General features: G+C 34.5%; 1 long non-coding RNA gene across 1 annotated transcript; it reads right to left on the bottom strand.

The window, feature by feature from the left end:
• Positions 1–246: 246 nt before the first annotated feature.
• Positions 247–80,995, bottom strand: LOC145679731 (uncharacterized). The gene is made up of 3 exons (XR_014130512.1): positions 80,943–80,995; positions 70,362–70,457; positions 247–332 (listed from the first exon to the last, which is right to left on the bottom strand). It is a non-coding gene; the product is annotated as an uncharacterized LOC145679731 (long non-coding RNA).
• Between the last annotated feature and the right edge of the window lie 40,901 nt (positions 80,996–121,896).

Genomic DNA, 121,896 nt, shown 5'->3' with positions numbered 1-121,896 from the left:
AATAATAATAATAAACATAAAATGCCGTGGTATTTTTTTCTGCGATAACTGATCTTCTCACAAAGAAGCTTGATCACTGGTTTTCCCCTTGTAAATCATTATGCTTATTTTTAATTCTAATTTAAAAATAGAAAAACATTGCATTGAAATATAGGACTCAGGTTTTTAAAAATACACTTTCTTTTTCAAAAACCGTATCTTACCTTTAACTAATAACGAATGAACAAACAAATCTCTTGTACTTTTAAGACATAAATGTAGGTAATTTGTATGCATGTTTGCTTTGTCGAAAGGATTGAATGATATTTTAAAATTTGAAGTTATGAAATAGTCTGCAACAATAAAGAAGCAAAAATGGTGATACCAATGATGACAAATACTTTTTTACAACATTAAAAATGTACAGCAGAAAAGTAACACAGTATGAAACTTATAATTTATTAACATGATTAATATACGTTACAGTTTTTAAATAATATATGAAGGTTAGAATTGTTCAATAATATTAGTAATGTAACAATTTTTCAATAATAGCTGTTGAAGGTTACAATTGTTTAATAATAATATATGGAAGTTACAAATCTTCAAAAAATAAGTAAAACAAGTTGCTGCTCGAAGCAGAATTAATGTGCAACTCTCCGTCAATTGTGGACGAATAGTTGATAAACACACCCTCATATCGTGTCGTGTTATGACCTGTTCTTACAATTGATTGTGTTCATTGCAGAAAATGCTGCAGAGATATCCAGAATGTTGCCATGTCTTGTTAGGAGTTTTGGAGCTTGAAACCTCGGTCATTCCTCACATCAATCAATTCATTTCCTTCCTGGACATTTAATTCTGCGGACTGTAGGACAGAATGCGCAAAGGGATCCCTCAGACAGTAATGTATGTATAACAATATATTACAATTAGAGTAATTTTTTCCATTGTAGAGGTTTATAGTAATATGAAATACAAATTTACGTTTTTCCTATGTCTTCCAATTTGGTTGCCACATAATTAATAATTTTGTTTCGATTTCCTCGCAGCACACCAACGGCTCATTCGCGGCACATCAGTGTGCCATGGCACACCGGTTGGGAAACGCTGGTCTAGAAGATCCATAAAACGACGAAAACACACTCAAAGCCCCTTGTCTCTCCTTAGTTGTAGAATTTTGCAAAACTCTGTTTTATCTACAGCCTGTAGTATTCGTGAACATTTGTTCAAAATTACAAGTTCCTATACCCAACGGTTTTGGAAACTTGGTAATGAATGATCCATTGAGTTGAGTTGAGTTTTTTGTCTTCCGTCCTAATGCAACATCGAGGTTATGAAAGACATAGCCTATTATTAACGTTGGCTTCGGATTACGACCAGAATCTTAATGTGATACAGTTGGCTGGATGCACAGACCATCATGCAAGAACAACTCTCATAGTAGAGGATGTTCAGAAAATATTGTGCCATTTTCTTTATTTTTTCTAGGTGCCTGGTGTGTGGCGTGAGGTGTCAGTGACAAGGATTGCTATTAGAGAGTTTAAGTTTTGATTAGAATACCTGCTGTTCCCAAGACCACATTTTTTCAAGATGGCGGCCATGTACAACAAAACTAATTTTATGCTGTGGAATACGATAAAACAACGTCCGTTATCACAGTTCAACGCAACTTTCGGCAACAGTTTGGAGTAGATCCACCTGACACAATTTATACACAACTCAGAGACACACTGCCTATGCAAAGGTAAAAGCACCAGCTGTCTTTCGCATTTAGAGGAGACAGAGTACAGCAATCCTCCCAACAGTTCCACGAAGTCAGTTCGGAAAACGGGTCATAAGTTAGCATTGCCCTGCTCAACAGTCTGGGATGCTCTTCGTAAGCGTGAACAAACATCTGCATGGTTTATTTCTGATTTCTAAAAATGGGTTCTGCTACGTAAAGTTGACACCACCAGTGTTTTTGATATAAATTATTTATTTATTTATTTTACAGACAAAAATTTTATGAGAACAATAGTAAACAAACGATTTGCATTGTTTATTTTCGATTTCCAAAATAATTTGTTTGGCTTCTTTCTTTCACTCTTGGTTAGATCATGCGTAATGTATGCATGCTTGTGTTTATGTCTTGGTATAACAAATGGTTCTGCGAACTCGAAATATTTTAACAATTGGTTCTAGCGAACCGGTGCGAACCGACTGAATAGCACCACTGGGAATGTGTAAGAAGGCGGAAACTATCGGCGAAAATTCGGAGACATGATGTTGTCCACTACAAAATCTTAATAAGTTACCCCTTCTCAAATTTTCCAAGTCTCCACGTTCCTGTCCGTTTGAGTGTTCGTAAATTTTTTTTCACGATTTTTTCTTCACTCGTATTACTGCTGGAATGTTAGAAAAAGAAAGAAAAAAAGAAAGGGAAAAAATAACAGCATAATGACAGTGAGCTGCTTTTACAGGTAATTTATTTATGACATGCTTAAAGAGAAATAATCAATTGATTGACAGGTTATTAAAAGTTTAAGCAACAAAAAAATATTTACATTCATTATGGTTGAAAATTTGGATTCGTTCTCCTGCAAACTTTTACTCTTTATTTTGGTTGTTTTTCTACCCTACGCTTCAAGTTATCTTACCTGGCCCAAAATTCACGCTAAGCTTATTACGAAAGAACCGCACAAATAAGTAGATGAAAATCTTGCTTAGCACGGTTCGTTATACCTTCCATCAAACTGTCGTGCTTTGCAAAGCTGCGTTGTTCGAAGTCTGATTACAAATGGGTTTAAAATTGAGTTGGTTCCTCACAAAAACTTAGGATAATAAACAAGTTTAAAAGTTTAAAAAAAATGTTTACCGTACCGTAAAATTAAGTTATACCGTACACTGAAAATTCTTTTGAACATATACAGGGTGTTTCAAAAGAACACCCACAACGTTTGGAAGGTGATTCCTAACACCAAGATAAGACAAAGTATAGACCAGCCTAGGTGCACAAATGCTTCCTTTCGGAGTTATAGGCTGCTGAAAACATGAAAAAATGAACTTTAAAGGTACATAGCTCCAAAACTATGAGACCTTCCGTAGTCGGGTCAAGACGACTTATTAACTAATACATACCCTGTCCAAAAATCAATGTTTCAGAATCCTAACGAACTCACGCAACGATTTTTGTACAGGGAGTTTGGCTACAGGTATATAATTTGAAGTAGCTCTACTCACCAACTACCTCTATAAAAAATGTGGAAGTATCACAGGATTATGAAACTTGGCTATTTGGTTAGGGCACATACTAGTTCCTAAGTGAAGTCTTGACCTGACTATGATAGGTCCTATAGTTTTTGAATTATGGACCTTTTAAGTTCATTTTTTCATGTTTTCGGCAGCCTATAACTCAGAAAGGAAACATTTGTGCACCCAGGTTGGTCTATACTTTTTGTCGTATTTCGGTGTCACGAATCATCTCCCAAACGTTGTCGGTGTTGTTTTGGAACACCCTGTATAAGCTATTGTATAATAAAAACTTTTTAAAAAATATGAGCAGGCTTTAAAAAAGCACTAAAACAAATAAAATAAAATCATTAAAAAGTAGATAGGCTAATAATAAAGCTCTTAAAAGCAAAAAATAATGTATTACTAATATCTATAAAGAATTGTGCTAAGCTGAACAAATTAATGTCTAATATAAGATTATTTTAATAATAATTTTATGAGGCATTGGTATATTTGGTTTAGCTAGTAATAGTAATAGTAACAGTAATAAATTACTGTCTGTTTTAAAATGCTTTATATTGTTATTATTAATTTCGCAGGCACGTAGCCAGGATTTCGTGAAGGAAGGGTCCGTGACATGAAATATTGTGATCATCACATTAGGGACTCGATCATTCTAAACTATTTTGCTGGAATATATATTGCTTCATTTAGCCAGGATTTCTAATGGAAGGGGGAAGGGTGATATGAAATACTGTGGTTATCACACCAGGAGCTCGCTCAATCTAAACTATTTTACTGGCAACATATATTGGTTTGTTAGGACAATAAAATGAGGATATGTTGGTAAGTATTTTAATAACAAACTATGAAGAAATCTCGAGTAAAAGAATAATAATAATAATAAAATAAAACGTAATGATAAAGATTTTACAATGTTTACATCCTTCCTCTGTTCATTCAAATATAACAGTTTTCCTTTCATTATGACCTCAACTATATAAAAAGTACATATTCACTATTATAAAATGTACATACTCAATAATGTCTTGTAAAATATTTTACAATATCTGCCTTCCTTTCTATGTTGAATCAAATGTTAACAGCACTTTTTTTCAACATAAATTTTATTCTTATTATTCCGTCAACTACTGTCTGTTTCAAATGACAGGTTAAAGGAGCAGTAGAAAATTGTTTTTGAAATAACATGTTTGATACTGCAAAGATGCGATGACGAAAATTTATGATAAAAAATGTTCACGCTGTTACACAGCGGCACTATGCTTTCGGAAGCTTGAAATCTCCATGATTAGTAGCAGAAATTCTGAGAATTCCATAACTTTTCTAGAAATTTCCAATTCCTTGACTCTTCCAGGATACCTCGCCACCATGTATCTCAAATAATACATATCTCCTCAAGAAAGAGTAACCAAAAGCTTGCTCTAGCTATTTATTTTTAACACTGGTCCTCCTTTTTCTCATTTCATTTTGTTTCACCCTTCCTTAATTTTTTTCATTTCTGAATTCGACGGGGGGTCCGGACTGCCCGAACCCCCTTCCTTGGCTACATGCCTAATTTTCTGCTTTTTAGTACGATTTTGAAATCGATTATTTTGCTTTTAAGTTTGTTTAATTTCACTACCTTCGATAACCAAGATGCTTCTCACAATGGATGACCAATGACAGCAAAAGTGGATTATATTCTGTCTAAAATCGAATAAGACCAGCATGTAAATAATTATGCAATCGCCAGTGACCTAAACATCCCTCACCTTGGAGAAAGTTGGTTTTCAAAAAATAAAGATTCTTAACACCTTTGTTATATACAACCCACATTACTTTGTTGATTATTTGGTTGCCTCATATTTTAGGATAAGTTTTTTTTTTAATCTGGAGCCGCAGAAATTATTTGATTTTCTTTATTAATAATTACTAGCTGAATGTACCCATTCTTCGCATTTGTCGGATAAAATATCTATGTAAACAAACTGAACAACGAAAAAAATATCGGTCGTTTTCTACTACTTTACATATCCCGGTAAACGCCCTCTCAAACCCCCCTGGTTCAAATTTAAAAGAAACGCCTCTGGCTCACAGCCGATAAGGGGCTGTGTTTGGAAGTCAACGCCTATGAGAGTACCACCATTCATCTCAGCTACCTCGAAAACTATGGATTTCACATTAATATCGGTCATTTTGGATTATTTTTACATGTTTCGATGACCCCTCTATTATGGTCTCCGTTCCTTGGCTGATGGGAGCTAAATTTTAAAGTAAACGTGATCTTGAGTTTCATCATTGAGCTCAGCGACCCCGAAAACAATGGATTTGACACTAATATCGGTCATTTTTAATTATTTTTACCTGTTTCGGTAACCCTTCCCTCCGCAGGTAACTCAAGGCCCGCATACAATAGTAGCTGAATTTGCAAGTCATCGCTAATGGAAGTGTCACCACGGATCTCAGCGACCGCGAAATCTGTGAATTCGACATTAATATCTGTCATTTTCTACCACTTTTGCGTATCCTGGTAAACACCCTGTTCCCCAAGACCCCCGTGGTTCGAATTTAAAAAAATGCTTCGTCTTAGTCTGCGGCCTGGATCAAGGTACCCGTGACCAAAATTTGGTAACTTTCGGTCCAGTCGTCTGATCTCCAGGCCGCACACAGACAGACAAACACACAAACAAATTATTTATTTTATTTATGTTAGATTATTAAAATTTTTCAAATATTTTAGACGTAAAAACATTTTATAGGAGTATCTTATTAGATTGGTGAAAATGGCAATATGACCAATGGTTCTCAATATAATGACAAACATCCTTACATACAAATATATGAACATCCTGTTTTTAAGCCGATGAAAAAAAAAAGTACTTCTTAAATTCTAAATAAAATCTTGGAGTTTTACTTCACTCGGTTATGCCTCTAGACTAAACGAATCGGATGATTAATGGAAATGAATGGTTACGAAGCAATTTCTGGTCTCAAAATGTGAGAGGAACGAAGTTGTTCATTATAAACTCCCATGACTTGAAATCGAACCAGGGTTCTCTCACACGAGAAGTGAGGGCTCTGCTTAGTGAGTCGACTCGGCTTACATAGAACTATCATCTATACACATACATACGTTTTATTTACTGCTTTCATTTGTTTATATATATATATATATATATATATATATATATATATATATATATATATATATCGGCAAACTTCGTAAATATGTGTAATAATAAAAATCTAGTTACGCAAGGTATGCCTGTATTCATGTGTCCTCCATGAAAACTACTTGTAATAATTTCCCGAATTTTATTTCCCTTTTCGTTCTGTCCCGCTGAATCTTTTTTTTTTTTGCTCCCTACTGGAAAGACGACAATTTCTCTGTGTTTGACAACACTAGTGAAGAACTGTTTTGCTCGGCTTTTGCCTGCGTTATAAGGTCAAGCGTTATGCTTCCAAGAACATGTAATGCGAATCAATCTTGGAATACTATGACGTCAGAATAACCGGTTTTTCTAACGTCAGTTGCTGTTGACGAACTTTTTAGAGCAGAAGGTAGCATTCGCATGGAAGGTTCCATGCAGCAAGAGACAAATGGTGATGATCTCTTTATCCCCTTCTCCAATCACAAGAGATAGTCACGAGTATCTGCGTTTTCTCCAACAAGTATACAGCGGTTGGACCATAAATTAGTCTAGTCTTAAATTTGGGAATTGTCTTTACTCCGTGATGTCCTGATTTTGATTCCCTGCGACAGGAAGAAAATTTTCTAATTTGACCTAGCATTATGAGCTACTGTGTATTATTTGAATTAAGGATGTCACATTTATAGATATTCCTTGTTCGGTTTTAATATTTTAATAATAAGAAAATAAGTTAGTGTGAATGAAATGAGCCTCTTTTCTAAAGGGGAAAATGAAGAAAAAGAAATTTAAAACTACAATATCTGGTTAATCAAATTTGTCGCCGTTTGTAACCACATTTTTTTGCCATCGCTTAGCCAACGATGGATTTCGTGAGGAAGTTTAGAGCCTGCGATACGAAGAAATCCTCAACCGCATGTTACGCCTCCAAACCATCAGGGAAGGCTTCCTCCAAGAAGTGACCAAGATGCTCGAAGAGGTGGCTAGTTGTAGGAGAAATGTCAGGGAATACGGTGGGTGAGGAAGGGTTTCATACTGAAACTCATGGGATGTGTGTGCTGAGTCATGGTGGCTCAGTGCTAGAGTGCTCACCTCTGTTGCGTAGGCTCTTTGGTTCCTTTTCAGTTCCCGCCAAGTGGGCTTTAAGATAGATATACACTGTGCACTTGGATTTTCTCGAGGTTTTCCCATTTCCTTCCACTTTCGTCATTCCACTGTTATCATCTATTTAATTATCTTCGTCTCCCTTAGCCTCGGCGCGTAATCATAAGATGTTTAGCTCCAAAAAAAGAAAGAAAAAAAGTAGAACCTGTACCGTCCTGTGCGTGACAGCATTACCGTGGAACATGAGAACTTCATGTCTTTGATCATTGTTCGATGCTTGCGAACAAGTTTGCGTTGCATTTCATGAAGTTCGGTCCTGTAACGATTTGCATTGATGGTTTCACCTTACCTGAGAAAAACATGGTGAATCACTCCTACCATAGACTACCATACTTACAAGAACATCTTCTGGTGGTGGAAAGGAAGAATGCCGTCCTGGACGTTTATCACGATATTTCCATTGCCCTGACCCGGAACGCCCTCAGCATTTTTTTCAAGAAGGAGTGGGGGGAAAAGACCGACATACAAGTGAAGTAGCAAATATTTACACCTTCATGCACATAATACTTCATGTAAATGGGTAAGTAAGCCTAATACGTTTTCATATATATGTCGAAGAACTGAAACCCTTTCGCAATTTTAAGAGGGACAATGGTCCCCTCTTCCTCCCCAATGCGTGTCCCTGTGATCATGACCGTCTTCAATTGTTAGAGCAGATTCACTTTTCATCTGAATTGACAATTCGAACCAACAAATTTCCTCCGGCTATTCCTTAGAGTTAGGCTATTGGAGAATGCGTTTCCAATGCGTTACCTCCTGCAGCAAACGCGACCTAGGTGGCTACTCGATAATTTTACCTTCGCCAGAGTTATAAATCACTGTGAGAAAGTCAGGGTTTCCAGGTCTTATTTTTTACCAGGTCCAGGCCTATAATAGCAGAGTTCCAATACTCTGCACAAAGCATCTTCCAAGCAGTTATTTCTTGCTAAACTCCCCTTGCCTGGCAACACGTCTTTGCTTTTCTTCCCTTCCTTTAGACATATTTTAAATTTCAGGCGGTCTATTGTTCCGAAACGCACCAAATGCGCTCGATCTGGCTTTTTCTGGGCGTTTTTATTGCTTTCGCATTTGCAGTCCATTGTCATTAGCCTTCCAAAATTAAATACACGATCAGTGTATTCCAAGCGTATGCATGAGCAATAAAAACCCGTTGTGAACGCTTCAAACGCTTCAAACGAAAATTCACTTGTAATTTTGTGTTCTCTGTGTTGTACACTTTCATACCATCTTTTTCACTAATACATTACCTCCTCACTGTCTGACTAACCCAGCCTATTTCATGGATATGTACTGAGTTTGTGCCATTCCTCTGTTGCGTTACTGAAAGCAGTTTCCCACCAGACGTGAAAATGGACATTTCATTCGCGCCAATCTAATATTTCAATAAACGAATAACATACTTTAGCTATCTGGATTGTACCTAACGGATGTTAATATTCCTTATGATTATGGTAACGTAGTCCAGATGTGATTAGTATTTTGTGAACAGGTGCTTGGAACAAAAATATAGTTTGTTGTTTATTTTAATAGTTTTTTTTTTTTTTTTTTTTTTACCTAATGCCGTAGGTCTATATCAACTTCAGCTGTACGGAGACAAATTGGCATTGATGGCAGTGGTCGAAGTGAGACGGTATGCGGTGGTATGCCATACCGCCTCTGGTTTTTTAGTGATGGAGGCATACCATCTCTGGTTTTTTAGTGGTGATAGCATACTGCCTTTGGTTTTTCAGTGATCAAGACATACAGTCACTGGAGAGTAGATGCTAAATACCTTTTAATAAATCCATTTTTATACGCAGTAATTGACAAATAGCTTTGCACGTAAAAAGATTTTATTTCTTATGTAGAAGTAATTTTCTAAGTTGACAACATCGACATTTTTATCTTCTTTTTCATACCTTTTGTTTTTAAAATGGGGTGTCTTCAAAAAAGTTCTCCTATTTCTTTTTATGTGTCATATTGAGTTGTTTGTTTCTTATGTATGCGTGTGTCTTCTTATCTTAATGCATATAAATGTCGTGTTTTGAGCATGGGTGGATCTTCCGGGGGTTTGGAATACTCCTCAGTCGAGTGGGGGTTCCGAGAGTTTTCTCGCAGGAAATCATTAATATAAAAAGTCGGTTTCTGAGCATTTTCATATATAATTCTCTATAATAAAACACAAGGGGATTTTTAAAATATTTTTTTTCTTTCAGAAAGTTGTTGGCAGGGGATCAAAGTCTCGCCATGTCCCTCCGCCTCTTGTAATTACAGAGAAACTCCCCAGTGGTTTTCAGTTACTATGTGAATAGAAATGTAATCTTTTAGTCAACATACCCTTACTGAATTTCAATATTTAGATAGCCGGTATGTCGAGTCAAAATTGTAATAAAACATACCGCCTCTGCTTTTCTTCCACTTCGAACACTGATTGGGGGTACAATCGTCCGGAAGGAATTCCTAGTGAATTATGCGCTTATAATTTCACCAGAAGCAGAGCCTAAGTTTGTGTTCGAAATGTCTGTGTTTATTGACACGGTCCGGTATCAGGTCATGTTTTATCTACTGCTTATGCTTGTTAGGATATTGGAAAATATCTACTTTTTGATTATGAAAAATTGATCAAATATAAATCTTGGGCTACAGCGTCACAGTATTCTGGCTCTTTTTATTGAAATATACCTGGTTTTGATCAACTGAGTGGCTTATTATTATTATTATTATTATTATTATTATTATTATTATTATTATTATTATTATTATTATTATTATTATTATTATTATTATTAAAATTGTTCTTTTTCGAGTAGTACAATACTCTACTCGAAACGTTCGATTAATTTATTTCTTTTCTTAGAGCGTTCACCCTCGGTGCTTGGGGTCCCTGGTTCGATCCTAGCTCGCGCCGTGTGGACTTTGTGGTGGACAAACACCGTGCTCGAGGATCTCCCGTTTCCTCCCACTTTCTTCATTCCACCATTTTCATTCATTTCTCATCATGCCTGTCTCCTTTAGCCTAATCGACATAACCGTTTGACGTAAAACTTAAAAATTTCATTTAATTTCATTTATTTCTTTTCTGCTTATTCAACAGCCCAAATTAAACGATTTTGCTCCTGAAGTCTTCTTTTGCAACGTTTATCCTTGATTTTAATTTCCGTTTCAATGCTAGTTTCTATTTTCTTCTGGATGTAATTCAAAGTTTCCAATGCATCTCTTTTCATTTCACCATCTTTCAATTTTTCAATACATATATTTTTCCTACTTTTCTTCCAGCTGCATTTTCATATGGACATCTATGTACTTCAGCCAGCAAAAGATTGTAATCTAAGAAATATGTTACACCTAAGTAGAACTTTTTCATGCTTTAAACTATTTCTAAATCTATTCTGTATTAATATATTTTTGATATGTGTCTGAGATGTTGAGGCCTTCTCCTTTTGTTTTAGTTGTATCATAGTTTCCCTGCCATCAGCAAGTTTTATCAGTAGATCTAGTTTAAACTCTTTCCTTTCTGATTCACAACCCTAGATCACAGTTGTTTACTATATTACCTAGTCCTTCTCCCTCTAGTACAACAAACGTCAAGGCTTTAGTTTCAATTACAGATGCGTCTCTTTTCTTCCGATTTATGAATTTATATTTTTATCGTAGTGGTTGATGCATGCATATGTGTGCAATGACAAAATATTTTTCCTTTTTTCAGTATTACCTTTATTACCCTGTCGTATATACAATTGCTTCTATACCCTTCTGTTTTAGTTCCAGAATCTTCCCTACATCATTATGTCTACCTTTATTACTTGGGGCAGTTCCTCGTTACTCTCTCAAGTAATTTTAAATTTCCTATCAATGTATTGTTTAGGTTCATGTTTGCTTTTATATTTTCTAATTTTCCTCTCTGTAACATAGTGCATACATTCTATATTTTTATCCTAATTACTTTTATTTTTGTTTGTCTCTTTCTCTTGAGCTATGTTTCTAATATTTCTCTCGTCCAATAATCTCTTTATATAACTTCTTCGGGGCGGAGATGTGAAGGGAGAATGTCCAGAGTACTTCGACCTGCGAAAGATCAATGTGTATATTTTCTGTTTCTTTTGTAAACAATCTAGGGGAAATAGTTTGATAGTTTCCAATATTTCCCATACGCGTACTGCAATATTCCATTTGTAATAGTCACTTTAGAAATGCGAAGACATATTGACATAGAGTATAATTTGTTTGAATTAAAATTACTGTCTATAAATGCCGCCTCTTAATACAAATACATTATCTTTTACTACTGTATTTATTAAACAAATATCGTTGCTATTTGTACGCAACTACTCTTATATTACGAAATCTCTTGCTACTTCCATTTAGTTCAAATAGAACTGGCTAATTGTTCTACATGCGTTGGATGAAAAGCAATTACACTTTCTAATGAATCAATAAAAATATTACAACACATTCAGTCCAAGACAACGTTCATAATAAAAACACTCTCCCTTAATTTAACAATATTGGTACATGTTTCCACGAAATGCCAAGAACCCTTGTGCACAACTCAACACAATTTGTCCACACGCGATATTGTAGTTTACCGAGTTTACTAATAAACATGAGAAATTGTTATGAGATCTGTATGGTCAGTACATTTTAAACAAGGTCAATGCACTATACCACAGAAGTGAACTACCGTATAACAATGTTTCGAAATTTGTCTCAGGTGCTATAGAACTAATATGTGCAGTGAGAGATTAGGAAATGCGAGTGTGGGAACCTGTTGCTGGCCGAAGTATTATTACCATTTCCCGTGGCTATTGAACTCAGAAGTACACAAGTTACAGCCACTGTAGAACATAATTACATACTCATTGAAGTTAGGTAAGTACGGAGGTTGAGAAAGTAGCGCGAAAAGTTGTTGTATTTAAATGATAGCGTAGCTTTTCCTTTTATGAATTTAGTAGAATCTCTCCTAATTTTGTATGTAAATGTATTACTATGAAAATATCCCTCTATCCGTAAGTTAATATAGAACAATATCTTTGCATCTTGTCGTATACAATAGACCAACTCTTGCTACAAGAATGAGAAAGTAAAATTGGTCAGAGTTTTATTACAATAAATAGGTTAGTAATTTTCAATGTAAATACTTTACTAATAGGCTCCGACAATTGTGAGAAGTTGACTGGGATACCTTTGTGATTGATTAAGCATGCTCACATTTACGAACTTTCTAGTTATTTTTGGCGCTGATTAGGGCTGGAGATGGAAAATGCACACCAGTAAATGAAGATTAGTCATAATATCAAGCTTTAAGTTCGATTAAGTTGTAATGTTTACATCAATTAAGCCACTCTTGATAATCCCGAGGATTATTATTATTGTTAGTATTTAAATCTTAAAATTGAGTATTTGTAGTTTAACTGTTCAATCTATTGTATCTTACTGATCGAGAATATCTCTTCAGCATACAATACCAATATACGTATGTATGCCCTTCTCCTGCTCTATGGCTAACACAAAGGTTCAAAACTTCTTTGATTGACAACACATTTTCCTGCATTCCCACGACATCCCGACACACTTCTTTGATTTTTTTTATTAATAACAATATAAATTATAATAGTGAAATAGTATAAATTTCTATGAAGTAGTGACTCCATTAGTACTGAACATGGTTGCTGCCACTGAAGGCACAGTCTGTCCCCAAATCGATTTTAACTAATTATTATTAAATGATTCATGATTTTTAAATTCTAAAATTTGTCGACACACCTTATGGGACTGCGCGACGCACCCGTGTGTCGAGACAGATCAGTTAGGAATAACTGGGCTAATATGTGTATTTGATGCAAGAGATCCTGGGTTTGATTTCAGATAGAAGAGCATTACGGTGATTCGGTTTCCATCTTAAGGTATAACTCCGCGTCTCATATAACTTGCTGCTGAAAAGGTACTTAAAATTCAAGACAACAGACCTTTTTCTCGCTGTACCTTTTATATGTATCATATATGTATAGATATAAAGTTGATAAAGTTCCTTTGAACGTGTAGTATATTGGGCATATTCCCAGAGTTTGCTAGGAGAACACTAAGTTTGAAGCAGTAGATATCAACGCCCAGAGAGATGCAAACTTACGTTCGGGGGGCACATCACAGGAGATGTTCAAAGGATAGTAATGCATGCATGACAACGCCAGATCATGGATTGGCTAACCCGCCCGAAAATACCCGTGTCATGGAAAACAGTTGCACAGGCGTTATGAATACGCTGTTCCAAGTTGTTTACATCGTTGACAGGAGTAACATACACCACACTTTTAATCTGTACCCATAGATAAAAATCTATTAGATTCAGGTCCAGAGACCAACCCTGATGCAATGTCTTGGGAAGTTGTTCAACCACCGGTGGATATTCACTCTGAAGTGTGCGGAAGCCCCATCATTCATGCGGTAGGAAGGTCAAATACTGTGTTCTATTCAGTCTTAAGGGTAGCATATATGGGCCGATCAGTTGATGATGAATAATACCGCACCATATATAGAGTCTAAATTGGTGTTGATGATATGTGACAACCGTAACATGGCGATATGCATATGCCTACATGTGTGTGTGTTTGCGTATTGACAATGTCATCCCTTCCAAACGTGACCTCGTCAATAAACAGTACTGATGCCTGAAACAGCATGATGATAGTGGTCTGTTGAATGAGCAATTGGCAAAATGCTTCAAATGGTTGGAAATCCGCTTCTGCCAACCCTTGTACTCTTTGCAGGGCGTATGGGTGCAAGGCATTTTCATGCAATTATGTGACTTACATACATTTCACTGCTAAGTTCCTTCGTATTCGCATCTAGTTTTGTCATCATAAACATAAGTCACAGATTCATTAAAAATGCTTAATTATACAAGTTTTACACTAATTTTGTCTTATCATTACGTATATATTGAAAACAATTCAAGATTATTTATTTATTTATTTATGACTTATTTTACGTGGCGAAGTTAAGGCTCTGCAGCCTTCTCCGAGCACTTAACCACATGCATACATTTTTTTTTAAAAAAAAAGCACCAATATATAGAAAATATTAACAACTACAAAAGAAAAGTATTGAACCACATAAAAAAAATATACCACTGAAGTAAAAAAATAGTTAAACACTTCAAAAACAAAAATTGAAAATAATATACAATATAGGAAACAAAATAACATGGAGAAACTTAAAATGTATATATCATGTAGTGGTACCAGAACTACGAATATCATAAGCTGTACAAATTAACATAGGTTACCTATTGGTTGTGTGTTCATATAATCTCGTAAAATGAAGATGACTCATGAGCTACCAGTATCCTTATCTTTACTTAAGAGAAGGGAATTTACAGATTACAGTACACAGTTTAATTAAGATTTATTACCCCACAACAAGAAGCATGTTATGGCTGGCATTGAAATCACTGACTAAACGTTTGGTTAGTTTTGAAATTCTGAAAAAGAAGTAAAACTTCTACACGCAGTATGATAAATGGCTAATGATTTAAATACATAAAATAAAATATTCGATTCAGATAATCTATAAAGCAGTGAGCCTTTGGCACACGAGATGGAGTCAGTGTGCCAACAGTTGAAACTAGTAGGTGTGCTAAAAGTGTTGGAATGCTTATATCATATATAAACTATTGTGTCATGAAGATAAGTGAATTTTCCACAAAACTGCCCTACATATAAGCAGATCCGTGAAGAAATTTGTGCTGCTTATGGGCGAGATACGTTACCAAAAGCAACAGCGATAAGATGGTTCAGTTGTTTCCTTCTAGAAATTTCAATATTCAATATGCTCCTCGCAATGGGAGACCAATCACAGCAAAAATGTACGATATTCTGGCAAAATTCAAGTAAGATTGGCATGTAAGCAATCCAGAACATCCCTAATGACCTAAACATCCATAACCAAACAGTGATAAATCATTTGCAGAAAGTTGGCTCCAAAAAGAAGCTCGACGTTTGAGTGCCACATAATCTGACTTAAAAACATTTGCCAGATAGAATTTCTATCTATGAATCTCTTCTGAAACATAAAGAACTCTAATCTTCTGAAGCGGTTGATCACGAGAGATTTAAAGTGGATAACTTAATACAATAATGTGCAAGAAAGATCATGGTCAAATTAAGGAGAAGCTTCATAATCTGTGGCAAAGTCAACGTTGACGCCCAAGAAGGTTATGCTGTACGTTTGGTTGCATTGGAAGGGTATCGCGCATCAAACTGTTGCTGCCGGACAGAACAGTAAACTCGGACTTGTACTGTCGAAAACTAGCCCGAATGTGCCTAGCAATTTAAAAGAAATTGCCGGAACTGGTGAAGAGAAAGTGTTGTATATTACTCTGATAACGTCAGACCGCATACATCTTTACTTTCCGTCAGAAATTAAGAAAACTTGGTGGGATGCTTTAATGCATCAACCGTATAACCAGACCTAGTACAGTCTGACACAGCAGAACTCCCTAAATAGTATTAAGTTAGTTACGAAAGAGGCCTGTGAAGACTGTCACTTTTTTTTTTTTTTTTACCAGAAATCAAAGAAATTCTTCAGCAACGGGATGAAAATGTCGTAAAAAGGGCGGAAGGTAATTGACCAAAATTGTGCATATGTGGCTTTATAAAGTAATTTTCAAATAGTAAATAATAAATGTATTTTCAATTTTGACTTCCAATGGCAATACTTTATATACAACCTGATAACAAGGTAAAACAGTTGCAAGAGCACGGTACATGTTGCTGTGGTCGACATTTTGGGCCGTTTCTACTGTGCAACCTATATTAAATTAAAGCAAATTATTTACAGATTTGTCGGCTGACATGGTCAAACAATCTAAGACGATTTGGCTGGCGATTGCAAGATCCATCGGTTGGGGGCTCGAATTGCACTCTGGGGATAAGTGTTACTTACATCTTGTTCCTTCATTATTCATTGCATGATCACTATTTATTTCTCGTCATTTCTTTTAGCCTAAAGGACGGAACTGAAAGTCTTAACTGAAGACTTAAAAATCCAATACACCACAATTTCAAATTCATACCCCTTGACTGAACAAACTCTTAATATAAAGTATATTGTAATACCTAGATATATTAGTGCCTGTAAGTTCAGCGGTTCAAAGGAAACTTTCCTCCGTTCCTTTGCATCAGCCACTAAATATGAAAATTAAATAAGGACATGCGTGTATTCTTGAATCAAAACCTCTTATATATCAAATCACATGCCTTTACGGCCATCATCTTGCAATAATAGGAAATTTTATGAAATATTTTGTTTTTATGTAATAATTTGAAATCTGAACTTTCATAAATTATTTACTTAGCTCTTTTGACAAAATACATACTTACACACACACACACACACACACACACACACACACACATTCATACATACATACAAACATGTATATAGATGATGATGTCCACATACAAACATTCGCTTTCGTATAATATATGACACTAATATTAAAAAATACGTTTAACACAATTTCGAAGACATAATTTAAAATTCCAAAAGGATCTGTAGTTGAGAAATGATGAATAGGTTATTGAAATGTTCCAGTAACTAACTGTTATTCTACGAAAACAACTCCCTGAACCATGGAATCGATTTTTGTTTTCCTTTCTTTTTTCTTTTCTTTCTTTTTTTTCTTTTTTTTTTTTTTTTTACTGGAGTTGGAATTTCCTTATTTTAGAGCGGATTCCTCGAATACATTGAAAGCAGTAAATAAAATTGTTCAAAATTCCTATCAAACAATATTGATTTGAAAGTCATAGTTCAACAAGAATTATTCAATGATAACCTTGAAAGCATTATGCAACTTCAGAAGATATCTTATCCAGATCAAGTAAAACCACATCTGATAAGATAGAGATGAATGACTAAATATTGAAACCCACGTGAGAAAAGATGTACTTGTATTCAGCCAGCTGGATTCTAATGCTAAAGCCACTATAATTCTTAGAAACTCTGGGAAAGGAAAGCAAATAAGCAAATTGTGTAATTTTCAAAATATTTATGTGAAGTTTCATATGAAGATAAATATTGAAAAGGATATTGTGCAAGTAAATTTTCTCGGATGCATTATTTTTTATTTATCTAGATTCTAGGAACTGAAAACATCGATCTCTCATCTTAAAAATAATTTCTAAAATCATTTTGATATAATTTTATTGAAATCTACGAAGATATGTTTAACAACCAACTAACTAGGGATGGGTACGAGCGAGTTTTCATTGAAACTCGACTCGACTCGAAACAGACCTCTTTGAGCTTGACTCGAGAACTCGACTCGAAATACTTCCTCCAACTCGACTCGAATTTGACTCGAGTTTCTAGTCGAGTTGAGCCAAAACGAAACAAATCGACCAAATGCTGTGTGTCGTTTCAAGTATTTTCTTCAAGTATTATCAATGATACTTACTACTACTACTACTACTACTACTACTACTACTACTACTACTACTACTACTACTACTACTACTACTACTACTATTATTATTATTATTATTATTATTATTATTATTATTATTATTATTATTATTATTATTATTATTATTATTATTATAACAATACCACCGTGTATAAACATGAAAGATAGGCGGTTTGTATCTGAATATTAAAAAACTAGTTGACTGCTGACCTCGGCCTCGAAGCAAGGACATCGTTTACGAGGTTCTGGGTTTGAGTTCCGAAGGAGCAAGTGTCCGGGCTCGAACCAAAAATTGTTAAAAGTTAGAAAGCGCCGGCCAAGCATGTTCAAAACTGCTCGGCCTGCGTTTAGGGTTCCCAACGGCTCGAGCGGCTTGGCTCACAGCTCATTTACTATCGAGCCTAGCCAACAGCTCACCCAATCGAGGCGGCTCGAGCTGAAATGAACTGAGCTGATGGCTCGCCCCAACGGAGCCGGCTCGAGCCGATGGCTTACCTGAGCCGAGTCTTTGCCTCACCTCAACCGAGCCGGCTCGAGCTGTTTGCTGAGATGAACCGAGCTGAGCCGGTTAATATCACTATCCGGGTTGGGCTTCTGCTTGGGTTGAAAACTTAGACCGTGCTGGCCTCAGCCTTGGTAGTAAGAACTACAGTAATGCATATATACTTATATTCGTACTCATGACATTTGAGGCTGTCTCGTTATAAAAATCAATTGCCGTCTTGTTAGTAGAGATGAGACGAGATGCGAGCAGTGTCCCATCTCGTGAGCAACACTAAAAATATTCCATATTACTGCTTACATTTCTCATAGCTTCCGCTTTCCAGCCTAATCAGGCCATGATTTCAAAACGAGTTAAAACGAGCTAAACGAGAGAGCCGTTTATCAGACTCGACTCGACTCGACTCGAAACTCGACCTCAAAACAGTGACTCGGCTCGGAACTCGACTCGAGAAAATTACCTTTGACTTGACTCGAATTAGCTTCGAGTTTCGAGTCGAGTCGAGTTTTAGCTCGTCTCGTGCCCATCCCTACAATTAACCTCAATAACCTTCAAATAACAGGGTACAGTACACATACGGAATTATGTTGTTAAAAGCTACTGATTTCAAAGTGGCCGCTGTATGACGCTTTCACGATCGGAGAAACACCGGCGAGAAATAGGAGGAGACGAGGTAGGATAATTTAATTTTTAAAAAAATGTAGACAGTGTACTTTTGGTCATTAACTTACGAATAGCGCATCTGCAAAATCAACTTTTACACCATCGATATTCTAGTTTTCCTGTCACTATTTGCTTTGTTAATACCAGATTTCCTGTCTGTTTCTTGCTCTGAGTGTTTTAATGAGAATTTGAGCAGCAAAGCATCTAGTTGGAAATGACTGTTGTAAGCGAACAAACACATTGATTTCAGGATACCCTGTTGCTAATACGAGGCGTGTTTTCTAAGTAAGTACTATTTTAAAATATGTCCGCTGTAGCGTTATGGTTTGCATTCTACGCATGCTCACTGCGTATCTACACCTCTTGGTAAGCCACAGAAAGCATTACGGAAACATTCAATCATGTTTACGTTTGTTTGTGAGTAGTTAAAATGCCTCCGCTGATTGAGAACCCCGCCGGCTGTGAAATATGCTTTGTGATTTATTTTCTTAGTGCAAAAGGCATTAAAGTGGCTGAAATTCATCGCCAGATTAGTAAAGCCTATGGAGAAAACATTACAAGGAATAGAATGGTATGGAATAGAATGCCGCACGAATGTTCATGATGAGAAACGAAGTAGACGACCTTTTGTCATCACTGAAGACTTTGTGCAGAAAGTTCATAAAAACGTGAAAGGGAACAGAAGTTTTACAATTTAGTCCTTGTCTGATAAATCACTACCATACGTTTCTGCATTTGAAGAAACGCTTGGGTGGTCAGCGCCACGGCGACGATGATGTGGTTAAAACAGCCACGTTGCAGTGATTGTCAAATCAGATGGTAGACTTCTATAAGAATGGTATTCAAAAGCTTGTTGTACGATACGATAACTGTCTAAATATTGGTAGAAACTATGTAGAAAAGCAGATTAAGACCAGGGTTTCATGCAACGAGAAAATTGTTACGAAAATATCCTTATTTTTCTATTAATTGCAAAACGATACTTAAAAACACGTATTGTACTACAACTTTACTTTTCCTCTGTCTTTTCCCACATTTTTGAAGATTCGCTTCCATCTTTTTCGGAAGAAAACATCATCCTCTATTAACCCCTTTTCTTGCAAGCAACACAATCTATTATATTCATTTTGATCCTTATTTTCCTCTTTTTCTTTCTACTCTCATCTTTCCCATTTTTTTTTTTTTTTTTTTTTTGCCAATAATGATAATTTCTTTTCATAACATGATTATAGCACTGTATCCTTCTCTCTTGTAAGTCCTCTCTTTGATATCTCAGTCACTTTAACTCTGTTTCTTGTTCGTTTGTTTCTGATCTTATCTAACCTGGAGATACTACACATCCAGTGGCGTATATTCTGGACTACCAGACCTACCAGCGATGGCCCTAGAACACTACGAGACGAAGTTATTGTAATATTATAAACTTATTTAAATTAATAATTTTGCAGATTAGTTTCTTCTTTTAATGCTACAAGTTTCAGAAACTTTCACGCAAACGTGAATACAAAGATATAACCGCTGACACCTTTGTGTGAATTCTCTCTATATATTATATAATTAGTATCTATATATATTATAACGTATTATCAAGGTCAGTGATAGCCCAAATCATTGAACCAATACACGCAGTTTTTCACATCCATATACGCATTTTCATTTTGGCCATATCTAATTTCTTCTTGATCCCAAAGTTTCTACTTCGTACAGTATTGCAGATGTCACTACGGTTTTGCATGCTCTTTCTTTCACACTGACACTGACCCTTTTTCTGAAAGAATACTTGAGATCTTCTTCCAGTTCATCCATCCTACCTTTATTCTGTGCTCAATTCTTATTGACATCCTTATTCTAGTGGAACCTAGGTATTTAAATATATTTACTTTTTTTTAGATCCTGTCCTTCTATCTGTGCGGTTTTCTTTCTGATTCCTCCGTAGTCCAGTTTTCTGTTATCTTTCTGTTGATTTTCAATCTTCTATCCTCCAAAGGTCTTCTTCATTCTTTTAACTCTTCTCTGTTGGTATTACATAAGGCAATGTCATCTACAAATATCATAGGTACACTAAGGCGATATCAGTAAAAATACGTGTGAACATATATTCGTTTACAGGTGGTTCCAGGTTCAATATCGAGCGAGATACTTCCCTAAGATACAAACCTGACATGTGAGTAATTGTTCAGATTTCATTTGAAGTAGCAGATCCCTCTCATGCAAACCCAGAAATGAAAATGGATGTTAAAATCCAATTACAATAATTAAGTAATCAAACATGCCTTAGTTTAGATTAAACTCTACAAGACCTTGTTGCATTTGCACTGTTCTAGAATAAAGAACAGTAAGAGAGAGAATGTATTAAACTTTTTTTTTATGAAAATATATATTTTCTTGCATTCTGTCGGCCGAAAGTACTCCACTCACATTATTGACAAGTTTGCGTTTCTAATATTTCTAGGTGGTACAGCTCAGAAAAGCTATTACTGCTTGAATTTAAGATTGTAATCTACAGGTCAAAGAGTATTTCAGAAACTCTCCAGATTACATTTGGTTAAGCTAAGCGTGAAAATGTTCCCGGCTAAAAACTCGTTTAGTCAAAATACTTTTCACCAAAAGTTTTTACTTATTATTTATTTATTAACATAGTTATAGACATAGCTTTACAGAGAAACAAGAAACTGGAATTGGAAAAGAAATGAGGCTAACGGAGACGTCACTTAAAAATGGCATCCCCGTCTTTACCTAGTGGAACTGAAAATGAAAAACATAATTAAAGATGGCCGACTACAAAATTCGAACCTGGAATTTTCAGTTATCGAGTAAAAATGTTAACCGTGCATTAGATTTTTTGGATCAACAGTTTCATTGAATTTAATTTCATAGTTTAGAACTATTACTTAGGTTTCATTATTATTATTAGCTCTATTATTATTATTATTATTATTATTATTATTATTATTATTATTATTATTATTATTATTATTATTATTATTATTATTTTGTACTTAGTGATAAAAAAACCTTATATAGAATACTTGCAGGTAATACGAGCACATGGAACGACCACGATTTAGGAAGATAATCACTGCACTACATAACATGCAACCAGTTAATCAAACTGCACACCTTAGACACGGAACTAATCCGCTCATTCTTTTTTCTGTGGAAACTGAAGTAAATATTGCGTGTTCCTTTCTTTCATACAACTTTGTTTGTCCGGATTAAGTTCATAAAAGTTTATAAGGTTTAATTAAATTACGAGATTATCCGTACCGACTTCCTCGTTCATACGAGCAATTTAAGCCTATAAAAAAACTACGTTGTTTACATTTGCGGTAACATCGTAGTAATACTTTCTTGTTATAAAATTTAACTTGTAACTTGATATTTTGATTTGAGTTTAGCGTTTCATTCAGCAGCGAGGCTATATTAGACGTGGATCTACAGCTTAACATGGGATCCGAACTACATAACTCCCGCTGGGAATCGTATCCGGGTCTCCTGGGCGAAAGGCGCTTACGCAATCTACATATCCACGAAAGAGCTCTGTGAGTTAATATGTAAGATATCTATACGAAATCATGTAAACCTGTTTACATAACAAAGAGGCACCACTATACACAGTCTGATGATGTGACAACTTCAATTACATTGAAAAATAGACACGGCGCATAAATGCTACAATGCAAGAAAGATTAAATTCATCTAACACAATTTCTTTAATATGTACGTAAACATTATTGAGTAAATAATAATAGTATATTGATAAAACAGTCAGTTCTAAAGTTTAATGGAACGGTTTTGATTCTATATGAGGCCATGTAGACTAGTGCACGTACTTATACATAGATTCTCTTGAATCATTTCCTCTCATTTTACTGCAAGATGTTTATTTGTCTTAGCTTGTCTATTATCTTTCTTGTAGAGTTGGGGTTACTTAAATCAAAACTAAAAAGTTATTTCGAATGTTAGTTAAAAGTGAATTTATTATTATTATTATTATTATTATTATTATTATTATTATTATTATTATTATTATTATTATTATTATTATTATTATTATCTTTTTCAGTCATTTAAAAATTAAACCTACATATACCTAGGTAAATATTTAAAAGAAATTGATTACCATTTTAATTGTACGTACAATATCTATGTATTATTATTTTAAGATACACGTGCGGTCATTATCTACAACTCAAATTATAGGATATAAGTATTTAATTACTTACTTCGATACTAATCAGGAGGAAATTGTGTATAACATGTATAACACTTGCACGAAGTACACACAACATTGAAATTGTGACTTTTCGGTGATTAGTTTAAAATGAAAAGTAGGTCTTCATATGTTGACTTGAATAGTTACAGAGAGAGTAGTTTTTTTTTTTTTTTTTTTTGCTCGTTTTGTGTTTTAAAACATCAATCAAATGAAAATACAGAAATAGAGATTACTTTAAAATTCAATAAGTAACAAGCCGCAGTAATACTGAAAAGCATACCTGCCTTTTTCAATATTGATTTCTCGTCCATGACGAACATGTAAATAAGAACTAATAAAAACATTGAAGTATGTTTTAAAAAATCTGGTAAAGAACTTAGACACTTATTCAAAAATACAGAATTAAAAACCACACTCTTGTCCAGAAATCTTGTTATCCCTATATTTTTTTTAGTATACAATTCTATTTATTATTTCAAGTGACTGAAGTAACTGACATCGATTTATATCTAATATGTACTCATTTCTTTTAATTTCAGAGACAGGCACAGGCTCCTCTGGTGTGTACAAAAAATATACATAACATGGCGCCGCATCACTTTGTGTTCCTACAATGTGTGTTTCATGTTCAGAACAACTGTTAACATAAGCTACCAACTAATGTCAGACATTTTAAGTAATCTATAGTTACAAAACAAATACATAAAAAGTCATAATATTTGAATGCTTAGTGAATGTATTGCAAATTAATCTGCTCTATATTTTTAAAAAATTCACAGATACCGTGGGTGAGCACAGAGTGTAACCTCGGTAGCCTTTACCCTGCTCTAGTGGCTATAGCACGTGGCTTCGAGGCACGTCTACTTGATTTAGATTCGGGTTCGATTCCAGTGAGAGAGCATTCAATTTTGAACGCATCACGATGGTTCAGATTTTACCTTAAACTTTAGAAACACATCTCATGTAGCCTCGGTGCCGAAGAAAGACGTTAAACTTCAATACACAAAAAAAAAATAACCCTGGACTCTAAAGAGAGATGATACGTTTATCCAAATCATAGAATTAATATTTTTATTGGAAGCACTTAAGTGACAATCTTCTAATTGAATAATTTTCAGATTCCAGATGAGAATTCGTAAAGTTTCCTCTGAATTTCTTAACTTATAAAGAATTTCCTTATCAATTTGTTATTGTCCGTAAGTTCTTATGTTATCTGATCCCATTCACAGAACATATTTTCTTCTTATGATACAATTAATTACAGTTCTGCAAAATGTTAGAAATTATATTTTTATTTTCATTTCATTTTCATTCCAAAAATCTATATTCTACAATCTATTTTATTTATTAATTTATTGTTGAGTCTCCAGCGCAATGGCGTAATATTACAATAACGGAAATATTAATAATAAAAAATGAAATGTTCAGATATTTCTTCTTAGAATAGATAAGCATTAGGAAACAAAATTTGGAAACCTAACAGATAAAATATCTATATTTATTACTATGTCGCAACATTTTTTTAAAAAATATTTTGAGTCATTTGTATTGATAGATTTAGTCACTGAGTTTCTGGTAAATTGATCTTTCAAAAAAGGCTTAATAAGTTGTAAGTCTTATCAAAGTTTTCTTAGGAATGCGTTGGATGATTAGTACTTTTATGAATGAATGTAAAGACAATTACGAAATAAGGAAAATTCTGTTCCGAGTACAATCAACAGTAGATTTTCTCCCGTATGTGTGAAAGATAAAATTACGAGTAATTGTGAGTCTAATTTTTTTTTCACAGCTGAATTTTAACATTTGCCTTCAATTCTCCAAAACTAAATTAATTAATCGAAAAGTAAAAACTTAATAGGTTTACACAATATTAGGTCACATCAACATACTTCCAATACTTCCATCATATGTTACAACTCATAGAAATACTTCCACTTTGCAGCTGTTCATGGATCTGGCATTTATAAAAGGGTATATATAAATAGCTGCAAACCAGCACGTATCACAGTATATATAAAGGAGGATCCAAGGGGGGATATAGGGGCTATAGCCCCAATTGACCCTCAGGTATACACTGGATAAAATGGAGTTCAATCCTGTTTTACACTGGATAAAGCGACAAACTATGGTTTAGCCCCTCGCTTGATCATATTCTGGATCCGCCACTGTATATATATATATATATATATATATATATATATATATATATATATATATTTAAAAAACTGCAAAATTAGCGGTAATTTCATTTCATCAAAATGAGCTTGTTATTCATCAGTATTTAATATACAATATTCGACAATTCGTCCTTAGAATAACCAATAGGAAAAAAAAGGCTATTTTGACACATGTACCTTATATGATTTTACAAGATCTATTGATCGCTCTGTCTTTTCTAATCGATTCAATAGATACGTATCAATCAACATTCAGGGCATTCTACTATGTATAGAAGCGTGAGATTTGAACAGAAAACTCCTTTTGTTACTAGAGTAAGGAATAAAAAAGATTTTTTAAAAAATATTATTTATCCTAAGAGGGTGAGAGGGTTCATTAAAAAAAATAAAGAGTCCGTCACGAATCCCTGAGGTTAGGAAGGTGATACGTAGCATAAACTTTTCATTTCTTCTTGCTATATCTATACATATATCATCACAGTGAAATCGACTTTGCCTGGGTAATTGTCACGAGAAAACGACTGAATCGGTTCAAATGAATTTTTTACACATAGTTAGAAGAGCCTGATTTTTATCATGTCACTTACATTAAAATTCATATCCTAAGGAGAGAGGGTTTAAAACGTATGCCAAAAGTAGAATATGTTATGAATAGACCTATATCATATTAGGGTCATGAAACTCAGTATGTAACCTTATTGAAAATAAGTAATCAAGTGCCCCAGCGTTTCCGGTAATTCCGTTTCAAAAAGAGACATTGGCAATATGATATTCTCGACGTTGTCTGTCTTATCATCACAGGCAAGCAATCAAACTGTTTGAAATTAATTTTTGGAACATAGCACTTGATTCAAGCCGGGTTTTTATGTTACTTTCACTGAAATGCGTTCCTAGGCAGTTAATTATTTAAAGTGAGGGATTCAAATATACGTTTCAAATATTTTCTAAAAGATCTATTCTTTTCCGTGCGAATAATGTGAATTTCTGTTAGTTTGTTATATATGAAATTTTAAAAGAATTTACTTTTATCAAATTTACACTACTATAGTACGACTGAAATGTAGGCAGGAGTGGATCCTGGAGGTTCGGATCTCCGCAAAATCCTGAGTTTTCTATAAATTTAGTCGAATTTTAGGAGTGATTTTATAAATTTATAAAGCTCGATATAATTTATCATCGTGTTGAATTTGGAACCCTCCTGAAATAAATTCCTGTGTATGACAAATCTAATATTTTCCTAAAATAGTCCCTACGTCTACTAGATGGAGAGCAGCAGTATGTAATCAACATCCAAACAGAGGTATAATTATAGGTATCAACGAATTATTAATCATCTACAGCTCGAAATTGATTCTTGTAACTGTTGACTCAATATATGGTTCGATTTTGCGCACGTAGTCAATCATACCATTAGGAATTTTGGTAACATTTTTACTTATCAAGGTATCTCTATATAAGCTATATACGCTTGATATTATGTGTCTTCATTCATAGACACCTTTTTCCATTGTATCATTTATGCTCATCATACTTAAATAATTTGCGAGATAATCTCTGAAAAAAATATCTAAATAACTGAAAAGTAAGTTTCGATCGATTTGTCAAAGTTAATAAATTTGTTTATAAAACGTTGAAACGTTTCTCTTTGACTGGTTGCGAACCGCTAAGTTACACTACTCTTTACTACTTTTATTATGTAAAAAGAATTCTGTATTATCATCAGTCTGTATTTGAAGGACAAAACTGTCACTAAATATGCGTTGGAACCGCTGAAAAAGACCTGTTTATAATATGGTATCTTTTACAAGTGTTTCATGTGTCAGTTAGACAACCTTATGCACCATGCACCATGGTAATTCGTTCGTCTTATTAATACTATTATTGTTCTAAACACTTCGTGAAAGTGACTTACATGACAAGTTATATATATATTTTTCTTCTACCTATATATTTATCTGTAAGATTTTCCACAATCAAACAGCAGGGGCCACCTGCCTTGATTCTGTTACTCGTCCACCTGTTGTTTATCATAATTTTATTTTTAGTTGTTTATTTCAGTTTTAATGAATAAGTAGGGTCTATATTAAGCTCTGTTCAGAAAGTGTTAGTTATTCCTGAAATATTCCTCTATAAAATATTTATAACAACACAATATAATGAATCGTATGTTACGAAACTGTCAAAAAGAAAATAACTCAGCCCCTAGAGTAAACCATATCTTATGCAGTATTATAGAAACATTAATTAAATATTTAATTATGCAATATGAACAAAATTATCTCAGTGGTTTCTGAGAAGGTAGTCTGAAAAGAAATTCACCCTTAAGAGCAAACTATCCTCTGTAACTTTTTCGTAGGGGATAATTTACGCAACATTATACAGTTATTAATTAAATATTTGTTTATTAAATATGAACAAAATCGCCTGAGTCATTTTTGAGGAAACCGTCCGAAAAAAAGTACTCACCGAAGAATAAACTACCCCTCGTAGGTTTTTTCAGGACATACTATGTTATTAGGCTATAAATGTAATTTTTAAAAATAAAATATGAACAAAATCACCTACGTCGATTCTGAGAAAATTGTCCAAAACGAGACTCATTACCAAGAACAAACCATCCTCGTTCATTTGCAGGATAAATGAGTTATCGCCTAAGTCGCTTTTGAGAAAATCATCCGAAAACAAAAAAACTTATTCCTAAGAATAAACTACTCCTTGTTAATTTTTTCAAGACAGATGAGTCATGCCATGTTGTCAAGCTATTAATGGAATATATATATATATATATATATATATATATATATATATATATATATATATATATATATATATATATATATATATATATATATATAATGAAATATAAATAAAGTCGTTATGGTCTTTTTCCTATTTTTTAGAAAATATCACTTTTTTATTCTTTAGCCTTCAGTAAACTCCCCTTATTTTTTAGGGGAGGAAGAAAATTCTCAAATACCCCCTGGAGAATCACATAAAAACCTTAAGTTTAAAACTTGGTTAAGATACGTTAAACAGTATTTCTTCTAGTCGAATGCATATCAGGACAAACAGACGAACAGACGGGCAAATGTAAAAAATATACCAAAAAAAAAACTTTTACAGTATCTATGGGTCATGAAATCCCTAAATTCGTTGAAATATGGAATTCTATTGTTTTTCACAATCACCATAAATTTAATTTTTCCTTTCGTCAAAGGATAAGGGAAACTATATGACATCGCAATAATTAGGAAAAAGTAATAAATATCACGTAGTTTGGGAACACTGGATCTCAAGTATGGAACCAGTACCAAAGGTGAAATATCCAAACGTTACTCCAATGTTACCTTAGTTCATAACAAAAGAAGCCACCTTGTACAAATAACAGTCTACATAATGGCAAATTTTGGAAATTTGATTGACACCAATTAGTGTAAGTTATCAGACGACAAAGGCAGGACGTTTGATTCTTAAACCTTCTACAGCAATTTTGGTAGTGAAGATTGAGGTTACAAATCAATCTGTGGTCATATCTCGAAAAACTACTTATTACTTTGTTTCACAGTGTACTCTACCTGCTTGGCTTTCCAAATTTATACGTTGTCTGTACTTCATTTATTGAAAATACCGGTGTATATTGTAGAAATAAGACACAAAGTATGTCGAGCAAAATTTGACACACTGATTCATTAGATTATACAAAAATAAGTGATTTTGTCCTCCTGTCTTAATTGGTATGTTAATATGCGTAAAACAAAGAAAATATACATTAAAATGTAGTTTTGTTAAAGATCTAAGTGAATTAAAGAACCAAATTATACAGCATAATACATTAAAAATTACACATTAACATTGGCAAATAAAACTTTACGTAGGCGCTTAAAAAAATTGTAGCAGCTACGAGAAAGTACTCGATCATTCTGGAAACTTCGCGAAGGTGTTCGAACATTCTAAAAGCTTCAGGAAAGTAGTCGAAACTTCACGAAAGTGCTAGAACATGCTAGCAACTTCGAAAAAGTAGTCGAACAGTCTAGACACTTCGGGAACGTTCTCTAACATTCTAAGTTCTCTAGGAACTTCGAAAATTTTGAGTGGCAAAGTCAGTAATGTCTAGACAGTTCAACGTATGTATATTTTAGGATTGTCATTGAGAGGTCATTCTAAGAAACGTTTCAGATCATACTAGTTCTTCGCGTATAAGCATTTTTTTTAATTCGTAGAACATTGCGAAGTAGTAATTATAGTAGAAGTAATTTGTAAATATTAATAAAATTACTTCTAATTTATTTTATAAAATTGTAGAAAAATATTTTTTTTTATCAAATCTGCACTAGCATGACCAGTTTAGTATTTTCCTGAAATAATCCCACTTCCCTGCAATACGTAGTCGACATCCACACAGAGATTTAATTATCAACCAACGATTAATTGTTTACAGAAATTGATTGTTTGTAATTAGTGACAAAATATATGGTTGGATTTTGCATATGTAGTGAGGCATACAATTAGGAATTTTAGTAGCATCTTTAATTATCACAATATCTCCATATCGGCAATATCCTCTCCCTCTTCAAAATACTATTTCAATGAAAGCATATTGATAAAAACGCGTAATATCATCTCTACTCACCTCCACGTTCCCTTCTCTCATGCCAATGGGGCTGAATTTAAACTTAAATCACATTTAAAGTGTCATTATTCGTTTCACAATACAAAAAAATTACGGATTGGACACTAATATTGGTCGATTTTGATTATTTTACTTGCCACACCTTTCCCACCCCTATGTGAGGGGGAATCAGTGTGGTTAAATACATCTCTTAAGGGACAGGGGGTTAAAAATGTACGCGAAAAATAGAGCATCTCAAGAGTCCCTCATGTTAGGGAGACGAAACTGTATATAAAAACTCTTCATTAAAAACAATTACTAGTAGTTGTTGGGCCCGAGACTTCGGCGCACTTTACATTAAGTTAAGGTAGAGCTGAATTAAAAGTTCTAATTGTTCACACTTAACTTCGCTTTTCTTTTAGTTTGCTCATCGTCTAACATACCATTACACTCATACTAATTCGGAAATCTAACTATAATTGCGGATCTAGTCTTAATAATAAAGAGCAAAACATGTTCATCTTCAGTATTTTACTTACCATATTTCCAATTAACGAAATTGAAACAATACGGTTTAAGATGTGATTAAATCGTCACAATATACCGTTGGAGAAATGTACAAATATTAATGCTCAACTTGTTCTTTTTTTTAAATAACTGACATCTATTGGACGTCAGACAGGCAAGCAGCGGAATCTATTAGGAATTAGCGTGGTGACACTGACATGTTTGTCTTTCATAAATAGAATTGGACACATGTCTCAGTGATTTCGGAAATTCTGCTGCCAATGGGAGGGTGGGGGTATCGAAAAATTTCTATAATGTTTCTCTCAACGTATAAAAATTTCATCGACATTGGCTGTTTTATCATGACCGGAAAACATGAACATAGCTTTGTTTTGATATTTTAATTTCCATAAACCATATACTTCTGCTAGTATACGCATTATACAGCAGTAGCGGCTCGTGGTCTGTAGAAGTACCGGTTGCAATTTTGCAATATCAAAGGTATGTAGTTACGCGCAAGTGTTCCCCTCTCCCCAGCATTCTTGAGTCTTATCCAAAAAATATTCAGGAAATATGAAGAGGAAGGTCCTTATCAGCTCCATTTGTATATTTATTGATTAAAGTGTATTCTCTAATATTGATTTAATATATAAGTTATTTCCTTTTTTTGAAACAACCACTATCAATGTACGTTTATACACTATTTATATACAAAAACTTCTACGTTCATGTTATTGAACAAGAGATAAATCGAATATATAGCATGTGCTGTAAGCCATGAATGATATCGTTAACCCAGAAAGAAGAAAAAATCAAGAAAATTGCATATATTCATGCACACAGTTAAACAAAATTATTTAATTAAGTAAACTATGCATTATTTTAGAATGAAAGGTCTTTCTTCGTTCTTTTCGAGCTTCAAATTCTTCTATGACTTCATTAAAATCTGAAATGTTGCTCGCCAAGTTTTTCTGAATAGAAAGCATCACTACTGGAAATATTTTCCGCTTTATTTTCTTTAAGGTACACAAACACCTCTCTCCTCCGACAATATGCATTTTGTTAGCATTTCTTTGTATGAATATAAGGAACAAAGAGTTCATTTTCAGTAACTACGTATTTTTGTCTGCTGTTCTATTATAAAGAAGAATGAAATATAAGATTTTTTCCTTCAAAAATGAAAAAAATAATAGACAGATGAGTATTGAAAGTGAATAATTTGAGATTAATTTTTTATGCTCTCCGCCGGAAATTGAACACGGGACCATGTGCACGAGCGACACACAGCTAGGAATTAGACCAATGGTAAGACATTCTCTTCTTCGAGTCTCGATCGCCCCCTTCCCCCCCAGAATAGGATATTTTTTATTTTAAAAATAAAATCTATCCCAAGAATTTTTACCTTTGTATTATAAATGTAAAATAAAATCTATTGACTTCGAACGACTGCCCTCCCCCAAATATTCAGCTTGGATCCACCCCTGCTACCACCAGACGCGTATTTGCTCTTTGCGAGTTTCTGTTTGGTGACTAACTTCTTTCTTCCAAGCGTCTATATCTCACTCAACCTATCAATTGAGTCAAGCGCTGCCAAACGGAGGAATTCGTAACTACTACAGAAGCTGACTATATAGCCTACCAGTTGCAACGAAATAGCAACTGGAAACGTGTGATACGGGAGGATAGCAGCGATGCAAGAATAAATCCACTTCCTCATGTTAAGAGATAGGAGCTCGCTGCCATATGCTCAATGTTACTGCTTCCAGTGGCAACGCTTGCTGCCACTGGATTTGTATATCACTCTCTTTCTTTCAGTTTTTTTAAATTATTTTTTTTAGAAATGCATCAATACTGTTCTGCGCTCAAGAGCAAAGGTTTATTTTTTACTGATACACTACTTTAATACTTAAAAATATCTTTAGTATTAAAGAAATATCCGGTTGCACAACCATGCAACATATAGTACCAGCCGCCACTGTTATACAGTATACATTATGTAATAACATACGTATATACTATAATTGAATCGTTGAGTTCGAAAACCGGACATCTCCATCGAAGCTAATTTGAGAGGAGTGACAAACAAAACTAAATAACCCTATATGTCAGACACATATTGATTAATTTCCATTTTTATAAAGTAGAAAAATGTCAGTTCTAAGGCCATAAAATTAAAACAGCTCTATACGCCAGATGTACAATTTAGTTTTGTTTGTCACTCTTCTCAAATTAGCTTCGATGGAGATGACCGGTTTTCTAACTCAACGACTCAATTGGTAATGAGGTTGCTTATTATTCCCGTTGTTTTAAACCATTAAGGTATTTATGGAGTAATAAAAATACTCGATTCGCAAAATCTAAATGTCTTCTATTTTAAAGACTGTCATATGGTAACCCTATCTCAGAAATACTTATCACTTTGTTTCACAGTATTCTCTACGATTTAGAGTGTTACTTGGCTTTACAAATTTTAATTTTGCCTACGATTTATTTATTAAAAACTCTAGAAATAAAATTCAGTTTCCTTTTTATATTGTAGACATGAAGTACAAAGTATATCAAGCAAAATTTGATGCACTGATTGAGCAAGTTTGGTGAAAATAAAATATTTTATCTCGCAATCTCCAGTGATATCATATACCTAAAAGTAAAGAAAATATGCATTAAATGCAGTTCATTAGTTAAACAAGTAAATGAATTAACAAACCAAATTACGAACCATAATAAATTAAAGTTTCACATTAACTTTGAATAGCAGAACTCACGGGTGCTCGAAAATTCTAGCAGCTACGAGAAAGTAGTCGCACATTCTGGAAACTTCATGAAGGTACCTGAACATTCTGGAAACTTCAAGAAAGTAGCTGAAACTTCGCGAAAATGAATGAATATGCTAGCAAATTCGAGAATATGGTCTAATATTCTAGAAAATTCGCGATGGTGCTTGAACTTTTAGACTGCTCTAGAAACTTCGAAAGCGTAATATCTTAAAATGCTCGAGAACTATTTCGATTTCGTAACGAGATAAGAAGTTTGCAAATATACTTGAGCAGATTCTCTTCGAATATATTAATTGGTAGTAGTTATTTATATTTATGTAGATTACTATTTGTTGAAGCTGATTCGTTCCGATCTGAACTGAGCTAAGATTAAAGTAACTTCTGGATCTTTGGAAGTAACATTGTATTCAGATGTTTGTGCTCCTTTTGTAATATACTTTAAGATATACATTTTTAAATACATAAATTTAAGAATCTTCTTTCCCATGTTTTTATACTACCAATTATTTCATAACCGTTTCTGTACATTAGTCATCCGTCTCCTTTAGCTAGAGTTACTTACGTTCCGTTTTGACTAAACATCTCGGTTCGAAAGTTTTTGTCTCGGTGTTCCGTCGATTTACATTTTGTTCCGGTTTTCGGTCGTGACGATCTTTTCACCCTTTTTTGGTGTGAGTGTGTGTGTGTGTCTTACACTCATTACAGGATTCTAAAATATTATTTTTGGTATCACATACTTTTACATTAAAAGTTAAAGATGTGATCTTTGAATCTAAGATGCTTTTTACTTTCCTAGCGATCATGACATATAGCTCTTGTGCTTCCTAAGTACTTTGTAGAAATGAATGGTACTAGGTACTTTGTACTCACCAAAGTGTTTCGGTTTGGAATAGTATACTTTTAACCTAAAGAGCATAACCATAGAGATATCGTTTCGATTCATCTGAGGAAGTGCCAACCAAAGGATACATATCGCTCAAACTTGCAAATTGAGATTTCAATTGAGTATTATCTTTAGTTTGCATTCCTGTCGAATAAAATACACAGTTCCAACAAGAAAAATACTTGTTTCTACATTTTACAATCCGAAAAATTATAATTTGCATTTTAGTTTTATCATGGCCGTAGGTTGTTTATTTCCTATTGCCAAAAACTGTTTCAGGTGGACATATACCTTTTTGAAACTCAGGTCTCCATTTAAATTAGACCAATTTAAACTGCACCAACTGCGTACTGGAATTGTTAGAAAGGAATATGCTGTGTCGTTAGACCTCATGGTAAAATCCTGATTCACTGGAGGTAGCATGAGCAGAAACTAATTGGAAGATTTGTTCTAATATGTAAGAGAATAGAGGTTAACCCATTGTTGTAAATTTATTGAGAAGATAAATATTTTATTGTGTTCTTCCTGTTACTATATACGTTTGGAACAAAATGTTTCTTTGTTACTAAGAGATAGAGCAGATCTCTCATCTAGCTGCTGTACGTAACGCCGCTATGCCCAGAAGCAAACAAATGGACGTAATAAATTGGTTATGCAAAAGCCCTAAAAGAACATAACAGGTGACTTTGAGAGAGAAAAAGAAAGACAACAGAAGGCCATTTCACAAGAAAACGTACTGTCGTCATAGCTCTCTATTCTTTTCTAGTATTGATCACAAAACGATGTTTAATGGATCAGATATGGCGATTTACTCGTGGATAATACAGGAAACTTCTACCAGTTCATTAAACTTCTCGATTGCACGAAGATAAATAGTCCTTTCCGTACCTACGTACAAAGCCCTTTAGTTACTGCTTTCTATGTATTCGATTGAAAGTCACAGGTAGTGGAAAAGCTTTGCTTATCTTTTTCAGAATCTGCATGTTTATGAACTGCGCTGTCGATGTTCATCCTATTTTTTTTTTCTCAGTTGCAATATCTTTTTTTCGTTAAATGTGTTTTGAACAATTTCCTAGTCCAGTTCAATTTGCATTATACATACTATAAAGTAATGTCAGGAAATACAATCATTTTCTGCAAATTAACTTTTGGTTTATAATGCAGCATACCCAAAATTGCTATATACAGCATTAGCATTTATGGGGACACATCCTAATTTTCTGAGAGTAACAGTTTCTGTTCGCATAATTTTTCCGAACATTGTCATATTGTTTTATGAACATGTCATATTTAAATATTTAAATTGTTAAATCCCTGATTCTATTTCTTAGCCTTCTATTGTGTTTATTATATGCTTTCAGCATATCAGCCAGGTAAGGTGGACAGTACATTCTAAATAGTTACATTGAGAAAAAATGTAGGTGGCGTACTTAAAAAGGTAGGTTATATGCGTAATTCCTGTAGTTTTTGGACTTAACGTATAGCAGACGTATAACTGAAAACGCATGTTTTATAATACTTTCCGTATAAGTGTTCCATCTATACGTACTTTCCGTATGAAACAATATAGGTGGTCAGGATTTCACATACAAATGGATGTATATAACATATAGCTGACGAAGGTAACATAAGTATATGCATGTGATATATGGAAAACTGTTAGATGTCGGACATCCTGCAACAGCATGATGCAACATCTAAGCACAGTGCGTATACAGTATAGCATATGGATAACGTATGCTCCATACTGATTTCTGTGGTAAGCAAGAAAATTCCGTATATTTGTACAATATACTGCTGTCCGGAGAACGGATTTTTCTCAGTGCAGCCAGGTGGAAATGTGTTCGCATTTTGTCATTTCAGAATATGGTAATCCTAAGAACAACAGCTAAAAAGATTCTGTTTGAATTAGATTGAAATATGCAAACATCATAAAGAAGACGGGAAAACATAATAATAATAGTTGCAGTTTCTATAATATAATCACTAGATCGTTCTAAACAGTCAACTCTCGTCATTATTTACTTATTTATTTGGTCATCAACACCACGAGTACTTTCATGAAATGAAATGTGCTGAAATGAAATGTTAAGCTCTAACCAGTCAACAGTCAATCAGCTTATTATTTAACACTAGCTGTACCTCCAAAGCCTTCAGCTCGTCTGCAACTTTCCTACAAGCTAGCGACATCTCTTGGTATTGGGTAGGAGAGAGCGATGCTAGCGACAACTATTAGCCTGATTGTGAACAATTAGGAGCGTAAGGCTGGTCCGACATTTGATCCGCCTATTGTCCTCGTATTTCAGCCTTTGGTTCTTAATAATCTGCTTCTTCACTCGCTTTTATATTTTTATAGCAGTCTTTATTTTGTCATTCACTAAGCATCGACTTATTGTACAATGTTGACGTTGAGTTCTAATTTTGCGAGCTTTCTGTTTGAAATCGTTAGTTTTTGAAAAAGAAATTCGGAAAAGAAGTACAAGCATATTGACATGAGGTTGAGAATGGGAGGGAATTAGTAAGTTTTATGATGCTGCATAAAAAAAAAGTGATAAGAGTCCGAAGCAGTATTTAAAAAAAGGACCGAATTAACTTAAGGACATAATTAATCCAATAAGTCTGACACCAAAGGTTATACTCCAGGAACCTCTCCTTTCCCTCAAAGAAAATGCATTTCTTGTAAATTACAACGACCAAATTGTCGTTGATAATGAATCTAGCATTCAGTAGCGGATACACAAAATTTCATTATTGAATGCACGTTTATACAACAGGATCACTCGAAAAGGAAAATACATGTTATAAGTAATATATAATACAGAAACGCCACTCAGGAAATTTCTAGTACAATAAATAAACTTATTCTGTAATTTATAAGATCAAATATGTGGCCATAGGCTTCGGCCTACTCAGCATAGGCGCTATTTCGGACGTGATCACTAATATCGGCAGTATATCTGCAAAAATATATTTACTTTTTTGATGCTTTGGTAAATTTTGATACCTGCGCTACAGAATTAGAGCTTGAAAATAACATCATATAACTAGTGTGCTGAAATCTTATATAATGTCAAATAAGAGCTTCTGTGAACTAAGTTGCTTAACATGATTGTAGAATACTTTTTTAAAAAGATAAATTATGTTTAAAAAACACCGTAACATCGAGATCACAAATGGACCACCATACATGTGAGCAGAATCCATTTTCAATATCACTGCACTAATGGTGGCTTGAGCCGGGTCAACTCCCCCTGGATAAGCCACTGCGTGAAAGTGGTGTTTCGTCTCGGATAGTGTATGTGTTTCTATCGAAAAAGCTCTGTCTCGTCACGGAAACACTATCTCGTCTCGTAAACAGCTCTAACGGCCATGGCACTTGTTTGCAATGGCAAAAGCGAAAGGTCCTCTGATTCGAACTACGCCAAGCGTAATATTTCGTACTTTAATGAACGGTACTTGAAGGGAAAAAATATTTATTTTTTTAAATATAATTTTGTTATCTATTTTTCTTTGCAGCTATAGCAAGAATGCGTTTCGAGTCCGATCCTTCACAAATACTGTGCTGTCCGAAGAGCTGTGGTATCAACTTATCGTATTAAAGTAAAGAAGGGATTCAGTGCTTTTTCCCTATCAAGTATAATGTTGGTTGTTTTAAGTCACGTTACTCGAAAGGAAAATTCGAGAGTCACGGTGGCTCAGTGGAGAGTGTTCACCTCTGTGCATGGGGTCCTTGGTTCGCTCCCAGCTCGCGCCAAGTGAGCTTCGTGGTGGACAAACACCGTATTAGTGGGTTTTCTCGGGGTTCTTCCGTTTCCTCCCACTTTCTTCATTCCACTATTTCATTCATTTCTCATCATCACCGTCTCCTTTAGCCTAGCTGACATAACCGTGGGACGTAAAACTTAAAGATTTCATTTCATAGCGAAATGAAAGTTCAATTTAAGCGGCTCCGTGCATGAATCCAATCATTCAAAATGTATAAAAGTTGAAAGGAAACTTTTTTTTTTTTAAATTGTCCTCTAAGACCGTAGTTCTCAAACTTCAAGATAACCTGAACCTTGTCAATTCGAATATAGTTTTACAAACTCCTAATAATATTCGTAGATTATTTAAATTACAAATATGTTGAAGTAACAATTGTGCAACTTGTAATTGTCATTGTTTGAAATAATTTAAGCATAACTAAAGTTAGTTTTTATTTATAAGGCAAGTACAGAATAATTAAGAGGATAAACGGGCTATAAGCCTTAACTTTGTTAAGCAAAACAAAACACAAACTTGACATTTCTAACGTTTAATATACTTGGCCGTAGGCCGGTAGCGCAAAAGTAAGAGGCTGCTGTATACAATCGTGATATAAAAAAATATACCACGAACACACAAAATTCAATACAGGAGGAAAACGTTTTACCAGGTTTTGGCATTAGTGAATATTGTTCTAGTTACAAAAGGGTCATGTAAAATCTAAGACAAAATATGCCATTATCCCATGTGCACAATTTTTCACAAAAAATGCGTTATAGGCCTAGTTACTTTTTTTAAAATAAAGAATTATGTACAAACAATATTAAAAATCTCAGCAAATTCATCTATTCACTCTTAAGAGAATACTTAATTGTTTACTACAACTGTTCCAAATACGTTGGCTTTTCTGTTGTGGTGACATTGTATTACAAATTCAGGAGTTGAACACATGTTGAACAATTTGACTTTGTGATAAATTCTTCCGGTGTTCACTGAACTAGGCTAGCCACTGACATCCGCATCATGATTAACATTTGCATTTTTTGTGTCACAATGCACCCGAACCTTTGAGCGCAATGTCCTGATGCAAAACAAATAAATTAATGTTGTCACAGTCTTAGAAATTACATTATCTATTGCTTCAATGTAAGGTCAATGGTTCGTTTCGTAGTTTAAATGAAAAACGTAAATCAACATTCAAACACGCAATCAATCGTCGTCAAATTATACGGAAATCCTATTGTTTGATCTGAAAAATGTTGGCGATTGGCGATAGTAGCAGGAGAAAAGTTTTGTTAATGCATCTCAAACATTTCAATTTCACAAGAGAAATATTACTGATATACGTATTGAAGGCTTGAATTATGATTAAACTCCTTTTCTAACATCTGAAATAATGTTCTGATCAACGGTCATGTTCTGAAACTATACTGTTTGAAAAAAAAATATTGAAGTTAAAAATTTTGATAATTTATAAAATTACTCTTACGGTTCATGGTAAATAGAAAAGAACATGCATGGGAGACGAAATTTTTTTCTGTAAGGAAAGAGAACGCAATTGAATCAAATCTGTTCTTCGGAAGGTACTCGCTACATTCCGTATATTGTATTCGCTAGGCACAAGTTCCGCCATTTTCGCACTAGAAATGAAAATATAACTTGGAGACAAATTAAGATATTACGTTTCATGTTTTCTTTCGTATTGCTGTCGGAGTACTTATCTTTTAAAATGCTGTGCTATGTTGATACATACGGTAAAAATATCAATAAGCAAGGTTACAAAAAGGATAATTATGCATAAATGTGATTCAAGAAACCAATTTTAAATTTGTAGAAATCTGACGCACACGAACTTAAGTATCTTCCCCTTGACAAAACATTTTTTTTTTTCAAACATTTACATTGTGGTGGTAGCCGGTAGTGCTAACATTTTTTTTCGTTTCATAAATGCACACTAAAGACGTGTAACTTTCAACTGAAGACAGACTATGAATATAAAAGTATTACAAAGGCTTCAGTTCATAATCAAGAACTTACACTATCTAGTACCATCAAACTGGAGGCATTTCGGGAAATCTGTAAGGCAAGGGCCACACAGTATTTATTCATGGTGGCTCAGTGGTAGAGCATTCATCTCTGGTGCGTGAGTTCCTGGTTCGATCCCAATTTGCGCAAATAGACTTTGTGGTGGACAAACACTGTGTTTGAATTTTCTTGGGGTTCTCCTCTTCCCACTTTCGTCATTCTACAATTTCACTTATTCTTATCATCACCTTCTTCTTTAGCATACATAGCATAATCGTGGGACGTAAAGCTCAGATTTCAAATCATTCGAAATTTATATTAGCATTTAAATAATTAAATTTAAAGTATGTTGCAAACCTTCCTATTGGACTCGCGAACCCAACTTTGAGAAATTACAATTCTAGGAGATTTTCATGTTTAATTCCCTCAGATCTCCACAGCATGTCGTCTATTCAAGCAAGTATTCATGAGTACAGTGTTCTCTGCATAATCCCACTCTCTCCCCTTTTTTAAGAATATAACGAATGTAGGTTATTGGGTTAATTCAAAGAAGCATAGAATTTTCAATATTGTTCGTCTATATTTCTTTGAATTATGTAATGAAGTTTCATTGAAGTTCAGAGTTGCGTCAGCGAAGGATGCATCTCTGCTCCGATTCTTCACATGAACTGTGGTATCAGTTTATATATAGAACAGCTATCACTGTTTGAAATTCAAGCATATACTGTATATACTCAAAAGTGGTTTTGTTGATTTATGCAATTTTTTGTGCAAGCTTCCTAACACGTATCACTTCGGAAAATATGTATCAAAGTGAAATGGTGTTGGTCTGAAGGATAAGCAAAGCTGTTTTGACCATTCTGAATGCGTATCAAGGCAGACCAGAATAACTGGCATCTAGTACAGAAGAGTTTTCGAGTTGTATGTAAGCAGAATCATTTTCTGAATCACTGTTCTAGAGGAGGAGGGGCTTGAGTCGTGTCAGTCCCTCCCTGATTACGCTATTGACGTGACTCCTTTCTATGTGAAAATTTGATGACAGACGGACACATACACACGTTCTTTTATATATTAGTACGGATATTGCAACGATTGCGTTGAACATAAAGCAAAAAAGAAATAAAAGTAGGGAAACAACTTTGATGTGGTGGTGGTATGCCATAGCATTTAACAAGTGTCTGGAAAAAGAAAGCTCCTTTTGCACGAATTTCCCTAACAGGTGCTGAAATATATATATACATATATATATATACAGACCCATCCCTCTGTATTTGGTTTATTTGCTCATTTTTTTTTTTTTTTTTAATTCTACGTTCAGACTCGAAAGTCGAGATGTAAGTCCATGTATCGTGAGGCATCCCTCCAGTATAATGTACACATGGTCTGTAACAACAAGATAACAGCTCGTGGTAAGCATGTGATAGTGACTATCATGGCTTCTCATTAATTTCTCATTTGACCAACTTTTGTTTTTTTTTTTTTTTTTTTTTACTTAACTTACTGCTTTCTAAGTAGGACAAAATGCAATTTTGCATTATCTATTTGGTATGCACATGGTGACTTGTTATGAATTACCGTATGTGCATTAATAAATCATTAATTTAAAATGTGAAATTTCCTGCAGCATATAATCTTTTAACCAAATAGTTTACTAGTATTTGGAAGTAGCAAAGTAAAAAACAGTATCTGTACAAGTTAATATATCTGTCCCTAGACTTTGTTGTTGGAGGTGTTTCATAATAAAACTAAATATTGTGTTTATGAATAAAGAAAAAGAGTGCGGATCTGGTTTTAAGAAGGCTACATGAAACATTCATCTACACAAGTAAATTATTTAAAGGAAACTGTTTATGTATAGGTTTCTGGAATGCGGGAGAACTTCCAAATTCAGTATATCCTCTTCCATTTACGAAGTTACGTTCCAGAAGTACAGGGTAGCCCAAAAGGAGGTATACAGTACCGTACTGATCAGCTCATTGCATTTTATATCATTTCTTAATGTTATCCATCAGATAGACTTACTTTCCTTATTATTTGTTCTTAATGTGTTTTTACTTTCATCTTAAGTTCGGAAGAGCTGAAACAAATAAACCCATAAACTAGAATGTTATACTTGATCAATGCAGGGGGTGTATGCATTTGCCGAAGAAAAAGGCGTTATAGTTGTTACTTTTTTTAAAAAAAAAATAATAATAAGAATTGTGTACAAAGAATATAAAACAATTCAGAAAATTCATCTACACTCTTTCAAGAGAATACTTAATTGTGTACTACAGCTGTTCCAAATACGTTAGCTTTTCCATTGTGGTGTCACACTGTATTACAAAATCAGAAGTGCAACACATGTTGAACAATTTGACTTTGTGATAAATTCTTCCGGTGTTCACTGAACTAGGCTAGCCACTGACATCCGCATCATGATTAACATTTGCATTTTTTGTGTCACAATGCACCCGAACCTTTGAGCGCAATGTCCTGATGCAAAACAAATAAATTAATGTTGTCACAGTCTTAGAAATTACATTATCTATTGCTTCAATGTAAGGTCAATGGTTCGTTTCGTAGTTTAAATGAAAAACTTAAATCAACATTCAAACACGCAATCAATCGTCGTCAAATTATACGGAAATCTTAATGTTTGATCTGAAAAATGTTGGCGATTGGCAATAGTAGCAGGAGAAAAATTTTGTTAATGTATCTCAAACATTTTAACTTCACAAGAGAAATATTACTGATATACGTATTGAAGGCTTGAATTATGATTAAACTCCTTTTCTAACATCTGAAATATTAATCTGAAATAATGCTCTGACCAAGGGTCATGTTCTGAAACTTCGCAGTTTATTTTTAGTAGTCGAAAAACAATATGGGAATTAAACATTCTGATATTTATAACATTAATCTTACGGTCTATTATATCACATTTTCTTCTCTCTATGGAAAATACAATTGGAAACTCTTTTCAGTTTAAGAAACTTACCACAACTACATTAAGTAATGCTTTGAACTTCGATATAAGATACACATACGAGTATGCATCCATTTTTTTTTTACTTCGACTTTTGTAATGCCTTAGATTATGGATGTTGTTTAACACTGTAAATGTATAGATTTTCAACGACATTGCACATTTTATGTCTCTTCAGACTTTGTTATGACATGTGATCAGGCTTTCACGTACAATTTTTAAAATATAGAGTAGATGTTAAGTGAAAAATATAGAAATGCATGTCGTATGATACCACAGACTGCCAGGTATGAGGCATCCAGCCATGTCTCTCTTGTAACTGAAAGAATGTTATAACTGTCTCTAAGAAGATATTTAAAAGCTATATCAAAACTGTTAATACTTTTTTCTTTAGTTTTGTACCAAAATTATTAAATAGTGTAAACCTATAAATAAATTAAAAGAAAACATTTCAATTTTTATTAAAGGTATACTTGGGAGTCTTCCTTAATGTAACATATTTAAACTTGCTGATACAAAAGAAACAAAATATCACAAAAGTGCACCGATTATTCTGTAATTATCCTTGAACAAAGTTTGAATAGTCATATCTTCAACTTGATTGAATTATTGTGAATATTGTTGTTGGCTACAAAATGCATTGAATTGAAAGGAGACACTTGCTGCCATCTATTGGTGATTAATGCTAATTTAAACTCACCTTAATTTTATATTGATATTAATGTAAGAAAAGTACATACAGTTTTTATAAGTAAATTAAAGCTTATTAAGAATATTTTACAATAATACATTTATGTATGCTATTAACATCTGGATAATCTTTACCATATTAATTTGTATAACTTTTTTAAATGTAATTTATACTCTATTTGAGATTCTCAGTTATAGTGTGTATTATGCATCGCAGTTGAATTTTGTCTTTTCTGTCTTTTTTGCTCAATGTGACAGTACCGCAAGGACATACGAGAACCCTAGTTTGAGAAACGCTGGTCTGAGATATTAGACTGGCGACATTAAAACATATCTGTCATGGTTTTCAATCCCTCTCATGATATGGGTATTAAATATTGTTATTTGAGCAGCTTATTTCCAAAGAAAATATTTTCATTTCCATTTTCTTTTCCTTTTTCTTTTTTAATTCGACCTTAACGTTTTGTAAATTTTGCACTTCAATTGTTAATTTTATAATAGAAGTAAAAGAAGAAATGGATATATCCCCTTTTGATAGAAACATATAACTTTACGTTGTAATTTCTACCAAAAACCTTCTCGCTTGCATAATCCGACAAAAATGATTGAAAAGAAAAAAACGGAAACCATTAAGGGTGAATTTAGAAAACAAAATGAAAATGGAAATATTTCCGTTTGAAAATAAGCTCCTCACTTCTCCACTCATATCATTATCATCATTCATTTGTCATCAGGTAATCCTAAAGATGATGATAAAGAACAGAATCATGGTACGTAAAACCAAAATAAAATAAAATAATAGAACAAATACTCTATTTGTGTTTCTTAAGAATTACAAAGACAAGTAATAAATTACTTTTAAGGTAGTTAATATTAAAATAAAAATATTTTTGTGTTGAAACAGACTTTTAATAGATACTGGGTGTGTAATTTTTTTTTCATAAACTTCTATTCGCTTTTGATAAATCTAATAAAGAATGAAAAACAAATATGGTTCATCTTTAAATACATCAAAATATTTCATCAGTCAACATAACTTAACATTAAACGAATATTGTAATGTGCGTTAATACACTTCTATGTTTAACATCGACTTAGTTCAAATATTATCTTTTCTTTGTTAATAAGAATTTTTGAAATAATCCCCCCCCAAAAAAATGGATCAAAAGATTTCGACTTTGGTCAAGAATTTTAGGAATGACTTTTTTAGAAAATGCATCGAAAGATTGAGATCTTGGCCAATAATTAGTTTTTGAATCGGGAGCCACAAAATTTTTGAACTATCCCTAAACCGAGTTTTCGTATTTTCTACGAAATAAGCACATCATACTGAGTTAAGTGGTAGTTTGGGTTTGGCTACACTATATGTAGTTCTCTAGATATAAGGTGTACAAGAAAATTTTTGATTGAAATATATTCGAGCTTTTGATCCAAAAATTTAATACCAAATAATATACTATCTACTTTTGTACGTCCTACCGGAAATGAGAGCATTACAAGCCCAAAAATCTAAATAGTGGAATTTATGTTAGTAATCTTTACTTCATTAATAGTGGAAAAATATAAAGAAGTGTATATTGAAAATATTTCTCGAAACGTCTTTCCAAATACCGTATTATTTTATTTAAAATTATTTTTGCTAATATTTCATTTTATTGCAAGGTCTATACTGACATGGTTACTGACCCAACCATGCAATGAATGGGTTGTTTAACTTTTGCGAATTTAAATTTCAAATAATTTTATTGTAATGCAGCAATCTCTGTTAATGTTGCTTCCATAAAACATTACTCTGCGTCGCTCTCATCCATCACACGTAATCGATTTTGCATTGACGAAGGAAAGAGTAAAGGTGAATTTTGTTATAAACAGAGTTTAAGATTTCCGATGTAAATACAATTCGGCAATAACTACTTACTATATAGCTATCGACTGAACAATTTAGATTCAAAGAAACTATTGCAATAAATCGTCTTCATAGAAAAGAAAAGAAAGGTTAGGTAAAAGAGAGATGAGAATGTCAAAGTGTAAAACAAGCTTGGTAAGCTAATACAGCTGTTGAATCTTGGGTTAACGAAACATTAGTACATTGTAAGTCTTGCAGAACGCTCAGGTGAGTAGCCTATCAAACAAATGCTCCAAATCAGTTCAAAGGTCGTTTATCTCGCAAATCATGGATCCTGGTGTCGTACTTTCAAGAATGATATTATTATTATTATTATTATTATTATTATTATTATTATTATTATTATTATTACTGGTAATCTATGCTATAAAAAAGAAGGATCATGGTCATCCTATGCTACTATACTGATTTCATAATTGTAATTTTACTAATAAATGATATAAGGAAGTCCATAACTTAAAATGTAAATTTTTTAAATTATATTTTTGACTCAAAAATGGCGCAAAAATTTAATGGATAGTTACTAGATTATCTTAAAAACTGAATTGTCTCATTCTTGAAGCTCCGTTCCTTTGTTTCTCTCAATCTTTTTTGGCTGATGACACACTTTACTGAAAGTCCAGCACATAGCGACACACTTGTTTGATATTTTTATTATAAATAATAATAATAATAATAATATCTATCATAATATTGGAACCTATTAGTTCCAATATTATAACCTATTACAAAGTTACGACTATGTAGCACTGAGCATTATTACTGCCACTAGTGGTGTTGACTCGTACTATCCGTCTCCATTTTAACTAATTATTACTAAGTTCTTCATGATTTTAAATTCTAAAATTTCGCAGCACATCTTATAACACATCAGTGTGTCCGACACATCGGTCGAGAACCACTAGTCTAGGCAATATTTTTCTAAGTCACGTATAAACAACTGCCTCGTTCCTATGTGCAATTCCAGTATGACAATAATTTCCTTTGATTGCACATAAAGTTCTCCTGTCTTTATCCAAGTAAACAAATAAAAAATCAATTTTCATGTAAGCCTAATTCGTTAAATAGATAATTTAGCTAGCACATAACTTATATTACCAAATTAACCAATAATTACTGGTAATAAAAATCTGTACCTCTTGTTATCTTTAATAGCATTTAAGTGCCATAATCCCATTAAATCCTGTCACTCATTTGTTCCTTTGTACTTTGCATTAAAAATCTCAGTATTCAATTTTGCATTGACCTCCGCTAATCTAGAGCTAGTGTGCATGTCTTTGGTGCACATAGGCCCTGGGTTCGATTTCTGATGGAAGAGCATTGAACGCATTACGGTAGTACGGATTACAACTCAAACTGTAGGTTCAAATCTCATATACTGTAGTTTCGCTGCTGAAAGGGGACGGTAGACATCAACAAACAAACAAATTCAAGAAATCTATATTTACACTTATCCTAGTAGTCAAAATCGCAATGCAGCGCTTTAGATCCCATTTTAAACTAGCTTTCGTTCTATATACCTTTGCTGATGAAAATAGGATGCAAAAACGATTCAAACCGTGAAGCGAACATAGGAAACAGTATTTATTGGAAATTTGGAAAAGGCTTCAATTTTTACGAATTTCACAGGAACTATGCTGCTTAATGTATAAGTTTTTGAAGATTAGTTTTATATGTTATTTTAATATTGATGCCAAGACATGCAATCAGTAAAATATAATTTAGCTCCTGCAATAGATAATATACAATTCAGGGCTTTACTTTTAATAGTTTAAAGATGTAATAGTTATCTCCGAAGTTAAAGCAATGTCCACTTACACAGCCTCTTGCTAACAATCTGAGAAATATGATACCTGAACATATAGGCCTGCATACTCTATGGATCACTTCATATCAAATGATAAACAAGGGGTAATTTCAGCCTTGCTTATTCTCTTGAATTTCGGTTACAACAAATTATTTGTAAAATGGATTATTTTTATGGAATATTATGATGTGCGAAAATTTTTTAACTAAAATGAAAGTTACTGTACTTTCAATTTTCGAAAACAAAAATGTTTAAAACTACTGAAAAAATACATTCATAAAGTAGCTTTCTTTTAAAAAAATGCATATACAAGGTTAATTACATTTAACAGTTCAATTTGTTCTGTTTCTTTAATAAAATTAAGTTTTATGAAGGAGTTACAATGTAGGCACCATAATATTTGCAAATTAATGTATATGAATAGATCATAAGAGATCAAAAGTATATGCCAGTTAATTGATATTGCTTAATTAATCAGCATTTTTAATTATGAAAATAATATCATTAAGAAATAATGTTACTATCTTAAGTTTTGATTTTGTCATTGAAGATAATGTATATATCCTATTCATAGTTAATTTAAAGTATTGAGAGAACTGGTACAGACTTTCTCATGAATCCACGACAGACAACATTTTAAACAGTTTCACAAAACTGATTTATGTCATATTCTACTTCGTAATCTATTCATCAAAAATGAGCTTAGCTCTGAAAAGTAGGGATCATTACTAAGCTTATTCTTTTAAATTTTACAATATCATTAGCGTTTAACGAAAAAACAATGTCCACAAACAAGACATGTACGAATCAATAAATACTATTAAAATGAACAAAATTATGTTTGTCAATATAAAAGTTCATACGTAGTATTTGAGACAATGGATATAGCACTGGAGAGGTTTGGAGAATGCCTTCGAACGCCATCCTAAACGAAGGGAAAATCCCAACCTACGCCTCGTCGCGGGGGGCGGGAGAAACCGGGCAACGTCTCAGGCGGCTAACGTAGGTGGTGACGGACTGACTCTCAGGATAAGGAATCGACCTCTTCCAGGTGCCAACAGCCTTCTCGGAGGGCGGATAATCGGGTGGAGGTCAGAGCACTGTCTTGTCCTTAGGAGGGGAAACTGTCCTAAAAGGCGGATGAACCACAAGATGGTCAACGGCATGGAGATGTGGAAAGGAAATGGGAATACTATCATATTATCTGTTTCCCAGGAGGGATGAAAGAGGAGAATATATGTTTGTAAACCTAAAAACTGATGCGGTACAAGAACCATGGCATTTACTAAAAGGAAAGTGATACTGTAGTATATTCACAGTAACCTCTGCATTACGATGCTAGCAAGACGACAGTACATAGTACGGTTAATGAAATAAAGCCCAAGATTATTATTAACACAAATTTTAATTTCGGTTGAAATAAAATAATGTTTATAGATGAGATAGGCCTATATAGTATATATCGTTCAATATATCACATCGAACTGAACAAAATGGCATGCCGTAGAATTGGAGAAATTCGAGGAAAATATATTTTTTATGTCACTAAAAAGTGTACCAATCTAATACAGATAATACATTTTTATTCTTTCGAATTAAATTGTTGATATCAACTTAGATTAAAGTAACATCTGGCAAAGCAACCACCTATAGTTACTAATATGAGTTACTGTTTCGGCAAAACATTATTCTCTTCATCAGACACTCGTGTTATCTGATGTGTTAGAGGAAGGGAATGATATGTTGCTGAAACTGATACACAGATTAGTAATTATACGAGTAAGTGGTTGTTTTTATCAGATTCAACTTTTGTTTTAATAAAACATAATTTCTAAACTAGAATGAGCCCTGCGCTGTATAGGAAAACCATACTCTATTAACTTACTATTGCGTTCATTGTTATTTGATTTCTTATAACAGTAATTAAATAGTACAAGGATGGTAACTATAGGTGGTGAATGTAAATGGTAGAAGAAATTGGATTTTCATAGCTGAAAACTTATCTTCTTTTGCGATCATACATTAAAATTTAAAATAATGTTAGATATACACATGTTTCATATTATATGCATAAGTTTATTGTGTGAAAAGTGTACCAGGTTCAAATTCGTCTTGAAGAATAAGGACATTGGTACGGCAAGCGCACGTTTTATTACTAGCTGCATATTAAATATATTCCCTCTACTTATATATATCACCAGTTTTAGCCACAATAGTCTTCTTTTTCCAACCCTTTTCCCGTTGTTGTTGTTGTTGTTTATCAAATTCTCAAACCGGACGCCTAAATGTCCTGTTTTTGAGCAAATATGAACAAAGTGACCTGTAATTATTATTCAAGATATTATTGAACTTAGCGGATTCTACAGCAGCGAAGAATAGAGAACAGACGGTAGTGATCAGGAGACAAAAATACTGCCTTCAACAGATTTCATCCTTAGGTGCGAATTGTGGCTTCAGATTGATGAGAAGCAAATCGGTGTATCTTTCACTGTTAACTTGGGCCTTTTTTCCAGGTAATCTTCCAGTATAGGCCCATGCGTGTCCCAGAGAATGTTTAACACCACGTAGCCACGAAAGTTTGAGTCTTAAATTTCTTTTTCATTAGTTATCGTGCGCATTTCCATTACATACTTTCTCCTTGGGTTGTGGCTCATAATGAGATTCACGGTTCAACTCCGGTGACTATTCTGCTGAAAAGTTCGTCTCCTTGATTGTTGTAGTGGTAGAGTAAGAGGTGTAGTTGATGACCATCTTGCTTCTTCTTAGTAGGCCATTCTTGTTCGTCAACTTTCAAACTTTTTTTATCCACTCGCAGACACTTCTATATGGCAGAGCAGTGGTCTGTATGGTGTTGAATGTCTTCGATGGATTTCAGTCTCTGACACTCCTTCAGATCAGACAAATCGAGTTATTGTTTTCTGTTCCAGCTTAATACCAATGACAGCTGAGCAATTTTGTTCTTTTTGCAATAAAAAGGAGAAAAATAGAGCAATTAAGATCAAATTTCAGTAACATTACCCATACTAAAACATAATAAGATGTATGCGCAGAAGACAGTGCCCACAATCTAGAGAGAGATTAAAGAAATTGCTGACAATTTTTAATTTTCCTTAATATATACTATAACTTTGCTAAATTTGAAGAACTTTGGGAGGATTACATCTTACAGTATAATAAAAAGTAAGGTAATAATAATTGTACTAATAAGGTTTAATAATAAACGCGAAAAGATTTAAAAACAATACTTTTATAAGATCCACTAAACAAGAGAAAATTGTTTCTTTAATGTTTTGTGATGCTCGTAAACTTAGAGAAAGCACCCAATACGTTTAGTATTAATGTTATTTTTTAATTTCGCTTCACCAATCGATAACAAGATGATAAACATTCACAAATGTCAACAAATCTTCGAAACATTTTTTGTACAATCGGTTCAATAACTGTTGTAATATTTACTCTATGGCTGCATATATTATATCATAATTACTAAATGCAGAAGCTACATTTATGTTCTAATCCAACGGTACATTTGATTTATTAACATATTTTTCATACACTGCCTTGTAGAAATTATTTTCAAAACATTTAGAACACTTTGTTATTCATTATAATCAGCCTAAAGCCATTATACTGTATTACTATTTATACATATAAAATATTATGCTACATGGTAATGAATCAAACCTGTTTGTTGGTCCTCGCCTGGGAGCCAATCAGTTTTGGATATTATTCTTACATTGACATTGACCATTAAATGATTAATGAGTTGAATTTAAACAACAAAACAAGTTTTTCTTTAGTAAATAATAATATTTTAATTTCAACGAATCCATTTTCTTTTTGATCTATCTCTGATTGGGAATTTGGAGGTCGTTATACGAAAATATTTTACTTGCCTATATAGTGGATTGAATAATAAATAACTGTATTTTACGAAATATTAAGAGGTGTTGTGAATACGAAATAGAAGTTTGGTAACAGACCTACGAGGAATGTTTGCAACAATGAAATATGTATTAAGACCTCAAAGATGATGATGATGTTTTTGCACTTTCGTCCCTATGCCTCGTGCACATGTCGCACGTTTCGGACTCACATGTGTCTCACGTGTCGTAAAGGTGGTCGTATCTCGTGTAATCAGGTCCATCACAGAGCTTTCCGCCAAAAAATGCATCTCCCAGCTGCTTAATGTATGAATATTTTAATGTGGTCGTTGTACGATCGAAACGTGAGCGCGATGTATTTCACCACTACATGGGTTAAAGTACACTGCACCACAAGTCAATGGATGCTCCATCTGTTTACTAATTTCTGACCTGTCAATGTTCGGTAGTTCCTACCTTAACATCACGTGTAATGTTGAGGTAGGCGTTACCGGATATTTATATCGGAAATATTACTGAGATCAACGTTTGTCCTACACGTGATTTTCTAGTAACTTGATGATCGTGTAACTCCCCACGAGATACAGGAGATTCTTAGGTGAAATTAAACGTGCCATCATCTGAGGTTATTACTCTGCATGAGATAGTCAGTCATACTCTTTTACACTTGGTTCTGACAATATTACTTGAATTACAGTGATGATTTAGTAATACTGAACAAGAAAAATATTAAATGATCGGAATTTACTTTGCAAAATACTTACGGAAATTCGCAGAAAACTCAGTGTCAAGATAGTCGTTGAATATTTGAAATAAATAAATTACACTTACTTTATTATTCATTTATATATAATTCATTTCTATTTCCTAAACGGTTGTTACTAAAACACGAACATCTTTATTTCTCCACAACTAGAATATTATAAGTAATTAGCAATTATTTTGTTTATTTATCAGCCCTCAATAGACTGTATAAGACTTTAAAAGCTTGTGTTAACCCTAATATTTCGCATTATAAATCACCACAAATTTCAATATTTTACTTACTATATTCTCATAATTTGTCTCTTTTCAGAAAAGTTACACAAGCTTTCTGGTAACTAGCATTCAGCTCACAATAGTTGTAAATTTAAAAATTTAGATTTTAAGGTGCTCACCAGTCCCTCTTCCCAGCACACCATTGAAATCATAGTGATCGATACGGCAATTTGGATATTAGTCCCAGGCGTGGTCAAAGTGACTTTAATGGCTCTGAAATACTGCGGGTTAGAAGATAACGAGAAATCACCAATCTATTTTTCCCTCGTTTGCTGATAACAAAGGAGGAAATATGTACAATGGTCTTTCGCAAATCAAAATATAGTTCCGGAGGTAAAATATTCCCCCATTCAGATCTGCGGGAGGGGGATATGTTGGGAAGAACTATTGGATGAGAAAGTAACAATGTGGAGAAGATGGTTAGAGAAAAGAAAACAAGCAAAAGCAAAAGGTTTAGGGGGCATGGAACGTACATCCTATGTTAGAGGGAGGAAAATTAGAAAATCTTAAAGAAGAAATGAAACAACATAATCTAGATTTGGTAGGAGTCTATGAAGTTAAAGGGAAGGTAAAGGGGTGTAGAACAGCGAAGGATATAAAATGTTTTACTCAGGTAATGAAAAGGGCGCTCATAATGGTGTAGAAATAATTCTTGGTATGCGCTTAAAAGAGAAGGTAGTGAAAGTAGAATTCATTGAAGATAGAGTTATAATGTTAAGGCTTAAAGAAAAAAACGAAGGATGTAGTGGTGATACAGGCATACGCACCGACATCTTCGCATACAACTTAAGACGTAGAGGTAAATTATGAGAAAACAGAAGAAATTATAAGACAGGAAGAAAAGGAGTGCATGTCTAATTGTAATGGGAGATTTCAATACAGTTGTGGGAGTAGAACAGGAAAGGAGTGTCATAAGCAAATACGGTTTAGACGAAAGAAATGAAAGGGGAAAGGGACTGGTCAATATCTGTAGATAGAATTTACTAGTAATAGAAAACACTTGGTTCAATCAGCACAAAAGAAGAAAATATACCTGGAAACCCTCAAAAGACGGCCGAAGATATCAGATAGACCATGTTATGATCCAGAACAGATATCGGAATAGCTTGAAGAACGTGAAGACCCTCACCGGGTCCGATATTTTCTCAGACCATAAACTTGTGCTGGCCGAAGTGGATATTCGACTTAAAAATGTAAGCAGAAGAAAGATAGGCAACAAGATATTGGCAGTGTTACAAGAATAAGGAAGGAGTTTTACAAAAAATAATGCAAGGACATAGAAGAATTAGAAAGCGTTGGGAAATATGAGGAAATGTACAAAGAGAAGTAAAGTCTTAGAAAGGTGGAAAGAAAGAATAAATTGAGAACTTAGATGAGAATAGGGATAAACTGTGTGACCTAGATTTTAAGGCAGAAAACGAAGTACGCGAGGATGATAAAGGGTTTAGTATTCTTTGGGATGAGTTTGAAAAAGTCATATCCGAGATTAGGAATGGAGAGGCAATTGGAATAGATAATATAACAATCGTATTCATTAAGAATATGGGAGATAAGAGCTAGAAAAAATTGTTCCGACTCTGCAATGAAATATATGAAACAGGAGAATGGCCAAAAGACTTTCTGAAGACGACCATGATACCGATGGCTGAGAAATCGAACCCCAAAGAGATGTGAGGATTATAGAACTATTAGTACTATATCGCATACAACAAAAATTTAGCTTCGAATACTGAACAGAAGGTTGTATTTAAGAACAAATGGAAAAGTTGAAGAAGAACAGTTCGGGTTCATGAGAGGTAAGGGTACAAGAGATGGAATTGGATTATTAAGGGTGAGCAGTGAAAGGTTTATAGAAAAAGGGAAAGGGGTATATGTTATATTTATTGATCTAGCAAAGGCTTTTGACCGCGTGAATTGAAAATTGTTGTTGGGAGTTCTGAAGAAAGGTGGGTTGGAATGGGATAATCGAGAACACATAAGAAACTTATATATGAACCAACAAGGTGTTAAAATAGTGGAGGAAATGACAGAGGAAACTGCGATTTGAAGGGAAGTTCGAAAGAGATGTTGACTCTTGCCAACATTAGTTATTATCTACCTAGAAGAGATAGTGAAAAAGAACGAACAGAATAAAGACTGCATTTCAGTAGAAGGTAGCATGATTATGTGTATACAGTTTGCAGATGATATGGCAATTGTTGCGGAACCTGAAAATATAATCTAGAGAACTTGAGGAAAGGCTGTGAAGAATATAGGATGAAAATTATAGTTAGAAAGACAAAACCATGTTGATTGTAACGAAGTGGTCAGCATCAAATACAGAAATAGGAGGGGAGAAAATAGAAGAGGTGATTAGTTTTCAATACCTGGGTAGTATTATTAGTGATTATATGAAGTGCGAACGGGAAATAAAAGCAAGGATAGGAATGACGAAAGAAGCCTTTAGGAAGAAGAAAAGTCCATCTTTGCTAGCTGTTAATTCAGCACCTGGATACATGAGAAGAAGAATGTTTCTACAGTAATTTAATTAAACTGGTGTTTATCCTCTGTTGTTATGTAAGTCCGCAACACCAAAATGTAATGCTTGTCGCCCATATACCAGGCGTTCTTAGAAATCAACCAAACATGTGGATTCATTTTCACCCGCTGGAAAATGCACCCAAGTTGAAAATAAAGAAAAGAGCATCATAAGCGATTTGATTTGATTTGGTGAAGATCTACCCATGTATCAAATTTGATGGCTTTAGTTCACTCCTGCTTATGCGAAATGTTGATGATAAACAGACACATATACCATTTATTATTATCATTATTATTATTATTAATAATAATAATAATAATAATAATAATAATAATAATAATAATAATAATAATAATAATAATAATAATAATATTAAAGATGACGGAAGGGAGTGTACGGTATTGCATTTATAGTTTTAGAAACGTATTTTGACCAAGTGAACTGGGAATTGTTTATGGGAATTCTAAAGAAACTTTACGAGGTTGAAATAGATGGATCCTAGAACAAGAAACAAACATGAATCAACAAGTAAATATTAGAGAAGGGAAAGAAGTGTCAGAGGAGAGTGGTATTATATGAGGAGTTTGACAGCAAAATTAGCTCTTGGTAATGTTACTCAATGTCTACCTAGAAGAGATAGTGAATAAGAGTGTGCATAAAGAAGACGGTACTTCAGTATGAGATAGAAGAATTAGGTGTACACGGTTTGAGAGTGATATGGATGTTGTTAGTACACTTGAGAAAAAGCTGCGAAAAATATGAAATGAAAGTAAACATTAGAAAGATAAACAGTGGTGTTGGCAACGAAGCAGTCTGTATGAAATGTAGTAGAATAGAACGTAGGATGAACAAAAGCAGAATAAGTAATTAGTTTTTTTTTAACTTGAGTAATGTTATTACTGAGAACATGAAATCAGGGATAGAAACGGAGAAATAGATATTTAATAGGAAGAAGGAAAGAACATTATGTGTTTCTTTGGATAAAGAGTTAAAAAAATGACTCATAAAATGTTTTGTAAGGAGTATTGTAGTCTATGGAGATACAAACATGAACACTGCAAAAGAGTGTAAGCACTGAATGCTTCCGAAATGTGGGTGTGGAGAAGAATGTAATTGTTTGTTTGTTGCAGTTTAGCGTCAGCATTGATGTTATATGGAGTGTGGATCTACGTTTCAAGGTGGAATCTGAACCACTGTAACGCGTTCAAATTTCAAAGTAACTCCACGGAGAATCGAACTGGGGACCACGTCCATCGATGGCACGCACTCTAGCCACAAGACCAGAGGAGAGAGTCTGGAGAATTATGAAGATAACTTGCTAAGTCGAACGGGAAACCAGTAAAGAAGTATTAGGAAAAACAACAGGGAAAAGAACAATATTAGATGCAACTAGAAAAAAAAGAGAATCTAATTGGGTAAAAAAAAAACTGGATCCTGAGGGACATGTTAGAAGGTGAGGTAGAAGAAGAAAGAGGAAGGGTACAATTGATAGGCTGAATTAAAACAAAAACATTGCTTAGTCAAGACCAGGAGGTTACTTACCTAGGAACTATGGTGCATGATAGATTCTCAGTTTGTGACAAGTCATCTTTCAATAATTGTACAATAACTGTGATCAAGATAATGACTTTTTACATTTAATTTCTTAATAGGAAAGAAAATTGGCGAAATATCTCTTCACTAATTAGTAAGAAAGGGCAAGTTTACACCCTGTTTTCTTTCGTCTTAGACATCAGTGATCACCTAGACCTAACACTAAAAGAAATGAGGCAAGATTGAAACCAACTTGATAAAACGACGGAACATGTTTTCCGAAAGAAATTAAATCTAAGTTTTACTGTCTTATCATGTATCCATGCACAATACTGGTGAGCGGTCAAACTATACACTAGCAATTATGCTCAAGATTTGAAAATAGTGAAATAGTTGTGAAAATATAAATCTACTATTATATTTATAAACTAATACATAAATCAATTTATATGTGATTTATGTATTTAATTGCCTGTTTGTTCAACGTTTGAAATAAAGAGAAAGGAAATCGTTATCTAACATCAGTTGAATAAAATTTTACTGTGTATATATGCGTCAGTATTGCATATGCTATTAGTACTATTTCAGGTAAGTCCAAGTTTTGACTTAACTCGATTCGGAGAAAACGTTATGCTTTTTTACAAGACACCAAATACCTTTAGCATTCAAATTCCTGTGTACGTAAGCTTATTTGGTCTTTTGAAGGACAAGGTTCTCTGAAGACACCTTCAGATGTCCTATTGCCCTTGAATTCTATAAATTTGTTAGGTTAAATAACACCTTTTTTAGAAAATTTACGTAAGCTTTATGTCTTATTACAGTACGACACATAATGTATACTACCTAAAACATCAATAACGTCCAAGTAAGGCATTTCGAATATGTGGAAGGAGTTCGCAAACATTTCTTTTGGTATAATTAAAACTAAACTCTGACGTAATGTGAATATGATTGATGATTGTCTATAATTTTCTGGAGCAAATACTGTTTTTGAATCCATCTTATTTTGTGATTAGCCAGAGAAAACGTATCACGATAGATTATGAATATTATAGTTATACTGAGTGATGTTCTATTAGTATGTTATTATTTTTATAAGTGTATGTAATAGAGAGGCGAGGACAAAACTCTTATACAGATAGTTGTGTCATTTCAGATAAAGACCAATTGAATATGTTTAAAATAAAGTTTGAACCAAACAGATTTTTCTCGATTGTCAGAACAACAGTGGGGAAGCATCTCTCTCTCTCTCTCTCTCTCTCTCTCTCTCTCTCTTTCTTTGTACTCATACTTATGATTATTCTAAAACCAGGGCTGCAAATGATGTTACAGGACAGATATTGCACTAAGAAATTCATGCACATCCACACTTCAGTTAAAATGTATCAGTTAATTTTGGGAATTGTTCAAGATATAGACAAAGCATAACTACCTTATATCACAATATTACAAGAATTACATATTTAACATTATTGGGAAGATATGTTATTTTCAAAATAATTTATTCAGGTAATAAATTTATGTAGCTCAGACGGCCAACATTTATGTATATTTTATTTTTGATTGTATTTATGTTTTTTCAACAAGCAGACAGACAAGCCAATCATTCATGAATCCTGCTTTTCTTGTTCATTTTGCACTTATATTAAATATACATTGTTCAATATATATTTTATCCATATATTCATGTCCCGGGGAACGTAAGTTCCTCTGGTTCTTTGAAGGGCAACCTTCAAAGTCACTTTCAGATGTCCTATTGCCCTTGAATCCTATATAAATTTGTTAATTTAAATATCACCTCTTTCCCCAAAATATTTACGTAAGTTTTGCATCGTATTATGATAAGGTGCATTTATACTGCCTAAAATATTTTGCGTTCATGCATATTTCTATATGTTTTACTATGGAAGTTACAGAAAACAGTTAAGATGCACGTGTTTTAGAGGTCACGGTGTCTTTGGACTAGTCACATTGCACTGGCAGACGACTTCAGCTACGAAAAAAAAAAAAAAAATGAGTGTGCTTATGAATCGTCATGCCAACGGTAATTAGGAAATTCTTGTACTCACCTGTTTTCATAAGAAATTGCAGTCTACGCCCTCCTCAAGGTGAATGGGGCAGTCAGGTATTCGTCCTCCTTTATTGAACTATATTCTCCATCTTTGTTCTTAAACTTCATTAGTGGATAAATAATGCAAATTATAAGAGTCTTACTAGTAGGATATTATTAATTTGTTATTTTCAACAATTTGCTTTTATTTGAATTCAACCATCTTGTCTTGTTATTATATTAGTGACCAGACCGAATGAACTAGCTGGTTAAGATTAATTTCAACACCATTTTAATTTGATTTTCAGGTTAGTAATGTACTGTATTTATAACTAGCAGGGTGCTTCTTTTCCGCATGAACTACGATAAATGGAAAATATTTGAAAAGTATGGAAAAGTTTTGGTTCCAGGATACTTGTTTGTTCAAATTCGAATTTAATGAATGTCTTTAAATCACTCAGAAAAATATCACTTGATTAGCTTTCTCAATATCAGGACTCACTCAAATTACTTTCTCGCAAAACATGTGCAAAGGGTTTTCTTCAAGCTATGAGGTTAGATCATTTCCTCCAAAATCAACATCGTATTATCACTCCCGAAATTGATAGTATTCTAAGGAAATCGTTAGTAAAAATCGATAGCTCACATGAAATGAATTTTTCGAACATGTTCTTATAAAACTTTTCCCTGAGTCTGGATCTGGTTTAATAATTTTCTTGTACTCCAAAATCAAAGGTTCATGTTCTTTGACGGAAATACCTAGGTAGTTAAAAAAAAAAAAAAAAAAATCCACAGATCACAGAAACAAAATTTTTCACATTTAATCAGATTTCCTTTCCTACACTCAGTCAAGACATAATCTCTTTCTCATACTCGATAACACTGAATTCCCAACATTTCACAGAAATTAATTTATTCCCTCTGGAAATTAATTTTAATGCGTTTATACTTGAACAACTTTTTCTCAAATCACACTCATATTGAATTCGTGAAAATAAATAATAGATTCGTAATATGTGAAACAGAAATCCTCTAGATAGCAAAGATATTACTGACAGGATTAAAGAAAATGCCCTATGCAGTTCTATCTTTTGTGTTATCCATATCAAATTTGTATAGTGAATTGAAGCATACTGATTCGTATTATCTGTTGTAATTTGTAGAATATGTTTGTTGTAGCAGAAATATAAGATACAATATTTAATTTATGATTTGGCTTTTACCTTTTCTTATGAAACTATGGAAGTTTTCACTTTGATGTGAAAGAAATGTAAACACTCATAACAAGAAGCAGTCTCCCGCCGTTGAACTTACCAAATACCAGATAGCACTACAGTACCTCTGGCGTGGCGAACTCACTCTCTCATAGGTGGATTGCATAGTTCCATTAAAGTATGGGGATACTTATTTCTGCCTTTCACTCTCTGATCTAAATAGTTCCACAGATTTTGAACAGGATTTAAATCCGGAGCCTTTGCAGGACATACCATGTGCCTTTGCAGGGCCTAAATATCTTTCAAACCATGTACAAATACTTTGAGTTCAGTGATCACTCCAGTTGTCATTTTGAAACATGGGAGTGCTCACTAACAATATGTTGGAGAAATAGCAACTGATCACTGAGAATATTCAAATAAGAATTCTGGCTCATTTTCACGTTCATCTGTATGATTATGCAAAAGTCCGAAACAGTGTTTAATTCAGTCTCCTCAATGTCGAAGGTCAGGGGGAGGAATCTAAATATCTAGGAGACTATATTCACCTTTCATAGTTTTGCTACTTATAAGAAAAATTAGTCAATAAAAAAAGAAATGAATGTAGTAAGTAGACATGTTCTTTATGCAATCCACATTTTATACCATTTACCTGGCTTCTGGCAGTATTTGAGCATTTGTAGTCAAGATCATATTTACAGTATGTAGAGGTAAAGAAAAAGTCTACTACGTGACTAATTTGAATAGTCAAGGGCAAAGTTCTTGGAAACATTACTTTCGAATTTTCTTCAAATCAAAAAAGAGAAATACTACATGCATTTATAGAAATCTATCTTCCTATACCATAAAAGCAGAGTAAAAGTTCCGATCACACATGCAGATCTGCAACTTAATGGGTCATCACACTCAAAACAGGATTTGTTCTTATATCTTCTAGTTTTTGTTTGTCAGCCACTGACTTGTTGCTTGCAAGAACTCAATGACTATGGTACCAGGCCCGTGTTGAGATACTAACGAGGGCGGTGTACAAGTCTACTAAAAGGACGCACATACAGAGGTGAATATATATTTCATATTGATATGGTACTATAGTGCACTGACATGAATTTTCCTACAAATTTTATATTTTTTTAAAAAAATTGATGTATTTCTGCAATGTTTGATGTATATCTCTTGTGGGACATGCAATTAACACACACACACACACACACACACATATATATATATATATATATATATATATATATATATATATATATATATATATATATATATATATATATAGTATGGCGCTAAATTCGTTGTATAAAAGCAGAGGAGTGATTCCTGAGAGTAAAACAAACAAAAAGGTTCCAATAAACATAGGGCGAAAACCCCATCGTTTACGTGTTATAGGCTGCCGGAAACATGAAAAAACGAATTCCAAAGGTTCTAGCTCCAAAACTATGGAACCTATTGTAGTCGGGTCAAGACTTCACTTAGGAACTACTATGTGCTCTATCAAAAAATACATGTTTTAGAATCCTAAGGTACTCACGCAACAACTTTTATGGAGGTAGTTGGAGAATACTTTATATCATAGGCCCGTAGTCAAACTCCCTCTATAAAAATTGTTGTGGAAGCACCTCAGAATTCTGAAACATGCATTTTTGGATAGGGCACATACTAGTTCCTAAGTGAAGTCTTGACCCGACCAAGGTAGGTTCCATAGTTTTGGAGCTATGAACCTTTAAAATTCATTTTTTCATGATTTCGGCAACCTATAACACGTAAACGATGGGGTTTTCGCCCTATGTTTATTGGAACTTTTTTGTTTGTTTTACTCTCAGGAATCACTCCTTTGCTTTTGTACAAAGATTTTAGCGCCATACTGTAGATACTAGTTTGCCGCTTTATCCAGTGTAAAGTAGGATTGAAGCCCATTTTATCCAGTGTATACCTGACCGTCAAGGTGGGCTATAGTCCCTATAGCCTCTCCTTGGATGCGCGGCTGTATATATATCTGTTAATTGCATGTCCCACAAGAAATATACATCAAACATTGCACAAACACAACTTTTTTAAAAAAAAATATATTAAAATTGTAGGAAAAAGCATATCAGTACACTATAGTACCATATAAAATCATCACAAAAATCAACTTTGAAATTTCACCTCTTCATTACAAACCTCAGCTCTAAAAAGTAGAATTTGTTATGTATCGATACTAAACTTAGAAAGTAATTTTCACTTATTACGGTTCAATAAGGTGTTTTCATGCTAAAAGCCAAATTAAAGAAGTGAAAGTGCTGAAGAAAATGATGTTTGTTGCATTTTTTTAAAAAATAATCCAGTCGTAAGATATACAAGTTTACGCTAACGTTTGCAAAGTCACTTATTGGCAAATAGTGCTCAATAAAAATGACCGCCACTCACAAACCGACTGGGAATAAAACTTCTACACAGTTTGATAATTGTTAGAGATGAAACACATTTTCAGTCATAAGTTTTGAGAACGCGGCTTTGTGGCTATGTAGTGGTATAAATATATCATTAGAGGGTACCAGTGAACCATTGCATACAAGAGAAAAGGCAACCGAAGGTTCACGAACGAACTCCAGACCGAGTCAAAAGGTTTAACTCAAAAGACAGGACCAAACACGACAGCCACTGTTCTAAGCACAATACTGTAATGCAAGCTATTGGTCTGTTGGAAAATGGCACAAAGGATTCATCTCAATGGTTATGATCATGGAAGAGCTGTTAGTCGTCTTGAGGCAGGTCGAAGTGTTACAGAGGTTGCTCGCTTGATGAAAGTAGCACAATGCATTATTTCCCGACTAAAGAAAACTACTGTGACCAGAGAAACGATTGTACGCGTGTATCGTGAAGGTCGTGGTAGCAGTACAACAGCTCGACAGGATCACTATCTTGGGCCAATTTGCCAGAAGGAATATACGTGCCACTCCTGCGCAAATTACTGATGAGTTTGTCGGAGCATCAGATGTTCGTGTGTCCTCCGAATAATTTCAAGACGACTCAATAATATCAGGTTGTATGTGCGGACGCCCGTTAAGCGTCTTTCAGCATCCCTCACTTACCGTTGTGTCAGATTACAGTGGTGTATGGCACATCGTGATTAAGACGAGGGAAACTAGCAAATGTTACGTTCTTATCTTAATCCCATTGAGCATGCCCGGGATGCTCTTGGACGACGAGTTGCACAGAAAAATTCACCAATTTTGACCCTTCAGGACCTGAAAACTGGCCCAAGAGAAGAGTAGGACAACATGCCCTTGGAACTCATAAACTGTCTCGTGGACAGCATGGCACACAGATATGTAGTATGCATTAGTGCCGGAGCTGGTCATGCACCTTACTTGAGTTGAGTTGATTTTGGGTTTAACGTCCCGTTCAGCAGCGAGGCTATATGAGACGTGGACCTACTGATTAACGTGGAATCAGAACCACATGAGCTCCCACCGGGAATCGAACCCGGGTTTCCCACGCCAAAGGCGCGTACGCTAACCGCTTAGCCACGAAGGAGCTCATGCGCCTTACTGATTTGCTCAGAACTCCTCTCTATTCATGACATTTGACACTTCATTTCATTACTCCATAGTGCTATTCATGTGTTTGTTTAGTTTTTCACGTCCTGTGCCTTTCAATGGTGACAAATTCCTGCCATATTTTGTAAATAAAGCATGCATCATATCTGTACTCATATATTGTTCGCTTACTGCACCTTGACTATGTTTAAAAAAAACATCAATTCTGAAAATGTGATTCATCCTTAGCAACTGTCAACCAGTCTAAAAAATACATTTTTATGCTGCCTAGGTATATGGTAACAGTACATAAGAAATCTTTAAAAATTAAATATGGTGAAACAACCCTCATTGATGCCGAGCAACTTCTTATAGATTGACAGTTTTTTAAAGCATTTATTATGGTTTTTGAAACCTTGTATAATGTAGACAGATTTAATCTTTTCGAACAGGTTAACAACTGCCCGGCATCAAAATATGACTGCAAAATAGTGTTTATCTTTGGGCAAACAAATTTCTTGGTTTTAATTGCATTTATTCTGTTAGCAGACTGGCATTTCACTAAATATGTTGGAGAAGAATATTTGTTTCATAACACTCCGAGAGGTGCAAGGGCTCAAATAGAGCAAAAGCAAGCAAATGGCGTAAGTCACACACCTTTACAATACTTCAGACAGGTGCTAGGGTACATAAGATGTTGGAATGCTTCTCTTATGGAGGTGAATATGGAGGTACCGTTCTACCTTATTACTGTAATTACAAATTTGGTGGTTGTATATTATATATATATTGAGTTCCTTGGACATAATTCTTTCTTTGTAAAGTAATATATTTTAACCCAATATTCCCAAGTAATCCGGACCGTTTTCAATCTGTATCATTGTAAATATTTTTAGTTATTAAATCATCAGAGCCTATTTTCCTTATGTTGAGAGTCAGTTAAAAAAATTAAGCGTGAGTTGAGCGTGAGTTGAGCGTGCTCCTTATTAAAAAAAACTTGAGTTTGAGCGTGTGTTAACTCACTTTCTACAATCTGAGTTTGATCTGAGTTAAACTTGTTTCAAAAGTGAGCGTTTTATAACCCTGTACAAAATTTATAAATTGCTTATGCAAATTTAATTTGTTTTTAGCAATGTGCTACCCAGAGAGCAAAGTAAAACTGAGATAGGCTACACAAATATCAATAATAATTCCATAGCAACAATGCTTTCGACCTTCTCACAATGTGGTGAACAATTATGAACGATTATGGAGTATATTCTCATCATAATTTCTCTTCTTTCTCACTTCATATAATTCTAAATAGAAAATCCTTGACTTTTTGTGTAAAGTGGCAAATGATGATGTAGCCATAAAAATCATGAACTTTTAAACTATACGATTACGTACTTAGTTGTGTTCACTTGAAAATGTTAAAACTTGTACAGGAAATTCCAGGCTGCTGAACACATCCATTGATAATATCGGTATGAAAACTATTTCATACATCGTTTTAACATTGCTTTTTCTTAATGCTTCCAACACGTGGAGTTATTTTTAGTCACATGATAGCATTTTTATGTCAGAGGAAAAAAAACTGAGTTTATTGTCCAATAAATTGAAAAGATAAGTTATTTCCTGCACACTACTTTCTCCCACCTTGAATTTGCGTCAATATACCTTACTATTTTGTTATAGTCTGTGGTTTATTAGATATGTGATACATGGGTGGAGACTTTTTTCCTGCGTCCAATAGTCATAGCTTAAAGCAGTGGTTCCCAACCTATGTGTCGGAACACACTGGTGTGTCCCTAAATTTTAGCACCATGAAGCATTTAATTAACTAAAATCAATTTTGAGATAGACTGTACCAGTCAACGCTCCCAGCATAAGCAACAATGCTCAGTACTGTTTAGAGTAGTGGTGGGCACAAAAACCGGTTTTTCGGTTTTCGGTTTTTAGAAAAACAGTTACCGGGTTTTGAAAATTTTCAAAAACCGGTTTCGGTTTTCTTCAAAACTGGTTCGGTTTTTACCAGAACCGGTTATCGGTTTTCTCCAAAACCGGTTCGGTTTTTCACCTGATCCGGTTTCGGTTTTATTCAAAACCGATTCCGGTTTTTTCCAAAATTTGTTCTATTTCTGACCAGAGTGGTGTTTCGTTGTTCTCCGGAAACCGAATCCATTTCCACAGAAATAGTTTTATGTGTTTTCGAAAAGTTTTGGAGAAAACCGAAATGTCGGTTTTGTTTTTCGGGTTTCGGTTTTTATAGAAGCCGGTTTTCGGTTTTTATAAAAACCGGTTTTGCCCATCCCTAGTTTAGAGTCACTACCTTTTATAGATGCTTATGTAGCCTTACATTATTACAATTTAAATTCTTGGATCAACTGTACAACATACGCTCCTGCTGTACATAAAAAGAGTGCTTTGAAAGAATATAGTATAGTAGGGTAGGATTTGGTTAGTATTAGGGAAGTTTGGATCCATTTTGTTAAAATTAGTCGAGTGTAATTTCTCATGTCTGCTTAAGGATATAAGCTGGAGCGGGCATTGTAAAGTTGACCCAAATTAAATTTTAATAAAAATCAGAGTAAAAAAAATTAAACAATTAAACTACACTAAAAGTTTGGAGTGGCGCTGTAGGCATCCGAAGTGACACAGTGCTGCCATCTGTGTATAAAGCGGAAGATGCATGTAGTGTGTGTTTGACTGTCCATAACATACGTTGATATTGTACTGAGTTCTGATGGAGTGGGGCGATTACGAAAATCGTGTAGCAGTAATTGCACTACACAATGTCGGGAAGACAGCAGGTGAGATTTTCAACCTTCTGAAACCCCTACAAATCACCAAGAGATTTGTGTATCGAGCCATACAGCGATACACCGAGACTGGAACGGTAGCTGACCGTGCAAGGAGTGGCAGATCACGAACGGTACAAACCCCACAGATCCAGAAAGCAGTCGCAGCAAGAATTCGAAGAAATACTGTTCGAACACAAAGTGTGATGGCTGCTGAAATAAACATAAGCAGAAATTCCATGTCTCGTGTGCTCAGGAGTGACCTACATTTATGGGCGTATAAGAGGAGGACTGGTCACTTTCTGACCCAAACATTAATGTCGCAGAGGGTCCTTAAATCAAAGAGACTGTTGCGGCGTTACGCCAACAATCTGCACAGAAAGATTCTGTTCACTGACGAAAAGTGTTCATAATTGAACAAGCCTACAACGCCCAAAATGACTGTGTGTATGCCACATCATCTACTGCAGCTGCTGAGGCAGCTCCAAAGGTTCAGAGGGCACATCATCTTGCCTCAGTGATGGTTTGCTGGGGAGTGAGCTATTGAAGCACAACCCATATGCATTTTTGCGAACAAGGTGTTAAAACATCTGCCAAGGTGTACCAGGACACAGTGCTAACACCTATAGTAAAACCATTGTCTGCTACCATGTTCCTTGGAGAAAGGTGGACCTTCCAGCAGGATTCCGCTTCAGGCCACAAAGAAAAAACAACCCAGGACTGGCTGGCACGGAACGTCCCGACTTCGTTTCTACCGCTGATTGGCCTTCTAGCAGCCCGGATCTTAACCCGTTGGACTACAAACTTTGGGCAGTCCTTCAGGAAAAGGTCTGCCATAAACGGCATCCATCTGTCGACAGTCTGAAACAATCCTTGACCCGAGCAGTGAACAATTTTCCTATGGACGTGGTGCGTAATGCCATTGACCAGTGGCCGGAGAGACTTCGTGCCTGCATCAAGGCCAAGGGGGGACATTTCGAAAAATGATTAGTGCGTCAGGTGTACAACATATCAATGTAAAACATGACCAAAATAAATTGCCTTGGTGTTAATACTCTCTGTGTTATTCACATTCAAACTTGTGACAGTATTTATGGTATAAGTAGAGAGGCGTATTTACGATTTTGTTTCGGGGGGGGGGGGTTGCTAACTTCGTTCCTTTAAATGTGAAAATTCTGCAAGATATTTCGTTTACTTTAATATAGTAAATAGAATTTCGAAGGGGCTTAAGCCCGGAAGCCCTCCTCTAAATATGCCACTGATAATAATATACAAAGGCAATACACAATTTAGTGCACAAACACACTAACGTGCAGGCATAAGTGGGTTGCGGGCACGAGTGAGGTTCGCTTTTGTACAAGTCCCTTGCGCGTCGCAATCCACATTTTGATTAGTTCTCCTAATGTGCAATAGCCTTGTGCTATGTCTAATGCTTGTGTGTTACGAGTATATTTCCATTAGCAGCTACGCAGTGTACAATAATGGCTGAGAAGTGTTTATTATATGATGATGTTGTGATTAATAAGTGTGATGCAGTTGAGAAAGTGATAAAGGTGTGTTAATGAAGGGAAGTATTGAAAGAAACGGTGGGAAACCGAAGTTTTTAGATGTAACAGAAAGTTTTTTTTTTTTTTTTTTTTTTTTTTCATGTATCAATACACAAGTCCTCAATCAACATCAAGAGACCTGAAAATATTTGTTTAGAGCACCAGCCTTCAACATCGTGTTTTATCCCCTTCACTTGCCATCCATTGTCGTACATTCTGTAGCTCAATGCTGGTACAACGCATGAACACTGGCTACTTCTGCAGCTGCACACGCTTAGAGCTATAGGGGAAATAAACAAGATATGGAATGCTACGCGCAAGGTACTCGCACAAAAGCGGACCGCACCCTACCTGCACTTTGTGGACTAACTTGTGTATTGCCATTGTATATTGTTGTATAGGCATAAGTCTTTTTTTTTTGAAGGTGACTTGCTTTTTAGGTACAATAAGATTTTTTAACAAAATGTACTTTTTATGCCCGTCTATTTTCTAAACTATTGATACTACGGAATATATATAATTTTTGACATATTTAAGAAAACCTTGAACAAGCTCTTTAAACACCCCCATTGCCCACCCCCCACCATCAGGGACGTTCAGTATGTCGTTTAGGGCACTCCGCCTTAACTGCACCTAATTTCAGAACAATAACTGGGTATCTCCGAGTTTTACCAGTACTTACCTGACCGGTTCTCGTTTGCATTGTACGTAATTTCCATGTACGGTAGCACGTATGAGTGTGAGCAACTTTTTCTACTTCTGAAAAGAAACAAATCCCAAGCGAGCAGCGTGTCTCCAGATATTTGAAGGCCAGTATCAGGAAAAATATACTAGGTGTCCGGAAATAAACAGTAACTGTTTGTCTACTTCCCAGATTTCGTTAAGTTCCTTCTATATATGTGATGGTGATTCAGAAAGTAATGCCTCCAAGCCCACTACTTGGCCAATAGTACTCCAAACATTCTGAACTGTTTACCATTAATGCACTGGTGTTTAAGTTATAAGTGTAATTTGTTTCTCCTTCATGTCTCTTCTCGTTCCAGTGTAATGGAGCAGTCCATGGCATGCAGTGGTGACGTCCGGTTGAAACAGCGGACTGGCATTGAATTTCTGACTGCGGAAAGTTGTGCTCCTAGGAATATTCATCGTCGGCGACGAGTCGTGGGTACACCACTACCACCTGGAAATGAAGTATCAGTCAATAGAGCACCGTCACATGTCCTCTCCTCCGCCAAAGAACTTCAAAGTGTTGCTGACATTCTGCCTCGACCTACCTATAGTTCGGATCTTGCACACTGTGACTTTTGACTTTTCCCCAAACTTAATAGCCAACGCTACAATTGTGGCACAGAGGTGGAAGCAGCAGTTCGGCAGTGGTGTCGCCAATAGTCACGACAATTTTGGTCAACGGCATGAAAGAAAAAACTTGTTTTGCGTTAGCGCAAGTGTGTTCCCATAATGAGAACTATGTTGAAAAATGATACCACCATTTGTAGCTGATATTACAAACATTCTACTGATACCTGTTATCGGTAATATCTGTCAAACACAAATAAAGGTACACCTTGGAGACATTACCTTCTGAATCACTCTCTGAAAAAATATATATATATATATATATATATATATATATATATATATATATATATATATATATATATATATATATATATATATATATATATATATATATATATATATATATATATATATAAGAACAAGTTTCAGTAAGATTTTGTGTATTTATTCACTTTTAAATACATCGTTAAGAATGAAAATAAGTGTGAAGCATAATAAATGAAAACTCTCGTGACTGTTCTATTTGGGCTAAAGAAGACAAGGTAACGCAAGTGAATAACAACAGAAGAATTATAGTAATGGAAGTACATAGTAGGAGAAAACTCACAATCTCCAAAGGAATCCAGAGACATGATCTTGCCCACTATACACTCCTGTAGCACAGCATCGAACAAGGAGGCAATAGTGGCACCAGAGGAATTCCGGGTCATGCATATAGTCAGTGTTCGAAGTGGAAAAAAAGCAGTGGCGGTATGTTTTATTACGATTTTGACTAGACATACGGGTTATCTAAGTGTTGAAATACAGTGAGGGTATATTCTCATTTCTATTTATATGAGTGAAAACCGTTGGAGAGCTTCTCTGTAGTTACAGGGGGGCATGGAAGGACTGATTCCCTGCCAACAACTTCAAAATAAAAACCCTTTATATTGTATTATAGCGAATAATTTGCGAAAACGTTTAGAAACTGAGCTTTTATATTAACAGTTTCCTGAGGAAAAAATCCCGGACCCACCACTTCACTGAGGGATATTCCAAACCTTCGGAAGATCCGCCGCCGCAGCAAACAATCCCTAGATCCGACCATGCTCAAAACACGACATTTATATGCATTAAGGCAAGAAGACAAATAAACACATAAGAAAGAAACAATTCAATATGGCACATCAAAATATAAACTGGATGAACTTCTTTGAAGAAACCTCACTTTAAAAGTAAAAGGTAGGAAAAAGATAACAAATATGTCGGTGTTGTCAACTTAGAAATTATTTCTACATAAGAAATAAAATCTTTTTACTTGCAAAGCTATTCGTCAATTACCGTGTATAAAAATTGATATATTAAAGGTATTTTATCTATCTAAAGTGGATTACTGAAAAACCAGAGGCGGTATATGCCTCCATCACTGAAAAACCAGACGCGGTATAGCATACCACCGCATACCGTCTCACTTCGACCACTGCATCTAGTACATTGTTTTCTGAAACATAATGATACGATTTGTGTAATCTAAAATCAGAAAAATGACAAAAGAACATTACTAAATACCTCTCTGCGAAGACCAGGAGTACTGTTCTATCATTCAGCTCTCTTGAAGACTTGGGAACTGATTCGGAGGTCACGTTAATAATAGTTCTATCCTTCCTAACCTCGATGTTGCAGGAGAACATGTAACACAAAAATCAATTCAATGAACAACTTTTATTGATACAAGATATAAATAGTTTTGTAAAATAGTTTAAGCCTATAAACCTATGAATATGGTTTATATATTTCAATACAAATAACAGTAAAATTGAAATATCGTTTGAAAATAAAACGTTTTTCTGTAGTAAGATAACAAGCGAGAAGTTTAAGATTGAATTTTGTTTCAAAACTGGGTTTAAAATCGATGTAACATTTTGTGAATCTGCATGCCATCAGGCACGTACAAATATTTTTTTGGGGGGGGGGGAGAGGTGCAAGCTGTTGGAGCGTCCAATACTACAAGCCATTTTGTCTATGTAGTATTGAACGGGTATTATTCTGTATCCGAAAAGACGATAAATAATGTAAAATACTTCCACTTATATTTTCAGGGGAAAAAATAATACAACTAAAATGTTTTTTTGTAAGAGAAAGAGTACAGATGAAGTGTAAGATAAAATTTTCATGCTACACCAGTTATTTCCCTGTTAAACAAGTATAGTTTTATAGTACATTGAGTTAGGAATTTTTTTTGGGGGGGGGGGATCCGGACCCAGTAGATCAACCTCGTGGGCCCGCCCCTGCATGCCACTAATGTGAAGAATGACGTTCCATGAACTGGGACCAGGCATTTTTAAGAGCAGAGAAAAGTGCCGTGATAACCAAGTTAGAACCAATGGTGCTTCCCAAGATAACGTGACGTGGTCTCGGATTCGATTCTCGATGGGAAACAACAGAAATTTAATTTCACAATCGTTTACTTTCAATCAATAATTAGCCATTTCTTTCAGCCTAAAAGACAAAATCGTGAGACGTTAAACTAAGAAAAGGAACTAATCAGAATAAGTGTTTAGTACATTACGTTCATCAGAATTCTCATCCACAATACGTATTACAGTTATGTGACAAATTAAAAGTTATGTGACAAATTTTATACAGAGCGACTTTTAAGAACTAGCCGATTATATTTGTTCATAGAATTCAATTATATTCAACAATTCAACTATAGAATTCAACACTATTATTTTTAGATTTTATTTGTTCATTTTTAACTCAAGTCTGATTTTATGCTGTTTCCGGTTTGTATCAAGTGATGAAGGAAGGAAGGGAAATTTATAGGAATATGTTTACTGGTTTCAATTTATCCTGGATAGTATAGGCAACACCTCAAGAAAATCAGCTGTTAAGCGTAATGGTGTAATGTTATCTAGCTAATGTTCGCAATTTCAGTTGCGACATTCTGTGTGGGTTCAATATCTTCCAACTTTTTAACAAATTCGATTGCCAAGGTTGAAATCTACGGGAGAAAACTCAAATCAACACACCACATCAACGCGTAAGGCACACCGATGGATATTTGCTGTCTTTCTTAAGGAATTGTGTTGCCTGTATTACTCGGATGAATTTAAACAAATAAACATATTCCCATAAATCCTTCATTCTTCCTTGATGATTGCCGCAAACGGCATGAAAATCCGACTTGAGTTAGAAATTCCTTAAACAAAATCCGCCAGTTCAAAAAAAATATATATATATATATAAAATTGTTATAGACAAAGCATTTTAAATGCATAATCTAGTATAACACAACCAGCGAACGAGTGCGGGCGGCCGGTTTTGGAACTAAAATGCAAGCAGCAGTGTTTCTAACCGGACTACTTGTAATCAATCTATCACAGTTCTTTCTGTCTTGTTCGTAATAAACCACTTCACGCATATGCTCAAGTCAGGGGCGGAGCGATTGGGGTTCTTGAGTAAGAAAATTCTTTTGCATTAACATCATATTCGGATGTACTTCGAAAGTTTGGTGAGAGAGAGAACTGATAATCTTTCACCGCCACATTCCTAACCGTCTCCCCAGGGGTCCTGGGTCCACCCCCTGATTGAGATGGTACATAATTTTGTGTAATCTCTGTCATTATTTATCATGGTTTAGTAATTTTTAAAAAATATATATTTCTGTCACAATTTGAAAACTTTCAAATAAAGTTTTGTAAATGTGGCAGAAATATAGTTTTTTTTTTAAAAAAAAAATACTAAACCATGCTAAATAATGACAGAGATTAGACAAAGTTATTTTTATGTACCATCTCAATCAGGGGTGGACCCAGGACTCCTGGGGAGACGGTTAGAAGTGTTGCATTGACGGCGGAGGAGGAGCGATTAAAATGGGGTGCCTGATAATTGAAGGTTCCTTATAACTCCAGTAAAATTCAGACAAAATTTCCGAATTACGTAAAAAAGAAAACGTACAAAATAAATTTTCAGGGTAACTCTTACAGCCATTACGTTATTCTAAGATTAATGTTACTTCTGAAATTGATTACAGCGAATATGTATTTGAATAACAAAACCACTTCATAAGTTTTTCAAATTATCAAGTTTGAAAAGAACGAAGTTTGTCTTCCATTGTTATCTCATTGTTCAAAGATACCGGTGATGAAGTAATGGCTGGAAATAAATCGGCTGTTTCTTACATCAATTTATAGAGAAGATGAGTGCCAATGTTAGATGTGTCAGTTCAGTATTTTTTTTTAAAAAAAAAAGCACCCAACCTCTTACAACCATGCGTAGCGCATTTTAATACTTACACTTGAAATAAAAATAGAACTAAATAACGACGATTGACTTTGCCTTTGAATTTCATATGTGAATAACAATATAGGGCTTTTCAGATAGAGGACAGGGAGGAGCAGGTTTATTAAACAAGACCGTACATCTGATATGTTTGAATTAAGGGCAACTTGTGTTTACGAGCTAAACTCAGTCCTTTGAAGTCAATCGACAAATACCTTTAAGATGTTCAACAGAATAACGTATCAGCATTATTATATACTACAGACACAAATATAACACTAGGCTCCCAAGTTTCAAAATTATATTGTGTGTGAAAACAGTTAGTAGATTTAATTCTTTGTCACATGATAGCTATAACCTAAGAGAAATTCAGAGTTAGTCCAGAGGTAATTTCTTTGCTCATAAATAAAATTTATTGTGTGCTGAAGCAATGATACTTACTCTTACACTACACACACGCTGATTTTTTATCAATACTTATATTCGAACTCTACCAAAGGGCTGGATTTCTATAATGATCCTAAAAGAAGGGTGCACTGAGCCAAATTGTACAAATCAATACCTAAAGGCACGCTATCCAATCCCATAAATCTTTAAAAAATGAAGGAAAAATTTCTTCACCTCCTTTTCCCCCAAAGAGTTCAGATTTCTCGAACAAAAAAATGAAATTTCTTTATTTTAACGTCCCATGATTATGTTGTTTATGCTAGAGAAGACAGATGATTAATGAAAGTGAAGGATTGTAAAATTAAATTTTGTTCTCTCAATGGGAATCAAACCCAGAACCACATACAATAAAAGCACATGCGCTGGCCAATAGACCATCGGAAAGGACTTTCACACTTCTCGAGAGGAAACGTTTCGAGATTCCTCCCTGGCTAAAACTCGAAAAAATAATTTATTTGTCAATCGATAAACATACACTTAAACAGCAGCATCATGAGCCTTAACCTTAACTTGATTTAAACTTACAGTTACAAGATATTGCGCAAAACTCTAAGCTATCAACCCAAAATTAATCTTTTAGTCACTGACATTGTCATTCCTGCGTTTTACAGGCTGCTACTGTTTTATAATGAAATCGAATAAAACGTAATCAATTTTTATACAATCTGCTTAATACACGGTAGAAGCTCACTGAATTGTCAACTGTGCTATGTTGTTCTTAAATTGGTAATTTGCATTCATAAATCACTATTCACAATACATCTGCATTACTGCAGGAATGGTTCACTACAATACATACATAAGTTACGGCGTAAAGAGATTAGACTATGGATAACATCTAAACTGCAACTTTAAAAAACCGTTGGATACACTGCAAAGTGAAACTCTCCGCTCCCCTGTCCCACCGCGCTTGCCAAGAAACTGATGTAAACACAACAGCAGCGCCATCCTTCCAAAACCGCACAGCTATCCTGGTCAGGTAATAACAGCAGAACCGCGCTATGTAAATATGCACTATTTTTTTTCCATGAAGAAAGATCTGAAACAGAATGAAAGGAGATCGAACAGAGCACTAACCTACTCTCGAAACCTCTAATTTCATCACTAACATCGTGATAAACAAAGCTAAGTCGGAACTCTGGGTTCGAACTTCAAGGCCGACAACATTGATTAAGATTTTCTATGGATTTTTTCCCAAGTTTAGTAAGTAAATGATGGAATGATTCTAATATTGAAGCCGTTACCAGCTTCCACTACATTTCTTTTCTTACCTGGTTGTTAATTGTTTATGCTTGCTGTAAATGGTTTCAAAAACTTTTTTTTTTTAATTAACAAATAGAGAACATTTCATTTTATTACGTAACTTGGTATTCTGTATGTTTATGTTCTATTCTTTGAGCAGTAGTTCCTCATAAATAAATAAAAATTAACTTATTAAAGAAACATTAATTAGTCATTTCTTAGATAATGTGAAGAATTGTCTTACCCCCCGTACAAAGAAAAAAAATGACGTTGTGCAGTTGTCTTATTAATAGATTCCACTTCAACTCTACACTTGTCTTCTATATAAAAAAATAATAATAAAAACAGAGAGGAGGGGAATGAAAAACATTTGTGTCGTGCCCTTACGTTCGCATGAGCTTATTTATCTCCCTGCATTTTACAATGAAAAAGTCGATATATAGAATATATATAGAATGGATCCTTTTATATTTATTTCCGTCCTCACAACGAAGGATTGCCTATTCAACACTATTCCATAAAATTGTACGGTATGTACTGGATGCGTATTTTGTATGGTCAGCTTACTGTCTCTTTGATGCACTAAGTATACTGATATATTGTATGTAACGAACAGTTTCTACAAATATTATTGGCGTTTAACGGAAAATTTTTATATTAATCGATAAATCTCAATAAGCTGAATATAAAAGCTCATGTGTAGTTTTCGAAAAAGAAACGAGGAATGAATGTCTTTATAACCCTAAAAAGTGATACTGTACAACAGGTCACAAAACTTCCGGTCACTAGGTTGCCATTGGCGACTAGAAATTTAGAACTGGCGACTAATTTTGTAGGAATGGTTTCTGCCAAACTCACAGGACTACACGGCTTCTGTTTCGCACGAAAATAATTATCACTGAGTGAGAGAAAACATGGAATGTAGGGGGTATAAAGTCTTTCTTTGTCAAATCAAAGAAGGGGGAGGGGGACATCTCAACTTGTACGTGAGAGATACTGGCGACCATCATTTTTGGATTGTCGAGTGCGTCTGACTTTGAAATTTTGCGCCCTGCTGTACAAGAACCATGCCATTTATTGAGATGAAACTGGTATGGAAATATACCGTCATCAAGCTCTTCATAGAGAGACTAGCAAAATGACAGTACATAATAGAGGTAATGCGGCATAGCCTAAAATTAACATTAACTCTTAAAGTACAATTTATGTTTAATTAAAATATTTTGTATAAGAAACATATCAGCCAATAAATCACATCGAACTTAATTCAATAGCATGCTTGAGGGTCAATTCTCATGTGTAGTATTCGAGAAAATTGGATGGTAAAAATATTTTCTTACGTTGCCGATAGTAATAGACACTTCTTTATTTCACTGGCCATGTATTTGTAGCAAAATTCAGTGCTAACCAGCAGATTGTTATTTGAGTTTTCGTAACGATGACATGCGTACTCTTCACACCCATGCTACTTGCAACAACCTCGTTATTCAATTAGAATCCAGTAAGACAAGGAGATGTTGACCTAATGATTGTCATTAAATCGTTGTAATTTTAAGGAAAAGTGTTTTAGTGAACATAAGTAATATACAGGGGCGTAACGTTCATGGATACTGTTGGAGCAGGGAAACAATGCTTTAAATAAACAAAACAATTCATTAATAATTTAAGAATAATAAAGAATATTAAGAAGAATGCATAAAACTAATAGCTTCCTTTCAGAAGAACACTATGCTACACCCTTGGTAATATCAAACCCATTTCTATGTAAAACAACAATTTGTATTTATTATTATTACTTCGTTTGATATCCTAGAACAGTGAAACGATTCCTCTAGAACAATGAAAAAACTAAGTCCAAATGAACATCGTAAATTCATTAATCAAACGAAAATTAAACCCTTTCTGCAGAAAAAAGCAGTTCTCATGAGTATTTCGATGCACTTGAAAAGAAGTGGAAATTTTTTAGTTTTATGAACTGTTACGTCCTCTGTGATGAAGGAGAAGAATGATTAATGAAAAAGTGAATGATTATGGAAGAATTGGTGGAATATTACGTTAAAATAGTACATAATATAGATTAAGGAGATTTTAATTGAAATTTGGCAAGAACGGTATTACTTCCAGCGGTTAATATATTTATATTCACTCTTAAAAAGAATTTTTTCATCTCAAAACGTATTAGTATAATAAAAATTCGAAACAATTTATTTGACTATGCCTTTGTTGGACAAAGACATGAATAAAAGCGTGCCAATGAAGCAAAATTAAAAATTGCCTATTACGTTGAGACGTTACCTATATTCGCGAAACACAAAGGGGCTGCCAGACGAATCGTGCCTAGAGGCGGCGCCATAGGTAAGTCCGCCCCTGCCTCTCGCAACAGGTGAGCGATTTTTTTCTATTATTTTTGAATTATTATTTCTTGAATGGACACTAAATGGATGTCATTGCTTTAAGACAATGCGTTCAGTTATACAGTCTGGCATTCTATAGACAGATAGTAGGTATGAACAGGATTATTGTTATTTCCATTATCGACATCTCAGTCAAGAGCTCCAATACCAGCCCAATGCACTACTATGTTTCTAGACTAGACTTCTGAAACACTGCCTTTATTCTCGTAAGATGTCCAAAGTTTCCGCTCTTTGGAAAGTGCCCCAACAGAAGTGAAATAAGATATTGTACCTTTTTGTAGGTCTACAAAAACTTCTTCAGTAGAAAGTGTGTTGTCAGAAAATTGTCAAAAGAGCTGGTTGTTACATGTAACAGTAATATAACTATTGGTGTAAGGGCTAACTGCCATAGATAAGTTAACACTACAAAGTAGTCTACAAGCCTGCTATTAATTAGTCTACAAGCCTACTATTTAACAAAAAAGTAAAAGTGTGAAACATAAGGAAAACCCGATGTATTGGGTGTTAAGGTCTCTAGTAAGTAAGGCCCTTGGGTAGGCCGAAAAATATGAATTGCTAGAGTTGTTAGAGTTTAAGACTAGGATTTTATAACTTGCTCTTTTTGTGTTACGATGAACCTACGAGTTGTTTAATCATAGATAACTAGTTAATTGGATAAGTAAGTACTGAAAGCTAGTCACTTACTCTAGTATTTTCCCTTTACTACTATAATTGCTAGTTTTCCTCCGTAAAATTTAAATGCTTTTAATTTTATTGTTTTTCATTTACGGTTCATGTGACTTTAGAATAATCAGTACTTATGGTTACGCTATGTATTAGGTGTATTTGCATTAATAATCGCATATAAAATATAATAATGATGCAAGAACTAAAATTGAATGCTTATTGTGTATATTTACCTTTGTAGATAATTCAATGTTTACCTTTGTAGACAAATAAAAAAAACACCAACGTACGTAAAAAAGAAAGAAAAGGAAAGAAAAATGGAGTTCCCTTTCTCGTTTACTTGTTTTTTATTTTCCGAGGCACAGGATGTTCTGGGTTGGATGTTCTCCAAGGCTACGGAGGACGATTCCGGAGACTGATGATTCTCTGCATGACCCAGTTTCTGCAGGAATTCCCACGTGCTGGCTGTCTCCCTATGCCAAAGAGCTAGTTAACCGCTTAACCTATTCTACTCTTAAAACGTTTGAGATTTCCAGTGCTTTATCATTCTGCAGAAATGTCTCTTTGCATTCGTAATATCTTCCTCACAAAATATTTAATGCTGATCGTAGTACCTGATTTTATCTTATGAAACATTTACATATACATATGTTCTCACTCATATTTCCTTAATTATTTTTATGAAACATTTCTTTCTAGAATCATATTGTTATTTATATGTATGTAAAACTACTTCATATGCTTCTTTGCACAGTTATCTATAGCTGAATCTATGTATAACATCGGTTGTGTGTCTCAAATAAATTTACTTAATGAATTCATAAAATGTGCGGAAGAAGTTGCTGGGAAAAGAGTACATGTGCTTTCCCTAACCAAGACCTTTTGTGCTCTACTTGTTATCTTTAGTTATATCTTTATATGCATTAAAAGATCCGTAAAATAATATAATTTCATATCTGAGAGAGTTTAATATCTAAAAAGGATGGACTTTACGTCTAATGTAATGTGTTTGTAAACAGAGAGATTTCATCTCTTAGTGATTATTTACTAGTGATTTTATTTTTATTTGCAAATGATGTTATAATACCTCGGACATTTTGCTCTTCCCTTCCTCCCTCTGCGTGTTTAATAGTTCAAAAGAAACGGAATAATATAAAACATCCCAAGTAATAACCAGCTTCTTGAACATCTTCTATCTTCTATGCAATTCATTAGTTTCATGGAGTTAATGACTTTGATTAAAAGGTGTTTTACTCGTTACACACATTTTTACGTGCTACCTGATTTACAATATACAATAGTTCGCTTAAAGAGAAAACAGAAGTAGAAGAGGGAGTAGAACGAAGAAAACATTAATTAAACTGTCCAGATAAGATATTAAAAGAGGAAGACTACCAATGGACATGTGGTATTTCAAATGAGGAAGAGAATTAAAAAAAAATATCATATTGCCATCAATCAAAAGGTTCAGGGAAGAAAAACTTTCAACTTTTCGACCACCTTATCTCTATTCTCAAAATTTCTGTTAAACCTACTCCTCAAATTTCAATGACACACCTTAGATAATAACCTTCTCTTTTAGGGTACTTCATCTCTATTTTTTCAGTTTTTGAAATATGATATTGAATAATATTGAATGAATAGTGAAATCAGGATTTAAAGTGGACATGCATCAAAAATTCTTTGACTATTTTGTAGATGTTTCAGGAAATAATTCAAAGCACGCAATAAAATAATAATAATAATAATAATAATAATAATAATAATAATAATAATAATAATAATAATAATAATAATAATAATAATAATAATAATAATAACTTTATTTCGAGTACTGCGAACAGCTCGTAAGCAAAAATGCAGCACTTGTAGAAATATTACATAATAACATTTGACACAATAGGCTACAAGAAAAACGAATTATAAGTCAATTATAAACTTAGGAAGTTAGAACCCTTGTCAGAAAGTAAAAACACACTAATCGTTTAATTAAAATCTTAACCAAGATCTGATAAAAAAAATTAAAAAAACTGGTCAATGTACTAAAATAGTATTTTCTAAACACAGGGAGTAGACCTTAAAATTTGTAGTATAAGTTAATGAGTTGAGTTGATTTTGAGTTTAACGTCCCGTTCAGCAGCGAGGCTATATGAGACGTGGACCTAACGGTTAACGTCCCGCCGGGAATCGATCCCGTGTCTCCCACGCCAAAGTATAAGTTAAAATTTCGTTTAAAATAAGTTGGTTTTACTTTCTAAATTTTCATGCACATCAAACTAAAATATATCTTGTTGACGTTTTGGTTAAAATATACTGAGATAAATATAACTTTCTCTTTTTCAATATTGGCAGATAATTGTCTGTCATAAATTTAATATATTAAATTAATATATAAGACAGATACTCTATAAGATTTTTTAAAAAATAGATGATTATGGTCAATTTAAAATATAACGTAATAACTCTTTACTATCTCTGATTTCTAATTTGACCGGACATCGTCGATTAATTCCTTATTCTATAATTTAATACTGTTATATTACATTTTCTAGATAATATTTGCTATAATACTTAACTTCTAATACCGTTAATAATAATAATAATAATAATAATAATAATAATAATAATAATAATAATAATAATAATAATAATAATAATAATAATAATAATAATAATAATAATAAATTGTAAGCTGCATGTCTGAAGAATTACTAACATTTAAATGCTTATTTTTGTATATTAACAACTTTTGCGCAAGCTATTAATCAATAAATGTTAACAAGTGATGATTTAAAATCATTAGATACAAATCTACTAAAACGTCCTTCTAAAAATTGTAAAAACAAGCATTAATTCCACTGAGATATCTTCTTAATTGTGTGAACACAATTTCTGCATTATCTCTCTATTTCAGAAAGAGCTTGAACTCATGAAAGATAAGTAAGTCCCAAGACTTAGAAACAAGGACCACCTGAACTTCAAAATGTTTGTGCAGTTCTCATGAATGATTAGAAGGACAACAGTCTTTGTTTGAATTTGATAGATTAAAAAATGATATTTTTTCAAATAAGTATAGTAATTCTCTCCAAAATCCTACCTCCTATTATCGTTGTTATGTATATACAACGCAGTATAATGGATGGTGCTTTCTTGTACTCTGAAAAGATTTAAGATGAATCCCAAAAGCTTCTCAACAGATTAAAAACAAATTAAATTATCTTGATTGTTTTCTACTAATGGACTAGATTTCGATCCTTTTATTCTTCGTTATCTCCGACATCTAATCCATGTCGTTTTTGTTTTTCAGGGAAAGCTGAAAAGGTCACCCATTAACTCAAACCTCTGGTTAAAAACAAACTAAATACTCTGGATTTGTTATTAAGATAAAGAGAATTTACAGTTTTAGTTATCATGATCCATTAAGAAAATTTTCATGACAGAGGAAACAAAAATTTCTCAATATTACTTGACGCAATTTGCTGTCTATGCATTCAGTTAAAAACCAAAATTTATGGTAATATTTGAATTGTATTTGTTGTGTGTAAGCACGGTGAACGGACAAGAGGTAGAGTGCTTACCTCTGGTGCATGGGGTTCCTAGTTCGATCCCCGGACAAATAAATTAGTAATAGACCACATCGTGCTCGAGAGTTTTCTTGGGGTACTCCCGTTTCCTCCCACTTTATCATTCCTCCAATTCTTCCATCATCACTTACTTGCTTTAATCATCGTCTCCCTTAACCTAACAGGCATAATCCTGGGACGTTAAACTCAAATATTTCACCTCATTTCATTTTCATTTTATCCTAAGGGGGAAGAGTTCATTCATGAGTCTATCAGAGATGGAGTGGGTCAGTGGGTCAAGTGGGTCAGTGGGTCGTGGGTCAACAGCATGTGACCCACTGTGACCACCATGGCCCACTGCGACTCACCGCCCACCATGGCTCACTGCGACCCACCACCCACCGTGACCCACTGCGACCCACCGACTCAGTATGATCTACCGACTCACTCTGCTCACTGCATTGTAGATTATATCTTCTGAAGACTGGTAAATTTGTCTTCGTTTAACTTTCAAGACCTTCATTTCCCTTCCTTTTCCATTTGTTTCTGTCTACTTACCTGAGGTGAGTATATCTAACCAAGTGAAAAAAGAACTTCAGGCACTTTTGGATATTGATATTTTTAATAGTAATAATAGCAATAGGACTTACATTACAACTTGGCTTTCGAGACCTGTGAGTTTTTAGAGCTAACTACTGGAAAAAATACATTTTTGAATCACTGTAATATATAAATTATTATATAAAAAATTGAATGTAACTATGTGTGCCTGATCATCACGGTCAAATTGCAAAGTCAAATAAAATTACTTTTGGTATATAGTTAGGCCTTAATCCAATCTGGGATGTTATATTGCTTTCATTATAATGCATAATATCGTAAGGAGGTAGTGAGGATCCGAATTTTTGAGAAAAAAAATGAGTATCTCGCAAGCCGTTAAACTTACGGAGCTGAAATTCAGTGTATTAACTCTTTATTGAAAATAAACAGAATGTGTCTTGGCATTTTTTAAAATTCTCCTTTATGTGTGTGGGGGTGGGACTTTCTATATATGGAAAATTGGTAGTGAGTTGGTTTGTAAAAATGATAGAAAACGATCGATGTTATTTAAGAAAAAAATCAAACAAAAAATACAGTGCTTGGCTTCATATATCCATTGCTTTCTACTATAATAATTGCTGAAGCTTACGTTTATTATATGGAGCGTTTACACCACAGAACAATCAACCCATTAAGTTGTGAGAAAAATAGGCATAAAATTTGTACTGTAAGCTTAATTACACGGAAATTTTAAGTTTGGATTATACGCGTAATTATATGAAAAAGTTTTACACTTTTTTCCCCCTTTACGTTGGTCTACTTACCTTGATTTGGGACTTTCAAATTTCATCCTTTTTTCCACTGAAAAGTATCGATAATTCAACATTATGATAATTTAATTGAAATTCATCGTAATTTGGCACATGGCAAACAGCAGTGTGGTAATTGAAGGGGAAGAAGGAGGGAAATGCCCATTCACCTCTGAACACTTTCCAGGAACCTCGTTCCCTTTCGCTTTCTAGACGGGGTAGGGAACTTGGTAATGGCATCAAACCTTCATGTGTAATTACAAATAAGAAATCATCAGTTTATCAGGCTTTAATTGATAATTTATTCACAAGATTTCCTTTCGAAGGTGTGGTAGATGAAGTTTCTGTTCTCCATGAATCGACATTGCCAACTGACATGGTCGATATGGAAAAGATGTTGTATGGTGATAGAGAGATGATACTTCTTGCTGAGTATTTCAAAACTTACCAAGAAAAATCGTTATCATACTTAAGTCTAACAAGCAGATTGTCGATGAAGTTGCAGAAATCGGGTAGAAGTATTATCAATTTCCACGACAGAGTGCGAACGGGGATTTCCCCTTATGAATTTACAGATGACTGATATTAGAAATAGTCTAAGTGCTCAAACATTGTCTAACTTGTTGTTCATGAATGTTAATGGCCCACCTCTAGACAAGCTCGAAATAGACGAGCTAGTTATTTCTTGTCTGAAGGATGGACATCATTCCGCTGCGGATGATTTACCACGAAAAAGTTACCAACAGGAAATAAACCCGATTTCAGATTTATTTTAAGGTGGCAAATTACGAATTGTGGTAAATGTATACTTGTATTACTAATGGCTTATTTGTGCTATTCAACTTTGTACCTAATTTTTAGTAAGTCTCTTCTTTGCTTTAGGTAAACTGCTTTGAATAAATATTCATAATAATCGCAATTATGCATATTTGTAACTTAAATTTAACGTGGTTTTTTAGTGATTACACAAATTACAATTATGAACATACTTTATGGAGATGCTCTTACAGACAGTACCCGAGCACCTTTATACGCTGTGGAAAACTGATTTTTCAAGTCTTTTGGAGAAAAATACTGTGAATTGAGAAACCATAACCTTTTCCATATTGTACAGGGGTATTTTCCTGCGAATAGAAGTTTCTTTTGGAATGCGTTCAGAAATTAACACTTGCAAGAATACTCTCTTAGTACAAGTATATTTTAGGCACATACTAATTTCCCCACACCTCGAACTGTTTCAATTTCCTCACTGACAAACACTTTACCATATTATATCGTCAAGGTCAGATCCACCATTATTGTAACAGAGTAGTGCTTGAGCGATTGACTAGAAATTCAAACTCCGATTAGTGACAATGTCAATCTTGTTTTATTATAAGTGTAAACTCTTTAGTAAGTACAGAAGAGGCCGTGGATCATGTTCAGAGTTGATGACGATGGATTTTGGTGAGTCAGAGTTGGTCACAGTGGGTGAGAGTGTTTCATGGTGGGTGGTGGGTCACGGTGGGTCAGAGTGGGTCACGGTGGGTGGTGGGTCATGGTGTGTGGTGGGTCAGAGTGGGTCATGGTGGGTGGTGGGTCAGAGTGGGTGGTGGGTCAGTGGGTCGTGGGTCAAGTTTTCATTGACCCACGCCAACTCTGGAGTCTATTTTTCCCATGGGAAGAAGGAACATTTCAGTTAGTAATCAATATATCATCCTTTGTCGATGTTTGGAGGGCGAGAAAGAACTTTTGTACTATTTATTTTATTTGCTCTTTTAAAATATAATGTCATCGTTGAGTTGGACACACAGTTCTTATGAATAAAAGAGAACTTTTCGACTGTTTTATTCGTGCTTCCCATTCATATCAAATTCTAAATTAGGTTTAGTTCCTGCATTTTATAATCATTGGACTGTTTTTTTTTTTTCTCCGATAGTATAGAATTTCTCAACTTTGAGTGTTCTATTTAGTATTCTAGAGCGAAAATTAAATCAGAAGAAAATCAAATTTAAAAGGAAAAGAGAAAAGGAAAACAATTGCAGACGTAGTATTTGTGCCAACTGATGGCATAAACACAATAGAGACGACAGAATGAGAACACAGAATCATTGGAAATAATTCCCTCGGCCCATCCTCTCCCTCTCTCTCGACTCATTATGCGCCCAGCTCCTATATTTACGCTCTATCTTAAGAAACTGATTGCTTCATAAAAAGCAGTGTTGTCAGATGTTTCACCTACTTCTTAACCATGTAAAATTGCTTAGACACGATTTTCATTGGAACCTCTTTTCATGTTTAGTTAATGAGCGGTTTTCTAGGTCTAAATTATTGTACTTTAGTATCAATCTTCTGATCTCTCTCTCTTCTTCTTTTATACTATTTCGATCTTTTCGTCGTTGATTGTTTAGTATTAAATAGAAATGAACATAAATTTAATCCATTCCCTTAATGCAGGATTCATTTGAAAAAATAAGGGACTAATCATCCACTGGAAACACTAATAGGGAAAAATTCTACAATATTAACAATGTTAGAGTTTAACGAAAAAAAAAGGCTAAAGATCAGGCATATACGAATTGATAGACCTTACTGAGTTTATCAAATGATTAGGTGAGTGTAAAACCTCATGTGTAGCTTTCGAAAACAAAATCAAAAATTTTTTTGAACCTAAAAATTGATGTATGAGAATCAAGCCATTTATCAATATGAAGGGTAAGGGGAAACAACAAGGAATGTCCATGCATGTGCTTTACCGCGTGCTTTGTCCTATCTGTTGGGGACTCTTGGTACTATTTGATTGTATATGCCATGCACGCGTAGATGTAGAAATATCCATGTGAAAAGGGACGAAAGATTTAATAACCCTATTCTTTGTACGTGATTTCCAATATTAAAATGCCGTTTTCTCAAAAATGTAATTTTGTGACATTCCTCCTTTTTTCCCCTTACCCTTCATATGAGGCTGTCACAGGGGCCCATGCTCAAGGCGGCATATTTCTAAGGAAACCATAAAAAATTTGATATTAGAGTGTACTATGTGGAAAAAAGAGACTATCCAAAAAGAGATATTTAAGATAGATTTATACTAACTACCTACGTACCTCTACTTGGAGACTTAGTGACAGTATTGCGTTGTATTTTCTGTAGACCAGTATATTTATTAGTTTTAATGATTTTTTAAAATTTTATTTTGTATCCTAGAGACACATTATAATGCTGAATATCATAAAAAGAAAGAGAGAGAGAGAGAAGAGTAAAATTTCCTTTTGCCCAGAAATGTAAAATATCTAAATACGGGCCTCTGATGAAACTAAATGATAGTTAGTTAAACAAATTTAGCTGATTAGAAAAGACGAGTCTACTTGGAACTGGAAATAACTGTAAGTTTAAAGTTGTTGATCTTTTCTCAATTTGTCTGGTGTACTCTCTTCTTCTCCGTCTCTAGTTGCAAGGTTTACGGGAATGTATTTATATATTAAAGTGCTAAGTTTATATGTTTGTCTCCAAAGAAAAGTTTATATGTTTGTCTCCAATTATTTCAACAATGAAATCTCGAGAAAACAAGTACTAGATACGCGCCATTTTCACTGGTCGATTCCAAATTTTGTGTAGATTGGCCAGTTCTAATTGAATGTTTAAAAACATGGCTGTTATTGCTTTATTACATTTTTTAGGAGTACACTGGAAATATTGAAATTTTAATAAAGCACCATATCCTATGAGTTATACATTCCAACAAAACATAGTTGTATACAGAAGTTGTATATAGCTCAAGCGTTTGTTTCATGGCCAAATGATAATAAAAAATGAAGGATAACCATTTCTCCAAGCTAAGGTGTATCTTTATTGTTTGGAGTGTTTTGCCCAATGAACACCATATATAACTGACATTATAATTAATTGTGTGTATAATATATTTGCTTATTACATATTGCATGCAAGAAGAAAGAAAACACTGATCATACATGAATTAGAAACTCCAACTGGAAGTAGGTTCAAATCTTGCAAACGGTGCAAAATATTGAAAAAATAATCGAAAAAAATCTCCCTCCTATGGAACTCTTTGCCGATTTTTATCAAGACGTTTGTGTCTGTAAAAGGACATTTACAGATGTTATGAAGAATTACAAGGATTTTCATTCTCATATGATGCGCTATGTGAAGAGCGCAGGTTCAGCTAATTAATACTGTTAAAATTATTTTAATAATTCGTCAAATCTTCTTTATTCGAAAAAATATTTTTCTATCGTTATTCGAATACATAGATATCTCTTTTAGTATTTGAACAATGATTCGAATAACGAATTTTCAGAGCACTAGTCATATCTCTGTCAGTATTCAAAAGAAAGAAATGAAATAGAAACTTCCTGTGAGCAGTAAAACATCAGTGTATGTATGCTATCACAATTACACCAGCGTACTTCGTTCTTGCAAAAGAAGTATTGGAGGTATTTGAAGGTCTCTTGCATCAGCATAATACACAGCCATAAATATTCTTACAGTACAAACAACTAGTCATAAAGAGGAAAAAGAAAAAAAGATAAAGCACAATGTGTTTTTCATAGCGTATGTAAAGTGTTTATGTGAAGGTGTTTGTGGAGGCAGAACTGTTTCCCCGCCAATGAATCTGCTCCACGCATAAGACCTCCACGCTGGAAACTCGGATGTCATTTTTGACACGCGTTCCTTTAACCATGTCTGTTGCACCAGATTTTTCTTCTTTTTTTTCTTCACAGATTTTTTTCTCCCCTCATGCTCGACAGTGATTCAACAAGTTGTGCTGAGTCATCATTTCATCACCAACAAGAGATCAAATAGAAGAGACCTTGTGATTGTCACCTTACCGCTATTTTGTTAACAAAGTGGGTGTTCAAATACATATTCAAATTAATTTATTATGCACCAATCCCTGTTATCTTATTCAATCTGGAAACAGATTTTTAAACAATTTCAGAAACAGATTGCCAAATACCTTAAATCGCATTCATTTTTTATTTTTCAGGTGAGTATAACGTTTTTGCTTTGGAATCAGGGATCTAATTAAACGTCCAAGAATGTAATAATAATAATAATAATAATAATAATAATAATAATAATAATAATAATAATAATAATAATAATAATAATAATAATAATAATAATAATAATAATAATAATAATAATGTTTGAAATATGTTTATTAGAAGCAGACAGCAATACAGCCACAAGTGCCCCTTACAAGAAAGAAAAAAATGTTTTACATAGGTGCATGCAAATAGAATAACATCTTACAAGTTATTATACAAAAATGGATGAAAAAGATAAAATATTTGTTAAAAAAAATAACAAAAACATGCAGTATCTGTTATAAACTGGAAATACAAAAATAACTATAGTGAAAAAAAGAAACATGATTAACATGCATATATAAAAAGGTATAGCATATAGGATTAATATACAAAGTGAAATTCAAAAATAGATTATTTTAACAATGTAGTTGTAGCAGTTTACAAAACAATAAAAGAGAAAAAAATCAAAAATACACTTTGTAACTGTTAATACAATATGAAAATAAATATTTCTAAGTTGAACGCTTCGGTAAAATAATAATAATGACAAATTCGTAAGGCTAATAATAATAATAATGACAAAAATAAAATAAGCATAGAAAAAAGCATATGACACAAATAAAAAATCCATGATCAAGTTTATTTATTTTTTTTAATGCAGTATACGTAGTAAAGGAATTAAGCATAGAAAAAGAAAAGATGGTAGAAAAATGAAGACGAAAGAACAATAAAAAACCTAACAAAAAATAACAGAATCTTTCAAATGGCATTTTACAAACTTTACTAAATAACATCCAGAAATATAATAAAAATAAGAAACAAACATGTGTATCTGTTCTTAATTAAAATTTTCTTACAATTTGACTTTAAAAAAACACAATTCCATACAATATAAAACAATTCCATACAATATTTAGAAAAATACAAAACAGAATTAAGAAAATTAGCTGCAAGCCTAAGGATGTTAAGACATTTCATAATTTATTTAAAAAATTAAAAAATGATTCATGCACCTTCTTAAATTTCTTATGAAACAAATCAAGAACTGGATAAAAGTTATTAGCTGTTTCTATACTTTTATATATAGAAGACCTAGTTAGATATTTACTAATAAACGGAACAAATTTTCTAATGTTTCTGTGAGGAATTTTTAAAGAAAAAAAGTTCTCCAGAACAAAATCCCCATGCAAAATTACATGAAAAAATTTCAAGTCAAAGAACCGACGCCTGTCAGACAGAGGGGTAAGATTAAGATCCATCCTTATGTCTGACAAGCTCGCCTCTCCTTTTTCTTTAAACTTCCATTTTAACCAGGCTAGGAATGAATTTTGAACTGATTCAATTGAAGAACTAAAATATTTTGCTTCACTGTTCCAAATTACCGTACAATATTCAAGATGAGATCTGACATTGCACATATAGAGAATTTTGTAGGTGTTAATATTTGTAAAATTTCGACATAACCATTTAGTCATTGTTAAATTCCTCCTAGCTTTGGAGATAACAACCTGACGATTTTTTCTGAAAAAGCAATTTTTCATCCAATATTAATCCTAAATTTCTAACATGATTAACGAATTGGAAATCAACATATCCAATCAACATATGTTGATTTCCTATCCTGTATTTGTAGATGGAAGGGTTAATTTTCCTCGAAAATGTTATTCCTTCCGTTTTGTTAAAGTTCAAGGGTAGGGATTCTCTTCGGACCATTTGACTATGAGATCTATATTTTTTTGCAAAGTATCTTGATTTTGTTTGGACTTAATTTGACTGAATATTTTAATATCATCTGCATACAATAGATATTTACAAGTTAAACGAACATAAATGTCATTAATATACAGCAAAAACAATAGCGGACCAAGATTAGAACTCTGGGGTACCCCGTAAGTATTACTATGAATAGAAGACAGTTTCTCTTTATATTTTACTACAAATTTCCTTCCATTTAAATATGAAGTCAACCAATCAATAGCACAGTTGGACAGGTTATGTCTTTTAAAATTGTTTATCAGTAAATGGTGTGGTAATTTATCAAATGCCTTAGCAAAATTCAAGTAAATAGCGTCAACTTGACCTCCACCCCAAATAACTGGAAGGGTATAATGCATAAGACTTGCTAAATTAGTTATTGCAGATTTACCAGCCATAAATCCATGTTGGTTTATATTAATCTCATTCTTTACTTTATTATAAACATATTTATAAATTATTTTCTCAAAGATTTTCGGAATTACCTTCATTACAGAGATTGGTAGAAAATCATTAATAGACTTTCCATTAGTTTTAGGTATGGGTGTTATAGAAACCAATTTCCATACATCAGGATAATTACAAGTGGATAGACTCCAGTTAAACAAAGAAGACAATATTGGTGCGATTATTTAACCTATTCCTTTAATAATGAAAGCTGGAATTCCGTCTAACCAACTTGACGATTTAATCTTTTAAAGTTCTGATAGCTTCCAATACATGTTGAGTAGTAATTTCTGGGGGTTTAATTTGATCAAATTCTTCAAATGAGCTTTGACTTCTAATAACACTAACCGAGAAAGTTTGAAAGACAGATGAAAAATAGTTGGCAAACTTTTCAGCCACTATCATCAGTCAACAAAACTTCATTGTCAATAATACCAGATATTACCTTATTTTTAGAGCCCTTTACATATTTCCAAAATTTTTCAGGAGCAATTGTAAGATCATTTTCTATTTTACTAAAATGAATTTGTCTGTCCACATTTAATTGCGTTTTGAAAGCTCTTCTACAATTAGAAAAGACTACATAATCATTTTCACATTGAGAAGTTTTGTATTTTTTATGAGCCTAATTTTTTTATTTTCAATAAAGAGATCATTTTTTTAATACCATAAGGGAAATTTAGATTTTTTGAGCCTAGGTTTAGGGATATTACATTCCATCGCAGATTTAATAACTTCCTCTAGTTTGGAAGCTGCTAAATTGAGATCATTACTTAACAATATATTACACCAATCAGCATTAGCAATTTGAAGATACAAGGATATGTAGTCACCTTTAGCATATAAAAATTTTTCAGTGGACTCATATACTTTACAAACACGGGATAAAAACACTTTAGTTACAATTGAATAATGGTGTACATCAGGAGCCACCATATACTCATCATGTCTTTCAGACACTATAGATGCGTTAGTTAAAACTAAATCTAAATCCGATACCGCTGGTTCAACACTTAGATTCGTATTATCCAAAAAAGTTGACAATAACTGAAACCTGACTTTAGAGTAATAGTGTATTCCTGGTAAAGGCTCTTTATTTAACCAATCTATTTTGGATATATTAAAATCTCCAAACATTAATAAATCATTTTTTAACAGGTCAAGTTTACTGGAGATACAAGTTAGATAGTTCTCAAATATTTCAAGAGGAAATGTTGGATGAAAATATACACAAGAAATTAGAAGATTTTTGGTTGATTTACACCTAAGTTCAATCCAGACACATTCATTTACACTTTCCAAATATATCTTCGAAACACCTGAAAATTATTTCTGACAGCAATTAAAGAACCATTACCTCTTTCACCACTTTATAATAATAATAATAATAATAATAATAATAATAATAATAATAATAATAATAATAATAATAATAATAATAATAATAATAATAATAATAATAATAATTCAGAGAATTAGTCACCTCTAATACTGTACATGAATGCTGAAAAGGTACCTTGATATGTTGGCCCTGCTGGACTTCCTATAAACACTCCTGCATATGTTCATTATTAATTATTCCCAATATAGAATTGCTTCAATGATGTATTGAAGCTTTGTTAATTAAGAAATACAGTATATCATCAACATAAACAACTATTGTCAATCCGGTACTGGATGATGGTCTTTTCAACTCTTCTTCACAACAACTTATATTGGGCAATCTTTTCCTACGTTGCTCTGCAGTACTGCTTGATTATGTCACATAACCTAATACGAGGATGTTCACTAGATCACTTCTTCTCTGTATTCAATGAAGAATAACTTGTATCCATCAATCATATTTTTTCTTGCAATACGAATGCTCGATCCGCTGTCGCTTCAAAGCACATGTTTCATGATAATATACATTCTTCGTGCCATCTTTCTGATCCATGTGATTCCGACAGACAGAGACTTTTGATTTTGTTAGTACTGTACCTATATGTCTCCAATGCTTATGTCCAGATCGGCAAAATACATTCATCGGAGATTTTACATTTAGACACATTAATATTTTATTTTTTAATGTGATACTATTCCTTCCGAATTCGTTCAATCCAGGGCCATAACTTGTGTGTGTGGCAGGGGGAAAATTGCCCCCAGGGAAGCTCCCGCCATTCGAGGGGGCCCATTTAGAGACAAAATTTTCTTACTCCATATACCATACGAACATGAAATTATAAATGAAGCATCAAACAGGTTCACTACATTACACAAAAAAATATCACACTAAAGGTAAATAAAACAAAAATGAATCGAGAGGCATTTCAGTAAAAAAATGTCTACTATTAGGGGCCCTAGAAATAATATTTACTGGTTTGGTTTTGAGATTTGTCAATATTGTCCCCTTAATTAATTTGTCATGTAAGGAACGGGCCCAGGAGCAAAACTAACGGCCCGGCAGACTTTGCCGTGCTGGAGGGCCCACAGGCTCCGAGGGGCCCATAAAAAGTAATGGAAAGATAGAAAGAGGGTGCCCAAGAATTAGAAAAAGAACTTTTTCTAAGGGCCCAATACGTGTATTAATGCTTGCTTCCCCCCAGAAAAAATCCAAGTTACGGCACTGGTTCAATCCTACCTTAATATGTCTGTTAATTTCTTCTTTAATGTGACCATCCATGAATATCTTCCATCCCAGAGAGACATTTATATTCATTTCTTCTAATTCCATATTTTCAACTGCAATCCTTGACTTCCTTAGAAGTTGTTGAACATCACTTTCGTGATTTCCATCTTTATTTTCAACCCGACTTCCCTTTCAAGTTAAGTTCCTCTACTTCACATTCGGGCTCTATGTTATTGTTTGCAAGGAGAATTATGTTTTCAGGGAAACGAAGATGGGTCAGATTTTCCCCATTTACGTACACTCTAAAAACAGTACCCATGATTTCGCACAAGTACCATGAAATAGAAGGTACTTCGCTGATGTACCTATGAAAATTCAATGTACCGAAGAATTTAGTGGGTACACACAGCATCTCAGCCTCTTACCCATGAATTAGTGGGTACATGGAAGATTTATGGGTACAGTATATTTATCCCTTTCAGGCGAGGTTAAACATCAAGCACGTTTGTAAGAAAGCTTGGAAGAAATAGAATTTCTTTGTCGTACTTCACTCTACACTTTCACAGTCTTTGTATAGCCAAATATTCTGATGTATGCATTAGTTGGATTTATAGAAACTGTCTATAAGTTTTATCTAAGTATTTTTCCACACAACTTGATTTAACGATCGAAATCTTCACCGTCTCGAAAGCTTTTTCTAGTCAATGAACGTAGCACTTAATTCCAATTCATAGATATTTAACCTTTCTATCAGTCCTTCATTACTTAAATACGATATTATGTGTTATAATCACTTCTAAATCAGTCTATTCCCTTCATTGGGCGACATTTTTTTTTTTTTTTTTTTTGTTATAGGGGCGTTTATGAGACAGTTTCGTAAACATTTTTTTTAAATGCAAGGAGAAGAGTTATATAGATATATACACACAATTGCGTAGATGTTCTTTGTATCCTCTCTTATGAAACAATATGATTATAGTACTTCTCGGGAACTTTGTAGTATAAAGCTGTGCTAGGGCGCTTTCCGTTTCATCGTCACTTTCCTTTAGTATTTCTAATGTAACTCCACACTGTTAAAAATACTTTCTTAAATCTGAGAAACCGTTTCTTATCTGTACACCGAGAATATCTTTTCTTAGAAATAAGAGTTTGAAACTCTCATTAATGAGAAATGAAGAAAAGTAGATGAAGTTGTATAAAGCGAAGCAAGAAAATATACTCTTACTTTCCTTATGAATGAGAATTGCCAAATGTCATTTCTAAGAAAATATTGTCTCGGTGCACAGATAAGAAACGGTTTCTCACATTTAAGAATTTATTTTTAACATTGCATTTCCTCCTACCGTCTTCCCTCTTTTCATGCTCCTTATAGCGTATGCAACTTCATGCAAGACGAGGGTATCTATATTTCCTATTTCTTTCACTTCTGGTTGATCGGTGAATATAACTTGCTGTACAACAGTTGAATCTGTTCAGTATTTCTTCTCAATTTTTAGTGGTTGTGCCATCCTCTTTTCTCAATCTGCGATCTGCTTCTCTCCATTGCTTTGTCTTTGCTTTGCCTTCTGAAGGTCCTTCTTAAGTATTGCCATTGCAGTTCTTTATATCTTATAAATACATTTTTGTATTATCGTGCAAAGTTTCACATAGTTTTAGCTATATATCACCTTAAATCTTCATTTCTCTTCTTTTCTTCAACAGAAAATCTGTTTCTTCGTAAATTATCTTTTCATTCTTTTTCGTTGCATTACTTGCTATATTCTTAGTTCTATCCATAAGACTTTTTCTGACGTCACTGTTAGCTTCTGAAAACTCCATTTCCTTCTGGAGTGTGACTAAATATTTCCTCAGTTCAAGGTGAAATACGTTCCTGCTCTTAAAAATTCTCCTTTCTGCACGTTCCTATTATTCTGTATGCTTTCTTCTTTTCAGTTTGCCTTCGGATAAAGTTTTCAACTTACCATTCGGTGACTACTTCCTGTGTTTACTTGTTGAAAACATTTTAATGTACAATCTACTGTTTCACCTGATGTAGTCCATTTGGTCGATTTTCTACTATGTGTCGCCATGTCCATTTTCTGTGGAGCTTTTCCTTGAAGAAGAAGTTCATAATATATATACAAATATCTTCGGCTTTGGCGAATTCTACTTAAAGGTTCCTACGATCGTTTCCTTCGCTGTATCCAAAATTTCCTATTGATTTTTCATTTCTCTCTCTCTCTCTCTTGCTTTTTTTGTCAATTCTATTCACATTTCAAAATCTTTCCTGATAATCTATATTTCTTCTGCTATTAAATCCAGTAATTTCCTTATATAATTCTTCCACTTACTCTTATGAATGGCTTGTTGTAGGAACATATACTTGAATTACGATATTTGTAGTTTGTATATCGAGGAGAGCTTGATAACAATCTTCGCTACTGGACTATCTATCTCTAAGAAATCGCTCTTCATACTTCGTTGATAAGAAGTCCAATATACATGTCTTATGATTCTCTGACGCAATTGATCTTCACTTTCATCTGATTAGTTCTTACTTCCCAATCCGATGATTTCCCAGTTGATAATCTGTATCTTCTCTTCCAACTTCTTTGATCTTGCTTTTGATCTCTCACTATATGTAGGAATGGTCAGTTTTAACCGCAACCTAATTTGTAACTCCGGAAAATGTTAGCACCCTCTGCCTGCATGTGATTCGGAATGAATTGCCTTGCCAGCTAATCTTCGGCTTCCAAAGAAGAGGATTTTGGTTTATTGTATTCTGTCATGATTGTTGAAAGAAATTGGAGATATTTAGCCGACAGTCTCCGTGCTGATCAAACATGTTGGTGATAACTCCCTGACCGTCTTCCTATTTGTTATTAATCAAAACAATTCATTAACTATTGGTTTACTTCAAATAGACTATGCCAACTCTAACCACAACAATTATTTATTTGGTCTCATTATAAAGAAACAGCTCAGTCGCAACCATAAACTTCTAATGCGTTAAAGTTAAGTCTCAATTGGAAAACACTTCTCCATACGTAATTACCAATAATTATTTAAAAACATCACATACGTTATTTAACATTGTATATATAATTTGCAGAGATTATTCTCCATCAGTAAGTAACTATACGTCGCCAATATTTCAGTCCCTCTATCCAATACTATCATTATATTAGTGAAACCGGTGAACCTTTTATTATGTTTACGTACCAGACTCTATTTGCTGACTAAATAAATATATCCTGGGTTGTAGATGAAATAACAAGCTAGATTATATGTGTTTGTTTACCCTAGTAGGCTATGTACGTATTTACCGAAGAACGAGAATGTTGTTTGTATTCTACAGGGTGCGGCACGTAAAACCGGCCCGTAAAGTGAACACATAAAATGAAATGTAATGTATTGAGTATGATTAACTACAACACATAAATGAAATGTAATGTATTGAATATGACTACTCACCTTCACAGCAGGTGCTGAAAGTGTCCTCCGCCCACTTCAACACACATGTGAGCACGATTGAGGAGATTCATATATACCCTTGTCAGTTCTTGTGTTGTAATGCTATTGGTGACATCCTGGATCCTGGTCTTGAGTTCTTCAATTGTGTGTGGATTTGTTTCGTATACTTATCCCTTTAACAGTCCCCAGGGAAGTAAAAGTCACACGTGGACAAGTCTGGTGACCGAGGAGGCCACAAGCCTTTGCTGATTATCCTCTCTGGTGTAAACATCTCATGCACAAGGGACAATGATGCAGCTGATGTGTGGCATGTTGCACCGTCCTGCTGAAAGTAACATAACTGACGCTCCTCTTCGGTCAAGTGTGTATAAAACTCCTCTAGGATTCCCATATACACGTCACTGTTCACTGTCGTCTCAAAGAATATGGGCCCAATAACGCGTGTGGCGGAAATGGCATTTTGAACCGATCCTATACGCCGCCATTTTTCAATCAATTCCTGAATGGTGCTTTTTGCTGGCACAGAACGTCCTGGAAATTTCTCCCGAAAGAAATTCTTTGTTTTCACAAAAGATCCAGTGAGAATGAACCCTTCAACAATGGCAACACGCTCGGGTATCGAATACAGCATTATCACACACTGTCACTCACCCGGCTTAACACAACGAGGCCTTTTTCTCAACTGGTTTCGACAAGTTTCACTGGCTGCGGCTGCACGTGACTGCTGCAGGTCACGTAAGTCGACCCGACCGCGACACACGCTATCTCTTCGTAGGAAGGTAGATTATTTAAGTGTTGCCAAAAACACAATATACCAGAATATTACGACGGGCCGGTTTTACGTGCCGCACCCTGTATTATTAACATATTTTGTCATTTAACTCAACAATATGTCATAATTCATTTCTTGTAAACAAATAAAATTATAAAAAGAAAGAATGAAAGAAAGGATGAGTTAGTTACACTTTCTTCGGACGAAACTTTTTGCTAAACGTTTATAACAGTTTTGTTTATTGTATATTTAATAAATAAATACTTCAGTTATAACTCGACAATATAGCGTGATTCATAATTGAGCAAGGGGTGTAATTTGCTACTACTAATGGAAAACCTGAAACTGACTTTTTATCGGAAATTATTGCTCCCTTTTCTCCCCCTATCCATCCCTTCCGAAAAAACAAGATATGAAATAACGCTAATGGAGGAAGAAAGTTTAATGCAGTTCCGTGTATGTTTTATTATCATGAAAAAAAGAAGACAACCCTTTTCTCTGTAATCAGTATGCAAAAATTTATTGTCGATAAATTGATTTTTTTCTGAAGTCTTTATCACTCAAACTCTCACAGCGTGTTCCATTTGATAATCACTTGTTTCTCCTCATACTTTCATTTGAGATCATCAAGAATAACATACCTTCGTCACATGAAGTAGAGTGCTCCTGTAACATTCTATCATTTTTTGTGGTGGAATTCTCTTTTCGTGATCAGCACAGTCACCTCCTGTTAACGATACTTATCTCTTTTCCTGATTATTTTGTGACTTAAGGTCATTGTCTTTGTTCCGTGTGAACTTTTGTTATGCCTTTCAGATGCTCCTCTTAACGTTCTATATGACATAGTTGATATTCAGTGAAGATAACAATTGGTTTACGTATAGATTTGTTGTTTGGTCTTCTAGGGTAAGCTTATCTCGATTTTGTAACTTAAGACTAGATATACTCAAGTATGGCTGATTAACGCCTGCAACAACAATGAATTTTTGTGTGAATTTTGAGTATCAAAACACGTGTTAACACTAACATCCAATATTACTTATTCACGATTCCCCTGAAAGCATGTGTTGCTTGTAAGATATTTTCTTATTTTTTTAACTTTTTTAAAATGAAAGTGTGGATGATATTCCAGGAAGAGATGTAAACTACATACGTTAAATTCCGAATTATTATTATTATTATTATTATTATTATTATTATTATTATTATTATTATTATTATTATTATTATTATTATTATTATTATTATTATTATTATTATTATTATACGAGGGCTATCTAAAAACGTTTTGGTGTGAAAGACAAACAACAAACAACGTGTGCAACACATGGTACAAAAACTACATACTGTGCTTTAATTTTCAACATATTCGTCATCCACATGTAGGTATTTGTCACAGGATTTTACTGTCACTGTACTAAATGTATTCAAAGCTCCTTGATATTCAAAATGTGCCGTCAATGTATTCAAAGCGTCTTGATATTAGTATTCGATATATGTCGTTATTGATTTTATTCCAAAAGATAAAGTGCTTTCCGGGAAAAGTATTCCACGTTCCGGAACAAGTTGAAATCAAAACCGCTATCACAAGCCGTTCCTCACAGTTGGCAGGAATCTCAAGTTTGGCACTTATGTCCAGGAATAAAACTATGTAAATATCTACAATGTTTATTGACGGTTATTTATTTAAGGAATTTCCACCACTAGTACAGTTGCATTTAACGAATCATTGTTTACGTTGAATTATTGTGTCATTTTTCCCAAACAACTTCATAAACATAATGAAAAGTATTTATGGCCCGTGGTTCGGATTCCACGTTAATCAGTAGGTCTACGTCTCATATAGCCTCGATGCTGGAAAGGGACGCTAAACTAAAACCAACTCAACTCAACCATGTCAGATCGAACCTCTTACTCCATACCCATTTCTACACACTCTTAAGAAGAAAAAAGTGGGACAAAAGTGGGATAGAAACTTCAGAAATAAACATTTAACACTTTCGATCCTAAGCCCGAGTCAGACTCGTTTTGTATGTTTATTCCAAAACGTTGGAGTCCGAGTTTAACTCGCTTTTTTTTTTTTTTTTTTCACGTAATGTAACTTATTCTGGGTTGCGGTTGGTTGTTGGTCGTATTAAATACTGAAACTCAGTACTTGAAGAAATACTATTCACCTGAATCCAGCGAAGAGTAAACGAACTTTTGCAAGTTTATTGTTGTGATAAACTTTCCACGTTTGACTGCAGCACGTTCGATAATATAGTGGAATAGCCTATTTTGTTTCGAAAACTATTTAATTTTACAGAAGTTGTCTAGTTTGAAGCAAGTAAAATGAATATAGAAGAAATATCAAAGATTTAAGAACAGTATAGTTTAGATCCCGTTCGGAGAGTAAAATTGATGTTTCAGATTTAGATCCTGATTTCGAAATTTAAAAAGCAGGTGAGTACATGAGCCGTGGCATGTCGTGGAAAATCAGCACCCAGGGGCGAGAATATACGACGGCGCCCTCCCCCCGTACATTTGAGTGTAGTCGATAAACCAGCTGTGAAGTGCCGCCATGGTTGGAGCGAAGCTCAAGAAAATTTTCAAAAATAAACCCTGCTTTTCCTTGATTTTGAGCACTTTTTATTACTTTTTTCTTCCATTTTATATATATCTTTTCTTTTTTCCTCCCGAATTCTGCGCCCCCTTACTTTGGCACACGAGGCCGTCGCCCCGCTCTTTCCCCCCACAGCACGGTACTGTACATGAGAACACCCATATAAAATATTTGTATGAGGCCCATCCAGAAAGTAACTTTTCCACGCGTCCCATAGCTAGGAAACCATATGTGGCGCGCAGCGACTGCGTTGATGTGAGAGAGAAGGTCCTCTGCTTGACGCATGCGCCAGCGGAACTCTCCAGGTGATCTCAGAAGCATCGTGGTGGTGGTTGAAGATGGAAGTGGTTGCCTATTCCAGCTCCCGCCGCGTGTGAAGTGCTAGCTGTTATAAAGATTTTGAATACACAGGGTATAGCGCCGATTGAAATCCATCGTCAGTTGTGCCATATCTATGGACCTAACGTCATGAGCAAGCAGATGGTGCGTTGCTGGTGTAGACAATTTACAGCAGAACGCTAAAATGTGCATGATGAGGAGCGCAATGGGAGGCCAACCGTCACACAGACGACCTTGTTGACCTTGTTCGGGAAGGCATCATGCAGAATCGTCGATTCACAATAACGGAACTCAGCGATCAGTTCCCGCAGACTTCCCGCTCCTTATTACACACCATTGTCACTGCTCGCACTTCACACGCAGCGGGAGTATTATTTTTTATTGTGATTTTTTTCGTTTGTTCAAAAAGTACGTATTTCGAACAGCAGTGTAGCGAACCACTCCTTCTTACATCACCTAATTATATATTCATAATAAAACCTAAAGTTCAAAAACTTGTTTGCAATGTTTTTAGTGTGTCTATTATTATTTAGCAATGTATTATAATTTTTTTGAAAAGGTCTAAAAACCCTAGGATACTGGAATAAACAAGGTCGGATTAGCCCAGGTTCGAAAGTGTTAAAGTATCTCACCTTAGCGTTCGCTGTGGAGACTGAGGTAAAACTCTGGGAAAATCAAGCAGGATCATCCAACATAGGTTTAAACTCATCGCTGTAGGTTTCCATGTCTTTTATCACCCACGTCAAGATACTGAAAGTATGATGTATATATATTGAATTAATGTTTTGAACGTTTTCTTTTTTCATTTATCTTACTCATATTTTGTTCCTTAGGAAAGTGTGTCTTTTTCGAAGCATATGAGATCGGACACTCCTCGTGGCTATATGGCTAGAGTATGCGCCTTTGCTACGGGAGACCAGATTCGATAAACAATGAGAGCTCATGTCGTTCGGATTCCACGTCAAGCTGTAGGTTTACGTCTCATGTAGGCTTGGTGCTGAAAGGGATACTGCACTCTAATCCAGTGGTTCTCAACCTAATACCTATCACGACCCGTATTTTACCACATCCTCTTGGCAGCGTGTCTTCCTGTTTCGCCGAATGCCTTTGGCTAGTAAATTATCGCGCACTGGACAGGACAGGCGGTCATGTTCGGCGAATCAGGAATTCCTGTTTAGTCGAAAACTAGTTAAAAGGAATTTATATTCAGAAGGAAATTTTTCCCAGAAAATTCTAATTTTTTTGTAGATTGATTTGTGCGGTGTTGCCAATTTTTATGAAGGGTTAGGTTGATAGAGGAAACAAAACACTCCATTCAGTGTTAACCGAAGAAAATATTTTATTTTATTTTCTACAAAATTTTAAATTAAAGATAAGAACTTCTGATTAACTATTATTCATTAATTGTATTTAAGACGGCCAGAGAAGAGAGGAAACGAATAATGGCTTTGATACTTCCTTGACAAAATAAAAGGATTGTGTGGTTAAAAATATTCTTATGGTTGCCGGCCACGAGAACTGAGATTTCAAGGTTCTCCAAAGGCACAAAATTCATCACAGAAGAATAAAATGTATACTTTGTCTAATGCATAATATTAATCATCATTGTATGGGCGTAGCCAGAAAAATATAATTATTATTGAGTTATTATTGATAATTTTTAACTTAATTTTGCTTTAACTAACAATTTAATAAACAAATCTTTCTCCCAGCATCTAGTACAGTAGATAAAAGGGTGAACCCGAAAAAAAATGGTACTGAAATGTACAGAAAAGATACATTTTTCAGTTAATTTTTTAAAGAATGCATCAGAAAAGAACTTCTGTATATAAAAAAAAAAAACATGCACATATTGCAGCCATTTCTTAAATATAGCGTCCCACTATAAAAGAAATAAACTTTTCTAAGTGTATTTTTATATAAGGAACATCTCTTTACAACCCTCATCGGAAATTTAGTGTAAAATTCTATGTAATTTTTCCGTTTGTCATTCTCTAGAAAATATGTTTGCTAGAAAGCAAGATTGTATGATACATTTCAAAATAGAAATCAGACTGGATAGATTACAACGGGATATAAAGGATGGATAGAAAAATGCTTCTAGAGATATAGAGCCCCAAGAAGTGTCAAAACGGCATTTGAAACGTCAAATTGCAAAAATACAATGGTTAGCAGGAAATTGTATTGATTCAAGGTTTATGGTGCAAAATAATAAACTTGTAAATCATCATCGATAAATAATGAAGGTTATTATTGACTGCTGTAAATACTTAAGTGAGGAAATGCTGGCTTTTCATAAGAAAGACTATATGACGGGAAAATTAATGAAACTATTTCGACTCTTGGCCAAACATAACCCAGACGCTCGAGTCTATTGTGAAAAGATACATGAGTTTAGACGAAAAGATAGGAAGATGGGCTCCAACCTTTTAAACTACCGAAACTGACCTCATAAGTGTTATTAACAACCTTATTGTCTCTACTATTGCACAATGTATTTTTCCCTCAAAATACTACTACATCATTGTGAACTTTGCCTGTGACGCGAGTAAACAAGAAGCAACTGCAGTCTTAGTTCGCTACGTGCAACGCTCTTGCGATGCAGATTTAGAAGCAAAACCGGTGGAACCTTTGTTATCGGTTTTCAGAAGTGGAGATCTAACTGGCAGAAATTTATCTAGTCGTCTAATTAACTCTTAAAAACATCTTAACATCAATTTCCAAGACATGATTGATCAAAGCATGGACGGAGGTAGTACTTGAGTTGTATGTGTGGTGTTACGCCCACAGGTTTGCATTAGTTATTTTTTAAAAAATCCATACGTATTTGTGCAGAAATGAAGAATTTGTTTTCCTTATTAGAGGACCTGTACATTTCCTTTTCTGGTCATCTCCGACAACTCAAACTTACAGAAAACTTAGAGAAGTCTGAAGAAAAGATGAACAGAAAATGAAGTTTTTAAAGAGTGGATACTACTAGATGGTCTAATGAAAACTATGTTGTCCTGTTTTGAATGACCAACAAATTCTTTATGAACTGAGTACAGACAAAGATTCGTAATACTATAGCTACATGTAAAGGTTTGCTCAAACAACTTATTATAGAGTTGTTGCTGCAATGTATATCTCTAATAAGATATTTAAAATTCTTAACCCTGTGACAATTTGTCTTCAAGGCACAACAGTTGATTATAGAATAGTTTATTCAGTGATTGATGGAATAAAAAAGAAGCTTAGTTCATTAAGAAATGATGAATCGTGGAATAATATATCTTCAAAGATAGATACATTTGGTGAAAAATATGAAGTTTTCAAATAAAAGGTGCAGCTTCCAAAAGGGAACCTTGTCCTTTACAATAGTCAAGAAATTGTGCCATATAAACCGAAAGTAAAAAAGTTCTACAACTATGAACACATTGTATGTAAATAAAAAAGTGATCTTTAAATTAACAAATACAAAGTCAATACATTAAAATAAATGTGCACATACCCGCAGTAAATTGAGAAAAGTAAAGTTATTTGTGATCACAATTACTAATCATCTAATCCTCTAAATGTATGAAGTGCCCTTAAAAAATGTCGCAACAAACATGGGCCAAAAATGCCTCTTTTTACAGTTTTACAGTTATGCTGAAAATGAGAAAAATCACATGTTAAAACTTCTTAGGTTGAAAGCTATAGGATATTACAAAGAGTCGAAGGAATTACACAGGAGGAAGTATGCGATTTATTTAAACATCCATGTTTTACAATCTTCCAGTACCAGCTGAATGATTATAAAAGCGGTTGTTACTGAGAAAACTTCTTCGAAGACAGAATATGTTGTGTGGGATTTCATAACTTTTAAAAATTATATTGACTGTTTCATAATACAGAAGTGAAATAAGTAATTTCCGATTACTAACAGACACATGAAATGATTTTTAAATGGCATCTACTTGGATACAGCCAATAATGTCTCTTTAGTAGTTAAAAGTGTATCTTCTTAAGGGTTCGATTCCTAGAGGGGTCACTCGGTCGAAAAGTGTAACAGCGTTTTCAGACCAGTTATCTTGAGTTAAGTTTTTCCTGGGTTTTCCTCATTCACACCTAGCAAATGCTGGGATGGTACCTAACATACAGGTCCAAGGCTGCTTCCTTCCCTAGCCATTTCTTTCTTTCTTTCCAGGATAGTGTGCTCGCCGGGAACGTCCTACCTTATACGTGACGGGCTTAAGATTGTAGATGCCGATAATATCCACACATCTTTATGAATAAATTAAAAACTTTACAATCACAACAATTCCTTGAGGATGGGAAAGTCAGGAAAATGTTAAGCAAAATTAAAACTTTAATTATAGTTTGAAAGTTAATGAAAGATGAGAATCACGAAGTAGCACACTTAATTTGGAAGTTTCCTGGAAAGAAAAACAAAATATTCTGTACTTAACAACAAGTAAGTGGAATGCAACGCTTGATGACGGTGCACATGGAAATTTTCAGCATTGCACAAATTAACCGTAAGAGAATGAAGACTTAGAAGGGGCAAATCCCTTTCTGTACGCAAATTCCCCTTTAACTAGCTTTCGGCCAAACAGGATTCGCCGAAACATGAATTCCTGTTTCGCCAAACATGGCCGACTGCGTGCGTGTGCGATAATTTAATAGCTTAAAGCTTTCGGCGAAACAGGCAGGAACCAGTTAGTGGCCCCCTTAGTTTATGATAAGCTTGTGTGGGATTTTTAATTTATCTATTGCGGAGATTTCACGATATCCATCTATTTCTATAATAGTAGAATCCATTTCTTATATATTGGTGATACAAATTTATCTAAAAGCGAATGGATTAAAATCAAATTTGGTCAGTTCATGCATATTACAAATATCGAATTTGATCCGTCATACTGTTCCAAAATGGAAGCCGTTTTAAAATTTTAAAACTTCATAAATTTAGTTAATATGATAAAAAAATAAAGTGATTTCTAATTTTGGTTTAAAAAAAATGGAGAGCTGTTAAAAAGGTTATTGAGTATTTTAAATGTCTTGATAATGTGCGTCTTGATAATGTGCGAAGATTGGACCGAACATTGCGGCACTAGTGAAATCACACAATGCTCAGGTATCTAATTAGCTTTCAATTTTAATTGTATTTCATTACGTAGATTTTGTTGCATTTGTATCTTTCTGGTATTGTTTCATATCGTAGCTCTTTCATTTAAATTGATTTTTAAACAACTCTTGCACCTGCTGAAAATGTTTAGAAGATATATTTTTTGTTGTTCTTAACAGTTAGTATAAAAATATGAATACTAGAACAAAATTCAGTAATATTTAAAAAATATTTTCCGCTATTAGAGTCTAATTATATTTTTCTCTTCCGCACATCTTCGCAACCCCCCAGGTTGAGAAACTCTGCTCTACCTCAACCAACAAACAAAAATCTAACAAGATGTCAACAGCATTAGAAACTTCTAAAATTACGTTTTATAATTTAAAAGAAGCAAGAAGAAAGAAAAAAATTACACGTGCTTAGGTTTAATCTGTTTTATTGAACGAGAACATGAGCGCAAAAGAAAATATGAGAAATGTTAGTACGTAGTTCATACAGCGCAATTGTTAAATGTAGCATACCTTGCAATAGTTGTGCTAGAAAAAAAAAGTATTTTTAGATAGAAAACACTTGTGTGATCAATACAATGTAGTACAAGTTTAGACCTAAATTCTAGTGCGTAAGTAAGCGAAAGCAAATAAAACCTACTCTCCCATCCCACACACACTACGTTGTACTCTTATAAGTCATTAGGAACACAAGAAGAAATAAACATAAACACTCCGTAGCGTACAACATGTGCACTTGAACAAACAAAGTCTAGATTGACATCGTTTCTGTGTTTGTGCGTATTGTACTTCGAGTATATTTCTAATACGTTCTTATTGTTATTCTTAAATTCCAAATTATGTAGCAATCTATTAGTGGGTATTTGCAGATGGATATTATTAGAGATCATTGCTACCTTCAGAACTCCTGGTTTGAACAATGTTGATACCTCCCACATTAACTTTGCTACGTTCATGTGATGAGCAGAAGCTGAACATCAAGCAGGAACGTGTTACTATTAATATTCCTTTTTCCATTTCACTTATATAAGTATGTTAGTGGTTAGAAGAACATGTATTTGTTTATCTTTGATTTCACAGAAAACAAAATTTAGTGCTTCTGCAAACGGTAAACTCTGCTGTCAAAATTGATCGTAGTTTAGAATTGCATTGTGATCGAAATTTCTCATAAGTAAAGCATTACAGCAGCTGAAACTATTTAGAGTCAATTCCCTGACTACGAACCAGCTGCTTCAACCCAGTTGCAGAACAGCTATAGTCGTTGACGGTAGATAATTACAATTTTTTTCCCCCTAAAATTATAATAGTAATAGTAAGTATATTATTCTTACTATTACTATTATAATTTTCATTCCTGGATAAAATAAACTTATTGAAGGGTTCATGAAAACGACAAATAACTACTCAAAACGAATATTTATATTGTAGAAATTGGAAAGATTAGGAGGGTGGAGTGGGTAATGTACTATTACGTGTTTATTTTGAGCCATAAGCTCGTGGCTACATTTGTAAGCACATTTTATGCAGTCCCGTCCATTTTAGTAGATTTATTCGCAGGGTTACGCAGGATGTTTTCAGCACGTTTTAATACACTTGGACCTGCTTTCTTGCTGCCACGCTCTCAAGATCTCAACCCCGTGAATTTCTACTTGTCGGACCACTTAAAATCACTTATCTATGTAGGACCTATCCCATTATCTACTTAGAATAATTGGTGGTTAAAGTGGAAATTCTCCGCAATCGGATTATAACAGGTTTGACATAATTCGGAACGTGACCGAAATTTGAAATTGTGTTTGTGGATCCATGATATATTGCTGTGGGTCCTGTATCCATTCAGAAGATTCTCATTCTGAACATCTATAGAACTCTGTATTATGTATGAAACGGCTACTCTACATACTCTATATTGTATTTGTAAGTTAATAAAATTTAATTAATAAAATGAAAATGAAATGAAATGAAGTTTTACGTCCCACTTTTATGCCGCTTAGGCTAAAGGAGACGGTGATTATGAGAAATGAATCAAATGATGGAATGGAGAAAGTGGGAGGAAACGGGAGAACCCCGAGAAAACCCACGAGCACAGTGTTTGTCCACCACAAAGTCCACACGGCGCGAGCTGGGATCAAACCAGGAACCCCAAGCACCAGAGGTGAACGCTCTACCACTGAGCCACCACGTCCCCCAAAATTTAATTAATATGTAAGCATATTTAGAGCGGGCAAAAATTTGAAGTATTTTATCAATCGGCAACATGGGTACAACACAATAATACAATGATTAATTACGAAGATGTCAATAGTTTATCAACTTTTAAAATATACCATTCTGTAAAACAGTGTCTTATACAGGGTGGCCCAAAAGTAGATATAGAGTACCGTACTGATAACCTTATTGCATTTTATATCATTTCTTATTGTTATTCATCAGGTAGACATAATTTCTTTGTTATTTGTTCTTAATGTGTTTTTACTTATATCTTAAGCTCGGAAGAGCAGAAGCAAATAAACCTCTAAACTAGAATGTTATACTTGATCAATGCAGGGGTGTATACCTACTTTGGGACACCCTGTATTTAGTTAAGTTTCATGAATTAAATTTGTACAAGATTTCGATTTCTACTCGTAAGTTTCGGAAGTGTGGTGAATAAAAAATATTATATCTGTATCTAAAATATATAGATATGTAAAGAGGTAATCAAGATAATGCAAACATCTGTCATTTGAAATATATAACATGTATGGGATAGTAGCACTGACGATATAAGTGTAAAGCCTGAATGTTGTTAGTGGTGATCGTCTGTAATACGTCAGGCTAGGTAGAACGGAGAGTTGAATTGATTTTAGTTTGCGTCCCTTTCAGAAGCGAAGCTATATAAACGTTGACCTACTGATTAACGTGGAATCCGAACCACCTGAGCTCCCCTCGGGAATCGAACCCGGGTCTCCTACGCCAAAGGCGTGTACGCTAACCACTTAGCCAAGAGGTAGCTCTAGGTAGAACGGAGATATGATATGTGTGAAAGGCTGATGCAACATGGAAGATTATCTGAGTCTCAAGGAGGTCAACTTCTAGTTGTGGGTGTTAGCGTCAGGGTGCGAATTACCGGGTGAATGAGGGGGATTTCCCCCTCAATCACATTTTGTTCACCCCCAAAGAAATCAACTGAAGTATCCCCAACGGGGATGCTCGCTTCCACCACCACCACCCCAAACCATGCTTAGTATAACGCCAAATTTAACTCATTTTTGTCATTACTTGTAAGTTTAATCTGCTAGCCGTATTTCGAAATGAGCGATGTAAACTATTCAGTTTTGGTCATTTCTAATTTCCCCACTATTTTCACCGTTGCTTAGTTGAACTATATTATTAAGACTACAGTTGTTACTTTCAACGGTATCCTCATACCCTTCAGTTCATCGTCGTTCGTGAATTTGTATAACAAAGTAACATATGAATTTATAAATGCTCTTAGCGGTTGGCCAAGAAGTCAACAAATAGCTTCTTTCATCACACTTGGGCATGTCATATCCATCCTCTACATTTGTATCGATTATCATCTTGTTTTAATTTTTGTTATATTTTATTTTAGTTTGCAAGTTTGCACAATATTTGTAATATCCAACAAATAGAACAAGTGGACTTAATGGAACATAAGTGGACTATTACTGGTATTGCGTAAACACCACTGCCTTTTACAGTTTACGGAAATGAACTTTTGAAACTACTCAAAATCTGAGTTATATATTCTCTCGTGGCTAGGGGGCGCGGTGGCTCAGTGGTAGGCCCTTACCGCTGGTCTAGTAGCTAGCACGTGCGCCTTTGGCGTACGGGATCCCGGATTCGAATCCCGGTGGGAGAGCCTTTGTGATTTTAACTGTCCTCGATGTTTCTGTGTTCATGTCCCTGTCGTTCTAGGAGATTGGAAAAGCAAGTTAAACGAGTAAAGCAACTGAAATTAGTAATAAGTAGTTCAAGTAACTTACTGAGACACGTTCGGTGAGTCAGTTAACAAAAAAAAAAGTGTTAGAGCGCTTGGGGGTCCCTGGTTCGATCCCAACTCGTGCCGTGTTGACTTTAGGGTGGACAAACACCGTGCTTGTGGGTTTTCTCGGGCTCTCCCGTTTCCTCCCACTTTCTTCATTCCACCATTTCATTCATTTCTCATCATTACTGTCTCCTTTAGCCTAACCGGCATCACGTGGGACGTAAAACTTACAGATTTCATTTTTTTCCTCTCGTGGTTATATGTTAACGTTCGTGCTGACGATGTGTCCGTAGTGAGCAGACACGTTAGTGAAGGTGAGTAATCGCATAAGATTTGTTTAAGCATTTCAGCATTTGATTCTCCGAGTCATTCATTGTCAGTATCTGTATAAGCACTTCAACTGGAACGGGCTTTTTAAAGTACAGTTTGTTGTCCACGCCAATAATGCTGTCTGGAAAACTTCAATGTAATGTTTATACTTCATTTGATAACGTAGCACATAGTGAACTAACTCAGCTGTAACCTAACAGTAAAGTACTTGTAAGTGTTGACCTCCTGAGCTCCGTCATAGAATTGATATTTGAAAAAACGAAAAAAGCATGGACAGCGTAGCATTAGCGAAGAGTAGAAGCTCAAGCTAAAATTTGAATTGAGAGTTTTTAAATATTTGGCTTTCTATTTGACCTTGATGCCAGAAATCAGGACCAGCAACAATCCACTTCTCGTATGATAGGCTAATACGTAGATTTTTTTTAAGTAAGTCCGGTTTAACTGATAATTTTAGTGGCTTTCATAATACTAAAGTAGGTATTCTTTTGCAAGGCTGTGTGTAATAAATAACGCGAAGTGGAAGATTTCAATACGAGAGGAAAAAATTATCATATGCTTGTGATCATGGCTATCACTCTTGCCGAATTATTAAGTAAATAAACTCTAGAGAGCTACGAGCACAAGAGTACAACATTTAAACACGCTCAGAAAGGTTAGGTGTGGTCTGTGCATGTTAAACAATATATACATAGTTATTGTCGGTATATTTATTGAAATTATAAAACCCTTATTTATTACAGATGTCATATCATATTTATGCGTGTGTGGGGGGTAAGGCATTATTGTCTCATTTTGAATTACTGCACCTTCAGACTCTACGTCAAGTTGTCCTAATTTTATCCCCCCCCCCCAAATATATATTGTCTAATTCGCACACTGAGCGTAGGCGTATCAAAATGTAGCAAATGTCCTAAGTGTGTCGCGAAGAACAGTGTCCAAGGTAATGAGGTGCTACATAACGAATTTCAAAAGAATATAGGCAAAGAGTGATACTGAACGGAAGTGAAGTTTTATTGGTATTCTTAGCCGAGCATTGAAGGGAATTGTTACCAAGGCCCTGCCATTTCATAAACTTGCTACAGTTCTTAGTCTGCTCAGTCTAAACTAGATCTGTGCTAAATTGCTGTTGCTCATCGATCAGCCTTGTACTTAAACAAGTTCTTAAGGTTTGATTCTATAAGTTAAACCCGTGTCTATTCTTTTTATCTTTTAACACTTTCTGTACAGACCTTCACGTCTAATAGGATTACACTATAGGACAATTCTTTGAATCTAATGTTTATTCTTCTAAACACTGCAGAGCTGTGTGGTTAGCGCACGCACCTTTGGGTGCGGGAAACTTGAGTTTTATTTCCGGTGGTAACTCTTATCGCTCGGATCCCACGTTAAGCTGTAGGTCCACGTCTCATATAGAATCGCTGCTGAAAGGGACGCTAAACTCCACTTCAACATTCTAACAGTAAGTACTACAAGCAGTTACTAATAATTCCTTCGATTTTTACAATTTGTCACGTTACGTAGATATCTTTCAAACATTCACCACATTATCGACAATTCTCAACATATGAAAAGTTGAGAATTGTCCTACTGAAGGTCAATCTCACAAAACAACAGAAGGAAACCTCTTAATAATAATAATAATAATAATAATAATAATAATAATAATAATAATAATAATAATAATAATAATAATAATAATAATAATAATAATAATAATAATAATAATAATAATAATAGTTAGATAGCAAATGGAAGGCCTATCACTTGTGGCTAGTGCTAACATAAAAATCACTTCTTGACCAACCATTCTCTAATACAGACGTAGCATAAGTGCGCCAAAAGTGACAATCTATTACGACAATTACAGTCCAATGAGTTTTATGCCCTGAACATCCGCGACGGAGATGCAGTTTCTAAAGCTCTGATCACTGCTAAAGATATACCGCATTGACTTGATCCCTAGTCTTCCATAGCAAGCGCTGCTATCGGCTGAAGGAATACCACCCGCTTTCTCTCGCTTAGCAACAGCTGAACCCTTATTGGCTCAACGCGTGGGCGTGTGAGGGTGTGAGCTTTAGTTCGCATTTTTGCCACGGCTCAAGACATTTTAGCAGCACAATAACAACTCTTTAGCACGAAGAAAATAGTGCCGAGAACATGCAAAGTGAACCACTAATAATTGGAAATGCCTAATATGATTCAATGTGATCTCTTTCATCTATTTTCCAACAACAGATCGCTCAAAGATTATTCTTCTAACGGTCTGCTCCCTAAACTGAAGCATGGCGAAGGCTCTACGAGGTATAATGATATGGACCGTAATTTCCTGACATTCCGTGGGTCCTAGAATTACGCTTACAGGACGCACTAGTGCCATTGGTCATGGGACATTTTAGATAATCGTATGCATCCTATACCGGTACTCCAGAATTCCAGGTGTTGTTCTCTACCAATAACACAGTTTTTCAAGATGTGATTACAGCAATTTAATCTGTTGGAGTTGTTGAGGCGTAGCTTCATAAATATATGGATAAACTACCACATCTCCCCCAGTCCATCCAATCCTAAGACCTCAGAATTACTGAACACCTGTCGTCAGTTCTGGAGTAGGGATGGCCACGAAGTTCCGGTTCCAGACCTGGATCCGACAACCCGGTTCCAGAACCGGATCTTTGGAACCGGTTTTAGACCTGGAATTGACAACCCGGTTCCAGAACCGGATCTTAGGGACCGGTTCCAGACCTGGATCCGAAAACCTGGTTCCAGAACCAGATCTTAGGAACCGATTCCAGACCTAGATCTGAAAGCCCCCAAAGACCCGTAAAGGAGGCACAAACTTCACCTTCAAAACACTGCAAAGACGACCACGCGCTTGTGCCCTCCCCGCCCAGACTCACTTCTGCCTCCAGAAAAAAATTTTGGTCCACGAGTGGGTGTTTAGCCAAATGAGTTTGCCTGTTTAGCCAATGAGTTTGCCAGTTACCCAGTTTGTTTAGCCAAATGAGAGAAACAGCCGCAGCCTGGACGCCTGCTTGTCGCTTCCACCATTTTATCTAGCACACTGTTCACAGCCTGCCAACAGCTCGGGTTTTGCGTAAGGATGGCCACAAAGTTCCGGTTCCGGAACCTGTTCTTGGAGATTCGGTTTTCAGAACCGGTTCCAGATCTAGATCCGAAAAAACTATTCCAGGCCTGGATCCAAAAAAACGGTTCCGGAACCGGATCCGTTCAGATCCGAAAACCGGTTCCACCAGGAACCAGTTCTGTCCATCCCTAATTCTAGAGTTCACAATCTCAAACAGATACTCTTCTATCTTTACTGAAGGAGATGAATACTGAATTACATGAGGAATTATACAGTATTGATATATAAGTCTCGATTCTACGATATTGTACGCTGTACAAACTAACTTTAGTCTTATGCCATGTTAATAAGACAAGTTGCATTTTGTTCAGATATTTCAACTATTTTGATAATAATCTGTATACATATGTGCAGAGCCGGATTTTGATTTCATGAGGCCCTAACCTATTGAAGGTAATGGGGCCCTTTATACGACAAATTGTCTGCACTACAGTGTGCAGCTGCATGCAACCAGTCCATGAAGAACGTAGGCACCCTATGTGCAGAAATGAGCAAACTAATGATAGATATTTTTGGGAGCAGGCTAGCAGGAGGGGCTCTATTACTTGCATCGTAGTAGTCTACACAACACAAAATAGTTTTGATCCCCATAAGCTTTACTTGTTTTTTTATCTTACATTTTGGAAATGTACACCCAGTTTTTCTGTAAATTTTGGGCCCCCAAGAGAGAAGAGCCCTAAGCTATAACTTGTTTAGCTTATACGTAAATTCGGCACTGCATATGTATGTACAAGTGGATATAGTGGATAGATTAACACAACATCCAAAGAAGTTGTTGCTAAAATTTTATAGTTTTGCTCTGTTTCCAAAACAAATAAAACAATAGTCTATATAAGGTTTGAAAACATATATCTCAGAAATGGACTTTCCTTGTTGTGCACAATAGAAGAAAAATCCTTAGCATTCCTTGTGATATTGATATCATTTTTATGCTTATTCAAAGTATTATATAACGGAAATCAGACGTGACCGAACAATTGAAAAGTTTATCACCCGTTTAATGTTATGTATTGAAAGCTAGATGCAAAACAGAGTTTGAAGGATCAGAATAAAAATCCGGAAAACAGTCCTTTGTGTTTTGAAAACTTAAAAGTAGTTTAATGACACGAACTACTGATTGTTTGCCCTTGGTAACAGATATTCTTAATAATATTTCTCTTTTCAATTATTTGTTTACAACCTATTTTTCAAGGACTTTTATCAACGAATGCTACTGATATTATTGATATTACATGTAAATGTATTCGAAGAAAGATATCTCAGATTTAGATGATACTGATATCTGGACCAATCTACATTGAAAATATGATAACATAATTACAATATAAGATGCTCTTTAGGATTTTTGTACAGTGTATATTTGATAGTATTTACTTTGTAATTGAGTGCTCCCGCGTAATGTAGCAGCTAACATTCTCGCCTTTGATGCGAGCGGTCCCGGGTTCGATTCCCGGTGGGGACACTTGGTTGAAAAGCTATACAGAATTCTTGAAGAGGATTGGCTGCTGCCAGGAGCCAATCAGAAGCAAGATGTCTCAGCTGTTGTTTGTATATAAGACTGTACATTTCTCCTGTATCTCATAGTGTCTGATGAAACCAAAGTGTTAGTTCGCGAAACTGTCATACGAATGTAACTTTTTAATGTGAATATATTATTTTGTTCAGCAAATGGTTTGTTGGTTTAATTATATACAAAACAAAGCTTCTACTTATAGAAAATATTACGGTTGAAAAGGTGTAACAGCTTTTTGAGGCCAGTCATCCGGGGGAGGTTTCCTTGGATTCTCCTCATTCAGATCACGAAAATGTCGGGATGGTACCTAACATAATAGCCCCAGGTCACTTCCTTCCTTCCCCATTCCTTTCTTCCTCTTCAATTCCCCAGGCAGCATTATCGTCGAGGAACATCATCCCTCATATGTATGACGGGCTAACATGATCATAGAAGTAAATTCCTAATCCTAATCCTAAATTTGTACTTGGTTCACAAAGTTCAAATTTATCACCGCAAAAAACTGTCTTACGCAGAAAAAATCCGTCTTACGTAAAAAAAAAAAAAAAAACTTTATTCTGAAAATTTTCAATTCAGCGTAGTCAAGCAAGGCTCAGTAGTTGAGCACTTAATTCTGGGGAAAGAGCTCCTGGTAACAATCACATGACTTGTGAACTTGTAGTGGATAACAAGTTAAAGGCTGATCACTGAACGTTTATAACCTCCCCTCCCTCACCATCATGAGTTCCAAAGTTACACTTTATAACATGGCACTGTTGACACTGATCGTGCATTATAATGAACAAAGTGGCATATGGACGCTCGGTAGCCATCTTTTGATCAAATCTTGAATTTGTGCGGCTGATCATGTCTATATGTTTTCTTACAAAAAGTTGATTTCGTCCTACAATCGTCATTCAGCCAATTCATTTTACTATTCTTCACTAACATGAGATCTGAATTACGTTTGTGTCCACATGAATTCAAAATCAAAGTCTTCAGAACGAAACGGACAAAATTAACAGTTGAAGCATAACATTTTTCTCGAATGTTTATCCCGTTACGCCCTCATTGGGAAGTTGATTGATTTCGAATCATTCTCTAGTGACACATACAGTTCTGAGATATATATATATATATATATATATATATATATATATATATATATATATATATAGAGAGAGAGAGAGAGAGAGAGAGAGAGAGAGAGAGAGAGAGAGAGAGAGAGAAAGAGAGAGATTATTTTCAAAAGGAAAGATTTCCACAATTGCTAATTTTGCACTTGAAGAAAATAAAACTTGACTTGAAAAACGTTTCTGCAAACGTGCTGTTTTGAAGAAAAAAGTCCCTTAAAGCAAATACGAAAACCACTTCTTATGTTCCCCTTTGAATGAAGAATACCGAAATGATTAAAAAAGGTGGATGTGGTAGAAATGACTAACCTTACATTGTGATTTGTATCAAAAACGTTCTTGTTTGCATGTACTCTGTTGTATGTATATACAATCTGACACAACTCATCTCAAAGCTTCAGAAACTGTTGAAAGAAAAAGTAGAAATATTGATATCTGATGAAGCCAATATGTTCAGTTAGTTGGCGAAACTGTTATACATTTATTAGTTTTAAATAAACATTGCTTTGCTGAGCGATTTGTATTTCTAGTTTGTTATTTAAGATAGCAAAGATAGTATGAACCAGTTAGTTAATGAAAATATTCCCTTTTGAAAATAAGCTCTAGTTTTACATCCCAGGATTGTACACTTTAGGCTAAAGATGATGAGAGCATATTACAGTGAAACCTGTCTATTTTGGCCATCATCGGATCCATTGAAAAGTGGCCAACTTAGGCAGGTGGCCAACTTACAGAAAATAAGTGTGATTTGTGTATTTTTAGAATAGGATTTCTAGTATTACTTGATTGTAAAATTTTAATAATCAGTGGCACGACAGCTACTTATAAATAATGTATATAGAGTAATCATAAAAATATACAGTACTAGAAAATATTACTATAGTATGTTTAATATATGTGCATACCTTTCTCTTCCTGAAAACTAATCTGGTACATTGGATTATTCGGATCGAAAACACAATAACACAAACAACCATGAAATAGAAGCGTATGTACGCAGTTTATTGAAATTGATATAACACACTGAGTTATTCAGATTGAAAACAAGAAAAGCTAAGTTATAAATTGAGGAATTCATATGCAATTTATATTACTTCTTTTCAGTTGTTACTGAATGGTGGTTCATTCTAGGCGTATTTGTTTTATTCTTTTTGGCAGATATGCACATTCTAATATTGTAGTTAACTACCTCTTGTTAATGAGCTAGAAGTGTTTCCCTCGGAGCAAAAGATGTTTTGAGAAAATCTTCAGGGAATTCGTACCTCAAAACCTCCGCTATCTTTTGACAAGCCGACAGGTGCCAATAGTTGACGAACGAGATGGTTAGTTTTAACCTTGAGAATTTTCCGGAATTACTAAAGCTCCCGACTGATGAGAGTTGATACATATGATTTTACCAAAACAGACAGGGTAAGGTGCCTTCCATTTCAATTCAGGCAGAGCATGTACCATCACCATCTCAGATATTGTTGAAACTTTTTTTATAGCAACTAGACATGTTTTTAAGAGACCCATATTTTTTTGTTTTGTCGAAAAAAATTTTCCCGCCAAGTAATGGGCCATCAAAGACCGGGAGTACAATTTATGAATTGTAGAAGAATGGAAAATGGTCAACTTCGGAGCTTCACCATTCGGCTATGGAGACAGGTAGAGTTGTAATTCCTGTTGTTGTATGTACATAGGGATATAAATAAACTATATTTTATTATAGTTTGGTTTGCACATGCGTATCTTTTTGTACATAAATTAACAAATGAACGTCAATTTATCTGAAAAGTCGAAGTTTGCGAATTTTTTTCGAGCACTTCCGGTTCGAATTTTAAAATTCTGTTTTCACGGTTGGTAAGACCTAGCTACCCGCTTTCCAAAACAATTTTTGTATCGCTTCTGTGTGCAACCGTTTTGTCGCAAAAAATTCGAGAAATTGTAAAATTTTCAAAAATCGCCATTTTTGGGCGCCATTTTCTCAAAAACACCATCTTTTAAAATTCTGAAATTTTGTCAGATGGTTCAACTATACATGAATAATAAACACACCAAATATCATTCTCGACCAATGCTTCATGAATTAACTGCAGCCTTTTAAAGTTAGCGAAGTTTTATTAACTTTCATGTCACAGTTAGCAACACTGGGAACAATAAAAGTGCAATGATCTGATGATGTTTGTGGTTCACATTCATTAAATGAAGAATAGAAGGTTTTCTTGACTGTTTTTTTTTTTTCATTATTTTGATCAAGAAGGCTCTCTGAAATAGCAAAATGAGCCTCCCCCTACTCCTCCGTTTTCTTAAACCGAAATAATCTGAGGTGGAAATTACAATTACGAAACTCACAAATTTCAAGTTCACTTACTTAAAATGGTCTTCGGAAACAAAATTTCACTGATTTTTTTTTTAATTTTTTACATGGACCAATCATTTGCTTGGTTGGTGTCTTCTTCGCTAATAGCATGTAACCGTGCATGTGCTCCAATAAGTGTTGGCTCACTCACAACTCGTCCAGGAGTGGATCTAGGGGGAAGAAACTTTTTTATCTATATATATAAAAGAGAACGCAGAAATCCTTTGTGAACTCATCACGCTAATACGGCTGAACCAATTTCTTTCATTTTTGGGGGGTTATTATGATTTGGACCCTAGATGGTTTTTATCATATCACTTTAATTTTTAATTACCAGTGTCTTGAGATAATTGACCATTCAAGTGTCCATACGTACAAATCCTTTGTTATTAGTTCATCATAGGTAAAAATAAACGTATTTATATGCAACCCGCATGACCATGTGACTCGGCGGGTTAACATAAATGACAGGCGCTATAATTTTAACATTTACTGCAATTTGAAAGCGAAAAAGTAAAAATTATCTAAGTAACAAAGTTTATTGCGTTCCGGGGTGACCGCAGCGAAGCGGGGTGAACGCTGCTAGTTTTATATATAAATATAACCGATCTTAGAGTTTGGAGCTCTTAAAAGTAGCTCTAAGTAGCAGTATTACCCCCCCCCTTACAGAAGTCCGTCCTGGATCCGCCCCTGCGTAGCACATTGTCGATAGTCACAAATGCTGAAGGTCCATGTGGAAGCATAAACAGCACTTCAACTTCACGTAATTCATGATTTATTCATAATATTTCTGCTACGCACCACTGATTATCATACATATATGTATATGAAGGTTTTCTTGACTGTTTTTTTCATTATTTTGATCAAGAAGGCTCTCTGAAATAGTAAAATGAACCTCCCCCTAATCCTTCGTTTTCTTAAACCGAAATAATTTGAGGTGGAAATTATGATTACGAAACACACAAATTTTAACTTTACTTGAAACGGCCATCCAATAAATTCTGATGATCTACAAAAAGCCTGAACTATTACCTCAGTGATGATTTGGAATGCTCCATACAAAGTCACAATTAAGTGCGATGTCATTACAGTGATTGAAAAAGGACAAAAAGTTTTAAAAAATCGAAACGTTTTCTTACGCGTTCCAAAGAAATTTACTGACTTTTTAAACAGAACAATCCCAACATAAGAATGGGTCACTCAGAATTTTACAGTATTCGACTAAAGTGGGTCAGTCCGCAACCTGCGAGGGAAGTATGTATGTGTGTGTGTGTGTGTGTGTATTGTGCAAATTTTAAGTTAGCTGCTACTGCGTTGCTACAAATCAAAGGTGCAGACTGTATTGAAGCTGTCATGAGTGACCTATTTCCTTTAGTAGTATGATCCGTAGAAAATGACAACTGTCTTCTTCAAGAATGTGGTGAATGTCCTGGAGTGGAAAGAATAAGTGTGGAGTCTTTAATTATTGATCCTGATGAAAATGAAAGTGTTACGTATGCCATATGGGAAAACAATAATCTCGTTAAAAAACTGTGCCACTTTCTGTTTTCGTATCGTACATTGCTGGTTTAACTGTAAGAATTGTAATTCATGACTACATCAAGAAAATCAAAGAGAATTAATTGCTACCGAACATCACCATATAAAATTTCAAGATACAAATTCTATTTTCAATCATATGGACTTCGCTGAAAACTGGACTGTTATTCTGCAAAGTGAAATTCAGAGTTATCACCGGAATATGAAACAACTGACAGTTTTGATGTAATAAACGACGATAAAAGACATGATTCGGCTTATGTACTCATAGCCATAGACAAGATTCTAAAAAATACTCGAAGAAAAGCGAAAATATATTTTATAGAAAAAGGTTTGAATACGAGAAAATACGTGTCTACAATTTCCCAAATCGTGTCAGTGATTTCTGATGGTGCTGCATCCCACTTTAAAAATAGCTTTCAGATGTTCCAGATGCAGACAGGTCCGATAAAGCAGTGGTTTTGCAGTGAAACCGGCCATGCAAGGGTCTCTGCGACGGTATTGAGGGGGGCGTAAATAATGTGGCAATGCGGCATAAACTTAGGCAAATACAGATACACAGTATTAAAACCACAGAAGAAAAAAATGAAATGAAATCTTTAAGTTTTACGTCCCACGCTTATGCCGGTTAGGCTAAAGGAGACGGTGATTGTGAGAAATGAATAAAATGGTGGAATGCAGACAGTGGGAGGAAACGGGATAACCCCGAGAAAACCCACGAGCACGGTGTTTGTCCACCACAAAGCCCACACGGCGCGATCTGGGATCAAACCAGGGACCCCAAGCACCGGAGGTGAACGCTCTAACACTGAGCCACCACGCCCCCACTAAAACCGTAGAAGAATTCGTGAGTATAGTGCAAGTACAAACTCCGGGTATTACTCTCGTTTTGTTGCCTGGAACTGAATTCGACGACTACCGGAAGAAAAAAGGGAAAGTATGCGACCGGTAACTGGTATTCAACGAATTCATCTTTGGCTTTCGGAAAATGGCGAAGTTTTTATGGCAGTAAAGGGTCACCATGAATTAACTTCATGCTTTCCCCAAAATCGAACTTCTGCAATTCAAAGTGTAGATTTAAGAAATCTGCAAAAAGGAACTTTTGTTATATACATATATGTATGATAATCAGTGGTGCGTAGCAGAAATATTATGAATAAATCATGAATTACGTGAAGTTGAAGTGCTGTTTATGCTTCCACATGGACCTTCAGCATTTGTGACTATCGACAATGTGCTACGCAGGGGCGGATCCAGGACGGACTTCTGTAAGGGGGGGGGGTAATACTGCTACTTAGAGCTACTTTTAAGAGCTCCAAACTCTAAGATCGGTTATATTTATATATAAAATAAAAAAGTTTCTTCCCCCTAGATCCACTCCTGGACGAGTTGTGAGTGAGCCAACACTTATTGGAGCACATGCACGGTTACATGCTATTAGCGAAGAAGACACCAACCAAGCAAATGATTGGTCCATGTAAAAAATTTAAAAAAAAAATCAGTGAAATTTTGTTTCCGAAGACCATTTTAAGTAAGTGAACTTGAAATTTGTGAGTTTCGTAATTGTAATTTCCACCTCAGATTATTTCGGTTTAAGAAAACGGAGGAGTAGGGGGAGGCTCATTTTACTATTTCAGAGAGCCTTCTTGATCAAAATAATGAAAAAAAAAAAAAACAGTCAAGAAAACCTTCTATTCTTCATTTAATGAATGTGAACCACAAACATCATCAAATCATTGCACTTTTATTGTTCCCAGTGTTGCTAACTGTGACATCAAAGTTAATAAAATTTCGCTAACTTTAAAAGGCTGCAGTTAATTCATGAAGCATTGGTCGAGAATGATATTTGGTGTGTTTATTATTCATGTATAGTTGAACCATCTGACAAAATTTCAGAATTTTAAAAGATGGTGTTTTTGAGAAAATGGCGCCCAAAAATGGCGATTTTTGAAAATTTTACAATTTCTCGAATTTTTTGCGACAAAACGGTTGCACACAGAAGCGATACAAAAATTGTTTCGGAAATCGGATAGCTAGGTCTTACCAACCGTGAAAACAGAATTTTAAAATTCGAACCGGAAGTGCTCGAAAAAAATTCGCAAACTTCGACTTTTCAGATAAATTGACGTTCATTTGTTAATTTATGTACAAAAAGATACGCATGTGCAAACCAAACTATAATAAAATATAGTTTATTTATATCCCTATGTACATACCACAACAAGAATTATAACTCTACCTGTCTCCATAGCTGAATGGTGAAGCTCCGAAGTTGACCATTTTCCATGTCTTCTACAATTCATAAATTGTACTCCCGGTCTTTGCTGGCCCATTACTTGGCGGGAAAATTTTTTTCGACAAAACAAAAAAATATGGGTCTCTTAAAAACATGTCTAGTTGCTATAAAAAAAGTTTCAACAATATCTGAGATGGTGATGGTACAATTTTATATTTTTTTGCCTGAGTTGAAATGGAAGGCACCGTAAACAAACACGTACAACCATTTCCTGAATTCCTGTACGTGCTTTTTCTTATTCACACCTTCCTTCACCACCCCTTTATGAGGGTTGTTTTCTGGCCATTGACCTCTAAGAACAAATCGTGCGAATCTATGCTTCTTTGTGCCCAGTCACAAATACAGAACATCTGCTTCTCATATGGGAATTCGAAAGAGTTAAGAAAAATAACAAAACTGTATTTTGCGTGGCCAAGATACACAGGTAAATTTATCATTATCATCATAGGGTAAACATTGCTTCAGTGTGGCCAACTTCCAAGATAGACAGGTGGCCAACTTATAGAGTAGTAAGTAACGGATGTCTTATGGGAAAATGCAGGTTCAAGACGAACTAGACCAAGATAAGCAGGTGGCCAACTAAGAGAGGTGGCCAAGTTGACAGGTTTCACTGTATAATAATGAAGTTGTTCTTTAGTCATAACTAGTGAATGAGTCAATGGGAGTAAGTACGATTAGTTCAGTTTTCTATCCATGGACAGTTTTCTTCGTGAAAAACATCACTCCTTAGTAATATGACATACTACCATCTAAAGCAGCCATTTTTAAT

This window comes from Thermobia domestica, chromosome 2 (genome assembly GCF_964235325.1).
Source record: "Thermobia domestica chromosome 2, izTheDome1.hap1.1, whole genome shotgun sequence".
Classification (NCBI taxonomy): Eukaryota; Metazoa; Arthropoda; class Insecta; order Zygentoma; family Lepismatidae; genus Thermobia; species Thermobia domestica.
The sequence above is the reverse complement of the archived record's forward strand: the minus strand, read 5'-3'. Positions and strand labels throughout refer to the sequence as shown.